Raw genomic sequence first — 121,896 nt, 5'->3', positions numbered from 1 at the left:
TATTCATTATTATTTCCACACAGGACAGCTGGGCCGTAACTCTTTTACACACGAGTGGAGAAAACAAAATCATACACGCACGCACACACAGAAAAATAAAGATCAGGTTGGGCTTTAACGGATGGAGGATAAATCTGCTGGGCTGTGGCCATACACAATTGTGTAACCTAGTGACAACAAAACAACATATAAAGGCAAAATAATGGTGGACGTTTAAAATTAATCAAAATTGAAATTAGAAATAAAAAGTATTTTAATAAAGGTACTAAAAAACATGACACATTGGAAAATTGGATAATAGAAAGTTTATTAAAATTTAATTCAATTTTATTTGAGTTATTTTGTTACAGACCTTGATCATAGCTATGGGATTTTTTTTTTGGTCAATATGCGGTTATATATACCGGCATGGTATCTAGCTAAAAATATATCTAGCTCAAGTGAACCAATCAGATGCCAGATTTACTAAACAGTACCTCGTTACTAGGTCAAAATATGACGTTTGATTTTTCTATCCTCTGATTGGTTGAGTAGAGACTGAAGCGGGATTTCTAATTACATGCAGCTGCTGTTGAGGAAGCAGAAGAACTTTCTTTCCCTTTCACTATGACGGTGTTTTCACCAACCTGAGTTCAACGGTGGTCCACTGGCTGATGAGGTTATTAGAAAGTTGTTTGACCAACTGGTTTAGAAACAAACAAACAAACAAACAAACAAACAAAAAACAAAAAAAACAGGAAACATTGACAAATCAATTCATTTTCTATGGCTTTGGAAAAGTGAAAAAAATGTCAGTTACAGAAATACGACACTATTGAAAGGTAGGTCAAAGTGATGGATTATTATTACTTTGTTTTCTGTGACGTTTGACGTAAATGTGATTATTGGCTTAATCTTTGTGGTCAGGACTGAGATAACTCGAATTGACTCTGCCCTTGAAAAATATAAAGTTTAGATTTTAAGATTCTAAACCAAACATGTCTTCCACACAGGCGCCCACACGGGGACGCAAATTCCCCATTAAAACGTCAATGATTTGCATGTTATACCCAATTGGGATGATTCAAGTCATTTATTTTTTTGCTGACTCCACAAAGGAGAAAGATGTGGACATGTTTTTATTGACAGAGTCAAAGGTTCAGTCACAAGTTTCCTATTGATTTCTGGACAATGCCCGAGTGAGTTTTGAAGTTTATTTTTTTCCCAGAGACTAAAAAAATGTTTTCATGAGTGCGACCGAGACTCATCCAGCTAGGTGCTTGATTGGTGCGATAGCAGGAACTCGAACGGGGTCGCACTGACTGTTTGTGTTGTGTTCTGCCTTTGCCCGTTACTTCATACTGATTCTATCACCAAGCTGTGGCTCATGTAGCAGTTATTTTCACAGGAAATGAATGCAGGAAAGAGAAAGTCAAAAAGAAAACAAGCTTCCATTCCTTTTTATATTCTGCTTCAAGACCGCACAGAATTTCCCGAGCGTAACCAAAGAAAAGGGATCAATTCATCCAAACTCAGAAGCTTAATAAAACCATGAAAAAGATTTGCAAGCTCTTTAATGAAATTACTGGAGGTCCAATTTGCCAGATTTCTATATTTAGAAATGTTTTTTTGCTCCACTAACCAAGATATTTGTTCCTAGCAACAGCACAAAGAAACGTCACCAGGATAAATACTACGTATTCTCAAACCTTGAAGCCCAAAACAGATGTAAGAAAAAAAAATGGTGAGTGGTAGATTTGGAAGGGCAAAGTCAGCACTGGCTGTATCACTGATGAGCCGCATATATATTTTTGATTTTATATAGTAAAAATGACACTTTTCTCACAATAGTGCCTTTTTCTCCCACTCTACAATTTGGTGTCCTTTCTAGTTGTTATGTCCCCTCCTCCATCAATGTCTTCTTGTTTATCTCCTCCAGCGGCGTGCACTGCAGACAGCCACGATGCCACCGCGGCCGCCTTAACGACCAATCTGCCGCCGTTCTAATGAGTCCCGCATCGGACGGGTACGTACTGTATCTTCTCTCTGGATGTACATTTGTCATTAGATGCAAAGTACAACACAACCCTGAAGGTCAAACACTTACTGAAGTGGGGAACACGGGTCTTGAACATATTTATGTAAAAAATGACAATAGTTGGAATGTTTTCAAATTCATAAGGAAATTCATTAACTAAATTCAAATCGGCATCACAATGTAGTTGGATAAAATTTTTATATAATCAACAACAATTAAATAATGGTAATTGTCATTTTTATGTGTATACTATTTTTTTTTAAATATAATTTAAAATTACAGTTCTATGTTTATCATCACACATGAAGTTTTGGCGCCTTTGACAAAAAAAAAGCGCTAAAGAAAAAGCCAATTGACTCACTCATCCCTTGCAGTGAACTGGGTTGTACTTTTGAGCGCTCAAAGCATCCCTTGCCTAATTGAGAAAAGCCGAGTGAGCTGCCCCCCGCTCGATATTACACGCCCCCCCCCCCCCGTGTCTCCACAATTTACTCAATCCGTCTTCCCGCAACTTTCGAGATCAATGAGGTCTCCCAACACGGGTCTTATTGTCGGGTCTGTTAAAGGCTTCGGATCGAGTCTCGAGACCACCGAGGTTGATCCATTTGGACTTTTGAATTATTTAGCATTCTCGTACACGCGCGTCTGGAGTCAAATGCGCAGCAGCTGGAAAATGACTTTCCCCCAATTAAATTGCTGTTTGCCGAGAAAACGTGCGAGCGAAAGGCAAAGAGGAAGTCCTGTGGCGTTGTCACTTTCTGTGCAAACTGGACAAGTCGTTCCCGTGTGATAACACTGTCAACATTAGCTCAGCCGCCGTTAAAAATCTCATCAGCTGCTCTGTATGCAATGACAGCGAATCAAATATTAAAGTGCTCGGGCGTTTTCTATGTCAAATTCAGGCCGATGTGTGGAACATAACAATTGTGCAGGAATAACAGTTAGCTTTAGTTAATGGATTGTTAAGAATCTGAAAAAAACTCAGCAAACGTGAGCCGTGATTGGTCGTTACCTGTGATGTCATTTTCAGTCGACAGAAAGTGGCAAAATGGCCGCCTCTTGACATAGATAAAAATGGTTGAATTTTGCTATATAATTCATATGACACAATATTAATCAGAAAGTTGCGCTCCACATCCTCAAGAACATTTCGAAACGCGACTTTTAATTCTGTGATTCTGTCACCAACCACAAGAGGGAGCTTGTGTTCCGCTAAAGTCACTTCACACAATTGTTTTTCGAGAACCCCAAGTGAGCTCTAACAGAGTCTACCTAACATCCACTTGGCCACGTAATGTCGTTTTCCTCGTTTCCTCTGGCTCAGAAAGCAAAAATCTCCCTTGCTGCAGGTAAGGGGCCTCCCTCCCCGCTCTTTTTCTTTCCGCATACTTTCCGTCGACAAAGTTTTCCATTAAAAAGAATTCCCTTCAGTCGCTGCAGCAGTCGTACATCAAGCCAGTAAAAATAGTCCTACTTTTTGTGTGTGCGCACTATACACACAGCACGTGTGTGTGTATAAAAGAAGCCTCTACGGTAAATATCCAGGCTATGAATACACACGCCATCTATTCAACTGACCAGACTGAATGGACCTCTGCCATATCTAGTGGGTTCTTCAAAATCGAGTCGAATTTCTATTACTGACTTTTTTATTGCTTGCGTACAAATAGTCGGGTATGGTGAAAACACAACTAAGTAAATTTTTTTGGGTTTGATTTTTTTTGCGTGGAAAATCCAAAGTCATTCTCGTGAAAGTTTTATTGACAACCTATGCGAGGCGATTACGGCGAGAGCACTCGAGGCAGCTGTGAAAGTTCTTGAAACAACATTGCTATACCAAGCGAGAGTTGTTGGACTTGAAACAAGATTACTCCACTACGTCGTGTTGATGGAGTCTCTGGCGTCACCAACCGATGCTTTTATCAAGCGCGTTGCTCTCGGCACTCGAGTGTGCTTTCATTGTTTGGTTTCCCGAACAAGCAGCTGCTTGCCTTAAACGAGTCTGTTGTGCTTCAGAGGTGGCGCGTTATACTTGAGCGCAGGCTTTATTTTGCAAATATCGTCAGAGCGGGCCATTTTGGAATGAAAAACAAATTCCCGTAACAACAAATCATTTAGTCCGTTACATGTACGTCTTTAATCATGTTTGGCATGCGTTTACGTGACTGTGCTGATAAAGAGGCACGCATGGAAGAAGATGGGCAAGGAAATTCACTACTTACCTATGTTGATAACCAAAACAGCAGTCCGGGTCACAACCAGACTGCTGTTTTGGTTAGCAACGTGGATCAACATGGGTAAGCAGTGAATCAAAGGTGTTTGTAACGATTTGATTTTGTCTTTTCATTGCATAACACCGAGGAACTGACACTTTGCTAGTGTAAGGTCGTCAGCGTACAGCTCGTATATTTCCCGTCCCCTCAGAAGACGCAGACATTCATGTCTTAACTGCTTGCAACAAAAGTGAGCACACCCCTGAGATGCCTCATAGAACCTCCAGTGAGCAATATAAGAGCAATAATAGCAAATTCCACACATCTGCTCCCCATTCACACCTGAGACCTTACTAGCAAGTTACCATGGAGGTAAAATAGCTAATTGGGCCCAATGTGGACGTTTTCACTTTGGGGTTCTACTCGCTTTTGTTGCCAGGGGTTTTGACATGAATGACTGCGGTGAGTTTTCAGAGCACACGGTAAATTGACAATGACGAATATTTATTTACGTTATTTTGTGACATGATATAGCTTTGAAAGTTGACCTCATGGATGTTTAACTGCATTGCCGCCGTTCAATATTCGCTAAGGTCTGCGTCGCGAAGCTCTTGTCGAGAAAATCTGCAGGCAGGGGCGGACGCGAGCCGGGTTAAACGACACACCGGTTTTAACTTGACAACCACGCAGGTCGCAAGCCAAGTGATGGATCGTCACGTCGGAATCCTTGTTTTGAAAAGTCCAGCGCGGCCATTCATCACCGCTTGTCCTTCTGCGACGGCGGCGGCGCCTGCACTCTTCAAGTAACCGGATACTCAAGGTGTCAATTGATCTTTGCTTGGAGTTTTATCAAGTACACATTGAAGCAAGTTTCAGAGTTCCTGCAGGTGTTAAGTAGTAAAACAAAAAGAAGCCTGCTTGTGTTTTTTTTTTTTTTTTTTTTTAATTTATTATATAAACACTTTAGCCCGCCACTCCATTAACACTAGCACAAGGACGTTCTGCCATCAAAATGGAAACAAGCTCTTAATGGAGCCTTTTTGGTGCTATTTAAGGTGGTCTCTAAACTCTCCAGACTACTCAATAGAAAATCCTACCCGTGCTGTTTTACAATAAAAATAACTCTGCAAACAGAAACATGATTTAGAGTTCCCGGCGCGTTTGAAGAACCTTCACGTTTTTTACTATGGCACTATACCTCCCTATTGATTAAATAGCATTTATTTGAGCCATAGTGTAGCACGCACTAAATCCCGGAGTAAAATTAGTCTGGGCGACGTGTCGGCGGTGATATAAAATCAATTCTGGACCGCAGGGAAGAATGTCTAGAAAGGTAATGGTACCATTTTTTTTTTTTAGTTTGTTTTTGTTTTTTTTCTCCCCTAATCTGATAGTAAACAGGCGAGACACATTGTCTTCATTAAAACCGCTTTGCTTTTGAAGCATGATCTTGTTTACTATTTTAAACAGTGCTTTCGAGTGTGTGGACTTAAGTGCATATTTACAACATTAAACATGACTTTGTGAATAATTAATAGTGTGAAATAGGATTCTAATGGCTCCCGCTGTTTCCTGGACCAAATCAGAGTTGGGGGGGGGAAATGGTCACCAAGGATTGGTGTTTTTTTTTTTAAAGTTGTTTGATTTTTTTTTGATGAGGGGAATGGACGTTGGTGGGATCAAAATTTTCGGGGTGTCTCCTTAATCGAGCTCACCCTTTTTCCTCTTGCAAGCAATTTGCGCAAGCAGCAGATGATAAAGTGCAGGGTGCGACGTCAAAGGCGCGTTCTTCAATCAGGCGAAAATGACTCGTCGGCCGCGTCATTCCCGAGTCGTTTTCACCACCGGGCTGTCCATTTACGATCCCTATTAGGCCCACACGAGCCCAAATACATTTCATCTTCGCCGTTACAAGTGCTTTTAGGCATTGAAGAGGAAAGATGGCAGATGCCCATCATTAGAGGATTTTATAGTTAGAAAAATATTAAAGTAATGTTCAGGGTGATTTTGTTCTGCGGACAAATTCCCCACAATCATCTTTTCAACAAATTTATGAATACCTCATGAAAAAAATGTGGTATTTCTTTTTTCAAAAAGCGAAACTACTCACCTTTGACAAGCAGGCCATTTTTTTTTTTTTTTTAATACAATGCCATAAACATGGCAAGGGGCTAAGTACTCCACATTGCAAAGCTTATATTTTATTTCTGTTGCTTTGCTGGGAAATTTCCTAAAATCCATCAGAAATTCCACGAGCAGCCGTCATGGCCGTGCCATAACCCCGCTTAGGTGAGCCCCACTTAATATCTTTATCTGTTATGACCACAGGCTCCGGGAGCCCTGAAGTGCCTCAGATCATGAATTTGTCTCACTCTGACGGTAATTGCACGCCGGATTGTGTGGCTTGTTTTCTCAAGAGCCAGCAATTCTTAAGGAAAGCTAAGCCGGTGCCTCAGAGCATTCGCTCCAATCGCTCCTTATTTAAAATAGTTTCACACTTTTACATCCGGATTTCTGTTAGCTTGAACAGCGCACGTCCATCTTGGTAGCTTTTATTGATCAAGTTCAACAACAATTGATGACCAATTCATCAATGAGGATGGCGACGCATTCAGGGACTTCTTGTGATTTGATGACTTGAGCCCCCCCCCCCTCCCCCTGAAAGAAAGCTCAGCCTCTCAACTCAGTCGTCATGACGATAGCATCTGGATTCCCGCACCGAAACACAGTTTAGCGTTGCCCGCGGATGCCACGTCAGAAGAATGAAACAAGAATTCGGAAGGAATGGATCACGTTAAACGCTCTTTGTGATCCCTTAAATGTTATCACGGATGGTCTGGATTTGCATTAATGTGCTTGTGCTGCTCCAGTGGTGATAAAAAGATGTTTTGATGCCAGAGGTTTGCTCTGAAACGGAAGAAACGAAAAGATCCTGGTCATTTTCAGTGCAATGCAATTATGTAATAAGCCTTCAATATTTAATATTAGTCTCCAATATGTAATACTTGTATTTTGTAACAAGTATAGAAGGGTGAAAATTTCAATCGGAAGGTCTCAAATTTGGGAACCTGACAACCTGCCCTGTGGAATGTTTTTAGGCTCGTTATGGCCGTTTCTAGGAGCCCATCAAAATTGCCTCGTCCTAGAGATTGAATTCGTTTTGAAACTTTAATTGCTCAGTGTAGCTGCAGCATGGCGGCAAAGTTTGATGACTTGCTGTAAAGCACCCCAACTTGAGGATTTCCTCGAGTTGCTATCATAGTCTGTAGCATCTATTAAGGTAATTTCGCGATGCTTTTTCCGTGGGAAATCAAAATTAGTTTTACATACATTCCCCCCCCCGAGGGATCTACTTGTACAAGCATCTCCTTGTTGTCCATTTGCTATTCTTTTCCCGGGTTGTTGGGAGTGAAAAAATAATTATCATTAGCTCTCCATCCTTATCTTTTACTCATTTTCCCCCTGCCATTAGCCTTGTCGCTGGGATTTAGCTGATAATGATTTGGTGCTGCGGTGTAAAGCTTAATGGCTTCGCTTTATCTTCAAAGGCTTCGGGTCGGCGTGTCGTCGTTGCTTAGCAGACAATTATGAGGTCCCGAGCTCTTACTGGAGATGTTTTTTGCTGTGCTTGTGCACAGCTCAAGCTTGATTAAAGTGCAGCTAGCACAAGTTGCTAACGTAGCTCGACTCTGTGCTGCTTGTTGTGAAACTGCGCAAAGAGATGGACTCAAATAAAGTCGCAGGCGAGGCGAATGAAATTCTTTTTTCATAAAACGTCGGCAAGTGGCTAGTTGCTAGCATAAAGCCTCGTCTAATTTCTCTCGCAATGTACTCTGCTAATTTCAAGGTGAAAAGCGTTTGAAAGGGGTTTAACTGTCTCCATACAATGCCATAAACATGGCAAGGGGCTAAGTACTCAACCCTGAGGGACTCCACATTGCAGAGGCCACCTAGTTCTGGCCATTGGCTGCCAATCGTCCAAATGCCGTGTTACGATATTTTGCACCCGGCAGCCATTTTGTATTTTTTTGTGTTGCCATGCTTCATGCAAATCACTGTGTGCTCCTGACCGATTCATTTTTCATGCCACCTCAAAAGCAGACTGTCCCTCCTCCAGTTGCCGCACTGTATTGTTCACCTTGTACTTTGACCCCTCCACACCACACTCCCCTTGCCTCTATCGGTAGAATCGATAGCATCGATTCCGCCGGGGTTAATGGATTTTGCCGCCAAGGTGAGCTGGATGCACTTTAATCACGGGAGATCTTAAATATTTTATCAGCATGAGCCAAAAGGTTTCCAAGACGGAGTCGGCGATGACAGGAGAAAGAGGGGACTGGTAGTGCATCTCGCACGGCATGCTAACAATGGGCCGGCGTTTCCGCTTCAGTGGCTTGCTCGGGAGATGAGAGAGGAGAAAATAAGAGTGGAAAGAAGAAATATAGAAACTTTTTCTCTGGATTATTTTTAGGTTTTGAGGTTAATGCTTAGGGATGGAAAACATTCGCTGACACGAAGAGCAGCAATATGGCACAACTACAATGGTTTGTTGGCCAAACACATGACAGGCAGAAACATTGCTCGAATGGGCCGTCGGTCAGCAGGTTGGTCGCTGAGTTCGTTGGACATTGACATAGTCGGCCAGTTAAGGTGGCTTCGTGAGCTTGACCTGTAAAAAACGTTTTACAATAGTCCAAGGTATAAGCGCTTTAATTCCAGAGCCAGTTTTCAGGTGCTAATAAACAAGGTAAGTCGCAATTTTTGGTGGCTTTTAAAAAGGTAAAAACCTTTTGAGATGCTTTTCTTTGTCGCAGTGCCTTTGTTCCACTGCGCTGTACACTCAAGGCACAGAAGCGAGAGAGCAACTACAAACAGGGAGTCTATGTTGTCTGCCAACTCAGAAATCACTTTAAAGCACCACAATAGTTTGACTTGTTTTTGCCAGTGGTGAATATTTTAACATCAATAGCCAACCATATTTCTGTTCATCTTTACCTGCAGGGAGGTCAGTCTTGCATTGTAAAAGCAGAAAAAAATGCTGATAGGCAGTCTTGGTTTGTTAGTTAATTAGTTGGTTGGTTAATTAACTAATCGGTTACTTGGTAGGTCTGTTGGTAAGTCAGCTAGTTGCTTAGTGTGTTGCTTTGCCAGCTCTTTTGTTAATCAGGGTAATCTTGGTCTTTCACTTTCAGTTGATCTGTTAGTTAGTAGGTTGGTCAGATAGTTAGGCTGTTTGTTTGGCGATCGGTCAGTACGGTACTGGGTTGGTCAGTTGGTTAATAAGTTGTTCAGTCGGTCAGTTATTGAGTCATATTGGCTGGCTGGTTCTCATTATAGATCGGTTAATTATATCAGTCAATCAGTTGAATAGTTGGTTATTTTTGTTTGGTCCGTCGGTTAGTTGTATTTTTGTTTCCATTTTTGGCAAGTAATGTGTTCATTGTATTGCATGTGAGTTAGTCTGTTAGTTGGTTGAGTCAATGAATGAGGTGGTTCGTCATTCAGTTGCAGTTCCTTGTTGGTTGATAAATCAGTTGGTTAGTTGCAACTTCATTTGTATCGTGTACACGTTTTTCCATAATGGATTGTACAAAGGCGCTATATGAGGTATTGTACGCTGGAGCCATTCTCGTGAGAGTACAGCAACAAGCAGGGAGCCTACATGTTGTTTAGCAAACAACAAGTCACTTTAAAGCTGCATTTTTTTATTTTTTTTTAAGGCGGGAAGATGCTTGTCATCTCTGCTACTTGTGAATATTTCAACACCGTCGCCACCTCTCCGACAGGAAACCGCACCTGCCCTCAGCTCATCTTGACGCCTTCCCTTCCTGCAGGAAATGAAAGTCGGGCACGCTGGGAAGTTTTTCCATACAGAACCCAGAAGGAGCCACTTGCCAGTCTTAAATTGTCGTCGCGAGTCATTACAAAGGTCTGGCCGTGATTGCCAAATTGGATTAACATAAGAGGACATTTGCATGAGCTCTTGTGCGCTGCTTTTAAATCTCACGCCGACTCTGATTGTATTCGGCTCTCTTTTGTTCACCGCTATAATGAGGAAACACAATGATTCTTTCAAGAATTGACTGCCGCATGATTAGTCCCCCACCTACCCGCAACCCCCGCAAGTAATAAAATAGGGGCAACAAAAATGTATCCTTGACATAGTGTCAGCCTATAACTTTGCTTTGACGGTGCAGATCGTATTCTAAGCTCGTTTTTCAGCTGCCACCGCCGCCGCCGTAAGGTCTGAATAGACATGTTGGTTGTTTATTCGTTCGCGAGTTTGTAAGGCCCACAGCATCTTTTTTCATATCTGTTGTGCATATTCGGCATGATTGATTCGTGACATCTAGAAGGAATCGGTTAGTTAGCTTGTCAGTAGCTTGATTGGTCATAAGTCGTTAATTTGGTAGTTTCATCATTGGCCAGACAATCTGGTGTTGGGTTAGCCAGTTAGCTTGTTGGCTGCTCTATTGTCAGGTTAATTAATTGGTCGGTCAGTCTATTGGTTGGTTGTTGGTTATTTAGTCTGTTTACGATTCAGATCTCTTTCCAATCATTTTCTGTGAATGGTTAGTGAATTAGTTAGTTTGACTGTTTGTTCCATCGCATGCTGTTAGTAGGAAAGAAAAAGCCACAAAGTGACTGATCACTGAACTAGCTTCTAACATGTGACTCTGGATTGTTGTTTTATCATAGCCAAGTAGTAGTCGGCGGCAAGCGAAAGCCTCCTGCCGGCCCGCAGCATCAGCAGATAACGGCGGAAAAAAGAAAAACAAACAGCAGCTCCGGATGGAATCGGCCGGCGTTTCGACCTTAAGCGTTTCCTCCCTGCGAGAGGTCTGACCTTTTCCCATAAATCTCAGTGCCGCGTTGATCCCTGAGAACCGTACGCGTTCACGTTCGGCTCGTCTTATCTAAAGGTCCGCCTGACGCATCTGGCCGGAGCGCTTGTCGGAGCGCTTGTCGGCGTGTTTGTCGAGCGTTAATGCAGTCGGACTGAATGGGTCTATGTGGAGTTACTGTACCGACGTAAATGAGAGCTGGGAAGCGGAATGTCAGTCAGAGGATTGCCTCTGCCAAGGCCAAATTCAGTTCATTGACAAGAAAAATGTGTTATCTTTCAAATAGAAAATAAAAAAACAAAACACCAGAATTATTACGTCACGATAGCAATGTAGTTGACACACACACACACACACACACACACACACACACACACACACACAGTCCACTATGAATCAAGCTAAAAGAACTTGTAGCGTTAGCGCAACCGTGTCGCATTTTGTGTAGCTTCCAATGGTTCTCAATTGCTTTGTGGAGGAGTTTAACGTAGGAATCCATTTTCCACAATAGGCCATGTTTATTTTCTCCGTCGCCATGTACTTGCACTCGTCTCCATCTGCAGCGGGGTTTTCTATCGATTTTGCCCCAGTCCTCCTCTTTTGTCGTCAGCCTTTTGATAAGACAACAAATGTGTCCTTGAAAAGTAGCCGAATTAGAATGTTAATGGACAGACGTTTCCATTAAGAGGAAGATGGCCGTGTTCATCCTGTCTGTCGAGGAAGAAGCCTCTCCGTACCGACCGCCATTTATCTTCATTTGGGGAATTCAGCAGCAACCGAGACCTGGACCACAGAAACCCCTATGTACAGTTACGATTGTGATAGCTAGCTTGGGCACGTACTGTTGTGTAAACACTGCATGAGGAATAATGTAGAACTGAAAAAGAAAAAAAAAACCAGCCATTTTTTTTCTCAATGTGGGAGATTGTGTAAAGAGCCCATTGTTTTCTTACAGAAGTGACCTATATTGTAAGATATGACATTTCATCACGGCGTGAGGCGGCGGTTCATTAAATCGAACACACTCGTGCACGTAGACACACAAAAACAAACGTGATTGAAAACGGGCATCGATTTGGCGGGCTCTGTTGCGTGGTGACCTTGGCGGGCGCATGATAACAAACGCAAAGACATTGTAGCGTGACCATCGGCGGAATGTTGAAGAAGATAATAAGAGGAGGATGACTGCTTGCGGTGTCTGCGCAAGTAGTCGTAAATAGTGTGCTAATAAACTTACAAAACAAATTGTATGAGTGACTCTATAGCTAGCTAACTACCTAACATCGTAGCATAACTAACTAGCTACTTGGCTAGCAAATTGACAGATTAACTCGCAAACTGTCTGACGAACAAAACAAAAAATTGACATTTAATCCATGAGAATACGACTGACTGATTGACCGACTGATTAGGCCCTTGGCTAACTATCTAAGTGGTTGGATGCTTGGACTAGGATTAAAAAAAAAAAAAAACGCTAGAGAGTTATGGGGGAGTGGGATTTAGAGTGAGGCAGACGGATGACAGAAATCAGAGGGAACATGTCTGCATTCAGTAAGGAGAGAGGAGGAAAGGAGAATGTGTGTGCGCGTGTGTGTTTTTGGCACAGCGTTGTCGTCTAGGTGCGCTCAGGCAGCCCGAGATTAATGGATAGAGCAACGTATCGCACATAACATCAATTCTGTCCTGCTTTTTCTTTCATTCCTAGTCTCGCTCCCTCATCACTTCCCCCCCCCCCCCCCCCCCCCTTTTCACCGGTCCCTGGCTGGTCCCTCTCTTCCAAAAGACATCTCGGATGCTGCTCGAGCACGGTCGCAGATCGCTATCGCCGTGACGGCAGCTTCCCCGTCAAACTGCGTCGTCAGTAGGAGGTGTGAGGGGGGGGGGGGGGGAAACTGGAGTGGACGGCGGTGTTCCGCAGAGGCGGCTGGAGAAGAGGTGGAGGATCAGAAGGGGGAGCCGGCCAGATGGACGGCGCTCAGGAGGCGGGATACTGCGTGGTTGACCTGAAGGAGCTGAGCGGCTGCCCCGGAGACGAGCTGCCTCATGCGACCGGTGAGCCAACCTCCCGCATTGCCTCGTCTTTCCATCATCTGGCTCCTCCACCTGTGCCTTCCACCTGTGTCCTCCGCCATCATCGTACCGTTAAGCATCCCTGCCGATTGATCCCTTTCCAATCTGTTTACGTTTGCGCCGGCAGGAGATTGTTTTCGAACCCCTTAAACACACATGCCAGAAAGTCAGTGTGTGTGTTTGCGTGTGTGTGTGTGATTGCATGTGCGTGGGTGTATCGAAGAGAAAGAACATACAAGTGGATGTCCCGGAGAGTAAACAAAAAGTTAACAAGAAATGTACTGAACGACTCAGTGGCATATCATAAAAGAAGAACAATGAACATTTGCAGTAAATGCCTAAAAAGTTTCCTGGAATTTCTCCGTTTGTGGATTGCTGTTAATTGCAATTTACATGAACGTTTTTGAATGTAGACTCCCCCCCCCCCCCTTCAATATCATATTAAAGGACGCTCCTCAATTCACATCAACAAAGTTCCGTAGCTAATAGTATCCAACCTTTCCTCAGGGCCATCATATTTATGTCTGGCGATACGGAAACGATCCAAGCAAGTCTTAGGCGGTGTCGTAAATAATGTAAGTCATGTTTGCGGCCTCAAGCAAATGTCCGTTCATTCTGATAAGCGATAAAGTGCTCAGGTCATCTTAGAGAGCCAAACGAGTCGTTTTTGTCGGTTGTGTTTAACAAGCTGCTTCATGTCGGTGGCATGGCACGCTGCCTGCTTAAGTACGGTTGTAATTTGGGGTTCCCGCCATGCGGTCGGAGTCAAAAATCAAAAAAAGCGGTACGAGTCTTAAGTGTGGGAAAGAGCAGGCCTTGTCATTTTGGCTGGCCTGCTATTTGCTCAAGTGGTTGCCTAGAGGAAACCTTGGATGGTCGAGTGCTGCTCGAACTGCTCAAGTGATGAATTCTGACATCAGCCCTCCCTGTTTTTTTTTTTTTTTTACATCTTTCTGAGTAACATACATGTAAAATACTGCGGTATGACTGGCTAACAAGATTTTTGCCTTTTTCCTCTTAACCCACACGTGCGCAATTAAATCGGCGAGCACGTTTAGCATTTACGCCCTCCGGCCCCATGTTCAAGTCCACATATGTGAAAGCGCACCTTCACTCTTTCACATTTGCGGATGACGTGTGATAGGTTCGGGAGTGGAGCGGTCCACCCCACTGTGCCTGCGCTGTGCCTTGGTTTTTGTTTACCCAAGCAGAGCAAAGGGAAGCGCGTAATTAGCATGTTGCGCACGAGAGACAGCCTTGACAGGCCCCCATTATCGGTGGCAAGGTGACATGGTTTACCTTCTTCTCCTCCTCTACGGGGACAGCACAGGGAAGCGGGTGGAAGCCAATGGCAATTTTACACACCGCCTATCACCATGTTATGCTAATTTGCTGGAAGCTATTTAGAGCAGAATTAGCCTAAGCTTTGGCACTTTTTTGTTTTTAGTTGGCAACAATCAATGGTGGTATTGTGTTGCACGGCTTGATTAGCTAAATTGCTACGGTAGATAGCAATTGTATTTAGACAATACTTTTATGTATCTAATAAATCAGCATAAAATGATTAGCTAACTATAACAAAGTGACAAGGTCTTATATTTGTTACTACTCCGGTATTAAATGCTTAAAACTGCTAGCTAGCAATGATGTTTTCGTCCGTAACCGCTAGCTCGCTCGTTAACCTAAAAACGTAATTTTGTGCATCGCTGCCACCTACCGAGAGTTCCAAGCAAACAAGCCGACAGCTCGCGGGCTCGTGCGCTTTCGGCACGTGGTAAAATAATCCACAGTTTTGTGGGATTTGTACTCGCCGGCGGATTAATCGAAATGGGAGACGTCTCTCCCGCGGCGATGTTTGTGGTCTGGTGAAAAGTCGAACCAATGCCTGCAACATCAAACTTCCGCGGAGAGCCATCCGTGCACGCGCCTACGCACACACACACACAAACGTGAATTATTAATATCATCTCCAAATCCAAAGCAAATAGCATTGGGAATATAAACAGGGCTTGTTCAGAGGCTAGGGCTCTTCCATGTAATATGTATTCATGAAGATGCTAAAGCCACGATGAGGGCTTTATCAAAGCTTTTTGGAAATTGCTTGTTGTTCCTATTGAGCCTACCGTATACGGAAGTAGTTTGCCTTTTTTTTTTTTTTTTTTTTTTGCGGAGTCAGGTGTATTCAGCACTTCAGTGCACCTTTTACACCCGCAGAATATAATACTGCCACGCTTGTCATGAAAAGTGAAAAAAAAAAAGACCATCTTGAATGTTGATAACTGCCTAGATTAATAGATTAAAGTGAATACAGCACAAAGTTCATACTTTCTACGCTAATGAAAAGCGACTCAGTGCCCTTCAGCCCCGCACGCTCCCATAAGCGAAAGGCCAAAGCTCCAAGTGAGATTACAATGAATGGAAAGGAGGTTAAATGATCACCTGCTATGTGCCTCACTAGTGGACCAAGACATCCACCCGCTCCTTCCCGAATTTTAATGAATCGCCCTTACCCATGTGCAAACTGCCTATGGTGCCATCTGCAGACAGGGCTTGATAGATGTTGCTGTTCTTCCTCCAACCCCCCCCAACGATGAAAAGTGCACCGCAGCAGGCGATGCACACCTCATTTGCTTTTGGGGGCCCCCGCGGGAGCCGCATCTGCATGTCGCCCTCCGCCTCGGCGGCCTCATTAGCATATTCATAATGGCTGCGGATATCGATTGTGAGCGCCGCACCTGTGCCACTTGTCTCCCCGCGCATCGGCGCCGCGTTTAGCTTTGTGATTGTTGTTGATCTGTAACGGATTTAATTATCGTAATTAGGCATCCCGCGATTGGCTTGGTCGGGTTGATTCTTAGCATGGAGTGTTATTGTGCAATGGAAAGGGGAAAATGAATGGAATAAGGCTGCTGGAACATCAAGCACTAGTTTAGCCAATTAACCCATTCACTGCCATTGACCACTACAGACATCAGATTCTGACAGTGAATGAGGTTCAAATAAGACAATCGGAGAAATCCTTAAAAATGTAGACTGAAATAAGACAAAAATTGAAAAAATAAAAAAAACTGCCCCAAAAGTTGATCATATTATAGTAATGCTACAGACTGAAAAGTTGCCCAGGCAGGACTAGCATAAATCTCCCGCAAGACATTCCACTTAGAACTTCTTAAATACCTCCCAAATTGTCCTGTTCAAAACAAGACTCCAAAATCACCAGTTAATCCCCCCCCAAATTGACAGTTTCAAATAAAACTATGTAAATTCCTCAAAGTTGCGATTAAAATAAGACTGACTGATTGCCTGAAAGCAAACCAAAGCGCGTTTTCGCAAAGGACTTCCCTTCATTTTGCGTCTGCAATATTTTAAGCCGACCCAAAACGTGTCATTACAGATAGCGTAGTAGTCGTGTATCGGGCCACAAATGATTGATGTGGCCATTCATTGTAGATTATGCAAACATGTTGCAATCTGGGTGAGTGTCAGTGCGAGGCTTTCTAGTTATCCATTGTCCTTGGGGGCTCCCGTTGCGGTGATAGCTGCGGGACCGCGCCACTCATCCGTCACCGCCGCTCTATCTCATTCATCACGTTCACAGTTGGGCACACAAACCGACAGAGGAAACATCTGCGCTGGATGGAAAATGGCAAAAATCCACTTACGGGACGTGCTCGGACACAATCGGCCTCGCCGTGCCTCATCGGCTTTGCTAATGGACCGCGGAGATTCTGATTTTTACCAAAGTACAGTTTTTGTTCATTTTATTTTTGCGAAGAACTGCTCTGCATTTTTTTATCATTTTTTAAAATTTTTTTATCAAAACATAACATGCCTTTTAGGTGACAGAGCCACTTTGCAATATTTAGGTGAACACAGGCACTGAGTGACACAGACAGGCCAATTATCTTACCATATAAACTTTTATATTTTCTTTCGGTCGACTCTCAGCTTTTCAGTTGCTCGGGATGCGGCGTGGGCCGCCGTTTGTCACGTTCGCGCCGGCGCTGATGAAACTTTGATAAGCTTCGATGACACATTGAGCTGCGGCAGCAGAGAACCCTTCAAGCTAGAAGGGCTAAGATGCTGCCAGATGTCAGACCCACGAGAGGGATTGTCACTTGAAACTGAATTTTTTTTTTCTTTTTTTTTTTTAAGCATTCTCGCCGATGTATTTTTTTTTTTCTCTGCTGAGCGGCTATTAAAAAATGTTTGGGTTTTTTGTTTGTTTGTTTTTTTTTGCTTCTTAAACGTTGTATTTTCTTCCTTTTCAGGTGTTTCTTGCTCTCCCAAGATGCCTCGGGTAGAGTTTAGTCTTGGTAAGCACTTTTTTTTATTTTATTTTTTTTATCAAGGTTGCTTCAATGGATTAAAAAAAAATAGGCCCATTTTTCTTGGATCAAATTGTGTTGACATCGTTTTTCACATATTTATATAAATATTGAAATTGATCAAATAATTTTTACAGCCATAGTTTCTACAATGCAATCTTTTGAAGTATTTAATCATTTGACTTTTTCATTGGTCTATTCCTAATAGATATGATTTTAACCTTGTGAAGTTGATGGATTCATTTTGTATTTTACTGCCAGGTCAATAAGTCTCAAATGTCTTTTAAGCAACTGAAAAAAAAAAATCCTTGATAGACCCCTAGAAATGGGGCTGAATTGAATTTCTAAATTGGTCACATTGAATCTGGCCTTTTTCTGTTTTTTTGACTTTGATCATTAAAGCGCCAAGGCCTTTGGAGCTTGTGCCACAAACACAAACAAGGCAAAGAGAACACTGTTGACATAACGATGAGAGGCCGTCTTGGAACTTTGTTTTGTGCTTGCTGATGCTCCCATTCATTTTTTATTCCACCGGAGATGTCGGGAGTTAGACAGTCCGTAACAAAAATCTGAGATGAAGAATGTTGTTTGTTTACTTCATACTCTCAGGATTCTACCGCGTATATTCCTCACAGATTTTTTATTTATTCATTTATGTATTTAATTGATAGGGACAATGCACAGATGTCTGGTCAAACTTTATTTGAATCTTTTTTTTTGAGTCGAATCAAAGCAAATGATTGTAATTAGAAAGAATTCTTTTTTTATTTATATTTATATTATAATATTTTTTTCAGTGAGTCATTCTTAGTCTTTGTGCCATAGTGTTGTGAGATGCAATCTCCTACCTTCCAAACAACAGCAACATTAAACAATTACATAGTATATCGCTATCAATAGATGCATTGATTGGCCTCAAGGTTGGTTAACTCCTCACTCTAATTAACTCTCGGAGAAATAATTTGCCAAATCCTTCACCCGTTTATTTGTGCAGACTGCTTTGTGACTTTGATTAAATCACAATGACCCGATTAAGCAAGATAATGCGTACATTTTCTTGCACAGCACTTGTATGTCCAGTACACAATGTGCCAGTGTGTCGCCACGCCCTAAAAAGCAGCCTGTAATCCACTTTCACATCAAAGTGCAGTCTCCCGTCATCATATATTATATACGTCTCGTTTTTTTTCGGTCCTTTCAGGCCTGGGCTTGGCATTTCCTGTGGTAGCATTCACAGCATAAGATTTTGTCCGAAAATCATCATAAGATGGGCAGTTTTAGGAGCGGTTCAACATCTTTTTAAACAGTCCAAGCATCTTTAGGTTAGGTGGATTAAATAGCACTTTTCCACAGTGTTAAATGAATCTTACGATTAGCAATTAGCATCCCTTCAGAGCACAACAAAACCCTGATTGGTTTATGATCAGCGAGTGACAAGGTGATGGAATGTCAAAGGTCACATTAGCCAGTCGGTATATATTTCTGTGTATTTTTTTTTTCCCCTCAATAAAAAAAAATATATATATTTTTCTTTAATTTTTTTGTGGATTTGTAAGATTTTTGGAGAAAAGTACTAAAAATGTTAAAGACTAAATAAATCGTTTTTTATAACTAATTTTTGTAAATAAATTGTGGATTTGTAATATACATAGTCCCGTACTTCAACTTCTGTTCTCGGTTAAGGTTTCACAATACTTCTTAATTCATTCGTCATTGCACCATTTTGGTCATGATGGCATCAGCCGGTTGGTTGTCCTTCAGCTCACCAGCAGCGCCATTTCATTTCTTGTACCTTGAAATGAAAGGCCGACAGGGATGAGGGACAACCTAATACACTTATTACTTCACTGCCTGGGCGCTCCTGTTGGTCATCAGCCTCTGATGCAATTCCATTTTATGACTATTCTCCCGACTGTGTTTTGTACAAACAAGTATTGAGCCCACACTGAAAAGTAAACTATATTGCTCTGTAAACCATATTGGCCTAATATCTCGTATATCTCCAAAGAGCACACGTTTTATTTTTTCAGAAAAAGTTTTTGAGACCATTTATTATTATTATTATTTTTTACAGAGATACTGTAACTTTTGTACTAAGACAACTCTGTGTCTCTGCCCATGTGTAGCGTGCAACGACCTGGTGACTTTAGGTCGAGACGAGACGCCCAACGCGGTGATCCACGTGGCTGTGGTGGACCCTCATAAGGATCGCCTGGTCTCCCACGCCTGCACCGAGGTAGTTGAGGTAAAGATGCTCATTTTTGTTGCCGGTATTGTCTTGGTGTTTCCAGTTCTTGAAGGACAGGACACGAATGTTAAATTATACAGTGTGTGAAAGTGAACGTGACCAATAGCAAATAAAATCGAACAGAAAAATAGACCCAGGCAGTGTTGTCAAGATGTTCACACAACTAGCGGGGAATAAATTTAGGCAGGACAGGACAGAATTATTTTTCCCCCCCCCCCCTCAATATTGTGATTGCAATTTAATATGTAAGTATATTTGACAACAAATACAATAAATGTGATGTGTATTACAATAATATCCAATTTGCTATCTCTAAATGTTTTGGCCTTAGAGGCCTCAACGCAGCCGTTTTGGACTTCAAAATTGCGTTCCACTACATTGCATTGTCCACTTGAATTCAACCCTGCTTCTTTTTATCCTCGGTGAGCTCGACAGCCTGTCTACACTGGGTAGCAGCTGCCCCACTCGAGAAACACACACTCCCTTTTACACACACACGCACACACACACACACACACACACACACACACACACACACACACACACACACACACACACACACACACACACACACACACACACACGCATACAGGGAAGAAAAAAAAAATCGACTCATAGACTGGAATTATGTTCCCGCTAATCCACTAAAACAACCGTCTCATTCAAAGCTGCGTTACGGCTGTTCCTCCCCACCACTCTCTCTCCTGTCAAGGAATCGTGTGTGTGTGTGCCTGTGCTGGAAAGACAGGATGTGGTAGGATACTGAGTGCTCACTCTGCAGACACTCGTCTCAGTGCCGTTTGGACTTCATGGCTGCTTAGTGTGGAGAACTTGCATTCAGTATGGACTGTTTTGGATTTCCAGGCAGGGTAGGTCCACTCATCCTTTCAATCAAATGCCACGACACGTTGCGTGTTTTCGAAGGCAACATTAGTAGCGTGTTGAGTCCCTTTTTGAGACTTTGGTCCGAGTGTTGTTAGGATGGAGCCGAGCTTGTTTGGTCAGGAGAGTCAACACAACTTGTTTTAGAAGCAGTGTCCCATTAGGTCCAGTAGATGACACTGTTTTTCTTTCTTTTTTTTTTTTTTTCCCCAATTTGGGATACTAGTTGAACTTGGACAACAACCTCAAAGGTAGTCCAGTCTACCAGTCCACTAATCGGTTTGAGAGAAAGTGAAGTGTCTTTGTGGCCCAGATAAAATTAAGTTAAAGTCGATTAATGATTGTCACACACACAACTGGGTGTGGCGAAATTAGTCCTCTGCATTTAACCCATCCCCGTGTGATTTTGATCCATCCCCTGAGGGAGAGGGGAGCAGTGGGCAGCAGTGGAGCCGCGCCCGGGAATCATTTTTGGTGATCTAACCCCTCAATGATGCGGTGGGCCGCATCTGGCCCTCGGGCCTTAGGTTTGACACCTATGGTGTATAGCTAGCAAATCATAAAATCATCTTGATTATTGTACTGTAATCATTTTTTCAGCGCATACAAAGTTCTCATCTCAACTTTATTATAGATGACTAAAAGAAAAAAAAAATAGAACTAAAATGCTAAATAATGCGAAAAAAATACTAAATGCTAAAAAGCACTGAAATATATATATATATATGAATTCAAACATATGTATAAAATATACATGCCTCATAATCCTCTCGGAGTAATTTTGGAGTGATGTCTACTTGATGTATTGTCCCCATCGACAATTTTCCAAAACCAAGTGGAAGCGACTTGTCAGATTTCCATTAACAACCCCAGCTAAACTCGCCTCCTCATCTTGTCTCTGTCAGTCTTGCCCCACTAAATCCGCCGAGCAACAAGTGGCTGCACTAATTATTTTCCACTTTAACCCCCCACTGCTTATATCGCCATCTAACTTATGAGGCGGCGGATTTTTACGAGCGCAAGCGAGGCCAAACGCCGCCGTGCGTGTCCGCGTGTGTGCGTGCGACATTCCCAGCGTGTCTGCTCCCAGCAGCTGCTTTCTGTTTTGCCGCCACACACGAACAAACGACCGGCTGGGGCGCGATCGATGTATTGTGCGGCCTGCTCGCTGCGTGATGTGAAGCTTTCATTTGGAAGATCAATGATGGAACGTGCCAGGTGTCTTATCTATTTATCACCAGGTTGGGGTCGGTCAAATGAGAACCTAACAGGATTTAATCCACTTCGTTGGGAGGGGGGCATGAATGTTCTTTTGTTGCAGCTGTTTAAAGGGGGTTCAGTTACACTAAGTTATGTGCAACTTCAACTTTCAAGTAAGTCTGAAGTCACTGTGGCGAAAATGCCCACATCACGACTATTCTTTGATTAGAATGACAAATATTAGTGCCGTACTGATGAGTCAGGTGGCGTTTACAAACACAAGTTTTATTTCCTATTTTACCGTTTTTTTCTTAAATTATGTAAAATCAGAAGTCGGTTTTCGTTCATACAAATCACGTCCCCGTGTCGGTGTTTTCTCTGAAGCACTTTGTAATGGAAATGTAATATATCTCAAATGTCAAAGTGCTCACCAGCCCCAAAGTGTAACATTTCTATTTGATCCGCTTGTACTCACCCTTGTTAGCTTTTTGCACATTTGCATCAATTTCCTGCATTTTACACGCGCACACACGCACACCCTCTTCGCTGGCCGCATTGCATAACCGAGAATGCATTAGCGTCGGCAAGTGCTGCCAGCGAGCCCGCTAATACGTCTGCGGGAAAATCACATTTGCACACCCCAGGAAAGGGGAAAAGATTTGACATCAGGCCAGGAGATAAAATGGCCTTTCATGCCTTGCCCTCTCTCTTGTATATATTGCGCGTGCGTAACCGTTTTAGTCCCTCCCTTGGCCTCATAATTATCGAACACACACACACACACACACACACACACACACACACACACACACACACAAACATATACACACACACACACACACACACACACACTCTAAATAGCCCAAATTGGCCATTCCGCAGAGGTCTCTGACCTTAAATGGCCAAAAAGCATCGAGTACGCGTGTGTGTATGTTAGTGTTTGTGTGTGCGTCTGTCGGAGTTAGCACTTGAGCTCATCTCAGTCCATCAGCACCACTAAGGAGTCTCACCCGGCCGAATCTACCAAGCATGCTGGTAAGCTTGAATGAGATCTATTGAGGGTGCCAGATTCTGACTGCGTGTGTGTGTGTATGTGTTATTGTGCTAAGAGTTGCCAATTTCTACTGTGCCTATCTATTGTGCAATGTGGCGGCTATCATTAATAACACGCACGAAAGCTAGTGAATCAATTTCCGTAAAAAATTTGCTCGGGCTCCCGAGGCCACGAATGAATCCATTAAAAGTTGTCCGAAAGTATTTGAACGTCACCTCTCGCGCCATCCGAGCGGGATTGCGCAAATAAATGGAAATGTTCACATAAATGTCAAGGCGGGCCTCGGCTGCTGCTCGCCGTTGTTGATGTACGACGACAAACAGTTGAACGGCTTCCAAACGCGAAGGTGTCGAGCCAAGCGCTCGCCGCAAGGTCAAGTAGCGACACACACTTGGTGTTACGTCCCGACGGCACACCATCTTGTCCGTGTCAGCCAACTTTTGGATTTATTTTATTTTTTACATTCAAGGGTGTGACCAGACTTTCTACGTATTTGTTTAAATGTGAGTCATTAGTGAAGAAACATCCCGAGAGGATCGCCGGCCGGAGACGCCCGGCAGAGGAGGAAGAGGAAGCTCAAATGTAAACACTAAAGTGCTTTGAATTAGTCAAATAGATTCAAAATGGCTAAACCAGAAAAAAAACGCCTTCACTTCCTGCTGTAATTCAAATCCACACTGGCACAGCAGTTTTATTTTTGCTTATAAATGTTCATTTGTCTGTGTGTGTGGTATGGATGATTTATTCCTCATCACAAATCTTTCTGTTCATTTCCATGATTAGAATAGTCAGATTAGCCACGAATGGCTAACCAAGTGTTAGAAAAAGAAGATCTGTTGCAAGTGATATCGGCGCTGGTCCAGGAGTTGTTGTTGTTGTTTTTTTTTTATTTTTTTTAAACACCAGTTTTAAAATATTCTATTTGGCGGAGTGTTCCAAAATTAACACACACACACACACACACACACACACACACACACACACACACACACACACACACACACACACACACACACACACACACACACACACACACACACATTAATTTCCAAACAGCTGTCAAGGAGATGATGTCCAGTGTTTGAGCCCCGCGGTGCGTTTAAAGACCAAACTCCGTGGATGCTTTGGCTCCGGCGTAGCAATGTACTTGTCAACATTTTGCTTCCTGGCCTCCATGCCAGCGCCCCTCGGAGGCCCCCCCCCCCCCGGGAACGACTCTATCTCCTTCTGTTGAGGAACGACTGATCCCAGCTGTTGGCTCGCTCCTCCTGCCAAAAGGCTCGCGCCTGTTGTGTGGCTCCCGTTTGGCTTCCTGCCTGTTCATTAGCATGTTGCGCTCGAGGGGGCGGGCGGGCGCGCGCCGTTACGCACGCGGAATTGTCACCCACGTTGTGTTTTTGTTGTGACAGGCAAACAAGGACCCGTGCTTTTTAACCGGGGTGACCTTCCCCTCGGACTGTCCCGCCACCCCAGAAACGTTCGTCAAGCTGACAGTGTATGATGTAAAAGACAAGTGCCAGGAAGCCGTAAGTAAACTCTTATGTTTGTTATTGGCTGGCAGAGTTGAAAGTGATGAAGTGGGGCAGCAGAACAAGCGGGGGAAAATAAAGGGATGGTAGCATTTTTATTCATGTGTCTGGAGGCTGGGGTGATGATTACATGATGATCCAAACTATAATTAATGAATACATGCAATATTCTGTCATCATCTTGTGATGGAGTGAATGTACAGGTAAGTGGAGCAATGTTATCCAAAAGATATTTTCTCAATCAAGGCATTGTCTTCTATTCATGTGAGTTGGAATGTGAATGGTTCATTTCCAACACCGCCAAATCCCCAATTCTAAGTGGGTGTGCACACTTATGCAACCACATTATCTCTGTTATCTCCCCTCTTTGAACTGAGGATCCATATTATTGCTCACAGTAATGGTATAAAAAGTTTTGTCTCTTTCAATTTGAGTAGGGGTATGCACACTTATGCAACCACATTATCTCGGTTATCTCCCCTCTTTGAACTGAGGATACATATTATTGGGGATATTAATGGTATAAAAAGTTTTCCTATTCAATTTGACAGACAGGGCTGTGTCGACTTTTGATATGCACAGTATTGTAGCCCCCACTTCTTTGTTTCCAATGTATGATGTAAGATGACAGGACATTGAAAACAATAGCGCTTACATGTTTTTTTTTTTTTTCTTGCGTCCAATCGCATCACGTCGCAATGCATCCGACAGATTCAAAGGTTTAAAAAGGTCGCGAGTCATGACTTCCATAATTCATACGAGTCACTTTGAGACCTCTTGCCTTGCTTTTTGAAAAGGATGCGCCTTCCCCCGGAGGACACGTCAGTGGCAATGTCAAAAAGTACAAGAGTGGAAATCCTTCTAGGGGCCGGTCCGGGACTTGGTATTCGCACGTTTTCCGACAGATGTTACCAGCGTTCCCGATAAAAATGGAGCATCTCCGTCCATCCCCAGGCGCCAAAATCTTAATTTGCCATAAGTCACAATGAAACATTCATAAGCTTTATGGTGAGTAAGGACTCCATTAGAGGACCGCAAAGCGGAATGAATCACCGTTAGGCCTCATGGAACACATTTTTTTTTTTTTTTTTGCAACCGTAGTCTGAAACGAAAAAATGGCAACTTGTGCACATGTATTTTATATTACAAGCAGATGGAGCTATGCTTGCCATGCCTCGTAGGTTTATATATATTTAAAAAAAAAAAAAAATCCACATACCCATCCGAGCGAGTACTCGTGCCGGAGCGTGTCCATTTTTTCATTCCGAGATAAGCAAAACAAAATGGCCAACAGAGCGTTAAAATATGCTCCTGTCGAATAACCGTGGCGGAATTTGTGGCAAGTATTAAAATAAAAAAAAAGTACATCTACCAAGTGCCAAGCATATTGTCTGCGTTCCGTCCAGCCATCTGCTGTTTCTTGACGTGCCCAGTTGTTTACCTGTCTACCGCAATGATTATATTAGCGTGCGCACTAGTAGCAGATAGCTCCCCTCCTCCTTTTGCAGAAGTTGGCTTCATAACAAGAGCACAATGGTGTATTCTTAGGTGCCATTGAATATTCATGCGCAACAACACCCGCGTGAGCTCGGCGCCGCATCGAGCCTCCGTTGTTTCTCCACCTCCTTCCTGAGTGCACGTCTTATCCGCCCTTGTCAGTCCCCACCGGAGGCTCTCCTACATTTAGCGGCAGGCTAAATGACTCGACGTTTGCGGACGCGCTCGTTTTCTTATTTCCTGCGCTCAGCTTTCTCGCAGGTTAGTGCCGGGAGGTCCGATGACAATTCATCCTTCCAAAACGAGGCTTATAATAACTGCTAGCGGAAGTCAGAATTGACTTTATTGTTATTATGAATACTTTATTTGTTATAAATATTGTATCAATATTATATATTATTATATATATATATATATATATATATATATATATATATATATATATATATATATAATATTGTAAATATGAAATATCACATGTTTTATTGAAAATGAAATGAAAAATACATACATAGTACATAAATAAATACGACTCTAATTAAAAAAAAAAATATTGTATCGATATAATGTATATATTATAATATTGTAAATATAATATGAAATATCACATGTTTAATGATTGAAAATAAAATAAAAATAAATACATAGTACATAAATATATAAATAAATACGACTATACAAATGAGTTCCGTTATTCTTTCACAAAAATTCACGATGAAGGCCACCTTGCTCAGTAGAACTAAACCCAATTCAAGGTAACCACGGTTCTTTCAACAACTTCCCCAAAAGTACTGTTGAGATCCCCGACTCTTAAACACCTGGCTCTCGCACCACTGGATAGATTTCTTTTTTCCCTTAGCCCCGTCATTTTAAAATAATCCCTATATTTCACGCCGCCGAGCTTTGGGGGCCATTTCTCTCTCGCTGCTCTCACTCTTGTCAAGAGCGTCATCCATGCAGAACCGCGGCGCTTTCCATCAAGTTTTGCTTTTTTTTTTTTTGCGACTCGGGAGGGGCTCGAGCAGGCACCGACCGACCTTTCGGGTGCAGCCCGAGCTCTCCGACTCGGTTGCCGTGCGGCGACAGAAGTGGAAGAATAGCCTCACCTTGAAGTACAGATACTTGTGTAGAGGAAAAAAAAATTCTACTTGTGTATCATGTCGTTTCCGCCACATAAGCAAAAATGTTACAAGGTAGTTGCAAACTTCACAACAGTAACATGAACACGATATCTTGCCAAGTCAAAATTTCCTGTCCAATTATGCTTACATTATTATATTATTATTATTATTTTTTTTTCTGAGTAAATAAACATCCACGAAAACAGAATCTCTCAAGAGGCGTGTTAGCCTTGTAAGTGATAGATGTGAGTCTTCACGTCTTCCTCTGCCTTGTTTTCAGGGCGAGAGTAGCGAATCCGTTTGATCGGGCCACCGCTGCTCCGGAGTTCCCAATTATAAACTGCTGAAGTATGGAAATCGCAGCGTCGGTTAATCCCGGCCTGTCAATAACGCTGACGTGAGAAAGGGCGGCGGCGGCGGCTTGACACTTTTTGGCACCGACGGACGGCGCCTTGTTCTTAGATGAATGTCGGTGTGGCAGGAGGCTTGTGTATCACGCCAGGGGGGAGGGGCTTAACTATTTATTGACCTGGACCCGACCCCTGAAGACATTAAAATGTCCACACAATAAATAAATAAATAAATAAATAAATAAATAAACTTAATCAACTATCCAAAAGCCCCGCCCCCGCTGAAGGAGATTACCAACCAAATGAATTAGTGGCTCATGGCTGAATTAGACGCTCGGGGTGACTGTAATCGCTTTCTCTTGAAAAGTAACCCCCCCCTAATATTCTTATGATATAATTTTTTTTTATAAAGAAAGAAATGCGGTTGAGGAAAATCCCCCTTTCTGCTCAGCTTCCTGTGGCTTTCTGCAGTTTAATCCTTTCCTTTGAGAGACGAGCGGAAAGTGCCGAGGCCGTTTGTTCTGACGTGCGCGCGTATTTTCCATAGCTAATCACACAAATTCAAGAAGATGCCAGCTGTCAGCAACTTTGTGCCGGTTACATGTTACAAGTTGAATTCATTCCGTAGCCCAAAACATCTCAATTTACATCCCTCCGTCGTTTAACACATTCTAATTATATGCTACGAAAAATTCAGATTTCTTTTTTCAGGGCAGTTTTTACAGACGTTGCAATCTAATTCCCTTTTAATCGTACGACTCACACCGGCTGTGATCAGCATGGCGACAGCAAAAGCCAGGACCAACCACTCGATTGTGCCTTTCGGCGACTCGTCAGTTTACGTTCCTGCCCCTCAATGACCACCTTGACGGAAAGTCGTCTTTTATAGTGACGCAATATCGCCGGAAAGAAGGAAGATAGAGGTTTTACATTCTCATTTGTTCTGTGTGTTTCCACTCATCCAAGTTTGTGCCAAAATGATTTGAATCGAGTTGCAAACGACAAAGATCATGCGGCTTTAATAAACAGTTTGACTTGAAAGCAATTCTCTGCCCTCTTAGCAAATATTTGCCCATCATCTGTGTATTTATGCATGTAAATATGTACACATCATTTGTCCAAATAATTATGATGGAGATTTACGCTTCAAAAAAGTTCTGTAAGATTGCCGTCACTCAATGATCATTTTACTAAGAAGTGTTGTTGTCTTTTATATTCGCTGCTCTTATTTACTTTTGAGATTGCTTTTGGCCTCTCTCAACAAAATAGGTAAATTGATCAATTGTTCAACACACAATGCAAGAGCAAAGTCATCATTTGATGATCAGTTTTTATTTTTTTTTACATTTTTGAATGCTTTCCAACTAAACTACGAAGACGATAGGTTGAATCTTCAACCCCCACACATCCTTCAATGTCGCAGAAGTCCATTTTGGGACATTTTGCATTGAGGGTTTGTCTGTCGTCACATTCACCGATCCACACAGTAGCCTCCGATCACTTGAAGACAGAGAAAACACAACATGTGATTATTCTTTTGAGTGGAAGCAGTGAGTTGTATTTACAGTTCTTCAAAAAGTGTGTGTTGGAAAATTATAAACTCGCTACAAGGAAAAAGTTTGTGCTTTGAGTTTGTGAGTGGTTTTGTGACGGAGATTTATACTTTAAGAAATCGGGCTGCAAGAATCACTCTTAAAGAAAAATTGTAATATATAGATGATACTTTTTGGACAATTGCAAAGTCCCCTCGAAAATGAAAAAATGTAATACCATACAGATACTCACTTGGTATGGGAATGCATTTTTGGCCTGGTGGACATCCTCCAGGGCCAATACACATTCCAGATGCGTCACCTGAGGAAGGGAGGGTGGTGTCGTGGTGGGGGTTAAAGGAGACAAATTTAGATATATATTTATGTATAAAAATATATTGAAAATATAAATTAAAATATATAGATATAAGGGCAGTTCGGTGGTGCACTGGTTAGCACGTCCACTTCGCAGTTAGGAGAATGCGGGTTCGATTCCACCTGTGTGGAGTTTGCTCGTTCTCCCCGTGCCCGCGGGGGTTTTCTCCGGGCACTCCGGCTTCCTCCCACATCGCAAAAACATGGCAACCAGTTCAAGGTGTCCCGTGATCCCCGTGGGCACAAAGCGGTATAGAAAATGGAAGGCTATATCGAGCCATCTTTTGAAGCGTTGTTCTTCACTAAATAGACCCGTGAAATTTTTCCGAGATATCTTCAATTGAAGAAATAAAATGACACTCACCAGCTGTGATCAGCATGGCGATAGCAAAAGCCAAGAGCAACCACTTGATTGCGTTGTCCATCATAGTAGCCTGTTGTCGACTCGTCAGTTCACGTTCCTTCCACTCGATGACTACCTAGACGAAAAGTCATCTTTTATAGCTAGAAATGATAACCGAGAGCTGCTCTTATTTGCATATGGTAACATCAATTTGCATGCCAAATACGGGATTAGTCTAAATTATGAAATAATCACAAGGGCATCTTGGCACTTGCCCTAAGGACATGATCCCGACAAACACTTTGAGAAATTTGCAATTTCAGAATTATCTGCCCTCTTAGCAAATATGTACCCATCATCTTCCCAAACAATTATGACGACGGAGTTAGACTATTCAAAAAAAAAATCGACTTCCGTCATTTCTTCCGTGCCGCTGTCTTCAATTAGGACACGGTCGGCCGCCGCTGTCCCGGGCAATAACGAGTCGTGCTCTTTCACCTCATATGTTGAGGCGGTTGAGCCCTGGCGCTCGTTTCCCTCGCCATTCCCGCCTCTTGTGCATTTGTTGAGCGCCGATAGCACCTGGCCACCTTCCTTAGGCCCAATTCTCTGCCCTCTGAGCAAACATGTAGTTGACATTTGCTCCTGGCGTTTACAGACTTGACATTTTTGTGCCCAAATAATTCGAATCATTATGCAAATGACGAAAGTCATGAGCAGGGCTGTAAACTTTTTCCAAAACCTTGGAGTGACATCAATGGTTTTTTTGTATAGCCGAGGGCGATGCTCTGCCTTCTTTGCAAATATGTACTTGTCATTTGCCCCGAACCAATAATTAATAATATTGAAATGCACACCTGGGCGGCTCGGTGGCACACTGGGTAGCACGTCCGCCTCACGGTTAGGAGGGTGCGGGTTCGATTCCACCTCCGGCGCTCCCTGTGTGGAGTTAGCATGTTCTCCCCGGTTTTCTCCGGGCACTCCGGTTTCACATTCCAAAAACATGCTTGGTAGGCCGATTGAGCACTCCATATTGTCCCAAGTTGCGAGTGCGAATGGTTGTTTGTCTCTGTGTGCCCTGCGATTGGCTGGCAACCAGTTCAGGGTGTCCCCCGCCTACTGCCCGATGACGGCTGGGATAGGCTCCAGCGCGCCTCGCGACCCCCGTGGGGACAAAGCGGTTCAGAAAATGGATGGATGGATGGAAAGTCACACTTTTACAATTTACATGTTCAAATTCAATAAATCCAAAGGTTTTATTCAGTGTGTAAAAAGGTCACATTACCTCGATAAAGATCACGCGATAATTTGTGTTTGAAAATAAGTCATAATGCTACTGATAATCAAGACACCAAAAAGACCAATTTCATTTTAGTTTTGCTCGTCCGCTAGCAAAAATATAACATCTTTGAGCCTCATTAGCGCACACTGACAGCGCTAGTCTATACGAACACCAGCTGTGTCAAAAAGCGCAGTCGGCCTCCAAAGTCTCTTTTCTTGTGTGGGTGTCGCAAACCGACGGCCGCAAGGCTGCTTTTGTTAAATACGGCCGGCGTGTAAAAAAAAAAAAAAAAAAAAGCTGATGGCAAAACACGCACGCTCCCTTTGCAATTTGTTTACGCCGTCAAGGTGGTCTGACATTACAGCCGCTTTATGAAGCCAACATCGTTTTATGGGCAACCCACAGGGAAGGCAGCGGAACGCCCACGCTGTAAGAGCAACTATTTGAAGGGAAGAGAAATACTGAGAAAACTGCATTATTTACTATTTTTACGCTACGATCCATTATGCTCGACTTTGCGCTTTCACCCGGTTTGGTAGTTTTACAGTTGTATTCAACACTATTTATTTATGTATTTATTTATTTATTTATTTTACGTTTTATATTTTTTATTTTATAATTTTTTTTCAATTTTGTTTGTTGTTTTATTTTTTTATTTTACTCTGTTCTCTAATTGGCTGAAAAACTCATTAGCTGTTTATGTGCTCACAGGAATGCAATGAAAGTAGTGCTTCGGCGCTTTGCGTGAACTGTCGGCGGTGGTGTTAGTTTCCATTTGTTGATAGAGGTTCTTTTTCCATTTTCTTTTGTTGATGGTCATCGAATGCACCTCACGAGCAGTGAAATTGAAGTGGCGGTCTATTCGTTTTCGTAAAAATCGTTTTCTTGCCGGTATTTTGTAACGCAACCCACGGTGAAGTCAAAAAAGAGCTTGATCCCATCCGACCGGAGACATTTTGCTCTAGCTAGCAGATGGTTATTTATCGCTGCCGTGTGCTCGAGGCTTGGGGGCCGAGCTCGGCGCGGTGGGCCGGCGTGCACGTTCAGCACCTCGCCAGGCAAAGACGAGTCGCTCTCCCCTCGTAGGCATAGGGCATCAATCGCCGGCTGTTGGGGCTGTTAACCAGCCCTGAGCTGCACCATTGATCTCTGTAATTGTCTCCCACTCTTCAAAGGCAGCCGGGAGTTGGTTTGATCCGAGCTGTTTACTTTCGTAGGCTCCTGTGGACTTCTTTTTTTTTTTTTAAGAAGAAGAAGAAGAAAGCTATCAAGCACTTCAGGCATGAGCAGGCATATTATCGTACCATTACTGTGTGCACGTGTGAGAGACTCAAAGCCTCGAGGGGTGGGGGGGGGTGGGGGGGGGATGAGGCGGCATCACCTCGTGGGTTACATAAAGACACGGAATTGCAATCTGAATCCTCCCTTTCATCTACGGCTATTGAACAATGACAGACGGCTCCAAAAAATAATAATAATCATCAGTTTCACATGTACAAGGTGGGTCAGAAAAGTTCAATTCCAAAACATGGCATCCAAATTCAAACTGAGGTTTTTTTACCCAAATGTAGGCCATGTGATCCTGTGATTTTTGGTTCATCCATTTTTGAGTGGAGAGCTGTGCCAGGATAGCTCTTGGCTGCTGAGCCAGCACAACGCACATGTGCTTACAATAGCCTGAGCATCTGACACTTCCCGGTTGCTGGAACTAACCTCTCTCTCTACTCACCAGACAAGGCTCAGAGATTTCCCAATTCAGAGTTATCCACTAAAAGCAAAAGCCAGCCAAATAATACACCACGACTCTTTGGAGTTCGTTTTAAAATGGTTAACATGTGTTTTGCACTTTCATCAAGTCCTGGTTTGCGGTTTTGCGGGAACCCAAGCAATAAACATAATGAAGAGGAGAATGCTTTCAAGGCTTGTGTTCCAGAGTTGCTGTTCATGTGGGATTTTTTTTTCTGTTTGTTTTTTGTTAGGGAGTCAACTTGATGCCAGAGTAGGAAAATGTAGGCACACCCATACAGTGTTTACACTTACTAATATCTAGGATGTCATGATGACTGAAAATTTGTCAAAAGCTGAACTCTAACGTGTTTTTTTTCCCCAATGAAAATATGCATTCGGTAGAATGAAATTGTTAGTGATCTTTCACACAAATACATGTTTTGTGTTTTGGATGCTTAACCAAAGCATCTTTGCAGACTCCAAATTGTCTGATGTTTTCCAAAAACATATGCGTCGGGTTCCTCGAAGCTTATATCCTGCTGACGGAGGCAAAAATGTCGAAAACAGTCGTACAACTTTATCTAAGAAACTTTTTTTTCAAAACAAACGACGTTCGAATCAATAGCCAGGGATTGGACGGAGTCTCTATTGTCTTTCGCTCTCGCTGCCAAGTCATGTTTGCCGACTAAGAACAAAGGGTGTCTTGATTTTTATCACCTAGTCTGCGCTGGGTTTTAACATTAAAGTTTATGGAGCGAAGAAGAGCGTGCGGACAGGTATCAGGAGTCCATATCCTTCGCCGAGGCCCGCTCCTAACTACTGGGAATTAAATTTTCGATTTAGTTTCGTCAAAGGACTTCCATAATAGTCTTAGAGTAGCCTCGCATATGCGTCTCAAAGGTCTCGCATCTTCCGGCGCTTGGCTGGACATCAATTCAATGCTGCTGATTACGAAAACAGAGTTGTGAGTAATTAAGCAGGTAGGAGAGGGCCAGAGGCGCTGTTTTTTTTTTTTTTTTATCACATTAGTTTGTTAATTAGCTCGTCTTTTATGTTTACAAAAAACATGTTTGCTTGCGTCGGAAAACAAATGCCGCGATCGTGTATGTTTTCAATGTTTGTGTGTGTTATGTTAATTAAAGACGCAATTCTGTCTTAAGGGAATTATGTACGAGAGAGCAAATTTTCTTAATAGTGAAAATCCATAGTCTGGAAAATTGAAGGTGAATAAATTGTCTTTGATGTTTATGTAAACACAGGTTAGGTCAAAGACTAAACTTGCTAGCTTCTGGCTAGCGTAAATTAGCATTGTCCCACGAGCTCAGTTTATTAGCTTGGGTTTTATTCTTGCGTCTCCATGCGGCCAGGCAGCAAGTGTAATGCGTTGTCATAGTAACCCATGTTTGAGGGATTATCTGAAACATGGAGGGTATTGTAGCGTTTGCTGTTGTGCATGTCATTCTGTAAACATGGCAACATTATTACAATAATCAACACAAATCAAGTTTTTTTTAACACTAAAATAAAACTCAAACTTTCTAGCTGTCAGCTTTAATTGAACTAAAATCACATGTGGAAATGACTAAAATGTGACTTAAACTCTAGTCCGTCCAAAATACAAATAAAACTAAAACCAAGATGGCTGCCAAAAACAATATTGGCAAAAATACGTAAATCGTTCACCCCGGACACAGATTTTTTTCACCCTTGTGACTATTTCTGGGAGGGTGTTCACATTTACTAACAACCCGGGCAAAGGGCCCGCTTAGCTACCGAGTTTCTTTTTCCCCCAACATTATGCTCGAGGCAAGCACTGACAAGCTAAAGAATGTCTGCACAGGCAAGCGGGGGAACGTCTCACCATCTCAGTCCCTCTGCGAACACCATGGGTTTGCTCCAAAGGAGACAGAGATAGATATTTAACTCGCCTGCCGTTCCATGTTGAGTAGATCGTACGCAGCGCCAGCACTGCTCGCAACTTCCCGTCAGAGGAGGAATCTAGAAAGGAGTTCCTCCCGGTGATATCGAGTGAGTATTTACCTACCGGCTGAAGTAGTCAGAGAAAATGAAATATACATTCCGGCTATCCTAGGCTGAGTGTTTCAGCCTCGCTAAAACAAATATATGTTGCTGTAAGTAATGAATATTGCTAATGGATCCTATTTTGGGCCCCGACCCTCGATTTGGAAATATTTTCCCTTCAGGGACCGTATTTGAATGTGTTTCGCAACCAACCCGATTCATCTGGGGATTATCCCATGAGCGGTTTTGTGCCATTGTAATCTGATTGTTTACAATTTATCCTGCTTTGACCTACTCAGGATATATGAAAAAAATGTTTCTTTAATGTAAAATATTCTATATGGACTGCATCATTATGATGCGTATTATTGAGCAAACTTGCTCAAGCAGGCTAATTAAGTCGTAAAATGTGTTTAGCATTGACATGATGGCTATTTATGCTGAGATTTTAATATTGCCGTGATATTAAAATATTGATCTAGTTCTTAATAAAAGCACAAGTTGACCCCCACCTCCCCCCTCTTGCTTCCACAATTGTTGTTCCCCGCTGTCGGCTTTATAATTTATCTTAGGTACCGCGTGTATCCTCGTGCTAATTTGCACTCGTATTGGAATCGGATGCCAGATAAGAGTTATTGCCAAATTATTCGAGCGTGGGGGCGGGAGGGGGGGGGGGGGGCGTTCGAGTCACGGCAATTAAAAGCGGGCTTCTACGATTCAACACGCGATAATCGCACTAAATGCTGGAAAAGATTAAAGTTTTCCACGGTCCAAAAAAGAAAGCCTCACACAAACCCAGGAGGCATTCATTTGTTCCTCGTTTATGTCACATTTGAACAATCTTTCCATTTTTACCGCGCCTTTGATTCACTACAAAGAGATTACACTGGAAAATATCATACATCAAGGATATGGCGTGGTAAGAAAGTTAAAAAAAAGTCACCTTAAAAACCCAAACAGAAACTCAATTAACAAGAACAAACAAGTGTTGATACAGATTATTAAAAAAAAAAAACGCTCACATGCACAAATATCAATTTCAGTGCCTTGTTGAAAATATTTCAATGATGTTGACGATTGGTTGGATATCAAGAATGTCAAGTCTTTGCTCTACTGGTGGCCTCTCCAGTTTTCAATGCACTCCAGCACCCTTAAGTGGTTTTCCACTCCTTCTTGGAGTATGGCGTCATTGGCACCTCAAAGAGTATTTGAGCGTCTCTTCGCCACGGCCAGTTTGACTCTATTGTGGGAGCTTGAGTTCTGCTAAGTGGTTGTGGAAATGCGTTTCAACGTTTGGCCCCGTGTACCTGCGTGGGGCGATACGGGCCTACGCGCCGGCCGCAGCCTTTGTTCCGACGGAATTACTCGCTAATCCAACATGCCAGCGCAGACGGTTCAACCCGAGCTCGCTCGCTGTCACCCATTGTGTTGTTTTTGTGTCAGCGGGCCGCTGTGCCTGTTCTACTTTCATCATGGAGGCTCTTGTGTATTTTTTTTTTTTTTTTTTTGCCGTCGTATGTTGATGTGTTCCTGCCACCTTCCTCTGTCCTTTCTCCTTTGCAAACTTTGCACCAAAGCAATTTGTTAGCTGTCCAACCCTTCAGCAAAGAAACACCCAAAATAGATCTATCGACCGATCACCTCGCCTTTGACACCTTTTGCTGTGGTAAACCTCCAGTTGTTAACAAGCAGCAATTCCAACACAGCAATATGACATCACGCTGCCCCTCCAAGCACACAACCATAGCAGGCGATTCTTTTTCTGTCCGCCGTGTGAGTCACAAGCCCTTCACTCGCCCTGTGTCCTTCTCTCGCTCTCTCTCTCTCTCGCTTCCCTTCCTTCCTGCCTGTCTCGTCTTCCTCTTCTGTGATGTTCCTCATCCCTCCCTCCCTCACTCTCGCCGTCCCACCGTTGCTCGTCCCTCCCTCTTCGCTCGCTCTCTCTCTCTCGCTCGCTCTGTCAACGGTTTCGCGTTCACTCGCAGCGGAGGCGTCTGCTGCGAGCGAGCGTCCGCTTTGCGCCTGTTGCTTCTGACGAGACCTCGGCATGTGGACTTACTCTGGCTGAGGACAAACACGGGGGCATACCAATCCGAGGATCTTATCTTATCTTTAAAAGAGGAAAAGGGTTGCAGGGTATCTTTCTGTGTCTTTCTTGTGACCTCTCCTCTCTATGGTCTTTTGGCTTGGTGGCTGCAGCTGGGCTTGTGTGCAACATCCCCGTAAGTCGGTTTGCTCCGTACGTGGACCTTTTCATCGTTTTGATTGTATGTTTGCAAATTCATTTGGATTTTTTTTTTTTCAATATATGTACATATGGAATGTTCTCTACTCCTGTTTCCACTCTCATGGTGTTGCTTTTAGACAAGTGGTTCTCACACTGGGGTCTCCGGACCCCTGGGGGTACCCGAGCTTTAGCTTAGGGGCCACAAAATGATTTTCATTAAATTGTCACGTCATTTATAAAAAGTGCAGACCTTCATGTATGGACCCACGCCGGTACAACAAGCAAATAAAAATGGCCAGTAAAATTTTATGATTCTGACATGCCCGCATTAAAGGGGACGTTAAACACAAAATCGTCATCACAAAAATATGTTGTTTTTGCCCCCGCTTGTTTAAACACGGCATTCTGATTCATTTTGTATTTGTGGAATATGAGTTAAGCAGCTAAATTCGTCTGTTTTTCATCCATCTCAGACGGCGGCCATTTTGCCACTTGCTGTTGACATCACAACCAATCAGGGCTCAGCTTCAGATAACTGCTTGTGAAAATCTTTGCGCATGACTGTATTATACTGCCCCCTTGGGGCCAAGTCATGCACACCAGAAGGAGGCACACCTGGTTAACAGTTGTCTTCTTTCTTCTCCACTGCAACATTAGTTTATTCTTAATTAGCACTGTCCAAAGCATTACCCGTTAGCCTGTATGTGCATTTTCAACCACATTTCTAACGACTTAATGAGGCCAAGCCAGTGAAGGAAGGGGCGCTTTATTAGTGCAGACAACGCCGCTGACACTTCCTGGTATGAATGTGCTCATAATTCATAAATAAGAATCACACGCTGCCTCTGATGTTGTTTCAAGTCACGCGCTAGCAAAAGGGAAAAGGGATGATGGACGGATAGTTTGGGCGTGTAGTGAGTGGAATCAATACATCTCCAGTTAGACCATTAACTGCTGTCAAGTGTGAGAACTTGGGCTTAGTTCGAATCGAAACTTGTCGTTTTCCGTCATTTTTATATTTCGGTCCAGAATGACTTTCACTCGAGGCACGAGGTTATTTTATTTTATATTTTCATGTGGGTGGGATGAATTAGTAGTTGACGTAACGGCTAATTCATTGTTTGGCTCGATGCCAGTTAGTTGGTCAGTCAGTCAGTTAGTTAGTCTTACATTAGCAGCCGTAGCGCTTCAAATGTGTTTATGTGTCCTTCAAACGGAACCAGTTGTGTTCTATTGGTCACAGGTGCAAAGATAGATCAGGAGCAGAGCTCGGGAGCATCATAATCAATCCTCCTTGATCCCGCACCGGAGCGCCATTTGTCTTCCTCTGCGCTTTCTTTGGTTTCTCCTCTCAGCCTCTATCTTCCTCATTTCCGGGCCCGTCTGGCCGTTTTGATCTCCCACCTGTGAGGGACAGTCTCTGGAGCTTCATTACTTTTAAAGCATTCACGGTGAACGGCCATAAAAAGATGCCACCGAATGGATTTCCAAGATGGACTTGTAAGTAATGGCTACGCTGGGCTGTAATGTTCCAGTGTAATGGCCTAGTGGGGCTGTGCTGGGGCCACGTCGGGGCTGGCACCAGGAAGAGAGACACTCCCAAAAGGCCTGTTTGGAATCACCATGCAGCGCCCGTCATGATGTTTTTGTTAGTCGTGTTTTTCATAAATACCCCACAGAGTGAGCTAGCCATTTAATTCGCTATTTGACTCAGTGGATACACATTAAAAGTTATTTTGTTTGTCACATAGTGGCTAGTTGGTACAATTGCTAGCTATTAAATTTGGTCACCGACTCGTTTTTCTTTTTTTTTTTTTTTCTTTTTTTTTACTCAGTTGCCCAGTTGAGGAATTGCTAATTAGTAAGTTAGCTAGCTATTTACTTTGCTAGGTGGCTCAGTGTTTTTGTAAGCTATTTATTTAATAATCAATTAGTTGAGTGGCCATTTTGATGTGTTGCCAGTTCTGATTTATTTATAGCGGGTTAACTACTTATTAGTTTAGCAGTTAATTTGTTCGTTTAGTTTGCCCTGTGACTCTATGAAGAACTCATTTAATGACTAGTTAGTTGGCTTAGTCAGTGGCTAACTGGATAATTAGCTACCTATTTGCCTGGTTTGATATTTAGATAATTTGCTAGCAAGTAAAATTTATATGGGTAATCAATAGCTTTGATGAAAAACCTCAAACAATCTTGTTTTATTTTTCTCACAGTTGTTGACTGACCTTTTTCTTCCATCTATCTATTTACGTGTGGCCAATTTTTCAGCCTTAAGCGTATGTGTGTTGAAAGGAAGCCGGAAAAAAAAAGCTCAAGGAGGAAATGATTGAAAGAAAAGGTCAGCAGGCAGGACAAGTTTTTTTTAATATTTTTTATCTGATGCACATTTGCTGAGCACAAGAGAGACACGGAGAGCATTATGTTTCAGGAAGCCAGCCAGAATCAAGAGTTAAAAGCGCACAGTAACCACAAATGAAGGTGGTGTCGTGCTACTGTTAGCAATGTCTGAGCAATTTAATAGAAACCTTGCTTACAATCAAAAGTTGTCTTAATAAACTACATCTGCTTCACAGTTAGATGCTAAAAGGCTCATTTGTTCCTTAGCTAGCTTGTTGTTAATACGTTATGAATAATTCTTATTTTCAGGGTGAAGGTCCACCATGCCCAGCATCCAGCCGCTTCAAGATTTAATGACTCCCTGTTGCCGAGGACAGAATGCTGCCAAGACAAGAGTCACTTAATTGGCAATTGTCTTTTTAATTGGCAGGGGAAGTGTGTTAATTAATTGGGCAAAACTCAATAGCGGCTTATTTGTAATGACTGTTAAATTTCACAATTGTACGTATTTGAAAAGGTTTTGTTGAATAGAAGCCAGTTTATGGCTCACCAAATATGTCAGGACTTGCTGCCATGTTTTAATTAGATTCTTTTGTATTCACCTTTGCGTCTGTTGTTAATTACTGCTCAGCGTCCTTGGCACGATTAGGCCAAGGCTTTTTTATATGGTCGAGTGTTTTGTTTTTCAACTTCCTCTAAATATGTCTCAGCCCACTTAGTTATTGATGGGCTGGTGCCTCATGCTTCTTTTCTTGACCCACTTGTGAGGCGTCTGCATCACGCTTGCGGCAAAATTGTTTGTGTCCGGGCAAGTCGGAACACTGCGGAGAAAATTAATGATCAGATGTGACTTATGCGTTTTGTTGCCCGTCTCGTTCATACAGGGCCGTTTCCTCGGCAGTGCCACGTTTTCGGTGGGCGATCTGCTTCGGGCCAAAGATGAACGGCTGTCCTTGAGTCTCAGGTAGGCAACATCTTTGTCACTTTTATTTAAGCGGAAAACGTGTTGGCACTTTCCACTTTGCCGTGACTGGCCCTGTGACTTATAACATCGACCGAATTCGCTGAATCATCACGTTCGATCATCCGAGACTCGTGGCTAAAAGCTTCATCGAAAATTGGGAAGTTGACAAAGGTTACTATGGCAACTGTTAAGACGACGCAACTCCAGCTAAGAGCAGTTGTGTGCTTGAGTATGCACAATTCCTGGTAGCTTTTTTTTTTTTCTTTTTTTTTTTAAAGCAGGCGCGCTCCCTGGCGAAATGTGGATGTTTTTACATTTATCTGTCATCTGATAAGATTTCGTTCCCATTTGTATTGTCGGACCACGTGCAGTGGGGAAAATACGCCTCCTTTGGTAATTTTCTCTCTTTTGTTCCGCTTTTCATTTTTTGTCTAGGATAGTGGGAACATGGGATATAATTGTATCCGTCGCACAAATGACTCTATAAAGAGCCCGGCCCCAATTTGCATATTACCATCGAAAGTGTGGCAAAGTACTCCGATAAAATTGCACAGATGGCTTTTGTTTTAATAGCTTAAAAAATATATATATATAATATTGTATTAAATATAATTTAAATATAACTAAATATAAATATTATATTTGTATCTAATATATTTAACGATGACCCTTTTGAAAAGATGCGACTTTTTCCTTTGATGAGTCATCGCCGGCTATTTGACCCACGGATGAGCACGTGTGAGTCACGGTTCACGTTGGCTCAGCTGGCCGCGCCGAGGACTCGCTTTGAGACGGTGCTCTAAATGCAAAGTTACGTTGAGGTGATAGCGCCGCTCAGCAAAGGCACTGAAGGGCGGCTTGATTGAATCCTTTCAGCGGGACCATTTGGACCGGCGCTGCTTCATAAGTTCAAGTTTTCCCCTGGTGTGGAAGTATATGTAGGAAGAAAATTGCTTTTTGTGTGTTGACACTTAAAGTCTATGTACATAGTTCATTCTTAGCTTACGTCACAATCTCAAATCATCAAATCGAAAACGTTAAGACCAACAACACTGTGAAAATGAAAGTGAAGGTGACTTTTCCCGGACAATCTTATCGGCGTCCCCTCGTTTTTATTAAATGCATAGTTACGTCGTACTTGACATTGCGGAAACCGAAAATAAACTCACTGGCATCGTGACATCGGCAGGTAAAGTCCAAGATCTCCCCTTGCGGATGTTGTTGTGACGTAGGCAATTGCACCCCTGATTTAGACCCTCAAGCGCATCGGTGTCAAACTCGAGGCTCGGGGGCAAGATACGGCCCGCCACATCATTTTATGTGGCCAACCTTGTGTCATGACTAAGATTACAAATTGTCAGTTAGAAAAAAAATAGACATTGCTTGGGACAAATATGAGTTTTCGACATGCTTCACTCCCAGCGCGAAGACGACTCCAATATGGCAAAGCGCGCTCAATAATGCATGTTGTCTTTGCACACGGGAGGGAAATGACGTCTTTGGCCTCTCTGCGGTGATCGCGTCTAAATGGTCGGAGCTCAGCTCGTGTCCAAAATTGTGTGCATCAAATAGACATTAGCGTCCGTTTTGAGCAAATGAGTCCCAGGGCGCAGACTCGCCCTCTCGTCTGAAGCTGCGTTCCTTCAGGAGGATGATCGTTTCCCCTTTTGTGGATGGTGTTTTTTTTTTTTTTTTTCTTCTCACAGCCCTGTCCGCATATTCATGGGAGCTCAGGGGAGTTTCACACCGAGATTCACCAGCATTTGGCATGTATTATCCTAGTGTGTGTGTGTGTGTGTGTGTGTGTGTGTGTGTGTGTGTGTGTGTGTGTGTGTGTGTGTGTGTGTGTGTGTGTGTGTGTGTGTGTGTGTGTGTGTGCGCGCGTGCGCGTGTGTTTGTGTGTTTGTGTGTTTGGAAACCCGCAGGGGAAAGGCAAAGATAGCCCACAGTGATGGCGGAGCAGACGTGAATAAGATACAGAATTTACATTTATTGCTATTTTAATGGGAGTTGGTATGTGTGTATTTATTTTATATATATATTTTATATATTATATATGTATCATGTGAATTTTGACTGGCTGCCCATAATGTGCGGCAGGCAGGCAGGCAGGCCGTTGGCACGCGTTCAATGTGGCACGGTTTCTTATGGTTTTCCCACAATTATGAAAGTCAAAACCGTCGTAGCCCCTCGGTCCCTCGCATCGAGAATTGCACTCGGCTCTCCGTGACCCACTTGCGCAGTTTAACATTTGATTTGGATGTGAATTTTAATACCGTTCAAGTGTGTGTGTGTGTGTGTGCGTGTGCGTGTGTCACAGCGAGGCCACATTATCACAGACCACTGCGTCTGCCGCCTTTCGCCACGGTTCATTCATCTCCTCCCCGTCGGGTCCGAAACATCTCGTCCAAAGTTGAACCTGCTATTGCGGCGCCATAACTCCCGTTCATCCTCACTCGGCACAGAATCCGCCGTGGCTGATCATGCGTAAGCCGCAGCTAAAAGCCTAAAGATGTACCACCGTCTGATCCAGCGTTAGAGTACTCGTGCTTATCGTTCTTTGGGGCGGGGGAGTTAATCCCAAACTCAAGTCAAATCATTCACACTGTGGATGAAAAACAGCGCCCCCCCCCCCCCTCCACTCCTCTCACAAAGACTCCAATATTATTATTGCCAATAAATTTTGAGTTTGTGCACCCCCAAACTTGATTCCCTCCCCAAGACCATCCAATTAACCTACACAATGGATTTAAAATGATTTCATATTTTAAGATGTTCACCTCTTTCAACATTTTGACAGAAATGGCGCACCCGCTCAGTCTTTAAAAAAAATAATTGATTGGTTATAAATATACGTAACCCCAATAAAGGCACTGTGAGTTTGCCACACAGTCAATGGTAACCCAGCAGTGCTGTTTACTTTTGTATTCTGCGTTTATGATTGTCTCACAACACTCTCGCCTTTTATTCAATCACAAAGACCTGCGCACATAGTCGGAAAACCAAAGCAGTCTCGTTAATTAAACGATCCGAATCCCCCCTCCCCGCCCGCCCCTCCACCCCGTCCTTCCCTCACGGGGGTCGTGCTCATTCACACTTTTTAATTGTATATTTAAAGAGCCGCTCGCTTTTACGTTACATGAATAGCAATGACAGTCAAAGTAGAGAAAAGTCAAAGGGGGATAAATATTGGCTGTAGGAGTCATAATTGCAGGGAGGATCTTTGACCTGTTGAGAGAAGGACGGCTGATTTTTTTTCAAAAGTGCGGTTTCGAGCCCAAGTGCTGTAAACACACACACACACACACACACACACACACACACACACACACACACACACACACACACACACACACACACACACACACACACACAAATACATTCAAAAAGTGCATACTAATTGTGGCAGCGTTAAAGCTGTTAACTGATATTATACGATTGTCAGTCTCTTGAAATATTTTTCGTTCATTATAAGTTTTGGCATCTTTTAGCTAGGCGAGCCAAGTAAAGCCAATTTCAGAATGTTCGTCGTTAGTGCACCCTCCAGTGGACAAAATGTACAACAGACAGTTATTTCTTTGACTTAAACTGACCGTACGTGTTGAACCGCCGAAGAGGCCAGTCGCAGCCCGCGATCCTTATGTTTGACACGACGCGATAATCCCCGAGCACAAAACTTTGAACTTTAAACAGTCAGGCAGGATCTAAAGGTAAACAAATAAAAGAACACCAACTACGGTGCAATTTGTTGTCATGATTCCGCTGTCATCCCTTGACGATGGCACCATTTTGCTCCATTTCTAAAATGTTTTCATTTGTCCCCGTCGCAGCAAGTCAAGCTGGAGGAGGAACTTAATGAATGATTGACTCGTCCAAATGGATCCCACAATATCCCCAGCACCTGCTTTAATAAGGATGTTGGCTTTGAAAGCTCTTCATCACGGCGCCCCGTTCCATTCGGCCCAATCCTAATCACTCATAGCCGGGTAATTAATGTACCTTGTCGGGGTAATTTTTCCTATTCTTCCCCTTCGGATGTCACCTAAGTGCAGCTCTGGCCGAGTTAGTTATTTTCATATGCTGCCGGTGAGCTCCGGTGCCGGAGGGATCTGACAGATTATGCCGAAGAACAGTGTGAGGATGAAGCAATTTAGCATTGAAGGAGAAAGAGCCGGGAAGTGCCGAGGCCATATGTGCATTTATTCCGAGCCAACCGAGTACCACTTTTTTTTCTCCGTGATGTATGTTGTGTGATTCCATTACCACGTGGCGCTTTTGTGCGCATATGCTAGCTAGCTCGTGGGCATGGTTACAAATTGACGACAAAAAAAAAAACTAAAGTGGTTGACGGACTGCTAAAATGTTGCAATATGCATGCCAGGCCAGTAGGTGGCTATAACCGCTTATGGTGGAAAACTGTCAAATGGTTTATATTTTGAAACATTAAGAACTAAATATAGTATTGGGTGTCTAAATTTGCTAGACCATGGGCATGGCTACAAATTTACACCAAAAAAAAAGTGGTTGACAAGATTCCAAAATGTTGCAATATGCATGCCAGGCCAGTAGGTGGCGATACTGCTTTTGGTGGAAAATTGTCAAACGGTTAATATTTTGAAACATTTAGAACCAAATGTAGTATCGGTGTCAAAAAAGCTTAGTCTCTGTTCTTTTTACATTCAGTCCAGGGTGTCTGGAATCTGGGCATGGTTCACTGCAATTCTCGGACAATCAAGTCATTCTGCAGCAAAATGTGCCGCTTAGCGTCGGAGATTTCGCTCGCTACTGCAGGTCACGGCTCTTTAGTTCAATAAAAAACAAGCCCAGGAGATGTCCAATGTAATAAAACTGTCTCGTATGCCTTTTACCGATATTATTTCTCATCTCTGCAATTTCTTTTGTCTTTTTATCATTGCTGCAATGTCATTAGTTTTTTTTTTATTAGCTTTTGAGCCTTAAACTCAATATTGTAGCTCCACGCTGATGAATTTGAACAGAGCATATACAAAGAGAAATTCTGATCAGAAGTCAAGGGCAACCTTACAAACAGATATTATGCCACCTCGGTTATTACAGCAAAATGTCTGTCGTGTACACAAACAACCAACCGGTGTTTTGTAACAAAACTGCGGCACTGACGCTGATTATCTTCAACTCGGGCTAAGATTTTAAATGACAAAACATTTGTTTGAAGGTCTGCACTCTCCCCGTCGCTCTTGTTGTAATTACGGAACAAACGGCAAGATGCAGCAGCAGGGATCGCACAATGCGGCCAATTAAATTAACCGCTTGAAAGAAGACGACACCGCAGCGGGGACAATAAACGTATATTTTGGAGTCAAATATGTCTCATTAGCTCTTTGAAACACGACAAGGACATTAGACATCTCCGGGACTGGTACACATACAGTCATAAGAAATGAGATTCGACCAAATATTTTGCTTTTAATTTGGTAATTATTATTATTTTTTTTGTCACGATGACGCTCGAGAGAGCCGATTGGAGTGTCCCATTTCCGCAGGTACTTGTGATAATGTATATCCTCCATTTAGAGTGTGTTTGTGCTGCAAGCGTGCGTTGAGTAAACACTTGTGCGACTGAAAGGATTTTGCAATCGGGTAAAAAGCGGTTCGGAGAAAGCGGGCGACGCCTTCCCAAGTATTGGGACAACCTCCGTAGCAGTCGCTCTCCTTTTCTTTTCATACGCTGAGCTGATCACATAAGACGTCATTACTACTCCGATGTACTTCTTAATGAGAAGTCGTTATTTACATTACTGAAATCATGTCCGTGTGTCACTGAGGGAATAAACGAGAGTATTTATGTACGCAAGTGAGTCTTGTATGAATTGTGACAAGCCTGCACGTTGGCAAAGGTGCATCAATGGATTCTGATCCAATTTCTTTTTATTGATTGATTGATTTTTTTTTTTAAATTTCTATTTTGAATTGGCTTTGGGGGGAGCTCTGCAAACCACTGAGAGCTATTCTAACGTTTGTTATGGTGTCTTAATTGCAGAATGCCGCATATTAATAGGCGCGCTGTGACTCATGGTATCGTAATGACTCAGTTTGGGGTCTTATTGGGTAATGCTTTGACTTCCCTCATTTCCATTTGCCGCAGCTGTCGCCGAGGTCTGGGTAGCCGCGTTTGGGTCGTTGGTTAAAAAGAAAGAAGAAAAAAAAAAAGCTTCGTCATTATTCATTCATATGCACATGTTCCCATTTTGGCAATATATTCTTGTGCTTTGTAATTTGGTTTGGTATAAATTGTAGCGTCAGAGAATCGCCTGCGGCTATTTGTTTTAGCCACGTATACAAATGCAATTGCATGGATGTGACCAATACGCTTAATGAGTTAGTTTAGAATTTTGCGACAAAATGTGGCGTAAATTGTCCCTTTGGGAAATGTTGCTTTTTTTTGGCAAGGCAAAAACAGTTCTTCCATTGTTATCACCGCGTACACAACACTATTTGCATAAAGTCTCTGTTCCCATACCAGGTTATATTTTTCCCGTAAGACATCCAGAAGGAGCCTTTGCGGAATGCTGATGAGCCGTCTTGTCTATAGTGATAACAGCCAAGCCGTTAAGAGAGGAAGCTCCGCACCCCGCCGTCTGTAACCCGATTTTCAAAAGGCGCATGCAGCTACGACCGACCTTTCTTATCGTGTTCCCGCAAGTGACAGAGAGACGAGGTCCCCCTCGGGGAGACTCGGTCGGAGACTGGCCGGCTTTCTTATCTGATGTTTGGGCCACGCCGCATCATAGCGCGGTACTTTACGATGTTGCAATTACCTCCACCGAGTGGCGACATCGCAAGGTGAGAGGTGAAGTTTTTATCTCTTGTCGGTTGGTCGCTTTGGTAGTTACTGTATTCTCTTTAAAAAAAAAAAAAATGGCCCAAGCTTGTAAAAAATACCAGATGGTAAGTTATTTACAAAGTATTTACATACTTTGGAATTTTCTCCATGAATTTGGGAATTTTGTTACGGGAAATGTCAACTAAGACTTTTTGCCTGTTTCATATTCCACATTAATCAGAAGACTGTGTTTCGGCGAAATAACATGCTAGCATCACACGATAGTAAACAAAAATGTGTCCTAACTTAACACAAAGCTGCATTCAAAAGTTTTCAGGGTTAGGTAAATGTTCACCACGGCATTATTTATATTATGACGGTGACTCGACTATATTTTTGTTTCATCAGTCTTGCTGTCAAGCCAGACAAAAGGCCGTTTTGGTATTTAAGCTGACTGTTGTGATTTGGATGCCTCATGCTTGGCGTGATTGTTCACGCTCTTTGTGATTTCTCACCTTAACAGCTTGGTCGAAGCCGTCTTTATTTCTCCCCGTTCACCGTCCCCGTGGATAATGGGACCAACTGAGTGTGTTAGCACAAAAATCCGCAATATGTTAAGGTGTGCGCGCGCATATTATTTCCACCAATTCTCAAATGCTTCTCGTTCACTTACTTGACCTTCAACGACGCACAGAATCACTTTATCTGGCCACCAAAGTCAACACGTGCCCGCTCGTTCAAACACACCCAAAAAAAAATCTCCTTCGAGCATACACAAACCCACTCGGCAAGCAGACTGCTACGTTAGCTTTGTGCGCTAGCCGTCACGTTCGCAGTCACTCAACCGATGTTGACCGCTGACCCCCTCCTCCAGTCACTCCTCTCTAATACTCACTCTTCCAAAAGTGTCTCACTTTAGGTGAATCAATAGTCTATTTGTAAGTATGGCAGAGCCGTTGTTCCTCGATTAATGGGATTAGCCGTGTTTGAGCGTATGCTAATGAGCGAGCAACTCAATAAAAAAAAAAAAGAGCAGCGACTCGCCGACGTCGTCGCAATCTTATCCCGTCCCTCCCGTGCACAATAAAAGCCGAAGCACAACAACAAGCCGAACGCGGGCGGACGCTTGTAAAGCACCAGCACATATTAAAACCCTTTATCAAGATGCTCGGCCCTTGGAAACGCTAGTCGATAAAAAGTCATTTGCTCCGAATGTTGTCTCGCTTCTTTTTTATGAAGTCGAAACACGCGGTGGCGGTACTTGTTTTTGGGGAAACAAGCTCAACTATGGACGCGACGTCGCAGGTGTGATGAATGAGTCTTTTGTGTGCACTCCTGGAAGACATTTCCCCGACAGATCCCCGGGTACTCCAAATAAAATTGCCTCTGATGTTGACAAAAAATATAAATATTTGCTACAGGCACCAAATTGTTTTGGATGGTGACATAAAATAAAAACACATACATTAAGACCCACTGACGGGTAAATCGTCTTTGATGTTTTGGTGGAAATGCGTATATATTAGGTTAGTTGGACATTACACGGCTTTTGAAGTGTACTCAAACAAAAGATTCCTGGCATCTCGGAGGCCATTACTTTTCAGGAAATAAAACATCTCTGCCGTGGACGTAGCATACATTTCCTTTTTTGCTCAAAGCACGAGACGACTCGATGACAACGAATCAACTTTGATGTCTTCGGATTGTGTCAGATTTGCGTCGACGCGGCGGCTAAATGGCTTTCATCGGCACGGCGTCTCATTTTGACTCCACTTCATATTTGCCAGCAGTCATACTCGACCCTTAACGCGCTTCCACTTGCCAGTTAGCTCGTTAGCGACCGTGTCGGGTGTTTGCGCTGCTTGTTTCTTTTTTTTTTTTAGAGCAATTACAGCACCAAATGTTGTTTTTTAATGTTAATAAATAATTAGGAGACCTCTGTGGCTTATCAACGGCAACGTTTACTCTCCCCGCTCACTCCAGTTAAAAACTACTCATCCCTCCGAATGTGGCACACGTCCCATTTTCACGTGTCGCTAGCTCGGTTTAACCCCGCGTAGCCTTTAAGTGTTGAAGATGTGAGGCAGTGAAGGTCGCCGGCCATCATCTCATTGGATTGTCATTGATCGGCACTTAGCTCCAAGTGCCGGCCCCCGGGCGAGACTGTAATTGTGGCGGTAACATCGGGAAACATCGCACGTTTTATTCGCCAGAGCACCCCCCCCCCCCCCCCCGAAACCGCTTTCTGTCTTGGATCGACTCCAAACGTCTCGATGGATCATACTCTGATTTTATTGGACTAATTGAGATCAGCTGAGAATGGAGAGAGCTGATTGGTTGGTACAAGGCGAGCGGGTCTGAAACACACAAAGAAATGAAAATGAAACTAAGATAACCCCTGTTATCCAACGTGTTGATCTGACCCCTTGTAGACTCAATCAGGCTTTTTTATTTTATTTTTTTGAAGCAAAGCGCTTCATCACCGCTGAGTCATACGTCTCCGGTCATCCTTGCTGGAGCGAAAGCTGGCCTGCCGCATTACGCCGCGTCTCGCATCTGTCCTCAGTAGAAAGCCGTCCGTCCCTCGCTATATTTAGCCCACGCGAGCAGCGTTATATGGGTCAAGAATGGAAGCGTTACACCCCTTCGGTGTTAGCCTGCACTGCTCCAACGTTCCCGTCTGTGCCGCATCCCCGGCAAGCTGTTTATTCCCCGACACTCCCTTTCCTCGGGCGTCATTTGTCGTCAGGGACTTTTTCAACGTTATCCTCGGATAACCTATCGCAGGTTGTGAGCAGCTGATGTTGTTTTGATCTTCATATCCGCGTGGCGTCCTTTCGTGCGCTTGGCCTGAAAGCCGCAGCATCCGTCTGTGATTTACCGTTCATCACGTTCAGGGTCACGGGAAATGATAAAGCCTCGAGGACATTTATTTATTTATTTCTTTTTTTGTCAGCTTGTGTGAAGCAGTGGTACACAAAGTTACAATGCAAAGGGTTACGTTAGCTTGTTACGTTACATTTTGCTGAATTATGTCGAGTTACATGACAATATATTAAGGTTCGTTATGTTACCCCGAGTTATGAGGCATCCCGTTACATCACGTTGTTATTTTACCTGGCGCTGTTTTGTTTCATTTCACTTCAGCGTCTCGTTAGTTACATTGTGTTGCCGATCATGCTTCCAATTGTTTAACCTTGGCTCGTTCTAATTCCGGCTGCTTCTGACACTCTCTCCATCGCCCATTCATTTTCCCTCTTTTGTAAACGTGAAATTAAATTATTCAACATTCTGTGAGCTGCTGTCGGACAATAGACCCAAGAATCACGCTGAAACCTTCTAATCCAAGTCATAATGTCGAGGCAATGTTGAAACGCAACAAAAAGAATTTGTGATTAGAAATAAAACCGTTAATTGTTAGCGGCTACTGATGATGATTAAATAGATCAAGTCAGCCATTTTGGTTCAAATGTATGCCTTGTATTTGTGTTAAGGAATTTATCCAACGCATAGTTTGATGATCATTTCCAGAATTCAGCATGACAAAATATGAGCGATGTCGCCTTCATGGCTGCTTGTGGCTTAACGCTGTTACACTGAAGACCTTTCCCTGATAAATATTTGTCCGCCGGCGGTGCTAACGTCCTAGAGTCATCCATCTGAACAACATTGTATCTGTCGCTTTTATAAAGGTGTGTAATGAAGTGCTGTCATGAAACAGATTGTGGGCCAAATAGATGTTTAAAAAAAAAAAAAAAAAAAGTACGCCCAGGAGGGAGGAGGAGAAGTGGACATTTATTACAACCTTTACACTCGCTATATTCTACCAGGAAGGGCGTGCCACACCAGTCTGTGAGGAAATTAATGCGTCTCCACCTTTTTTTTTTTTTTTTTTTTATAGAACTTTCTTTTACAATGTCGCATTAAAACAACGCTAAATCAAATCACGTTCGCCAACTGGAACGCTTTAATTTCCTCACGTCCGAGTACCTGCCGCCTCCAGTTGTTGACTCGCTTGTTTGGCTGCGGGTCAAAAACGAGCCTACGTTGCAAGTTGCATTAGACAATTGAGGGGGAAAAAAAAGAAAGTGGGGGAGGGGTCAGCTGGAATGTGGGGAGTGTCGTCGTCCCCCCCCCCCCCCCCCCCCCTCCATATTCGCTATTATGGAATGGGACACTTCCCTCTGTGATGCGCATGACGGCGTCTGTTCAAAGTCAGGGTGACTTTTAGTGACAAGTTTTTCGAGGGCCGGGGAGATGAGGGGGGGTAAACACTGTGACAGGTGTCTGGCGAGCGACGCTGATTGGATTTATAAATTAAACGATGTGACGAGGATCCAACAGAGGCATCCGGGAGATGAAGAATAACACGAGTTTGTGTTTTGAAGCTAACCCGGCCTTGATGGGAGCATCTGAATTTGCCAAAACGTCCCTTTCCTTATCTTCTCGTCTGCTCCTGCCCCCTCGGGCGCAATCCGGTTTCCCCTCTGGCCAGCCAAAATGGATTATCTCTGAGAGCATCTCTAATTCGACTCCATCGCCATCCTTTTCTTGTCTCTCCAAGCGAGCACATTAACAATCCTCCCCGTTGCCCGTCTAACACCTGGGATCATTTTTCTTGATTCCGCAAACGTGGGACTTTACGCCGATAGCATGGATTTTCTATCAGCGACTTAATCGAACAGGAAGGGTGGGCGTCGCGCTCTGAAATGTCTCGTATCAATTTGCCGTCCGTCAGAGCGCGTCGCCCGCGGTTATTAGACGGCCATTTGGAGCGTTATATGGAGCACGCCCTACCCGGGCCCCATTAGCTTCCCTATGGAGGCATAAGCGGCATGCCAGCTCTTAGAGTCAGAGTCTTAATTAATAACGACTCAGCGCTCTTTGGCAAAGGTATCACAACACCTAGATGGAAACACAGTGGAAAGATTTTCATTCCAAATATGATTTCATTTTTATTTGATTTAAATCTTGAATTTATATTTCATTCTGTTCCCTTCAGGTCATCAAATGGTGGCTACGCAGCCGGAGCAGTGGTGGTGAGTCGACTGAAGATGGGTGAGATGGAAGAAGCGGAGCACATCACCACTGACGCGCCATCACAGAAGGTACACTTGTTGATGCTACGCGTGATGCTAACGTCACCGCAGTTAGCCCAAAATCTCGCTCCATTATTCAATTGTTTTTATTCAGCAGAAAATCCAAATACAACATTTTTCTATAGCTGCAGCCTTATTTGTTGGGTAATGTTTTTTTAAAAACAATCTAGTCAATTTGCAGTGTCATTTCCACACACAAGCAAATGTTTTAATGCATAAGAGAGCACAGGCGCCACAACGTTGACAGCGGCTTGAAAAGTTTCCGGAAGGCTGCCTTAGGAAATAGGAGCTCATAATGCCGTTCAAATCCACCAACGAGATTACAGAACCTCCAGTGCAGCCTAATGGCGATTTGCAATGTGTGTGTGCGCGCACACACTAATCTCCTACAAAGCACTCGCCTGCACTCGACAGCGACCATCACGGGAGTACCAGAACCTTTTCCTCTAATTCCCAATGGGATGCCGGCACACCAGGAATGACATCGTACGTACTCGTCCCGATTGCACATGCTCAGTAGAGGTCGCAATTTTGCCCCTCCCTCCTTCCCCTCAATGAACTTGTGTGTGTTAGGAGTTTTAAATCAAGATCTGTTTTCGGGAACTTTGCGGTTTTCTTGCAGCACCACACGGCGTGGCTTGAGTTTTTTTTTTTTTTTGTGTGCCGTGTACACGCGCATCCGCGTCTTCTATAATTGGCCGAGGGCTTCTTTCACGGCCGACTGACTTTGGGTCGTGCCCACTCGCCTGGCTGGTGAAGGGAGGTTCCCTGCCAGGCTCGGCGGCGTCACTGACAATCTGCCCATGTATCCTTGATGAATCTGTCGCCCTCCGTGTGTGTGTGTGTGTGTGTGTGTGTTGTCGTCGCTGTGGAGATGAAGGGAGGGAGATGATAAAAACTGAAACACAGCGCCAGTTAGTGTGATGTGCCACGCTGCTGGTTGTGTGTGTTGCTTTTGCAATAAAAAAGGGAGTTATGACACCAGTATGACTTTCCTGCTATTTTGAATATCTTTGCCTCGGCTGTCTCATCGCATCGAAGATTCACCACGAAAAAAAGAATGATTTCAACACGCAGACAGAAATAATGACATTTATTCAATCGCTGTTTTTTTTTTGTTTTTGTTTTTTGTAACGACTGAGAACATTTCACGCTCGGTCGGTTTGCGTATTTGACTTCATTAGCGGCGTTGCTGCACGTTGCTAAGTGCAGTGTGAAAAGGACTTTCAAGTGACAGCGCCAACGACAATAGCGAGTTGATCACAACTCCAGTCCGAGACACACGGCAATCAGCGAAGCCTTAGCGGGCGGGTTGGGTGATTGCGCAACACGGACGCTTCCGGATGCTTCTCTGTGAGGCTGGACATTGACAGCCAGGTTGATGTTTGTTGCATTTTTGTGCTCTTTTTCCAGTGTCCCTTAGTGTGCGAGTCTGCGTCCCATAGCTGCGTGGAGAGTGACCACCTCTTGACAGGACCAGGTACACGCGACCATTCGTTGTCAAAATCTTTCGACATTATCGTCTTTCAAGGAAAGGCTTACTTAAACCTCGCTCACCCTTGAACTTCCCCTCGTTGTCGCTGCACCGCAGTTTCTGTTCCTCACACCTCTTAAGAAAATGACTTCTCGAGAACCCCCCCCCCCCCTCAGGCTCGCTCTCTTCTCGCCGAGCCTTTCAAAAGTAATAAAAATGGAGGACTAAATTGCATCACGCGGCTTCCATCTGGATGAGGGAGCGGCGACTGCAACAGGCTGCGCATGTGCAGTGAATAAAAAAAAAAAAAAAAAAGTCAGATAGCGGCACCATGACAACGGCTCTTGAAGTTTTGACACAAAGGGGTTTGCGACCTTGAGGAGTCAAAAGCTCTCCTTATTTCACTTCCTCGCTGCTGATGGAGCAGCTTTGCTAAATGTCACTTCTGGCCCAAAACAGCCGTTTAATGGAATAGTAAATGATGAAACTGGATAGTTTGGCCCCCAAAGTCAATTACCTTGAAGGCCTTCCAAAAGGCCACCTCGATGCTAATTGAATTAATAGCAACATGGGTGACACTTTGATGAAGAGCAATGTTCAAAACAATAAAAAAAAAAAAAAGAATCAAAGATTTATGCGCAGACATTTTAAACATAAGCTAACTTTGTAGTGGAAAGGAAAGCCTTTGTTAAAAGTTTTTTGGATCGACGCTGTTTTTGTCACAGTAGCGCAACGTGGAATATTTTCGTCAAGGCGCGCGACACCTCCCACTTAGGGCGACCGCGCTTGTTTCGATGCCTCCAGTTGTCAACGCAACATTTCACAGCGGCCGACTTATTGACTGATTCGCTGTCTGACTGCAGCCTCGGGACGCCGAAAGCGGCGGTAAACGGCGTTTCAAGGCGCGCCGTGCTTTCCTCGCCTCCTGCTGCCGGCGAGCAGATAAGAGCATTAGCTTCCTCCGCCGCCGTCGACATTTGCACTGACGGAAAAGATGCGCCGGAATGGAAATTGGCTTAATGGGGGGAGCGAGTCGGTCAGTTTGCGCCTTGACAATGACTCGACTGTTGCGCAATAAATATGTCATTCAAATGGAGCAAGTAAGGACAACGTTTGTCTTTTTTTTTTCCGGCGACAGAAGATGAATGGCAGAGAAACGAAGCTATTGATCAACAAATTGAATTTTCTTCCTTCTCAAGTTGACTTTGAAGGATTTAGTGTGCCGCCAGTACTTTCTGTCTTTTATCTTGAGTCATGTCACTTTCTACACACGGCGCGGCTAATTGGCGGGTTTTGTCACTCGCTAGCCTGCATGGCAACCGTTGGTTGATTTTTAGCTCGTCGTCGTTCAATTAAAATGTTAATGCGGCGCTCATTGAGAGTTATTTTCAAACAGAGAGCTGCTGATTGATGATGACATAGATGATATATATATATATTTTTTTATTCAGTTTCAAATGACTGACATTTCCAGCAGCCACACATTTTCTAACAATCTTACGTGATATTTTCTTCAGCTTCGGGACACGAAATGATCCAAAATGGCGCCCAGTTTTATCTTTTAGCCGGTCGTCAAATGAATCCGCTTGCTCAGAAGAATTCATCAAAACTCACAGGTGCCCAGCGAGTCGGTTAGGAAAACAATCCAGCGATTTTATTGTCACGAGTCAAGTTGATAATGCCGCACGCTAGGCTTTGCTTAACGTACGTGTCAATCATTCTGGGGCGGTACAACTAATTAGTACTCTTGAGCCATCGGGAAACGACAGCTCACAGCGTCACTAATTGGTCGGCTTCATCGTTTGCCCATTCGTCCGTACAGTACATGTCAATCACGATATTGACTAGTTATCATGAAATGTCACTCATCTTTATCACTAATTGGCCGTCGCCGACTAGACATCGGTCAATCTGCATGCGGGACCACGAAGCAATTAAAATGGAAATGCGTGCGGGTAAGGACAATGTTTCTCTTTCGTACCACAAAAGTAGACCCGAGATGAATCACGGCTTATCTGCGGACGTGGCGGGCTATTGATCATCAAATTGAATCCGTCCTTTGACTTTGAAGGATTTAGTTGGCCACAGCAGCGCTTTTCATCTCACCGGGTCTGGTTTTGACGCTTTCTCTTCCGCAGTGTTCACCAACCCGGTATGCAAAGTGTACAGGTTCCAGACGGCGGACAGCAAGTGGATGTTGGTGCGCGAGCAAATGGAGGAGTGCACCTTGTCCTTCAGCATCCCCAAGCAGCTGCTGGCGCTCTACATGCAAGAAGACATGAGCCGGTGAGACGAGTCACGTGACCGCTTTGCTTTATGGCCGCATAATTGCATCGCAACACAAAAAAAAAGGATCGGCTTTGATTCAGCGGGATTACGATTCAATGTTTTTATTTTGGGGTTTTGAACGGGTCACATCCAGCTCACGTCACGTTAGAACATATCAAGATGAGAGGCGGAGATTAAAGTCTCAGTGTGAGGCCAGGTCAAGACCAGACGAGTCTCCTTCAGGCTTGAATTGGGTTAGTCACAACGGATCATTTCTCCATTGTCCCGTCGTCCTTGGCAACCTCACTTCATTTTTTTTTCTTTTTTTTTTTTTCTGGTCACTACCTTCTGCTCGTATCATAACAAGACGGATGAAAAATGGCAAAAAAAAAGTCATGCGGGCAGGCATTCGCTTGATAATCGTGACAGAAGAGGGCCGACTTGATTTGTATGGCGCAATCAAGGACGAATTTCGCAACAAGGACAAAAATAGTATTGCAGCATTATGGTGGCTTTTGTGTAGCCAAGTTTCTCTACAACTCACTCGAAATTAGTTTTGCTATAAATACACTTTTTATTGTCAGAAATATTAGAACAGAGTATGTAGTAATGTTTTTTAGCGAAGCATGTCGGCCATTTTTTAGGCCTAAATTGCAATTTGTCTGCCGTTTTTTAAGTTTATTACTATACATAGCAATTGGTATAAAAAAAATGAAAAAAAAACTGCCATGCAAAATTTTTAAATAGCACTTTCTGGTACCGCCTAATAGCTTTAATTCCAAGCCTTCTTACACCGACACTAATATGTACCAAAATAAACGAACGCTTCTGTTTAGTAATATTAATAAGAACCCGTTTTGAGGACTTCAATTATTTTTGTCAGCAATAATGTAATGAAATATTCTTTTGAACACAGCATGGATCATTTATGCTACATTTAGAGTTGAAAAATGAAATATTTATTCTTTCCTTATCAAAGTAACGCAGCACACTCGAGCACAGCAGGCTTTAGCAAAGCATGAGCTCCATACGTAATGTTTTTCTCGCTCGTTTGCGTACTGTGATGTGCTCTCCTTGCGTTGTCGTGTATTTCCAACGCACGCGGGTGCCGGTTAAGAGTCATTAAGAGCTGCCTCGTTAATGGTAAAAAAATTGTTGTGTATTTATAAACAAACAGCGCTAATGCGTGTCAAGAGCACTGTCGTGATGTTTGCCTTTTTTTTGTTGGTTTAGTTTCTTTGGTTGGCATAATTTCTGTGATTGATTTAATTCTAGGGCATTTTGTTTCTTTGGTTGGTTTGGTTGATGTTGGTTTGGTTTTGGTTGAATTAGTTTCTTTAGTTGGTTTGGTTTCAGTGGCTGGTTTAATATTAGTGAATGATTTTGTTTTGGTAGGGTTAGTTAAAGTTAAAGTCTAGTTGTTTTAGGCTCATTGGTTTAGCGTCTTTGTTTTTTTTTTTAGTGTTTGGTTTGTATAACTTTTTTTTTGGTTTGTATAACTTTGTTTTCTGTGGTTGCTTTAGTTTTGCTTGGTTTTGTTTTGCTTTGCTGTGTTTTGTTTTAAAAGCTTGTACAGTATTTCACTTTTCATTTTGCGCTGGATTTATTGGGCAGGCGCACAACGCCCCTACGTAATTAAAATTGAGCCAGCACGATAACAGAATGAAATAAAAGAAGCCGCACAGCAGCCGTACGCTAAATTTACGGCGCCATTACGGCCAAGTGACCTTCATCAGACATTTCAAATCATAAATAAAACCTGTTGGAGACTGTTTTAGGGCTCGCCCCAGTAGATTATCATCACAAATTTTGAGAATAATGAGAAATGAGTCACAAAAAAGCCCATTTGGTGATTGGCAAAGAAATACAGCGCTCACATCTTTCGAAAGAATAAAAATAAAAAATGATTCCGCCCAAAGTTGCTGGACATTTGAAGGCGTATCGTCATCTCCATCCAACGGCAGATTTGATTTCCAACATGCATATTATATTGTTCATCTCTTGACCCTTTTCCTCAGATCAGACAATGGCGCTCTGATTAAAAAGAGCGATAACCCGCAACGCTCTCCGTCATCCCTCGGCCTTATCACCCCCGAGCAGATGTCCCGCTTTTGATTTGATCCATCGGATCATCACGCTCACTTCCCATGTGCACTTTTAGCATAGCGCTCAATATGATATGACTATGGCTTTATTTTCAGGAAAAAAGTCACATAATGCACAGCTGGTAAGGATATGAGAAGTCGCCTCATCCAGTGGGGCCACCTGCTTGTAAAAATGATGTAAATCCAAAATTGAAATCGGGTTCCTTTTTCTGCCTCTCATTTGAAGAGCAACACGGCGCATAAAACATTTATGAGGCATAATTACAGAAAATTGGGGCGCATTGTCATGAGAGCATATTACTGTTGTACAACTTGTAGTCATGGCTGGTTTCATTCAGAGAGCCCTTATTAACGCAGTGTCGTTGCGATTTTAATGGAGGATAAATTGCTGCTCCCATTCTGCCTTTTCCATGCAACGCTTCGAAAGAGGCTCTCGTGACTCTCGTTTGCTGTTTGTTTGGTTGATTTTGGGGTGGTTTGGTTTGGGTTGGTTGAGTTTTGCTTAGTTTCATTGGTTTAGGTTGTTCTTGAGTTTTGAGTTTTTATTTGATCATTTTGTTCTGTTTAGTTTTTAGTTCGTTTTGTTTGAATTTATTTTTTGTTGAATTTCTTTGGTTTTGTTTAGTTTTCTCCTGTTTTGTTCTGTTTCGTCTAGTTACTTAGGTATTTGGTTTTTTTTGGGCTTAGTTTTGGTTGAAATCTTTATCAACTTTAGTTTTGGTTAGTGTACTTTCTTTACTTGGTGTAATATCTTTGGTTGTCTGGCTTTTGTAGTTAATTTATTTAACTGGTTGAATATGTTTAGTTTTGGTTGGTTTGTTGAATGTCTTGGGTTGGTCTAATTATTTTGGCGGCTTTAGATTTCATTGGCCTTCTTTTTATCCGTTGATTTCATTTCGTTTTGGATTTTTTGGGCTGGGTTTAGTTTCCCTCGCGAGAGCTCCCTTGGTTTATCGCTGGCTGATTATGTTTTCAGGCATGACCTTAATGCTGTATGTGATCACATTAGGGATGCCTCCACTTGCTAGGAAGATCCAATCATTACAATTTGTCAAACATAACCACTGTTAGATGACGTTTGTGTTCGACCCATTTTTTTACTCCAATCAAAATTCTGGAACTCCACTTTATTGATGAAGTACGTCAATGTGTGTTTATTGGCAGGGTGCAGGATCTGAAGGAACTGGGGGAACTTTCTCCACACTGGGACAACTTACGGAAGGAGGTGATCACTCGATACAGCGGCATCATCAGCTCCTACCAGGAGACGCTGGCTGAAATGGAAAAGATCAGCGGTGAGGAGCGTTTCCATGTTGTTGTCGTTTCCGTTGCACACTCATTTGAAAGGCAGCCCAAATGCGTGGCCCGTCCTTGGCACCGAGCGGGAAGGTCCCCTTCCTCCGATGCCTTTGTACGAGATTTGTACATGTAAATGAACTCTTATCGTGGTTTGTCCTTGGGAAATGTGTGCGCTCGCATTGACATGCAGCGGCGCTCCGCTTATACGCTCACCGAAGACCCCCGCCGAGCGTAGCAATTAACTAGTAGGGAAAATGTTCCTTTCCATCTCTGGAACTAATCACTGGTGGTAGCAGAGGTGTAGCCACTTTGATGCTGAAAACCTTCAAAGATTCTTGGTTTGCTTAGGATGAATGTCTTTGCTTGTTTGAGTTTATTTGAATGCTTTAGTTCCTGTAAAGTTTGTTTTGGGATAGTTTTGATTTTCAATGCGTTTTTTTCTTTTAGCCGACTCAGCCGAAATATTTTTCATTGTCAATTTTTTCTTTTATGTAGAAAGCAAGGAGAAAAATTCTGCCTTTTGATTTTCTAACACGCCTTTGATGATTTACACATGAGAAATTATGGAATATGATTAATGCCACGTTAGCGACACCGATAGTTAGAGGTGGCTAAATCATTTTTCGTTTCGAATATTGTCATAGCGTGGTTACATTTTGTAATTTGACCTAATGGGTTATATTTTGCGAATTAATTTCGCAAACATCTGTCTATCAGTCTATGTCTATCAGGAATTGAATAAAATAATAATGAATGATAAAATAATAATTTCTTTATAGAATATTTTGTAATATATAATAATAATATAGAATATTTTGACTCCACTCTCGTTCCCCTTATTGACTTAATAGATGGAGCAGATTTTTTTTGTTTTTTCATCCCTCTACTGATGAGCAATGTAGACTGTTATTGTGTGCCCGAGGCGGCCATGAAGGCACCCCCGGGCAAAGATGTTACGGCGGCGTTCTTCTTCTTCTCCACTTCCTCACAGAGGTCGCATGTGTGGCCCACATTTGCCCGAGGTGGGCGGCAGATCTTTGGCGTTGTGATCTCGTCCGCCGTGAAGCGAATGCGACGTTGCTAGACAACCGGCGTGGGCGAGCCGCTGCTCGTTAATTATTGATAACTAATGTGATTACATGCAAAGTGGAGTCAACATGAGAACGACAGTGCAGGCAATAAGATGATTAGTGCAATAATAAAAAAAAAAAAAAAAACATTACTGAAATGATACCTTGTTTGGATTTTCAATTAGATCTTTTTTTTAATGAACCTTTTTTTTTTTTTCTCTTTCTAAAGAAGCAGCGAATGAATTTGGTAATGCTCTCTTGAAGTAAAGTACAACTGCATAAACGTGTTAGATATGCTAAAATGATTCACCCCCGTATTCTACAAAGTCTGATGTGTTCACACATGCAGCACAGCGGGAGCGTGCAGAAAACCAAGAAGTCAAAGAATGGAGAGAAAAAGAACACTCCACTACCTGTCAACCGTCACAAGCCACCCTACCCCCCCACCACCTCATATTCAGCGGGAGGCCCAATCAGAGCATAAAAAAAAATGTCATAAAAGGAGTGCGCGTAGGCCAGATGTCAGACTGCATTGGCATCGGGCCCTGCTGTCGGCACACCTGGATCGGCAGATGGACCTCGATGTGGCTAATTCGTCCGAGCTCCATGAGTCAGCAACTTCATCGGCTCTTCCCCGCCATTAATATCCCACTTTTATTAAAGCGTCGCACGCAAATGTGCCGACACCGAACGTGTAATTAGTCACACGTCGATATTTCTGTCCGAATGTTTGATTAGCAATGCTACCAAATGCTAACGCTACTGTTGTTTTCAGGTCCATCCTTCAAGCAGAGTTGCTGCAAAGCGCAGAAATCCCTGGAGTTCCTCCCAATCAACCTGCACACTCAGAGGATGAGGGTGACGTGCCCCAGAAAGACAGGTCCATGTTTATTTATCACTCGCTAGCTTGACTTTACAAGCGTCACCTCGCATCGCTCCGTCGCTTTTAATTGAGAGCGTAACCTCGGAATCAAATCAGCAGGCAATGTTGGAAAGGCGCCTTTAATATGACACGTGCCCACGCCCTACCTTGTGGAGTTTTGTGGCAAGGTAACAAATGTTGTTGTGTTTCGCCCACGTGCTAAAAAAATTTTCGTCGAGTCTCCGTGGTTTAAATTTAGTATCTCGGCAATCGGATCGACTTCAAATAAATTGACTTTAAAATGGCTACTTCGGATCAAAATACCAGACTTGTCATGCCTCGTCACTAGAAGGTTAAAAATATTCATGACAGTTTTAAACTCGGAGTGGATTTTTTTTCTTTTTGATGGAAAATTGTTACAAAATCTCAACATATCAAAGTTTTGTATATTTTTCAGTAGTTGCGTTAACACTTTTTACTGTTCAAAAAAATGCCTTTAAGACAACTGAAGTGTCCTCTTGTGTCAGATTTTTTTTTTTTTTTGACATCGTAGGACACAAACGAGTCATTGTGTCCTGAGTGCACTTTGCTGTACTTTCCTTTGCTACGGCAGAACCAATTAACAGCGAGTCGGACTTCAGAAAAGCCCGCAGGGGGGAGAGAAGAAGGACGTGAAAGAAAAAAAAAGTGTGGGGGCAAATAAGTGCCACACGGCCTTGACACGCAGGGATGATTAATGGAATTGGGTTGGAGCAATGTCACAGAGGACCCCACAAAACCAAATGTGTCAAACTACTATTGTGCTGTTCTGAGCCCAGGGAGGAAGGGTCAGGGTCTTCCTGTCACACTGGACGGAACCATATCAGTTGAGGGCAGCATTACCTAGAACAGTTAAACACTGCAGGGGCGAGAATTCTGAGAAGGCGCCAGTCAGGTATTTCAAATGGTCAGCATGAATCCCTGTTTCATAATTAGATTGTCGAATAACAACACAATCAAAAATATGTCGCGTGATAACCTAAATAACAGACTCGCAACAGCGAGATACAACAAGGTGTTACCAAAGTAATAACATCCACCCGGCAGAGTCATCATTTTTACGCATGCCCGAAGAAGAACGCACTAACTCGCCGTCATTTTCGTTTGCAGACGCGACGTACGACATTGTGACGGCGGGCGCCCCCGCCGCACACTACCAAGGCTTCAAGGGCGGCGGTCTGCAGCGTCTTCTCAGCCGATACGAAGCAGAGAAGAAAAGGTGAGGCGTGTTTTCCAAATAGAATTTGCCAGCACCAATAAACACAGTTTTTAAAATGGGAGGGAACACGAAAAAAAAGCGGTAAAACATGACGTGACAATGTAACACCTTTCAAAAACCTACATGTGAAATTGGCGAGGAAGGTTCGCCAGCCCTTTTGTTCTCAATGTTTCTCATTTTTTTTCAAAACCTCTCCAAGACTAAAAACTAATCTGTCTAAGTTGTACCCCGCTGTGGTCACCAATGTAATTTCCTGAAAGCTGAAAGATGAGCACTGCTGACTGCTTTAGAACTGAGCCATGTGTCGCCGTCCCTCCCTGTGTGGTCACTTGAGTGATGCCACAAAAAATGAAGGGTGATTTTTATTTTATTTTTTTATCGTTGTAACTAAGCTCCCGTAAAACGCGAAGCCATTACAGTCCACGGCGGATCCGATTAGTTTTTTTGTTTTTTTTTCGCTAGAAAAATGAAGACTTCTTCACGCTAAAGCGCACACGTGACGGTCATCCCTATCTGCTAGCGTAGCGTAGCGTTATGCTGATAAACTGAACATATTGTAAAGAATCCATTCAAGTGAAAAGAAGAGATTAGACGCCAAACATAATCTTCCAGGCAGACAAAAGCTTTTTGTTTCATATTTAACTTCGCTAATGACTCGCTGGAGTTGAAAAAAACTTTTGCAATTTTCCGCCTGGCTAGCTGCCGAGAGCGCGGCGCTTCACCTTATCCACATTTTGACTCGGCCCATTTGACAATCCTCTTTACAAGTTGGTCCTAATGTTGTTTCCCCCTCACTCGCACTCTAATGGACTCTTGCCCGCTTTCTATCCACCTTGCGGAAAATACTTTGAGATATTGCTTGAAAGAATATCATCAAAATAAACCAAGTTGCATTTCTATTTTTAGCTGTTCGTAATTAGCACCCAGCTAATAATTGCGCTCTCCACTGTTTCGGCTCAAAACTGAAACCATTCGTGCCTCCGTGTCATCTTTATCTCTGACAGGAACATTAGGAATATTTGATTGATGGAATTGACACTTAATCAAAATTCTGAATAACCCAAGAATTGATAAATAAGTTTGCCGCTCATCCCTCACTACCTGCAAAGCCACACACACACACACACACACACACACACACACACACACACACACACACACACACACACACACACTACAGACTGGCTTTCATCTACACCTTTTGCAATCTCTTCTCTGTGATATTAATCCATCACAGTTGGAGACGGACAGAGTGAAGAAGCCGAAACACCGAAGTGTTAGCGGGAGGCCAATAAAAGAGCAATTTGTCTTTGTTCCCGCACCTTCCAAAGGAGGCGAGCATGTAGTGGAGTATCTCCAACGTGTGTGTGCGTGTAGCATTCAGCATCTATTAAAAAGCTGACATCAGCCCAAGTTGCCAATGACCGGCACGTCTGATGTAGTTTGTCTTGCAGGATGAGCCCCAAAAGAGTTGAATCAATATTTTCGTTTAGTATTCTTTGGGAGGGCGAGGACGCACATGCACTCGGCATTTATCTTCCTTGAATACATGCGCTGCCGCTTTAATTGCTCTTATAAAAGTCTGCAATGAATGGAATCGAATCTTACATTAACGACTCTCATTTTGACTTTTTTTTTTTTTTTTCCCCAGAAGTAGTGGACAAAAGGCTTTGAGTAGAAGCGGGATCGAAGCAAGTGTCGTCGCGGTTACGGAAGGACTCGTGGGGACCACATGTCATATAAAGTCTCGCGGGTGTTGGACTTAATGCGACGTGGCAGAATGTTGTCCAACAAAACGAGTTTCCGGGACATTGGCGCCGGTCCATTTTATATTCTGTGACTGGTCTAATTTAGCTCGCAAGCCAAAGAGCTGCCAAGTGCCTCCGCTTTAAAATTCTCAAGAGGGTCCTGCTCTCCCATTCACTCAACTCGGGTTATATATTTTTGGGGGGGTGAGGATTTTTTTCAAGCAATAAACTCAAGAGGCTTTTTAGAAAAACATATTTTTCTTGCATTTAAAAATAAAAAGTTGACTTTCTGGAATGATTGTAGATCCCAAATGCTCACCCCACCCTTCCTTTATTTTATTTTTTTCATTCCTTGTAATTTAGAGCAAGGTGTCTTCACAGAAAGAAAAAATAATAATAATCCAACTTTGAAGTCGTGCCTCTAGCCCACCTATCCAAAAAGCAAAATAACAAGTTCTTCGGGGAACAAAAAGACGAGTGGTGCTAATCCAAGGATCTTGTCTTCACCTGAAGTGTTGATTTAAAATTCCAGGTGTAAAAAGGCACGTCGTGTACTATACCCTTAGTGTTCAATCAGACATCTCGAGATTTTTTGAAAGTGTCAGAAGTTGTTAGTGGACCTCGCACTTTCGAGGCGATCGCCTTGCAGACTAAAAGGAATTCTGATGAGGCTCTCAACCGTGTCCTTGGTCCGAGGTGATCAGTTGGGGTGACGGGATCGCATGTAATGACAGTTTTTGGTATGCTCACCTTGGCCACTAGGGGGTAGTCTATTGCTTAAAATGGACAAGCAAGTTTTCTGGAATTAAAGAAAACAATTTTAAATGAATGGTTCTCTCTCGTCAGTGACTCTTTACGACTTTGTGACTCATAAAATGTTTTTTTTTTGTTTTTTTTTTGCAGCTTCAGTACGGCCTACCAATGTATCTACTACTCCCCCGAGCACACGGCCAAAGCTCAAGAAGTTCTGAGCAGCGTCAGCCTCCTGCAGCCGCTCATCGGCACTTTAGCCGATCAACTACTACACGCCGCTCGTGAGCATTCCTCTCCCGGCCTGAGGGAGGCGCTCAAGAACCTCGCAGACAAGGTGAGGAAACCCTGAAACGCCGGGCGTGGCATTATGACTCCTCGACAGATTGATTCTGTCGTTTCTGGAAGAAGGCGACTCGATGGCGAGCTTGCGCTTGATTGGAGCGCCGCCTCTGACATTTTTTTTTTTGTATCGGCGTAATTAATGAATGACATCTGCTGCTGTCAGACTGCAATCTGTTGTGCCAGAGATTGTTTTATAGCCGGCGTGGACCGGAGCCCAATCAGCCTGCGTTAATTGCCGCGCTCGCTTCGCTCTCATCCCTGATTAGTCACGCACGTACCTGCCAAGGAAAGGGGGCTGCCCCTGGTCAACCCGCCGGTGGGGGGAGTGAGTGAGTGAGTGAGTGAGTGAGTGAGTGAGTGAGTGAGTGAGTGAGTGAGTGAGTGAGTGAGTGAGTGAGTGAGTGAGTGAGTGAGTGAGTGAGTGAGTGAGTGAGTGAGTGAGTGAGTGAGTGAGTGACATGCACGAGATATAGTGTGTGATGTACTTAAATTTTGGACTTAAACAAATTTATTTCAACGAATCAAACAAATTTGACTGGCTGATTTTGGTTCAAACAAAACCAAAAATGTAAGAATTTTCCAAAAAGAAAAACCTTTTTTTCAACAGAACAGATACAACCAAAAATGTAAGAATTTAAAAAAGGTTTTTTTTTTTATTAAAAAGTCTTCGAATTAAAAAGTTACAAATGATTTTTTTCTTCTTAATCATACAACTTGAATTTGTCGCCATCCAAGTTTTTGCTGAGTCTTTTTTTTTTTTTCCCCCTCATATTGCGTTTTGTGGTCATTCCATAATATCCCAATTATATCACCGTGCTTTGTTTGGAGCTATTTCCACTCGCTCCACATAAACTTGCCAGTCTGTTTACTTTTAATTTTATCATTTGCGTCTTTTATTGTGCTGGTTGTATTTGGACTCCCTGCTCACTTTGCCATTACTCTCTTTTAGTTGGCATCGTAGTTTATGTTCAGTAAGAGGCGTTGAGTGTGGGAATCCTCTTGTGGATGTCATTATAATGATTGGTGGCGTTCCACGGCCAACAATATGTGTTGGGCTTACCTGGTGGCGGATTTCAAGCCTCCTCCTCTGTACAAGTGTGCTATTTTTAGGTCTGTTTTTCTTCTGTTATGTTCCTATTTCTCAGCTCAGATCCACAGAGGCCCCCCCTTTTTTCTTTTTTCTTTTTTTTTTCCCCCTCGCTCCATAATCACGCACGTGGAGGTGGAGTGAGTAGCAGAATGTCTCCGGGGTAGCGTCTCGTGGCTTCGTGTGTTAAAGAGAAAGAAAAGGAGACAAAAAAGTTGCCATTTAAGCGCTTCCTCACTCACAAAGCGGCGTCTCGCTTAGAGGACGCATCCTGCGGCGCTGCCAAATGCCACTAAGAGAAAAAAAAAAAAAAGAAAAAAAAACATTAACACTGCAGGAGAGCAGTTATGTTATCACTCCAATGCACCAGCAAAAAAAAAAAAAAGCATTTCCTGCAGCTGCTTGACGAGATCACCAAAGTCCCAATTGTTGCTTTTCGAAATTCATAAAAGTGAGCTTTTACGATGTTTACGCAAGTTGCTTTCCATTTTACGCCAAGTGCCACCTCGTGAAAACACTTTGCTCTATAAATACCAAAATTCAAATACTGTTGACCAAAGAAATAAAAGAGGGAAGAAAAAGCATTAAATGCATAACAAGGATATAGCAGTAATTGTTTTCAATGATTTTTTTTCCAAATTTTTACAAGAGCAAAACTGTCAAATTGTGAAGAGAGTGACTTGTAATGATATTGCAGCTTGCTGGTGAAGATCTCCCAGTTTGCTCGCTGGTAATCGCGGCGCCGGCAATGCGACTCGGGAGACCTTTTATCACTTTCACTCTGGCGGGAAACGGGGGGCTCGTGACACCGGCGGGTTCTTTATCAAAGGAACAGCGCTCCTCGGAGATGTCGCAAGTCCAAGTAATTGAATCGTTTGTTTGTTGATGCTCACCGGCCGCAATGTCTTCTTTTAAGCCACCTTCAGTCCCAAAGGCTTCTTTAAGATCCAAATTTCTGCTGTTAAATCTCGCTCAACTCACGATAGAAGCGCTTCGGCAAATAGTGGACCGCTTTTCTAAAAGTAAAAAAAAAATGCCTTCGAGCTTTCTAATGTGACTGCCAGTTGAAGTTTACTGTCGCATAAAAATAGAATTACATGTTAGCTTAGCTAGCTTAATCCTAATGCTAACACATTTGGTAGCGCATATAAGAATATACTGTAACAGAATGCTTGAAGAGTTGCTGATTATTGAGAACGGCATTTTTTTAATTTCAATATTCCCTTATTATTTCTTGATTTATTTATTTTTATTTGGCCCAAAAAAAATAGCACATTTTGAAATGCAGTAGCTAATACCGGCCGATACAATCGGTCGGGGAATTACCTTATAAATGAGGTGACTCCCCACTAAAATTTAGAACTGAATCAGTCTTTTGGTTTATGAAAGGTTTTCAACAAACCAGAAGAGTCAAATTGCGTAGATTTTTTTTGTGGTTTGACCCGAGTGACTGACTCCCCACCTCGCCTTGTCTCATACTGGCTGCAGACGGAGCAATTTGTCCATACGCTCAAGGATGAATTGGTCAAGTGCGCCCTGTTGGCACTGCACGCCGCCCAGCCGGGCTACGTTTCCAAGAACCAGAAGGGCGGCGAGCGAGACCCAAGTCCCGTCCGGACGGCGTCGCCGTCGGCCCATGCCGACGACGAGGCCACGTCGTGCAACAACGTGGGCCCGAGGCGAGGCGAAGACTCCATCCCGCACCACAAAGAGTTCGACGAAGAGGAATGGGCAAGTCTCTTGTTGTTTAATTCTCTCTTTCTTTTTTTTTTCTTTCCTTTTTTGTGTGTGCTGAGTGGCATCGCCGTGTCCTGTGTAGGTTCAGTCATTCTTTTTTAAAGCTTTTAAATCACAATGTGACTTTTGTGCCATATATTGCGTCTCCACTGCCTTTCATGGTACGTATAGTAATGACTTGGACATTCTTTTCTTTTTTTTCTTTGGAGTTGTCATCACCGTCACCTTTTTTTTTTTTTTTTTTCCCCCCACGGCCGATGTTTTTTTTCTACACGAGCATTTTAGAGCAATTTGCAAGAAACCCTGGCCGCATGATCTGTTTTCTCTCGTGTGGCCTTTGGTCACGCTGCTGCTTTTTTTGCTTGGTGGTGGGGTGAGGGCGCACTGTATGACTGTTGGATTCTTTCAGGACAGAGTTTGGGCCAGCGTGGCCAAGCGTCTCAACTGTGTCATCGCCATGGTAGACCAGCTGGCCGACCAGGACGAGCGTAACAAGCAGGAGCGCGCCAACGGCGAGCAGCAACAACTCGCTGATGTCATCACCTCACACAACCCTGGTAAGGAATTTTGAATATAATAATTATGCGGCTAAAATTGTATTTATTTTCTTTGTAAATACAGCCCCAAAAGCTGATTTTGCCATTTCCAGAGATCCTATAATGCTCTCACTGCGCTCCTTGTGTTTTGGCTCGAGAAGACATCATTGATACATTACTGCCCCCTGTTGATCACTAAAAGAATGACACGAATAAGCTTTTGTCTGCGAAACTTTTGATAAGATCACTGTTCTAAAAAAAGACACGAACAATCGAAAATGTGTGTGATCCATAATACAATTATTATGAAAACAGGTGAAAATTTTTAGAATCTTTTAGATTTAGTTTTGGTCAGTGCTTTTAAGCATTTGTATTTGGTTTCCTGAATGAAAGCGTAATTTCAGTTTCAGTTTATTATTTTAGTTTTCATTAACTATAATAACCTTGATTTCGAGTCATTTGTGGAGCAGTCTATGTCAATTCAGTCTACTGATGTCATTTCATTGTCTTTTCAGAGACGCGTCCTTTTCACAGACAATTTTATGATGCGTTTAATGACCCGCCATTAACCGTGAATCATCTATTATGCATTGTGACGTGGTATGAAATGTCGCCCTTGAGACACCAAATGTCTTGAAAACAGGAAGTGAAATCTCGCTCGCTAGCTGTGCCACTGGGTCAATGTGTGAGACGGGAAGTCACCCCAACATCATTCATGGTCTTCCTTGTTTTTCGAATGTTGGCAAAGCAGGTGACTGGCGGGAACAGCTCTGCCCCCTGGTGACCAGGTTGAAGGAGTGTGTGACACAGGTGGTGGACAAGGCCAGGAGAGCCGTCACCTTTGTGCTGCTGCAGGAGGCCGCCTGCAGCATCCCACAAGGATTCCTACTGCAGCAGAGGAGAGACGTCGTCTTCAGTCAGGCTGTGAGTCAACAATAATTATGATTGAAGTACTTATACAAACCAAAGAAAATATCAATTATTTTAATGTGACTAAAGAAAAATGCAAATACAACTGTAGAAAACACGAAGACAATAAAATATGGATTATTTTAAGTGAATCGAAATTAAATCAAGTTCATTTAAATGGGGATGAAACAGAAATGAAAACCCTGTAAATTGATTCATGAATGAAATGAAATTCAATGTTATTAATTTGATGAAAAGGTTGGTTAAAATTAACTCAAATAAACTAACTTGGATTACATCAAATTAAATTATAAGTTTAATTAAATATCCGTGATCTGAATTGCTTAACCTCACAGGAGATATAAAGATAAGGTAAATCATATAACAAGGAGCCATACTTTGAAAACATTCTGCCTGGGCCAATGAGACATGCATGTGCTCCATTGCTCCTGCAGGGGGCGTCATATTTCCTCTTTCTCCATTTACTGCACTGTCCTCTCCTTTTATTGTATTTGATGGAAATCAATCACTAACCCTTTAAGTTATGACTTCATTGCTTTATCACGTCTCACATCCGTATCTCTGTGGCCAGACACGTAATGGTGCTAATGACCCGCCTGTTAGTAGGTTAATAAAGACAGTAAAAGTACTTTACTGTAATGTGTCATCATCACATTGTAAAGCACTTTACTGGCGTGTATGTTATCAGCACGCGGCCTCCGTGTTAACAGTAAGGCCGTGTTTTGCTAGCGTGCAACTCGGGTGTGCTAAGTCCATTTTCTGATGAAACCACGTAAGACGTTGAATTTAGAAACTCGTGATTGAAGAATCACCGCTTTTTGTGTGTGATGCGAGTCGGTGATTGAGCACGTTTGTGTGTCTGTTTCCGGTCGTGCAAACAAGCATCCGTCCGCCTTGTGTTCGATTCATAAAAGCGGCATTCTTTCAATGCGAATGAATATTTCCTGATCAGCACGTCACTAAAAGGCACGCGTGCGTTTGTGAGCACCAGCTGGCAGTGTTGGCGTGCGGTTTCGTCATGCGCGTCTACGCCGGAATGCAGGACAAAAGCTTTTTGAAGCAGCTCCACCTGGTCGGCCTGGTGGCCCAGTTTGAAAGCCTGCTCAGCACCTACAGTAAGTTCGCATGTCGAACTAGCGGCCTTTCCGTTGAGTCATCGCGCTAACTCGGCAACGTCCCAAGGCGAAGAGATCGGCATGCTGGAGGATATGGAGGTGGGAGTGGCCGACCTCCAGAGGGTCGTGTTCAAGGTGACCCAGGCCAGGACGGACCACCTCAGTGACCTTCAGCCCGTAGTGCGAGGCAGGCGGTGAGACTCGGATCTGGACTTTTCCACGCGAGTATCGATGTTCTGATGCTAAGCTTTTGCGGCTGTGCTCAGGGACCACTTCACCGTGGAGGTCCCGCTGCCAGGCCCAGCCTTCCAGAACATGCCTGAGGAAATCAAGGAGGGCCAACCACTGCACGTGTTTCCGGTGCTTTTTAACGTGGGCATCAACGAGCAGCAAACCATCGCCGAGAGGTCAGCGTAGACCCCCCCTTGAGCTACCACTTCGATTTGAAAACCATCTAATCATCATGTATTGGCTTGCAGGTTTGGAGACATTTCCCTTCAGGAGAGGATCAACCAGAAGAACTTTGAAACGCTGGAGTGTTATTACAAAACGCTGAGTGAAAAGGTGCCACGTGAATGTAAGTTGACTCAGTGCTTATCACCAAAGGTGCGGTCAGACAGACCACGGGAGAGAATTTTCCACTCTCACTTTCCTTTGCTCTTTAAAACAGGTCTACCATGTTTCCAAAGTCAGACCGACATCAAGGAACTACTTGAAAGTCTGGGCCAGAATGTAGTCGCTAAGCGGAGGAAGAATGTGGAGATTCTGTGGAGCGCTGCGGCGGTGAGCAACGGCCGTAAATTTCCTCTTCGCTAAATAAAACAAACCTTGCGTTGCGTGAGCCCCGCATCTGGAATTTGATGCAAAAAAAAAAATCACGTTTGAGTGTGGAAGATACTCAGCACACAATCTGCTGAAATGAGTTGAGACAAAAGTAGTGATTTGGTGCCATCTTGTGACAGTTTTGGTGCCAAGAAACTTAAGTTGGAGTTAGTTAGGGGCGTTTCATTTAGACACACGTAGTGCTTTGTCACCCTTTTGTACCACCTGTGTGCCAAGGAACAATGCTGAAATCTGTTGAGGAGCTTCATTTAGACAAAAGTAGTGCTTTGCTGCTATCCTGTGCCAAGGAATTGCGTTGAAATGAGTTGAGGGGCTTCATTTTGGCAAACGGTAAATAGCGCTGTGCCATTTCGGGAAAACTCCGATGTCAAACCCTCGGGCTTCAAAACTCTTCCCGGACCCCGACGTACTTAACTGTCTTATTTGCCGCTATCCAGATATGCCGGCGTCTGAACGGCATCAGGTTCACCAGCTGCAAAAGTGCCAAAGACCGAACGTCCATGTCCGTCACGCTGGAGCAGTGCGCCCTGCTGCGTGACGAACACCAGCTCAGCAAGGACTTCTTCGTCCGCGCTCTTGACTGCATGCGGAGGTAAGGCCTTCAGAGGCATCCACTTTGTTATCGAGCCGTAAGCCCCGCCCCCTGCTCGCTGCATTCCACCACCCGCCGCCCACACACACACACACACGAGTGTTTCCATGAATACGCATCCCAAACGTCACCCAACAACAACAATGTATCAACTTCAGGAATTCTCGGAATGCGCTCGAACACAACGGCCCAGCTTATTTGTTGTTGTTCAAATCCAACTTCGCATAAACAAAAAAGTCGGTCGGCGATAAAGACCTGCTGGACTGGTTGGCACCGCTTGGCACTGCTTGGCGTCCGCAAACCTCAAGTTGGACTCTCTTCTGGAACTAATTGACAGCTAGGCAGGTGCGCAGGGTGCGGTACGACAAGGCATCATTTTCTTGTCCCTCCGGGGCTCGACAGAAACTTTAGGAGTACGTATTGACTCTCTTTTGAGCCAATAGGGGATGATAAATGACATTTTCTCTCCCTCAACACCTCAGACGAATTTCAAGGCTCTCGGACCACAAAAAAAACGGTGTTGACGTTTAAGAATGTCAAATTTACAAAAGCCCAAATCCTTCACGTTAACAACCCATCACAAACTTTAGTTTAGGTGGAGTTTTTATCCACCGGCCGAAATAAAGGGACCATTTTGATTTAAAAATGCCCATAAAGCATTACTCGATGACCCCAAATTGATGAAATTTGATTGTCGATGAATGGATTTATTTGGATGGTTCTACAAGAAAGATCTGATCGATGTGTCGAGCTAGCGAGGACGTAAGTTGGATAGACCGTTGCATGCCGCCTCCCTCCCTCCCTCCCTCCAGCCGTGCCGTGCCGTGCCGCATTCATTCCATTTCGTCCATCGTCTTCCTCTCTTGCGGGTTGTCTTCATCGTCCCACTAACCTGGCTTTTTCTCTCTCTCTCTCTCTCTGCTCGCGATCGGGGTGGGGGCGTTCTTCCTTTTCTCAGTCGGCTGTCTCACGGAGAATTGGGGCACTGGGAGGACCCCGAGGCGGGCGCGGCGGCCGAGAGTAAACCGACGTCGCGTCACTTTTACCCCATCGCCCTGCTGCTCGTCAGCTCCCACCTACTGGTCGTCTGGCTCATTTTAAGTTTGGTTTTTCTGCTGGCAAAGTATCAATAAAGCTGCTGACAACTACCCACGCCTTTGCTCGCTCTCTCTTCGCTGGCCGCCCTCGCCATTCTTCGCCTTTGTGTTTCCGCTCAAGCCTCGGCTAACTCAAAAGCAACTTTTTAGCTAACCTACGTCATGTTAGCTTAGCTTCAATTGCGGTCATGCTTGTATTAGCATTGGTTAGTCCACAAACACTGCAAATGAAATTAGTCAAGGTGCTAAAATGCAACATAACTTGATTCCATTTCTTGGCATCTTCCCGTCAAGCAGAATATTCCGGATTGGCAACCCCCCCCCCCCCCCCCCCGTGCGAGAAAGTCTGACTAACCAACTAGATAAATGAAAACAAGTTGTTAGCATTAAGCCTCGGGTAACTCAAAAGCTTAAGTTTTTTCTTTCCGTTAGGCAGAATTTTCTGGATTGGCAGCCTCCCATGCAGGAGCTGCTTAAGATTTTGGAATGGCACCAAGTGGTTCCCCACTTACTGCTTTTAATGGCTTGTAATCAGACTTGTGGTTGGCGAAATGTGCAGCTGAGTAAATGCCAAACGTCGGCTACGCCAAGTCGGTGTCCTTGGCCACTCCTTCCAAGAGGACTGTGTTGACTTGTTTTAAGTCAAGTCAAGTCAAGTTTATTTGTATAGCCCTAAAACTGAAGCACTACTTAAAAAGCACATATGACCCAAATTTGAAAATCCTGTGGTGACCGTCGTCGTCGTTGCATTTGACTGTCAGAGAAGGCTGCCGCATGGAGAACGTGGAGAAGAACATCGGCTGCAGGAAGTACGCCTTCAACATGTTGCAACTGATGGTCTTCCCAAAGTCTTACAGGCCGCCCGAGGGCTCGTACGGAAAAGTGGACACTTGATCCGGTCCGGACGTTCCACGAGCAGCTTAATGTGTCATTTCTTAAAACTGTCCAACAAATATTTATTTTTTTCTACAATAGTATTGTACAAATGATGTCATTTGTTGCATTTAACAAATAAAATCTTTACATTTTCCCACGCTGTCTTTATGAGCTTGTATTATTGCGCAACCGTAGAATGAACTCCGACATATTCGACGAGTTTCATTTGGAAATTACGATTTCAGTGCTCTAAAAATAAAAATCCAACCAAACAAATGAGCATGTTTTTAATAGGCAAAATAGAACTTTACAGTATTGTAACATATATACTAATAATAATTCAAAGGAATGTTAAGAATTCAACAGTCTGTACATCATGATTTCTTGCCTTAATTCACTTTTGCCACTAGGGGGCGCTACAGTGCATTTACATTTCTACAGTGAAAATGATAACTGCTCAGTAATCTGGAGTGATATTTTTTCACAGAGTATTGTGTGGCTACATTTCTGTTTTGTGTTAGCATTAAGCTTGCAGATGGTCGAACTCAGAACAGCGGTTGAAATTTCAGGATGAACTGCTTAACTTGAACGCTCTCATCCCGTTGTGCAATGTTTTGTTAGTTTTTTTTTTTTTTTTTTGCAGAAATTGCTGTCCATTCCGCATATTTTGACTTGGTACAGTCATTTCTTTTCGTGGTTAGCATATTTTGGGCTAACAACATTCATTTCAGTTCAGTAGCATATTTTGGGGTTAGCTATACATTCATGGCTGTTTATGCAGTTAGCTTATGGTCACTTTCAAATATCACCTGCCTGGTCCATCCACATTAGAAGACTTCACATATTTTGTTCACACTCAGAAGTTATTCACTTGTGTATATACTTTGGTGCACAAGTAGTTGGACAATGGTTTTTTTTTCAAGGCAACATTACAAAGTAAAATGATGCCTTAATTTTTGTTATCTCATGATTTCAAAGTATTCATTAAAATAATGACTTGTTTGAGGCTCCCGCGATGAGGAACGTTTGCTTTGGAAAACAGTCATTGTCCAAAAATGTGTGCATATAAAGATATTTTTTAGTTCCGACAAAATATGACATATTTGCATCTAGTGTTGGGCATTCAATGAGCCAATGCTTGCAGGAGGGTTTTAAGTCGATCCAGAAAAGTTGTGATGTTCCCGAGTGAGTGCGCCTCGCATGGCGGACAGTTGACCTGCAACTAAACAAAAAGAAAGCGTGTCTTTGTTACAATCCGTCTCTTTGTTTATATTTTTAATTCATCATCCGATTCATCGGTTATCTGAATTTTATTCTGCCAAATTTCGGAATTGAGTTCTGCCTGGAAAAAAATCGGGCTTAAATAATAACTTAACCTTACATGCATATTTTAAATTAGCTTTATGCATGAAGCGTCAATATAATTATATAATTATAATTATTATAATTATAATATTATTAATTATGTATTTTATTTGCTAATTATAAAGAAATATAAATAATTATATATATATTTTTTTTTTATCATGGACATGTGGCATATTGTGCTGCTTCACCAAAATTTTGATTAAAAAAATAAAAAAACAGGATCCAGTGCACAACTCACAGCGATGCTTTCAGTTTGCAGCTCGTCGTTGAAATTGTCGATGCAGTTGGAGTAATCGTTGTCAACTTCCTCTTCGACCATGACCATTCCAAGCTCCAGGAAGTAACATTTGAGGGCCAGATGATGACACTTGGCCTGTGGGAGAGGTTTGTACATCACCAGGGGAGCCATAGACTAATTATAGCATTTTAGGAGCATTTGGCTTACTCGAATTTCATTCATGGACGGAGCGTACAACATTGCGCTGGACTCCTGAATGGGCAAAAACATTTTGATTTCGCTTGATGGAATAAAAATGAAAAAAAAAAAATGTCACCGGTTGTGGCAAAGCGTGATAAGCAGAACAATTTGTATACCTTTTGCTCACCTCAATGGAGGGCGTCAGGCTGCTCAGGCACCGTTGCAGGCGTTGCGAGTCACCCGGGGACAACCCGCACGAAGTCGAAACGAGGAGACTTGCGGAAGGAACAGTGAAGACCATCGTTAAGTTACAAACATTTTGTTTCATGCTATCAAAATGAATATTCTGGTGCTTTCAGGAGAATGTATTTTATTTGATTGCATGCAAATGATTAGAATCTCTACAAACGATACAATAAGTATCATTGGCCCGATTTTCTTCCAGCACTTGGTTGACTTGATGTTTTGTTTGCATAGGAAGCAAAGCCATGCTACACCGCTGTCGTCGTACCTCAGCACAAACACACAAAGCCACACCTGAGTTGTGTGTCTGTCCCCGCACAGGTGAGGGCAGAGCGGCAGCCGGGTGCCTGCCTGGAAACAACACGGACGGGTTAGTGCACATCCTCAAAGGTTCACCCACCCACGCTTCGCTGACACCGATAGATGAAAAAAAAATCTGCGGCACAACTGCGTGATTAACACGGATGATTGGCACAGATGAATATCTTGGCTTTGTTCCCCACAAACATACGCAACAGATACATTTTTTGGGTTATTTTTGTCGTGACAGATGAATGACGCTTACCTTTTCATTGGCACAATCAAAGTGGTTTAGTTAACCATGGTTATTATTGTATCAGCCATGATCTTTTCTCAACTACGATGAAATATTTAAAAAAATAAATGATAGTCATACAATCCAAGCAAAATAATAAATAGGTCTTCCCAATCCAAATCGATGGAAAGGACAAGAGGTCAAGCGCCTCCCTTCAAAAATCTAATGTTTCCTAAAATATGTAACTTTTTTATATAGTACTCAATAAAAACAATGTCATGTCATAATTATATATAATCAAAAAAATTGTGAATCATAATTCAATGCTCCAATCCAATTCATTGTGGTGCTTCTTCTGGTCTTGGCCACTAGAAGGCAGTGCAGTGCTGACCAGTCATTAGACAAAGTTAGACTTCCTCTTCTGATTGCAAGTGACTCTAAAATACTGAAATATTTGTCATTTTTTTCCAGAAAATGAAGAAAACATGCCTGGGAGTATTTTTACATGATACGTCAACCTGTCAGTGCATCGTTTGTGTTCAATTAGGTATTGCTATGTTGGGTATCCATCATTAGCATGTCAATGGTGTTTACTAGCATGAAGCTAAACAGGTTTATATACAGCAAAGCTACATTGGTGTAATTGTTTTGTTCGATGTTTAGCGTGACAGTAAACGCCTTGATCAGCTTTTTTTTTTTTTTTTAAGAATTGTTCACAAGTCATTTTAATGATAAAGACATTGGCGCCGAACAAGGCAGGTGTCAAAGTCCAGAATATGGAACGACTTGTATTTCTCTATGATCTAATTCCTTGCAATTCAAGGAGACATGTTTAGGGAAAGCGCAATTTCTTTTGGGTGATGCTGAGGGACTCAGATTGACATTGTTAGTTTACTTGTGTACAATGAGTTGCATTGTTCTAAAAAACCAAAAAAACAAAACACCAAGCCGCTCGAAAAGGAAGCCCTTCCGCGCTTATCGCGGACTTTTCCTGTTGTGGTTATTATGAAGCCACATTAGGTTGGAATGGAAAGGCTGCGGGCGCACGCGTGGTTCACCGCCCGTACGCGCAAGTTATTAACGCCCGATCAATTTTTTTGTTCAAAGTGCAAACGACGCGCACACGCACAAACGAACGAACGAACGCAAGCGTTGAAAATAAATGACTACACAAAAATCATCTTACCGTTCTGCAACTTATTAAGTGGAAAGGGACGAGCTGGCGCGCCGTCATGAAGCCGCCGTGTGCGCCGTGCTCGTGTGTCCACAGTTAATGCAGCATGTCGCTCCGGTGGACTGCTGCAGGACGGATAGGACGGATAGGACGGGAGGGTGGAGAACGTCGTGCTGGTGGTCTCCGTCAGGGGGGGGGGGCGGGGGGGGAATAAAACGAAGCACACCGGGCAGAGATAACAAAAGTATGCACATTACACGCACAAGCTCAGTGTTGAGTTAACGCCTCTGCATTCGTCACGAGACGGAGGGAGGGAGGGAGGGAGGGAGAGCGGGAAGTAGGTGAAAGCGAGGGGCAGATATTAAAGTGCCTCTTATTAACTAGTTGATGTGACTACAAAAATGGCAGGAAGGCTACTCGACTATCTGATCATTCATCAGGCTACAAAATCACAGGAAGCTTATTAGAACGGCTTAACTTTATTTTGGAGGCATTTTAAATGATGGCAGGTGTCCCCTGACTCCCATTGACCGAAAATATAAACGCACTTTTGCAAATATTTTCATCTACGTTTTGTTTTTTTTAACATTTAAGTTGGAGCGGTTATAGGTCATTGCGTCACAGTAACCACGGAATTTTCTTCCAAGCATCACAAAATCTTCACATTTGAACAGGGGTGTGTAGACTTTTAATATTACTTTGTTTTTTTTTTGTTGACTGTTGCCCTTAATACTTTTGATGTGTGGCTTTGCAGAAATAATTGGTTTGCTCGAAACACACAATTGGTTTATTTCTGTGCTCATTCAGTTTTATTCAGGCACCGTCCTAACATTTGACAGTGAGGTCAAAAAGTTGTTAAAATGTTTGAAGGTGTAATAAAACCATCTGATTTCTGTTTCAGACTTTGGTGGCTGCATCTAATTTAAGAGCGGCCATTTCTTCTTCGCCCTCGTCTTCCTCCTCTTCATCGTCGTCATCTTCCTCTTCGTCGTCATCTTCCTCTTCGTCGTCGTCGTCGTAGTTGCGTCCTCCGCCTCCTGACGCGACGTTCTTCCAGTAGCTGTCGTAGCCCGACGCTCCGTAGTCGTCGTCATCGTCGTCGTCAGCGCCGCCCTGGCGTCCGAATTTCAACGTGCGGGCTGCGGCGGCAGGTGAACACGACGAACACATGATGGTCATCCACAAACCGAGATGTCAGTTGGGATGTTTTGGGGGACTTACTGGACATGCTGAGGTCTTTGGTCTCTTGGGTCTCGTGACCACACTTGGGACACGGCGGCGCTTTCCCCTTCTCCTGCTTGAACACTTTGCTCTTGGCATGGTCGTCACAGTAGCAGGCCTGTCGGGGACAACAACAGCTTCTAATGCCCAAAAAAAGTTTGGGGGACTTTTATTCACGTTAAAGTTGTTGGATGCGCATATTAGTGCGAGTGGACAGCGTAAAGCCCGCCTCCACGAAACAGGCTAATGTGGGATGGATGAAATGTTCGTATATAAAACACATTGCAAAAATAATCACTGAAAAATAATTCAGACAATAAAGCCCCCTTTGAAATGTTTAAAATAGTCACAAAGATGCACGGTATGGCTTTCTGCACAGGTAAGCAGAGCTGCGCTCCCACCTTACAACGCAGGCATGAGTGCTGGCCCAGTCTGTTGCAGGAAACGCCTATATTAGGAGACAGAAAAACAAATGTCAGGTTGTATCTAGGCCTATACCTGCACACCAACCTTACTAATATAATCATATGCCTTTTTCTTTTCAATTTTAACCAGCACGGTGACTCACACTTGTATGTTTCAGCTTGAAGGACTTGGCAGCTGGCCTGGTGCTCGAATTGATCATCTTCGCAAAGAAAGTTTTGACAGAAGGAGCAGCGAAAAATACGCCCGCCTGTGGAAGGAATGAAGACTGTGAGGACGACGTGACTTCGTGGAGGTCAGATTGTCATGTGTGGGGGGGTTGGGGGCGGGGTCATTACCGTGGTCCCACACGCCACGTTCGCACTCGATACAGTCCGCCTCCGTCAGAGGACACAGACAAGCGTGAGTGCTCAGGCATTTCCTGCTGTGGCACACCCAAGCTTCACAAAAGTCACACACTGCCCCCTAGTGGACAAAGTTACTCGCATCACAAGGACAAAATAGTTGAAAGTTCAGCTGTTCTCTGAATTTACATCGAATTTTGTTGCGCTTGAATGACACATGCTATGTTGGGTAAAAGTGTTTTAAAAAAGATTGGATTGAAAGTATAAGATTTTCAAAACAATTGCAAGACTGACTGGCGTCGTCAAGTATCGGTATTTGGTATCGGTAAGTACTTAAATGTAAGTACATGTGTTTGTTCCGGAAAGGTTTAATCAGTCCATCCTGACATGAGTGGCATTTTTTTTTTTTCATGAATTGTACGATCTCAGGGGACGTTCAGTGTTGAGAAATTTGCTTCCAACTTACCACCATTCCCATCCCGGTGCTGTAGATCCCTGGGTGTTTGATGACGCAATCTGAAGTCTTCATACATTTGGTTTTGCCTTGTAACAACAACAACAACAACAAAAATCATCCCCCCTAGAACACAACACAATAGCAAAACTGTGAAATATTTGACCCTACTTCACTCACCACAGTGTGCACATGTAGGAAGTTTTTGTACAGCATTGCAGAAGTAACAGAAAGCTCGGTTCTTCTGTTTTCTAGGGAGAGATAACACAGTTAGCGCTTTGACGATCTGGGCTGCGTTGCTGATTGAAATACTCACCTCTGGCATTTATCACAATCCTAAATACAGTAGCAGGGAGAAAGAAGGCATTAGTAGTCGTGCCACTAGAAATGGAGAGAATAAGCCACGGTGGCGTGTCACCATGTTGACGTTGCACGGGTGTTTAGCCAAGTCCACCAGGTCCCGGTTGGCTCGGCTTTGTTTCTCTCGTTCCTTTCGATTTTCCGCCTTTTTCCTGGCACCAGTCTTCTTTTTAGGCATTTTGGCACCCGGTTGACAACGATCCTTGACGCGAAAGCAACAATATTCAACTCTGTAACGCTAATACAATCATCCAAACAAATATGAGGGATCTAATTGACTCGTCGATTACCGATACTCATTAATTCATTCAAATAGTTACCAAAGCTCGTCGGGAAAATGTCGTTTAAAAGTTTGAAGTGGGCGAGCCGTACGATGTGGTCGCGACTAGCTAATAACGTGACGAGAAATGACATGCGAAAGTAAAAATTTATTTCCAACTTAGACGTTCACATTTGGAGCCACAAGTGCGTTGCTAAGTAGTTGTTTTAATGGTTATGTTAGTTATACGCGAGCGTCATAGTAAACAAAAACGTTATTTTTACTTTACCAAAAAAGCGAGTCTACTGGTCCGCTCGGAAATGTAACCGTGCGGGAAACAAGACCCCAGTGATAATTTGTTCCGCGGTGGACACAAAATCCAAATGGGCTTTTTTATTTTTTTCGTTCATCATCCAAACCGCTTATTCTCACAAATGTCCTCATATTACAAAGCTATTACATTGTGCGATATCAACACAGTTTCAATCTGTTTAGCCATTTTAAAGCTGAGATTTCAAATTGTACTCTTTAGGCTTCCTCATATGCTTCGCAAAAGAATCACTGCCTGAAGACACTTTAGATATTCCATTTTTATTTTGACATCATTTCTACACTTGTTCCATTACACTCAGTCCTTTTTTTTCTTCTTCTTCTTCTCGTACGTAACAGTCAAAGCTTTTATTTTTAGTCAGGCGCATCCACGTGCCCTTATGCTTCAAAGCCACATTGGCCTCGCCTATGTCACGTGGTCGGCTAAACCCCGACCAATCAGGTAGCGTCTGAATCTCCCACTGTTAACTTCCCCCTCCCACCTCCCTCCACCCGCCCCTCACAGGTGGCAGTGATGTGGAGAAGACTTCTCACGAGTGGATCAGCACCAAACCAATGGTCGACCGCTAGAACCGTACTTGGTGTCTTTTTATAAACGGTCTATTTCCGGGTTGCACCATGGCGCCGTCCATCACTCGCTTGTGCCGCAGTGTCGCTCTCTCGACATGGCTCATCTCCTCCCTGTGCTCCGTACACCTGTTGTGCTTGGACTTCACCGTAGCCGAGAAGGAGGAGTGGTACACGGCCTTCGTCAACATCACCTACCTGGATCCGCTCACCGCTAAACCACGAAGCGATAAGAGCGAGTGCGGCCGCTATGGCGAACACTCCCCCAAAAGGGAAGTCCGGGGGCTGGTGTTGGCGCCGTCGCTGCCGCAGGACCGTCAGATGTGCGAGCCGGCCGCCCGCTTCCCTCCGGCGTCGCGCTCCGCCGCCGCCTGGGTGGCCCTGGTGGCCGCGGGGAACTGCACATATCGCGAGAAGATCCGGAACGCGGCCAGCCACAACGCCTCGGCGGTGGTCGTGTACAATGTGGGCTCCAGTGGTACCAATGACACGATCACCATGCCCCACTCTGGTAAGACTTTCATCCCTGCTACACGTTCCAACGCATATATCACCCCTCAAACTAACCGTAAACAAACACAGAGCAGCTCAGCCTCTGCTGAGCATGACATTGTGAATTTTTCTGAGAATCCAATAGGCATACAAAACCTATTATTTACCCACTCTAATGACTAATCCACCAAAAACCTGACCTTTTTTTATTTGGCCTAGCTTCAGATTTGAATGGTTTTACAGGAACCAGAAAGTTCCAAACGCATGTTCATTTAATGCAAATCATTATAATACACCTCCACCAAGTTTTCCAGCTGTAAATATTCTCCCAGTCTGTTGTTCATTTTCATAAAGTAGCACTGAGTGCTATGAGAATAAAAATGCCACAATGTCTTAAGGCTTATTTGATGAATACATCCCCCTTGGAAATGTGTCACTTTCTCTCTTTTGGCAATTTGTTCCGAAAACTCGTATTTATCATGAATTTCCATTATTTTTGCCTTTTGGAATGGTTTTCCTCCAGGAGTATTTTATTATCCACGGCCATAAATTCTGAAGCATGGCAACGCAGCAACAGCCCAACAAAGTACACCTGCACCCAAGCACGTTTTTTTTTTTCTCGCGCTTCCTTGAATCAAAGAGGTTGGGAGGCAGGGTGGAGAAAAGGCTGAGGGGTGATGTCACTGCTGGCAGCCAGAAGAGGAAGGCGATGTAGAACCCGGCAACCGGTGTTTCGGACCCGACGCGAGCCTGCCAAATAAAGAGCGGAACGCTTTCTGTGAGCCCAGCCAACACAGCTGGCCTGGCTTCTCTGGGTTTAACCCTTCCATGTCTCAAATGGATATGAAGTTTTACTGAGCAAGGTGCTTGATTTCCATTTGAGATTTTCCTTTTACTTGCAAGTGCAGACTTGATACTTTAGCGCCAGGGAACTCCATTCAACTCACTCAACAAAGGGCAGCAACTTGGCAAAAAAATGTGAACACGTCAAAGACTTCAGGGTGTTTAATGCCACTCCCAGTTGAAGTTTACTATTAAAAAAAAAAAGTTCTAATCTTTGCCTTTTGGTCTGCTTACAAACAATGTGAAAGTGACATGCATGCACGTCTCAGTCCAGAAACGATTTTTCCCAACAGTAATGTGGCAAAGGAGCACATTTTAAACTTTAAACCTTTTTTTTTTTTTTTTTTTTTTTTTTTAATTTTTCTTATTTCCCTCCTACGTACAGGTACAGGCGACATAGTGGCCATCATGATCCCAGAGCACAAAGGTCGGGAGATGATGGCATTGCTGGAGCAGAACGTCGCCGTCACCTTGCACATCACTGTAGGGACACGCAACCTGCAGAAGTATGTGAGCAGAACGTCTGTAGTGTTTGTCTCCATCTCCTTCATCATTCTCATGATAATCTCCCTCGCCTGGCTTGTCTTCTACTATATCCAGAGATTCCGCTATGCTAATGCACGCGACCGCAACCAGGTATGGCTTGAGCTTTATTGGATTTATTTTCTTGTTGTTGTCGTTGTTGTTGTTATGCAATTGCAATATCTGTGAGGGCCGGTCGGTCTCTTCGCTATACAATCTGGTCGCCGGCCGTCACGGAGCGGTTGGAATTAGCCCAACAGCTGGCCCCGAAAAGCAGTGAACCATCGATGAGAGCAAATAGCTCCTTGTTACATCATCGCCGCGTCTGTTATTGTAACATCTGCAGGGGTGGCAGCCATTGTTTGCTTTTCTTTTCTTTTTTTTTTAAACAATGACTGCAGCGTGTCCAACCACCTTTTCAGGTTTTTTTTTTTTTTCCCTCTCTATTCATAAGATTTCATTTCGAACTTGAATTTACCCTGAGTGAAGAAATGAGTTTAGCATTTTCTGAAATAATGAATCCTTTTATACCCACGGCATCAATATTAACCGAAGCTACTGAAAAAAATCAAAACACGAGTAATGTGAGACTAAGGGACAGGCCCTTCCAAAAGTATTGAAACAGTGAGGCGAATTCCTTTATTGTTGATGGAAGCGGAACATGAAAATCCGCCAGGCTGGTTTACCGTGTTGCATTGACAGCTGTAGCAAAAACATCCATCCTAGGATCAAGTCACCTCTTTTAGTTTCACGTTATGTTTATTAGCGCCCCGGTGTCGCACTTCAGCGTGTGTTTTGTCACGACCCCGCAGAGACGCTTGGGGGACGCTGCCAAAAAAGCCATCAGCAAGCTTCCAGTACGGACCATTAAGAAAGGCGACAAGGTATGCAGCCGTCGCGTGACATTATTTGAACTCCCGTTACATCGACGCAACGGCGTCTTTTCCTTCCAGGAGACCGAGCGCGACTTTGATAGCTGCGCCGTGTGCATCGAGGCATACAAGCCTAACGACGTTGTCAGGGTGCTACCTTGCAGGTACGCAAATGTGACGACACGCCGTTGCAATCCTTATTTCAAACCATTTGTTTTTCCCAGGCATGTTTTCCATAAGCACTGCGTGGACCCGTGGCTGCATGATCACCAGACGTGTCCCATGTGTAAAATGAATATACTCAAGGCCTTGGGAATTTTGGTGAGTTCTTCTCTGCCTCCAATTTGGTACTCTCACTTGTCTCCAAATCTGTCCGTTTTGCCCGAGCCAGTTTTGATACTTAAGAGTGACGATTTGGACTGCCCGACAGTATTCATTTGTGTTCGGCGCCAGATGCCACGCGGATGCTAATTGTTAGCTAATTGAATAACATGATTAAAATGTCACGCGGTCCGTCCAGCTCAACGTGGACTGCCAGGACGAGTCGCCGCCGGACTACGAGATGACGCTGGAGGGTCCGTCTGCCGACCCGGCTATCAGCGGGGCGAGCGAAATCACCGTCAACGAGAGCTCCGTGGCGCTGGAACTGGTCGAGAGGACAACGGATCCCAACGTGGGGTTGGCGCCGCAGGCGGAGGAGAACTACATCATTTCTGGCAGTGAGTCTTGTTTGAAGCAGTCCGATTTGCTCGTGTAGTTTAGCTTTAAAATGTTCAAATAAAGTCAAACGGATACGAGAGTTTCTGTCCTAAATTTCAAATGTGTTTCCCTTCCGTCAGGCGAGCACCAGCTCCCGCTCAGCAGCGATTCCGACTCTTCGCTCAACGCGGTAAGCGGGCCGCAAGTAGACAATGTTGGCTCCGGAGCCGACGCGGGATTATTAAAAGGTGACGAGAGGATTGTAGAAAAGGAGGATGAGCAGAACGGGAGCCCAAGCGCATGAGGGCCAACAGAAATCTCTCACGCTGTCGCCAACTACTGGACATATTTGTCACTGCGTCCTCCGTGGACACTGTCCTTGTTGAGATCCCCCCCCCCACATTTAAACCAATGAAATGTTTCTACATGGTGTGAAATTTTCAATTGAATCTAGAAATAAGTCATGTCCAGGATTACTGCCATTTTTTTTTTTTTTCCCCCTCAATTTTCAACAGCAGTCTCGCCGACACATCTTCTTGTATGGACAATTGTTGTTTTTGCACAAGTGATGTCAACCTCCAGGGTCAGGAGGTGAAACGCTGAGCACACTGCAGACGCACCTCACAAATCCCTCATGTCTGTCCCGTGTGGACCAATCACGGGACTCCCCGCGTAACACTTGTTTACTGTTGCCTAGTAGAAAATGCTGCATCGTTACGGTCGTCGTATCAGTCCAAATTTATGTATAGATATTTCAAAAAATGTCGGATGCGTTTGGATAAATCAGTCGCAGAGTACCATTTTAGCAACAACAAAACAGCTCCTTAGCTTTGATCGGCCACCTTCAACTCCCAACGGACAGCCTGGTACTTCTGAAGTCGAGCGAACAAACCCGGCCCACTGCCGTGTTGAGAATATCCGAGATTTGTAAATGACACATCAAACACCAGCTTCTCCTAACTTCAATGTGTAGCCAGCCACACTTTAACACAGACTGTTTTTTCCTGCCCGTTAACCCACTGGGTTCTCTGCGTCCTCGTTACCTGTCTGTGGTAAACCTTGTTGCACTTTATCGCTCCGGTGAGTGAGACAATTGTAAAGTGTGGGAGTGAGAATGTTGAGGACGCGGCATCGATACAGCACATGATTTGTGCTTGCTTGTGATATTTGATGCCTATAGTGGGACCAATGCTGTATATTGCACACTGTCCAGCAAAGATTACGCCATCACTATTTTGTAACGTATTGTTGTGTATATATATATTATTAGAAAAATGGTAACCTTGATGCACGTGTAAGCATTGTGCTGGAATAAATTCCAGATTATTTTTATATTTTTGTTGGGGGGTTTTATATGACAGATTTAAACTGCAAAATGATAGATTCATTTTTTATATATATAATCCCATCCAATTTCAATTGCGTATGTAACGACACTGCCCTCTAGGGGGCAATAGAGTACTTGCAGTAGAAGGAGAGAGGAGAAAGAAGAAACGTTTTGTGCATATACACAGTTCATACGACGTCAGCGATGGGTCGCAGCGGAGAGCTGAGCGACTTCCAGCGGGGCACCGTAGTCGGATGCCACATGTGTAAAAAATCCCTGAGGGAGATTGCCACCTTGCTCAACCTGCCGCGCTCCACCGTCAATAACGTCATCGTGCAATGGAAGCGAGAGGGCCGAACGTGCCCGTTGCCCCGCTGCGGGCGGCCGCACAAGCTCAAGGAGGAGCATCGGCAGGTTCTGGAGCGGATGGCCCAGGAGCAGACCTTCCCGTCCCTGCAGGCGCTCGCTGCAGAGTTCAGACGGGCGTCTGGAGCTAACGTCAGCGCGGCCACCGTAAGCAGGGAGCTGCGGGAGATGGGCCTCAGTCGGCGGTCGTCCTCCGAAGGCAAGGCCAAAGGTGGGTTAGGGCCGCCCCTGAGTGCGGGATCCCTGCGATCTTTTTAAAAGTGAATGCGTGCCAATTTAGCCTAAACGCCCTGTTGTTTTTCCTCTTGTAAGTTTTATACGTGAACTTGTCGCTGTCTTTGTTTTTATGACCAACCAAGAGCTAAGCTAATAGCCGAATTGGATTTAGCATTCGCGCAATATAATATATTATAGAGTACCCCCGTTATTCGCGTCTCGGTGAAATGTATTAGTGGGGGGCGTTTTTTTTTTTTTATAACCCAAAACAGTTTTGAATTACGACAATAGTTGCTGAACAAATTAAACTTGTATTTCAAGGCATCATTATAATACAAACTGACATTTGATTTTTTTTTTTGTCATCATTTTGCACTGTCTTTAATGCTAGAAAGGAAGAAGGCACAAAAAGTAGCCGAAGTTTCCGTTGAGGACAAAGCCGAAGTGGACGGCAAAGACCGAATGGACGCATCCCACCTGGATCTCCGGGCGGGCTGCATTATTAGGACCATGCAGCTCCCGGGTACGGACGGCTTGTACTTACAGCATGTGGATGTCGGCGAGGCTCACCCGAGGACGGTGGTTAGCGAATGCGCGGCCGTCAACCAGGTACGTCACGAAGAATTACAACCGTACCACATTTATCAACGATCTTAAGTCAAGGCAATTTCCATTGTGGTCTGCTATCAAAGCTAACGTTGGCATGTGTGGTGTTCAGTTTCAGAACTGCATGGCTGTTCTACTGTGCAACCTGAAGCCCACGCAGGTGCGAGGCGTGGCGTCCCAGGCCGTGGTCGTGTCCGTGAGGTCACTGGGCAACGTGGAGATCCTCGCACCTCCGCCTGGAGCAGTACCTGGGGATAGAGTGACCATTTGTGGATTTACAGGTATTATTACACAACTGCTGAGCGCTACAAGATATGTTGTGTCAAATTTGTCTTTGTTCTGCCTAGGCAACCCGGACAAGGAGCTGGACTCCGCCAATGTCCATGAACACGTTGGCTCAGAGCTCCGCACAGACAGCCAGTGTGTGGCTACCTACAAGGGCGTACCCCTGGAGGTCGTGGGCAAGGGCGTGTGCCGAGCGCCCACCTTGAACGACTGTGAGGTCGTCCTGACACATGTAGGAGCAGCATGATGGAGAACCGGACACTTTTTTTTTTCTTTCCTCAACTGGAAGGAGATGCTTTTTTTCCAATTTTGTCTTTCTTTTGGAATCACATTGTTTTCAGCAGAAGTTTGTTTTCACTTGAATTTACCGTATTTACTCCAATCCAATAGATGCTGTGCCTCAATTAATTGCCTTAAATGCCTCCTAGTTCCCCCATGTTGTTAAAAAAAAATGGAGTATCATTTGGTTACTGTCATTACTTTTAAATGACACCTAAGCAGTGACATTCCACATGCAAAATGATAAGCAAACTACAAACAGCTTACTACTAATGCCTCATTCCCCCTCTTCTATTGCTAACTAATTACTTCCATCCAGTGTTTGGATCCAAGCCACATAAACTTACAAAATACAAAACTCATAATTGCCTTACATCCACTAAAAAAAACCTTCCATGAACTTGTTAATATAAAATACAACAGCAGGGGGTGCTATTGGGTAACTATCGCCTCTGTCCAATTGACTGTCTTAAAAAAAACAAAAACATTTACACCTTCCTTCAATGGTGAAATGCACATTGCAGCCATTAGGCAAGAGCAAACAGAATCTACTTTATGATATGGAAGTAATTGTTCTGTTGACAGATTATTGTTAAGGTCTGTTTGTAAAAAAAGCCTTTGTGCAGATTTGAATGCCTTACTTCCTGGACATGCCTCATAGCTGTTGCAGTAAGTGATTAAATGGCCTCTATTTGTGGAGGAAATACGGTATCCATTGTTACTATTTTTTGCCAATTTACAGTATGTGTCATGTTTACTGTTTAACTGGTAACATTTCTGCTTTATGATTTGAAGAATGTATATGGATTGAAGTAATTCAAGTTGTCACTAATTTAGATTTTTATAACGTCACATTTGTGTATATTGTTGACCTGTGTATTATGTCATGAATAAAAGTGACCGAAAAAATACTGGGGATGACTTTTACTGCCATTTGCCTGTTTGAAGGTTTGCATTTATTTATTTTCTGTTCATATTTTAATGGTTCAATCACAAGGTTTGTAATCAAAACATGTTACGGAATTTTCTTTTGATTGTTGACATTTTTTTTCAAAGTGATCAAACATCCTGATTGTATCCCACTTGTCATTTATTTATTTATTAATTTTATAAGGGTTTTTTTGCCGGTGGCGGTGAGAAACGAATCCGTCACACGTCGGCTACGGGTTGTGACGTCATGCGTTGGTCCAAGTTTGTGACGTCACGCGTAGCGCCCAGGCTCTACTTTCCGTCAAGGAAGGAGGAGGAAGAGCGAGTGAAGACGAAGGATGGTTTCTGCCAGCCATCGTCATTGTCATTCGCTTTGACTATCGACATTTCTCCTGCAACCCCATCGGAGCTTATTTTATAGCATAGATTTATTTTTCGATATTTTTGAGAGTCGTGGGTGGAAAATAAACACGGAATCTCGTGGACGTGCAGCATAACGAGCGTCGAGTCCGCGCACCTGCCACGGAGCTGGAGCACAACAAACGCCTTCTAAAATGGCTGCGACCCTCCAAGAAATCCAATTTTAGTCTTTTTATCGATGCTATTGAGAGGAGGGCGTTCGTTATTTGGATGACGTTCGCACCACCAGCTGTTTTGTTTTGAAGTGAGGAAGCTGGCACGCAAACAGCGAGTCCTCGCTCCCTTTTTTTTTTTTTTTTTTTTTTTTTAAACATTACACATTTTTAATTCGTGGTCCATGTGTTCTTAGGAAAAACAAACGACTGAGGTCAACATCATGTGGGTGAGTCCCGAAGAGGTGTTACTGGCGGGCGCCCTGTGGATCACGGAGCGGGCGAATCCTTATTTCATCCTCCAGAAACGGAAAGGCCACGGCGGGGAAGGCGGAGGACTAGCTGGTAAGGGGCTTCATTATTACCCGCCGATTACTATAAGGTTTGTTGATGCTTTGTTCTTAAAGCGATATTTTTCATATTTGAAAAGCAATAAAAACGACGGAGACCCATAGTCTATATTTAGCCCTATGAATGTATCCAAATGGAAACGGGGGGGGGGGGCACAGGCCCCCCTTTGGGTCCACCTTTGCTCTGTTTATCTTCCCTTCTTTGTTGCACTGGTTTGAGCCTATCATAGACTAATCAATCGCATAATTTTCAAAAGTGTAACAAACAGCAATATTTGATCCCCTTTTGTTATTGAAACACTGAACTTTGTTTGCTCCACGTAAAGAGTAAGTCTAGGATAAGTCTCTTTAAATGGGATCAAGCCAAATACTGTCATCGATTCGCGTCAAAGTGCGATTCAACACGCTAAGCTTAAAAACAGATCAGGAAGGACTTATAAAAAGGGGGAATTGACTGTCACTTGTATTTTTATGCCATTGTTTCTATCTTAGTATTGCACAGAGACAGCGTGACGGTCACATGACCTGTCCGGTGTTTGCAGGTAGACTTTTAAAAGTCACTCAATCCCACTGGAAAATCACTGACACTTTTTAAAAGCCAGTGTTGCACAACAAGTCCAGTTGGAGGAGATTCTGCCAAAAAAAATGGCCTTAAAGCAATAAAACCAGACATGTTCCTGCTTGTTGAGAAACAAAAAAATGTCCTGACAATGCAGACGCTTGTGTTGTTGGGGGAAAAAAAAAAAAAACAGTGAAGCCACTGTATGTATGTGCTTCATGCTGAATCATTCGGCGCCTCCCCCCCCCCCCCCTCTCCTTCCCTTCTTGAGCTTCTATCTAAACTGGGCCAAACAGACACATCACAAAGAAGAAGTTGGGGGGGGAGAAGTAACTCAGGTTTGGGTTTCACTTCCTAACCTTTGTTTTCTCTTGCAAATGAGTTTCTTTCAACAAATTGCTTTTTAGGGCTTGTGTCATTGTAATCACCTCATTTGTGACTCAATGTGATAGCAACACTGGATAGATTGGAGAAAGTAGATGAGTGCTTTGTAATTAAAAGAAAAAAAAGAAGTCCAGCATGAAGTGGAATGGTCCGTGTCCGCTAATGATGTACTCTAAATAGCTACATTTCTGTCTGCATTTTTGCACGGCTATAGATGACTTTGGCGTCGCTGTCATGAAAGCGCCATTGTTGCGGGCAAATTGAAAACAATATGTAGCTTTTAAGTTTTTCTACGAAATTCTCTTGCCTGCGGCGCCGCGCTGGGCAGTGCTGGTGCTGGGGGATGATGTCATCCTTATGTAAATGCTGAGCTTGCCACTTGGCAGAGCTGCGACGCGGGCACCAACCACATTTGCTCTTCTTTTTTTTTTTCTACACACAATTGTCAGCACTAACAGGATGCAGAATGTTGGACCCGAGCTGGCCTTTTGCGTCTTGTTCGATGAAGGTGTTTTATAGAGCAACCCTACGTACTTCCTCCTTTCTACTGAAATCATCAACTTGGAACACGGTGTCTTTTCAGCTTCCAAGTTGTGCTTCTCATGCCAGAAGCTTAACAGACACATCACAGACAGAACTCTGAAATTGAATCATTAACAAAAGGCTTATGGAGTCCGCTGCTCTCTTTTCTCTTGTCATTGAAACTATTCATCTGAAGTGCCATCTTGGAACAGTGAATTTTACAAAATGTCCTTCTTTATCAAGGTTATTTTTAGCTTAATGGATTCTAAATCAACCCAGATCAAACTTATGCAACCTGGCAAAAGACACGGTACTTGTGTGCAGCCTTTTTGCACAAGGCCAGCAGTTGTTCTGATAATAATAATATATATATATAATGATTAAATATAAATAAATAAATAAATTCTTTGAGGTAAGCTGATTTGTTTTGCTCTAACTACACAAAGCATTAATTGTGATTACAACCCATCACATGGTTTCAGAGATGTTTGTGCCCGGGGTTGAAGAAAATTAGCCAGGGAATTTCCCTAGGAGCTCTTCTTATCAAACAGATGAACGGATCTTTTTTTTTTTTTCGGAGGATTTGTTATGAAGCTTTGTTCAATACATATTCATTGTTGCAGGTCTATTGGTGGGGACCTTAGACGTGGTCCTGGATTCGAGTGCCCGCGTGGCCCCCTACAGGATTCTCTACCAAACCCCAGACACTCTCTCCTACTGGATCATCGCTCATGGTGCGTAAGGGGCAACTCAACAAATCTAACTAAGATTAGTTGTCTTTGAAAGGAAGGAGCCCCCCCCCCCCCCCCCTCCTTCCTCCTCCATCCGCCACATTTTCTGTCATTGTGTCATAATAGCCTCGCTGGATGTTCACGGTCCAGACTAAAGAAGGGAATTTGAAGTTCAACTTTGCTTTCCTGTCTTTAACAGATGTATCCTCTGTTATTACATTTTGTGCAGTTAGTGTTGCAAATGGGAATTTGCAGCTTTCACCCTACTGAGAAGAGTTTTGAGTGTATCCACGCCAGTTAAAACATTGTGTTGCTAGCTTCATTTAGCATGATAGCAGTCACTCTCCTCCTTTCTCAATTCGTCTGTTTGAAAGTAAACATGACTCATTCCCCTGTTGAGGGAGGGTGGGTGCTTGAGTGGAAGATTCCAGTTATTGATCCTCTGCACGTCTGGAAAACAAAACAATTTAGCTAGCTAGCGGGGCTTGCTAGCTTGTCCTGGCGGGAAGACGTTCAACATGTTGGTTGGTGTCTCCCCAGGAACGTCGCGTAAAGAGATCACAGAGCACTGGGAGTGGCTGGAGCACAACATGCTGCAGACGCTCTCCATCTTTGAGAACGAAAATGACATCACCACCTTTGTCAAAGGAAAAGTGCAGGCAAGTCAAAACAAAACATCTCCTTGAACCCGCTTGAGAACAGGCTTTTATTACGCAACTCGCTTTGAAACACCCCCTCTGCAGGGCATCATCGCCGAGTACAACAAGAACCACGACGCCAAAGAGGACGACGACACGGACAAGTTCAAGGAGGCCAGCTCCAAGTTCCGCAAGCTGTTCGGCATGCCGGACGAGGAGAAGCTGGTCAACTACTACTCGTGCAGCTACTGGAAAGGCAAAGTGCCGCGGCAAGGCTGGCTCTACCTCAGCATCAACCATCTGTGCTTCTATTCCTACCTGCTGGGCAAAGAAGGTTAGAAGGTTCCACTGGATGAGGAAAAAAAAGGCTCCTGACCATCTTGTTTGCGTCTTTCAGTCAAACTGGTGGTGCGCTGGGCCGACATCACGCAACTGGAGAAGAGCGCCACCCTCTTGCTGCCCGACGGTATCAAAGTGAGCACGCGCAGCCACGAGCACGTCTTCTCCGTCTTCCTCAACATCAACGAGACCTTCAAACTGGCCGAGCAGCTGGCCAACATCGCCATGCGCCAGCTGCTGGACAACAAGGGCTTCGAGGAGGACCGCTCGCTGCCCAAGCTCAAGAAGAAATCGCCCAAGAAGGCGTCGGCCCTCAAGAGGTGAAGCGTACACGACGCCGCTTTGGACGGACGCTTTGCTCTTTTGCTTGATGGTCGTTCTTTTCGCAGGGACCTGGATGCCCGAGCCAAGAGCGAGCGCTACAGGGCGCTCTTTCGTCTGCCCAAAGATGAAAAACTGGACGGGCACACGGACTGCACCCTGTGGACCCCTTTCAGCAAAATGCACATCCTGGGCCAGATGTTTGTCTCCACCAACTACATCTGCTTCACCAGCAAGGAGGAGATGCAGTGCAGCCTCATCATTCCTCTCCGTGAGGTCGGTCGAGGCAGAACGAATCAACAGGACAATCGCGGAAGAATCATTTGAATATTTTGACCCATGAACAACTTTCAGGTGACCATCGTGGAGAAGGCGGACAGCTCCAACGTGCTCCCCAGTCCCGTTTCCATCAGCACCAAGAACCGAATGACATTTCTGTTTGCCAACCTGAAGGACCGGGACTTCCTGGTCCAGAGGATCTCAGACTTCCTCCAGCAGACGCCCTCCAAAAGCTGCCTGGAGTGGGAGCTCACCGGCAGCCTCAACAGCTCCGACGACGAGGTGCGAGGGTGGATGGTCGGGCACGCGTCACGCTCGTCCCAAGTTCCGCTTCCTCCTCTTAACGCGCTTTTTGTAGGTTTACGGCTCGCTGCTGTCCAGCGGCCTGCAGCGCAGCGTGAGCTCGGAGGGCGAGCGCGCCTTCAACTTGAACGACAGCAGCGTGCCCACCGCCTCGCAGGCCCTCATGACCATGTACCGACGCCGCTCGCCCGAGGACTTCAATCCTAAACTGGTCAGCTAAAAAGCCATTTGCAACCGCAAAACTTCCAGTACTACACAATACTTTAGTTCAAAGCCTAATTGTCGCTCGTGTGCTCAGGCTAAGGAGTTCCTGAAGGAGCAAGCCTGGAAGAACCACTTCACAGAGTTCGGCCAGGGTGTGTGCATGTACCGCACCGAGAAGACCAAGGAACTGGTCCTCAAAGGCATCCCCGAGGGCATGAGAGGAGATCTCTGGCTACTCTTCTCTGGTGAGCTCCAACACATCAATTCAGATCTCACCTGCTACACAATTAAAATAGTTTGAACACAATCGTAACGATTTTGTCACAATTGAGCAATTCTGTTCTCAGGGGCCATCAACGAGATGGCCACCCATCCCGGCTATTACGAAGACCTGGTGGAGCGCTCCATGGGCAAATACAACTTGGCCACCGAGGAAATCGAGCGGGACCTCCACCGCTCCCTGCCGGAGCATCCCGCCTTCCAGAATGAGATCGGCATCGCCGCCCTCCGCCGTGTCCTCACCGCCTACGCTTTCAGGAACCCCAACATCGGATACTGTCAGGTACGTACGGTACCTTCGTTGTGACTCGGGACATTTTTGGGCTTGACGTTTCCACGACATCACAGGCTATGAATATTGTGACGTCGGTGCTGCTCCTCTACGCCAAAGAGGAAGAAGCCTTCTGGTTACTGGTGGCGCTCTGCGAAAGGATGTTGCCCGACTACTATAACACCAGGGTTGTAGGTCAGTATGCCGAATCAGCGTTTTCTCTTGAATGAAATTGTGGACCTTGATTAAAAATGGGATCTGGCCTATGTGATCTTCTCAGGAGCTCTGGTGGATCAAGGCGTGTTTGAGGAGCTGGCCCGCGAGTACGTGCCGGAGCTTTACGACTGCATGCAGGACCTCGGCGTCATCTCCACCATCTCGCTCTCCTGGTTCCTCACGCTCTTCCTCTCGGTCATGCCGTTCGAGAGCGCCGTGGTGGTGGTGGACTGCTTTTTCTTCGACGGCATCAAGGTGATCTTCCAGTTGGCCCTGGCCGTGCTGCACGCCAACATCCACCAGCTGCTTGGCTGCAAGGACGACGGCGAGGCCATGACGGTGCTGGGCAGGTGAGAAGGTCACAAAGAGGCGCCATTTTTTGCTTTTTGTACGGACGGAATGTTTTTCGCTCGTAGGTACTTGGACAACGTGACCAATAAGGACAGCACCTTGCCGCCCATCCAACATCTCCACTCCTTGTTGACGGACAACGGAGAGCCGCATCCTGAGGTGGACATCTTCAAACTGGTCCGCAGCTCTTACGAGGTATTTCACATCATTTCAAGCCGCCGAGAACAAATAATAAACTGTCAATGCTACACGGCAAAGTGAAACGGACCAATTATGTCCACAAGATTGATGAGCTCATGGTCACTAAATGGTCGTTAAAGTGGCCATTAATCTTCGAAGGCTTCCCGTCAAATATCAGTGCAATGTCTGTTTTATCTCGCTACCGTTTGTGACAAGTTAAGAGCAACATAATTCCTCTCTGTTCTTCTTTTAATGCGACCTACACACGGATGTTATCGGACTGCTCGGCTTAACCTTTGCAAGAAATTCCCGCAGAGTTCTTTAGTCACCCCGTGGTTGTTTTCCACGTTTGTCTCTCTCTTCTGCTTGAAGAAATTCGGCTCCATCCGCGCGGACGTCATCGAGCAGATGCGTTTCAAACAGAGGCTGAGGGTCATCCAGACCATCGAGGACACAACCAAACGCAACGTGGTAAGAAAACGTCCTCGAGCGTGACGGAAATGTCCACGCCGGACAATCTATTCTTTCTTCACACTTGAGATCGTTTTTCACGCTCACAAACACTTTCTAGGTCAGAACTATTGTGACGGAGACGGCCTTCAGCATGGAAGAGTTGGAGGAACTCTTTGTCCTCTTCAAGGTAACCCGTCGACATTGCGTTTTAAGATTCGAGTCGATTGAAAACAATTTGTCCTTTTAGGCGGAGCACCTGACCAGCTGCTACTGGGGAGGCAGCAGCAACCCAACGGAGCGCCACGACCCAAGCCTGCCCTACCTGGAGCAGTACCGCATCGACGTGGAGCAGTTCAAGGGCCTCTTCAAGCTCCTCTTCCCCTGGGCCAACGGCGCCCACTCCGACCCCTTGGCCGTGCGCTTCTTCCGCCTGCTGGACCACAACGGCGACGCCTTCATCAACTTCCGGGAGTTCATCAATGGCCTCGGTAGGTCCACTAAAACTATTCTGTTGGTCGACAGCAAACCATTTGGCTTATTTAAAAAAATGTCAACAGTTTTTTTTTTTTTATTATTAATTTGTTTATTCATTCATTAATTCTACCAGTATTATTAATGTTGCTGTATTGCAGGTGTTCTGTGCCATGGGGACCTGACGGAGAAGCTGAAGCTCCTCTACAAAATGCACGTTTTACCCGGTGAGCGCCAAAAAGCGGCCATGTCGCTCGCTTGTTTGTGCGGAATGACAATATCCGTGGTTTTTGTGTTAAGAGCTGACCAGCGAGCAAGAAGAGCCCGACTCGGCCTTCGAGGCCACGCAGTACTTCTTTGAAGACATCACCCCGGAAACGTCCATGGGTAACCATTTTGCACATGGATGCTTCAAGTCCGGTTGACTTTTATTTGCCGTAATAGAAATGTTGGAAACAAAACAATTCATCCAATTTTTAATCAATGATCAATAGTCGCGACGCATTTTGTCATCTTCTCTTCAGGCCACCGAAGCGAGAAGGACGACGGCTTTGTCGGGGTTACTTTGAAAACGGAAAAAGGTGAGCGCCAACTAAATCGTATTTCATAAAACGAGATGTCATTTATCCGTAATCACTAAAAGAAAAGGAAGTTGTAACTCTCCTCGATTATGCCCGAACGCAATGTGTCATCAGGATGTCACGCATTGAACGAGCAAAAAGCCCTTTGGAACAAGTTGTCCTCTTTACCGGCATTCCTATGATAATCGCTAATGTCATTTGTCTTTCTTTGCGGCATTGTTCCCCAGCTGAGCGTGAATGAACGCAATGTCACAGCAGCTGATGTTTGTCCAAACATGTTTGCAGTGAAGAAGCTGAACGCTCCCGACTATCGCCACTACTTAAAGCTGTGGAACCAGGAGAGCAAGTGCAAAACGGAGCGGGCCAAGGATCTCCCCAAGCTCAATCAGGTGACACGCTCGCATTCCCATTCGTCATTTCACGCTTTGACAAACGTTTGCCCGACGCAGACTCAGTTCATCGAGCTGTGCAAGACGCTCTACAGCATGTTCAGCGAGGATCCCGCCGAGCAGCAGCTCTACCACGCCACCGCCACCGTCACCAGCCTGCTGCTAGAGATGGGAGAGGTGGGCAAACTTTTCAGCACCACTCGCCGGGAACACCAACTCGGGGATCACTCATCCGAGGTAGGCCGACTCGGCCGCCGTTCTCAATTGAGCGACTTCTTTGCATATAAAATGGGATGTTCATTTTTTTTTTTTTTTTCAGGAGGACGAGGAGGAAGGTTTGCCAGCCATGCAGGACATCAAGCTGGAAGACTCCTCGCCCAAATCAGCCATGCTCACCTCGGACGACGAGGCCAAAGACGACACGTCGGTGTCGTCGTACTCGGTGCTGAGCGCCGGCTCGCACGAGCCCGACGACAAGCTGCGCTGCGAAGACATCGCCGACGACACCGTGCTGGTGAGGAGCGACGGAGGCGACGAGGACAAGAAGAAGAAAAACGGCCACGCCGAGCCCGGCGTGGACAAGGACTGGGCCATCACCTTCGAGCAGTTCCTGGCGTCGGTGCTCACCGAGCAGGCGCTGGTGCTTTATTTCGAGAAGCCCGCCGACGTGTCGGCGCGGATCACCAACGCCAAGAACGTCTGCAAAATTGGACGCAAAGCTCTGCTGTCCACCAGCGACTATGAAATCTCACTCTCCGGTTGAGAGGAAGACGCCATTCTACGCTTTTAGAAGGAAATTCACAGTACAAGTCTAAATTCACAGTAATCCCCCACTATTGGAAGCAAGCGGGAAACAACTGAGCTCTGCCACCAATAGCGAAAAATCTGCAACTCATTGAAGCCCCCTAAGAAGGATTACGTTCGACTATGAATGTCACAAGATGCCATCAAAGCACTACTTTTGTCAAAGCCTCTTAAAAGACTTCAATATAGTTGTAGCCCAGCGCAAAGATGCCACGAGATGGCAACGATACACTACTTTGCCAAAAAATGAAGCTCCTCCACGCACATTCGACATAGTTGCTTGGGCAACACCATGGTGCCAAAGCAATGTTTTTATTACTTTCGCCCTAATTAGGGCATTTAATCAGCTGATATTAGCTGTTTTAAAATCTGCAAAAATTTGAATTTTTTAAATATTTTGGTAGAATATTTTTTGCTGTTTTTTGCCAATTGTTTTGTTTTTCTTATTGATCAAATTAACGGAATTTAATTTAATTTTTTTATCTTTTTGCCAAATGTTTATTTTTTTAACACATTAAAATATAAAATAAAGATAATGGTATTCAACCCCCCTCCCCCCCCCCCCCCCCCCCCATTTTTTTCTCTATTGCAATCTGGACCCTCCCCCCCCCAAAAAAACAAAGTTAAATCCATGAATAACTTCGCACCAATATGTGGGCGATTACTGTAATGTAAAATAGTGCAATGAATGTGACGCGTCGATGCAACATAACGTAATCACAAATGGTTGCTGTACACTAGAAGTGCTGTCACTATTTTATGACCGTTCATTCCCAACTTTATTTTAGCCAAGATACATCACTTATTATCCATAAAAGAATAAAAATAAAAACTCTTGCGCATCCACCAAACAAAAATGTCGACACATTCTAGTCTTGGGCCTGTGTAGTCAAACACTGCTATTATTTTGTTGCATGAATGGCAACAGCTGGACTGCAGAAGTTTATTGTACTTTGCACCGTCTAACGGAAGAGCATTTAAATATCCTGTCTGTCACTATACGTCACTCTTTGGGTGAAAAAAAAAAAGATTTGTAGGAAATAATCACTTTCAGACCAATGAAGTGGAATGAAATCATTTGGGCACAGTGGGAAGGATCGCGAGAATGCAAGACAATTCCTCTACATGTCAGTATGCTGCTCATTATTACTCAATATCACATTGTAGTCCGAAAAAAATCCACGCCAAAAAAAGAAAACGAGGATTTCTATCCATTTTATCCAAGAGGAGACTGTGGGCGGATGAGACTATGGACATTGAGGAAAAACTGGGACCTAGCAACAGCAACGTGGAGATTGAGGAGCCAGATCACTGCAACAGACACTGCGGGCAGTGACAAAACTGAAGCTCTGCAGCAAAGTCGAGACTAAGGCGCAGGAGGCACTAATATGATCATTTTTGTTGTTGTCATTCCTAGCCATGCCGCCTTGACGTGCTTGACGAGATACCGGCAGCGCCAAACAGTACGGGGAAACAAAGCCAGTGGACCCGAGCGGGTGCCATGCGGTTGACAAATAATGTACGGTTAGTCCACTTCTTCCTATGATTCCCGAGAAGAACGTTTTGTAGAAGAACTGTCGAGCGTACGATGACACTAGCGCTGGTGTATGGACACACTATAGTCACTTTACGTGGGGGTCTTCAATCTAATAGAATTCACTTGTGTATTTTATTACCTTCCCCCACTGCATGTTTTTTTTTAAGCAATCTTTTTTCTATGTTTTTATGTTGCTTCTTTTTTTGGGATGCACTGAATATCACTCCGTCAAATTAAAATGAAAATAATACTGACTTTTCTGCTTTATATCTTTTGATTCATATTCATGAAAAAAAAAGATACCTGTTTGTTTTAATCCTGGTTAGTTCATTTTAGTCGTCTTGAAAATAATCAAAACATCTTGAAAAGATGGATCCTTTTTTGTGGTATCATCAATCTAGATCAAGATAAATAATTTCAGAAAGAGTAAAAAAAAAAAAAAGGCTTCCATAGTGTGGTTGCACAAGTGTGCACACCCTCTTCTAACTGGGATGTGCTAAAGCAATCACTTTCACCTCAGCTCAAAAGTTGATTTTCCTGACATTTGTAGACTTTTACTCTCCACTGTACGTCATTATGATAGCGTGATGCAAAAAGCTCTTATCTGTTCCACTGTGAACTTCAGTCACATCTGTTACCTTTGTCGCCGTGATGGAACCCCCCACACACCCCCACACCCCCCCCCACTCTCCGCCATCAGAAAAAAAATGGAAAACTAAGAGCACTGACTAGGCAAACATGACAGTCATGGAGATCTTGTCAAAGTCTCCAGTTGATGTGTCAAAAGGAGTTAATTAACAATTTGCTTGTCATGCTAGACGTTACTTACAGTGGGGGGTGGGGGGGGTCGCGAGAGGCCTATGACGAGGTTGTTTGTTTGAAGAGCGCTCAATTGAACATTGACTTTTTGACAGTGGCTGGACTTTTGACTCCGGGGGACACAGCAAGTAACGCCTCTTGCTTCGGTATCATAAAGAGATCAGGGGGGGCGGGGGGAATACATAAATAACAGAGCCAAACCACATCCTACCTGCCCTTTATGGCTTACAATCTGCTAATCCTGCCCGGCGACACACGAGACTCCACATTTCACATCAGGTAAGTATTTTTTTTTTATTATTGAATATTGTTCATGTACATACTTTAAGGCATGTGTGTGTGTGGGGGGGGGGGGATGCTAACATTTATTGAACCAAGGCACACAGTACAAAATCTTACAGCACACTTCCAAAGCAAATTGCCACATTATGTACTGGGTTGCACTAAAATAATTATAATAAATCAAACTGTCATGCAAAATGTAGGCTTGTTTAGTTGGAACACATTGGATAGACAAGAATAGTTCCTATTTTTTCCACAAATCTAGATATTATTGGTCAGTCCACACGTTTGGGTGTCATTTTTAAAAAAAAGTGTTGAAAATGGCTAGCTCTCTTTGATGATGCAATGTTAATGCAGTTTTTGGGGGGTGCCCTGAATAGTGATTTTGGGGGGGTACGATTCCAATTGGTTGATTGCTGTTAGCACTCTCAAATTAATTGGGTCATCCATGGCGTGTCGTTAAGTGTAGTGTGAAAAGGTCTTTACAGGTTTTGGATTCTCCAGATAAAAAAAGCGTGTGACCCCCCCCTTCCAGATTGTGGGCGACATGGTCGGCCTGAAACCCTCAGACGTGCCCCCTCCCTTAGGGGTGAAGATGGCAAGTGCGGGAGCGGCGGCGTGCATCGCCGACATCGTCACATTTCCCCTGGACACGGCCAAAGTCAGACTTCAGGTGAGTGTGGGCGCGTGTGACGTTAAAATGAGTCCTCAAAAAACAAAAACATTTCTCCAATTCAGATCCAAGGCGAAAAGAAGGTGGCGGCGGCAGAAGCCAAAGACATCCGCTACAGAGGCGTTTTCGGGACCATCAGTACCATGATCCGTACCGAGGGTCCTCGGGCGCTCTATAACGGGCTGGTGGCGGGCCTGCAGCGGCAAGTGTGCTTCGCCTCGGTGCGAATCGGCCTCTACGATAACGTCAGGGATTTCTACACCGGAGGAACACAAAGTACGTTTTTATATAGCCTCTCCCAAATGAGCTCGGTTTTCCATTCCCGATAACTTTGGTGCAGACGCAAGCGTGCTTATGCGGATCCTGGCCGGCTGCACGACGGGCGCCATGGCCGTGTCGTTCGCTCAGCCCACCGACGTGGTGAAGGTGAGATTCCAGGCTCAGATGAACCTGGACGGAGTGGCGAGGCGCTACAGCGGCACCATGCAAGCCTACAAACACATCTTCCAAAACGAAGGACTGCGCGGACTCTGGAAAGGTCTGTCGTCACGACTACCCAGACACCATTTGGCCTCGAAATCAAAATGCCATTTTTGGAAATCCCGCCAGGAACGTTGCCCAACATCACGAGGAACGCGCTGGTCAACTGCACCGAGCTGGTGACGTACGACCTCATCAAAGAAGCCATCCTGCGACACAAGCTCATGTCGGGTAATAAACGCTCCGAGGCATCTCATTGGCCCGTGGCCCTCACGCCCTCCAGCTGATAAGACTGACATTCTACAGACAATCTGCCGTGTCATTTTGTGTCGGCCTTCGGCGCCGGCTTCGTCACCACGGTGATCGCCTCCCCGGTGGACGTGGTGAAGACGAGGTACATGAACTCGCCGCCGGGTCAGTACCGTAGCGCTATCAATTGCGCCTGGACTATGATGACCAAAGAAGGGCCCACGGCTTTCTACAAGGGGTGAGGATGCTTCTACTCGACATCATGTAAAGAACACAAGAGCATCTCATCATTTGCCCCTTTTTGTGTCTTTTAGCTTCGTGCCGTCCTTCCTGAGGCTGGGCTCGTGGAACGTTGTCATGTTTGTCTCTTTTGAGCAAATCAAGCGCGCCATGATGGTGACCAAGAAGCGCTTTGACGCCTCCAACTGAGCCTGACTGCAGTGGACACAACATTAGGTACACTCAGTACAGCTCCCTCTCAAGAGAGAAATTGTGGGGTTATCAAATAATTTATTATATGCTTATAAGTAAATGTAGTAATAGAATATTTTTCAGATTAAATAGTTAAATGCACAATATTTCTGGAGTATCTTAAATATTCCAACAAATTATATAGGATTGTTCTTAATGTTATGAGTGACTATATTTAATAAATACAATTCATAATTTAATTAGAGGTGACTATAACAATTTAATATTCTAAAATGATCATTGAAGAATATGAAAGTTTTAGTAATTCAATACATGAAATACAATGGAGTGAGATATGTCATGCATAAATATATTTCATATAGATAATTAACCTAATTGCATTTAATGAATTAACATATAAAATTATTAAATGCAGACACAATCAAATGTTTTTATATATTTAATGAAATGTTCATTGTAAAAAAAAAAAAAAAAAACCCAACCTTGTCTTATCCTCATGTACATGCCACAAAATGCATTTTTAATACTTTCAATGTATTTTGTTGATATTATTTTAAAACACGGTAGCTTTTATTCTACTGACTACATCACAGTATTTCCTCTCTCAGGGGTGTAAGGGAGAAAGAAAAAAAAAAGTACCAAATGTTATGTCCAATGAGTGTGACACACTGGGGTCAGAGGTAACATTTGCACTTTAATAAGACATCCTAATCCTCCTTAATGTCCATAGTACTCACTTGTAAAAGATGTTTATATGAAGAAGTGTATCGATAAACAAACTTCACCTCTTTTACACTTTGCTGTGTTTGTGCCTTTATTAGAAGGTTTACAGGGTGAAAGGTCACGTACAACAATCTTGCACACACAAAAAAAAAACATATATCAAAATCCTGAGATGAGTATTTTCTATATCAAATGTGTATTATTACTATTATGCATTAGTTGACCAAAACATGAATTCCATTGGAGGTTTGTGCTTTTGTCTTGTTCAGTCCGTTTCCAGGCTAGCGTTGCCACTGTTGTAATTTTAGGACGGGGTGTTTAGAGTGAGAGACACTTGAGGATCCTCCAGACGGGTCAGGATGACATTGTGGAACTTCTCCCTGTACTGGTTGAAGAGCATGATGCTTTCGGGTTCCTCGACCCGCCAGAATTGATCAAACTCAAATGCCAGGTAGCCTGCGGTGAGAGACGAGAGCCAATTTTTTTTATCCGTACCATAAGAAGGCGATTTTCATGAAACATCTCTAAGTTTGGCGTCCTCACAGTAGAACTGATGAAAGTGTCGTAGGTCGGGAGCGCCCGGGACCGTGTTGTAAAAATGAGCTTTGAGGGCGCCGCTCTTCAGCAGGCTATACGCCATCTCCGTCAGGTTGATCCCCACGATGGCGTAGGAGTAGCTAAAACACACGGCAGATATCAGGGGGATGGCTTTTACGACGGCTAAGCAGTTTGGGTCTCACCCCAGTTTGGGATGGTTTGCATGAGACAGGACCTGACGAGCTTCTTGTGTGTAGTTTTCACTGAAGAAGCTGTGAGGGGAAACAAAAACACGTAACGCGGTCAAAATTAATCGGCAACTAATCGATTATCAAATGAATCGACAACTATAGAGCCTAATAAGCGCTTAGTGGCTTTATATAAACTTAAAACTGTCCAAATTTCACCAGTAAGAATCCGTTTGAAAAAAATTGCTTGTGTGAGATTTTCTATTATTATCAAATAAAAAATTGGTTGAAAAAAAGTCATGTAATACTTTTCTGCAAAATATATATTTTTTATCCAATTAATCGATCAAATAATCCTCTAAAAATATTCCCAAGTGACATAAAGAAATCACTCACAGAAGGTTTGTGAGACCCAGCACGCCCATTCCTCGGAAGTCCGTCTTGGGGTCGTCCCCTTGGAAGCCGATGTCGCCCCACTGCTTGGTCACCCTGGACTCCAGCGCGACGCTCGGCATGAGCAGCTCCCAAAGCTGAGGGCGATGCACAATTCCCGTTTTGTGGCCGATTGCTAAATTTAAGCTTAGTAGTGAAGTCGGAGTGGATTCTTTGTGTCCATCCTTAACTATACGCACCTTAATCAGCATGTCCTCGTGTTGAGGGTTCTCAGGGCTGAAGACTTCCTTCCTAACCTCTTCCACGGTTTCGTAAAGGCTCTTGTAGCCCGTTATTTGCAGGAGCGACGTGTGCAGGCTTTCCTTGAAACTGCGAGGAAGGAATGAAGGAGTAATGAACTCATTAAGACTATTTGTCTGATCCGGTTTACGAAAGAAGTTTTACAGGGGATTTGTCTGCGTTTTGATGTTCTTCTCCTTCATGATTTGCTCCACGTGTTTTCCTAAGTGCTCCTCGCTGCTTTCCACGGCGCTCCGTAGAAGCTACAGAGGGGGAAAAAATCACGTAAAACAACTACCATAGTTGATGTGATGAAAAGGAAATGTTATATTCATCGTATCTATGACCACAACTGATTAACAGGAAGCAGTGCTTATCTCCTAGTGAAACTCTTGACACCTAGCAAGATAACACATCATCTTACCTTGCTCTTTGATGACTTCAGGGAGTATTCTGCAATGGTAGATACAGAATTGTAAGACACAGATAAAATGGACAATAATATATCGTGCATTTCTTACCTGTATTTAATGTTCTGGCCGACCCCGGCCCGTATCCTGAGCATATCCTCTGCAGCTCACATGTTCCTGTCGCCTGCCTGATGAGCCACTTGAGCCAATATCTCAAGTAGGTTGAGTACACGTATTGCCAGATATACATTGGCAAACTTCCTGCAATGTCAAAATAGAAAAATACTAGGTATCCAGTACTATAGATCTATTTTATTGTAATGAAGTGTAATTACAATAAATAGAGTGACAAAATTCCATATTGGCTTCTATAATGTAATGTGAACGCTATAGTAAAATATAAAATTAAAAGATAGGAGAAAATGAAATTGGTTGTTAAAAATGTACAAATCAAATAAATAAGGAACTACGAATGAATTAACCTTTTTGTTATTATTGATGTGTTAGATTTGGGGGTGGCGTTGCATTAAAACAGTTTATTATTTGAATTTTTTTCAGCTATCGCGTCGTAATATTCTCGATACTAAATGCGCATTGTAAATGTAGTTATTATTAATAAGGTGGGCATGCGAGCCCCGAGGTTCGTTGCTAAGCATAAACACAAACGTGATCTGATAGAAACGGAGGTGAGTAAACGATCGATTTTATTGTGCGTCCACGCAAACAAGCAGTAATTGTTCGAGCTGCCGAGGAATCGATGAACGAACTACGAAGTGGCCACGAAAGCATTGTCTGGACATCAGGTGAAGTTGACACCCGGGCGAGCAAAACAACAGTTAGCTTCGCACACTCGGCTAAGCCTGCTTGACACTAATCGGAGAAAGTTTTTTTTTTCCTTACCGTTCTTAGTTTGTAATAAATTAAAAAAAACGGGAAACGTGTCCAAATCACAATTCGGGGTGAACGAGTCTGCAGTTACGGACTGACAAGACGAGCGTGTCGTCGCGACACTTCCGGCAACAGCTGGAGTTACCGGAAGTGGTGCGTTTGACCTGCCCGTGTTCGGCAAAAATAAGCTAGTGGGGGCAAAGTCACAGTCCGTGGTTGTGAGTGGCACAAATACTAAAAACAACAAGGATGCCTTGTACGAAGCTCCGTACTATCGCAATAATGAAACTGAGAGCAACCTTTCAAAGGTAAGAATAGTTTTGGGCACATTTTTTGACACAAATCTTCTCATTTACGGGACGAACGTGAATGTTGCACGGTTTAGTTCAATGCCACCTGTTTTTCTTTCAATTCATAAATGAGCCAGCAGATGCCGCCTCTTAACCGGTGTTGCGTTTATGTACAAGTAATGTGTGTCCGTGCATCTATCCACTGGATTAAACACACGGGAAAAAAAAAAAGTTTTTTCCTCTTCCGTCCCTGCGTACGTTTATGCGAGAGTAAAAGTATTATGTGTGCAAACAATATATTTCTACATCCATCTTGTTGCACCTTTTAGTCCTAAATTACACGGTTTTTGTGTGACGTCATATATAACTGCAGGTGAATGAAGGTGCTGTCACAACAAACGATCCATTCATCACATTATTTGTTTACGCTCTTTGATGCACCGTGCACACACTGGACTTTTTTTTTTTTTTTTTGCAGTGACTCACTGCAGCTTGCATTGAGTTGTGTGCAGAGGATCGCCCCCCCCCCTCCAAAAAAAAAATGCTCCTAGTTGGCAGTGGGAGGGCGTGGCTCATGTCACCGACTGTGGGTCTCCATATTCATGCCAGGGCTTCTTCAACCCTCCTCATATCTCGCTGACACGGATGCGCCAACCGCAGCGTCCCCGTCAAGGTAAGCGACCCCCCCTCGGTCTTGTTTCCACACCCCTAATACACACACCGCATCCGCACGGTGCTTTCTTATTTCGTTGCGTGCACCCGCAAGGTCAAACCTGAAGAAAAAAAGATCCCCACACATGCATGTTTGTGTTTGGAGCGTGAATTCCCTTTGCTGCAAAGCAAGAGAAACGCCACGCCTAATTATTTCAAGAATGAAATGAAAGCCGAACGTATTTAAAAGCAACAAGAATGTGTTTCCCCATTCATGTTTGCACTATGGTGACAGACGGGTGCATGATTAGTGGGAGGGCAAACACAAACGCTTCCAATTGTCTGCCCACTAAGGTTAACCTGCATGTTCTGTGACCCTTCCCTGGCTTGAAACAATGCGAGCAGCGTTTTTCAAAAGAAAACTGACTGCTTTTGTGTCTGTCGACTGCAACTGATCACCTTCAATAATGATGTCAGCGTAATTGTAAATGAGTGATGGAGTGTGTCTGTATCCATCTGTTTGATGGGAACAGATGTACGAAACAAAAATTTGGAGATAACAACAAATTTAAAAGAGATGTGTCTCTGTAAAAGGAGTGAACTTGTGGAATGACAATGAACTGGAGCCATGTTTTAAAATATATCATAAAGAAGCGTATTAAAAGGAATGCAAATCAGATGTAAGAAAAACAAAAACACTGTACTGCTATTTTTTTTTTGTATTCAATAATATCCTTAAAGTCAAATCTGTATTCAGAATTAGGGCTCAGACCCGAAAATCTTTTCACTTTTTCCTATTGTTTTTTTCTGCAAAACAAATCTTCTGTTTTCATTCTTTCGTGTTTTATTTTCTTTAATTTCATAACCAATCTGGTGTTGATTGTTTTTGGATAGCTTCACTAAATAAAAAAAATAAAAAATCAAGACGGCTCTAACAGTCTAAATCAAAATAAAAACAAGCACTGTTGTCTCAATGAAGACAAAATCGCTGGATCCAATCTGTTGTGTACCTTCCTGTGTCCAGTGAGGTCGTAGTAATGCTTATGCTAATGTTTATTGACATCTGTCTCTATGGCAACAGCAAGTGACAACTGAATGACGCATTGCCACTATCAAAAATAGTAGCTCCAGCAACATTCAAATGCAGTGTGACGACTCGGTGTGTGTCAACCTTTAACTGAGCCAAGACACACAGTTTTATATTTACAATTGCTTTTAGTTTTTTTTGTTTTTTTTTGCTCTGATTGTTTTGTTCGATACTCTATTTGGTACATTCGAAATGATTGTATTTACTTGTTGCAGTTTGTAGCTGTTATGGCAAAATAAATGATGTGCAACATTGCTCTTAGACTTTTTAAACCCAAAAAATAACAAACTAAACAACACTTTTGCAGCAAATTAATAGTGTACTTTTGTGTACTTTTAGTAGACCATCTATTCACATGACACTTAGTGCTTTATGAGGCCTGCAATGGTTCCTGCATGAATGATCAGTCGTCAATATTATTAGAAGAAATTGAGAGCCCTAAAATCCAATTTTGCGCTGACTGATCGCTGCTGCTTTTCTCCTGCGGTAGGAGAGTGCTCATTTGGATTATTCATGGGTGAACGCATCCGTCCGGCATGGGATCTAACCCCAAAAGGACAGTGAGCGTCCAGATGGTGCCTCAGCTGCCTGCTGCGGACACCCTAGCCAATAAGGAGTCCAACTCCAACCAGTCAACGGAGCCCAACCTGGAACTCTCACCTGGCCGCAAACAGGATAAGACGGCGTCGGTAGCACCTGTTAGCACCCTCAAAAAGATTGAAGACATGTCAAACAAAGGTCTAGCTGAAACGGGAGGCATAAGAGATGCTAATGCTAACATTAGCAACATGTTAACCCTGGCTGATGAAAAAGTCTCTAAGAGTCCCGGTCGCCGGGTAAAAACATCCAAGGACGAGGCTAGCGTCAAAACCTCCCCACGGAATATCTCATCCAGCCGTAACAATGGCGCGAGACACGTCGAGCCTGAAAGGGATAAAGAGGCAGCTGCACTTCACAAGGACAGGTCCAGTCCCAAGGAGCCCGGTCACAAACGAAAACACTCCCTTTCTCTTCAAGAGTCACCTGAGCTCAAGCAAAGTGCGGATACTGCGCCGTTGCTCATCTCGACTTTGCCTTCGTCCAACAGCCAAGACGTCAACAAAGTATCGCTAGACAAAATATCCGTAGAAAATGTAGCCGTAGACAAATTATCTGCCGAGAAAGGATTCGTAGACAAATATCAGCCCTTGCAGACCTTGCCTCAGGAAAGTCAGTCCAAGCCTCAGTGTAAGATCTACAGAGAAGCTTCCACCATGACCTCCCCTCGAATTCCTCCCGTGGCGGTCGAGCGAGGCCGTGACGCCGAAGTCCAGGCGGTAGCCAGCACCAGCTCCAAGGCCGTGTCCACCAGCCCGAGCTTGCTGCCCTTCAGGCTGAACGCAACCAACCTTGAGGAGACACACAGCCTCACCGTCGTCTACCAGTCTGACGGCACTTTGGGCTTCCGCCAGAATACGCACCAGCCGCCGACTGTAGAGAGGCTCACCGTCGAAGCGGAGATGTGCCCGGCCGCCGCCGCTTCCGCCCCACTCAACGCCAAGCTGGGGGCCAAGCCTAAAGAAAGCGCCCCCACTCTCTGCAGTATCCAACCGGTCTATCAGATCAACATCGAGCACGGCAATCGTAAGGAGCCAGAGAACAGAAAGACGACGGAAATACCCGTGACCAAATTCGGAGAATCCCAAACGGATGCCCCGAGCAAATCTGGATTCGCGGACAAGGCTGTTACAGCTCAGATCAATTCATCCGCCACCACAAACGCGTCATCCAAGTCGGATGATGTTACAAAAGACTCCGAAACGGAAACCAAGCAGCAGACAGATGTTGAAGAAAGCGATGACGAGAAGCAGACACGGAAAAGCGTCCACGACGTGGTCTGGGATGAGCAGGGTATGACCTGGGAAGTCTACGGAGCCGCCGTTGACCCCGAATCCCTGGGCTTCGCCATCCAGAGCCACCTTCAGTGCAAGATCAAGGAGCAAGAGCGAAAACTAATCGCCCAAACGTCCATCCGCAAGTCCATCAGCGGCCTGGACTCACCGAGGGCGGCCACCAAGAGTAAGCGGCGGCAACACAACCCCTTTCGCTCCATACTACGGAACGTGCGGCGCCCCAACTGCTGCGCTCGGCCGCCACCCTCGGCCGTCCTCGATTAGTCCCCCCCCCACCCCCTCACAGTTTAAGGTGTTCGCCGTAGTGATGCCACGTGACGGGACAGCGCTCAGTATCTCAGAATGTCGTAGACTAGACTATTTGTGACCATTGTGAATAAAAGGAAGTTAAACGGAATATAAATGAATTTTGATAGAAATGGGTATTTAAATAATAATATAAAAAAAAAAAAACGAGGATATGTCTATAAACGAGAGAATATGTCTATAAACAAATCCGAGGCAATAATAGCGAAACGCATGTGTATTAGTTGCAATGGCAATGGTTATATGACAATGAAGAACTTTGCATCACGGCAATTACAGGCTGGTATGATTCTCCTGTCAAACATCTCTTCACGGTTGTTCTTGAGGTGGTTTGGGGTCCAGTATTTTGAAATTTCATGAATATTTATTTTTTAGTGCTGTCAGAAAAAAAAAAGACCAAAAGACTGTATGCATACATGTCTGTTTACTGTTTTTTTTTTTTAATTAAAGACGGGGGAAAAAAAAAAAAACACAAATCGAGTGGCACATGGTTTTTTTTTTTTTAATACGACAGAGCCCTGCATGAAATAAATAACATTTCTTAAATTCCCTAACAAAAAAAAAATGTTGACGGGACTTGTGAAATGTATCTAATGATAGCAGGACGCTGACATTATTGTCTTAACCTTTGTGTTTGTTATCAACATGGCTGCGATAGCTCGCTTGTACGGGCAGCCGTGTGACGCAATGTCACAAACTGTAAAACGGTCACTCGTGTTTGAACACATGGCTCACACGTGTTTGCTCTTCGGGAAAATGTTCAGTGGATGTAATCACAGACGTCTTGAGAACTAAAACATAACCCGTGTGTGTGTGTGTGTGTGTGTGCAAGAAAACGGTCAGGAAAAACGTTCTCAGTTGTTAAGGGAAAGCCCAAACTGAGTTAACAGCTCAGATGAAATCACTGATCGTTTTCCAGAATAAATTGCTCTTGGCTGTATCCTCAAACCAGGATTTTCATTTTTGGATTGGATAAGCCGTTTTGAAGTTCAAATTGATATCTAACAGATAAAAGTAAATCTTGAGATTGCGGCGCAGGGGTTTTTGCGGCTACAATTTAATCCTCCATAATCCAGGATTTAAATCTGCAATTTTGAACTATCTCTCAACAAAGTTGTGCTATACTATGCTTTTTAATCATTTCAAGAAATAGTTCTCAAATCAAAAAGAGATTGATCCTATTCATATTTAAAAATAGCTATTTTTTAATTGGATTGGAGTGAATAATACATGACTATGAATGACAAAATTCAAGAAATAGCTGTCTGTGTGTACTGAACCTTGGTGGAGGTCTCCACTTTCTTGCATGGCCCATTTTCTCTGTGACTGTAATGAAGCAGCTGAGCTTCCAGAACAGTGGAGTGATTAAAAACCTTCTAATCTGCGGAACGTTCCCCCCCCCCCCCCCGCCGCGAAGCAGCGTTGGAGAGCTCCCTGCTCTTATGTATCAGAGTGTCGAGTCGCCGAGAAAGTCGTTGCTTGTCTTCCTGACGCCTCATCCTCTCCCGGTGGAATATGTGGCCTACATTTGTTTGCGGTGCGCGGTTCAATTTGAGCTTCATCTAACCTCCCATTTTTTTATATATATATTTATATATATATATATATATATATATATATATACACACACATACATTTGTTTGTGCACAATTGTTTTTTTGTTTTTTTTACTCCAGTGGACCAATTGGGTTGGCTCCATTTGAAAAAGTCTGCAGCGTGTTTGCACTGGATTATGAATTTTGTTTGGCGGTGTGTGTCAATGACAATGAGTGGCCATTACTTTTTACTTTTTTGCGCCAGAATGTGTTAGCGTGGTTAGCGTGTGGCTAACAAGTACTTATAATGGATGCATGAATCTGGTGGTTACTAAAAGTAGTATGCTTTGTATTTCAGAGTGAGAGCATAATGCAGGAACCGTGTAAATGTTAAGTTAGTTCAAATGTTCCAAAAGGTTCCCGTTGTTACTATGGTAGATTGGTGGCGTGTAAAGGCAAGCAGAATCTTTTAAATATTGTCCTACTGGCGCATTTGTGCCTGGAATCTCGTCATCTTTTTTTGCGCACAAACAAACGCGGGTCACCTTCTTTGGCTTCATTAGAGACTGCTGTATTATGGCTGACAGATGTGGTCATAAATCATGGTGGCTCCTCCAGGCAAAGATCTCCAAACAAATGGCCAAACGCGTCACATTTATCAATCTGCAGTATTCCACACGGAAAACCGTTACGTTATGTATTTTTTTATCCTTTTTGCCTCAGTAGTTATTTCCCCATGGAGTCATAAGCTGCTTTTGTTGCATCATTACCTCTGTCATGGAGAAAAAATAAAAAGTAAGGACTAATCTGGAAATTAGTAGAAGTGAGGGAAATGCGCAAAAAGACAAACTACTTTAAATTTAAAGAATTTAATTTAGATTAAATTAAAAATTCAAAGTCTTTGCAGCTGTACAGTATTAAAACGTGGGACCTAAAGAAAATCATGTGTGTTAATGGAAGATGTATCCTATCCCTGTTGTTGTTGTGATGGCAACCTCACATAATCCATTTTAATGCGTTATGATATTAGTGAGCTAGTCAGGCTACCTCTTCTCATGTTAGCATTAGCATCAGCACAAACCTCACCTGTGACAGGTGGTCTATAATTTTAGTGGACCAGCCAGCCCACCTATCATGTTATGCTAGCATTAGCATCGGTGCTAATGTTACTTTTTCTAGTTGGATTAGTAACTTCATATCACCTTGTACAATTTTCACACTTCCTAATTTCAGTCGCCTTATCACATTGGTAGAGCGCACCTGTTGTTATATTAGCATTAGCGTTAATGTTGCTTTTTGCTAACCAGATATTTACCATTATCCTGGTCTGAAAAAAAAAAAAGAATTAATAGTTTCAATTTAATCGTTGCATTTCATGGTGCCAAATTGGTTTCAAATGATTGTGACTCACATGGGCCTTATCTGATGAAAGTTAGTGATAATGAAGCAATTAGTCTCATTGCTCATTTACTAGCCCTTAATGTGACGCCTCTTGACGGCCAAAGTACACACACAAACACACACGCACAAGAATACACTGTTCAGTGTCTTCGCCATGGCGAGGAAAGGGCACATGGATCTGGCCCAGAAGAGCGGTTCTTCCAGGGGTTTGAGCACCTTGGAAATATGGCTGATATTCCTCTTCGTGGTGATGACTGGTGTGAGCGTGGCCCTTGTGGTCCTCTACTTCGTCCACGAGGAAGACCCTGCGCTTCTTCAAGAGGGTGAGAATGAGTCATTATTCAAGAAAAATTGGATACATGCATAGATAAAAATAAATATTTGAAGAAAATACAAAAATAATAGTCAAATTAATTTTGAAGAATGTCAGAAAGAAAATGTAATCACTTTAAAAAAAATGAAAATCTTACCAATAAATTGGAAAAGTATAGAAAAAGCAGAAAGTCAGGTATTAAAATGATAATTGTGACAAAATGATCTATCGGGTTATAAAATTGAAAAGTGAAGCAGAGGCAAAAATTCAGCTTTGGAAAAAAACAAATATTAAAAACTATTAATCATTGAACTCATATGTATAAACAAATATATATGTCATATGTTTAACAAGTTGAATGAAATGGATTTTTTTTTTCTTACTCAGTAAAAGAAAAGAAATTGAGCTCTAAAAATAACAGTTGGATTGATCGCATACTATAACGAGCGCGTGCGTCATCTCTCCAGGGCCGGACTCGGGCTGCGGCGGTCCACGGGAGCTCACCGCAGCGTCTGGCACTTTCACCAGCCGCCACTACCCAAGTAGCTATGACAACGGCAGGAGTTGCTCCTGGCACATTACCGTCGACCCCGATAAGGTGAGATGGATTCTCGTTTTACTTCTGTGATGAAGCCTACGTATTTATTTTCTTATTGATTGGAACCTTTTCTGATTTGTGATGATGGACAGTTCCAGGATTTTGATATTTGACTTCCGTTGTGTCATTTTTCTGTTTCATTTTTCCAATGAACAACTTTAAATATAATATATAATATAAAAATAAAATATAAATACAATTTATTTGACCCAGCTTCTGTAGTCAGAAGTAAAATTCTTCCTTGAAAAGCAGCTTTTCTATGGAATCGCTACTACCGCTGAGGATCACAAGTCGAGTTTATTTACTGATTGTCTAATGCGAAGCCAAGCAGTGGAGGACAGATGGGATGGACGCGAAAACAGACAGATGGCAGCCTCTGTCCTCTTCATCCTTCCTTTCCAACAAAAAGATCCCAGAGTAAACCTTAACGCACCGCCGCGCTTGCGTCGTTCGTGTCAGTTAGCAACATCTCATTTCAACTCGCCCCCCCCCGATAAAAAGATGAATGACGATCAAACATTTGTTTTGGTCGCAGGTGATCTCACTATGGTTCGAAGTGTTTGCCTTGGAGGACACCAACTTGTGCACCGCAGACTTCATCACTCTGCGAGATTCTTTCGGAGTCATTGGTCAGTTGGACCCGTGGAGAATAGAATAACCGTGTTCCCAAAAATAACCGTGGTCGCTTACTACGTTTTGTAGGCAAATATTGCGGCTACAGCAAACCTTTGCCTTTGGTGTCTCTGACCAACCGGTTGACCGTCTACTTCGACACCAACGACAGAAAAACAGACCAAGGATTCAAAGCTCATTACGAGGCCGTGTCTCCGGAACGGACTTCAGGTAAGATGGCGCCGAGTGTTATTGACCTAGAAAATGGCGTGTCGCTGGATGATAGTGGGGGAAGGGGGGGATCATGTATGCATGTACCCTTGAAAATGAAGTGTCCCTCCATCTTTGCCACCAGAAATAGCTGGAGCCGGTGGTGCTCTCCAAGGTGACCAGGGGAGTCTGCTGACCCCTGGCTTTCCTGAGCAGAACTACCCCAATGGTGCGCTGTACCAGGTAACTGAGAAGATTCTTTACTCAACCCGTAAATGGTACGAGGCTATTTTCAAGAATTTGGAATTCTGATATTCATGTAGCACTCCATGGAAAAATTTGTGTGTATTCAAAGTGGAAAATCACCGTGCCCGAAGGCGAGCGGGTTCGATTGACGTTCACCCGGTTCGACCTGGTACCGGAAGTGTGCGGAGACTTTGTGCAGATCTACGATGGCTTTTTATCAATAGGTAATTGCACGAGAATAACCCGTCACTATTGAACTCAATTTTTAAAAAACAAAACTGTGGATAGGTAAATTCTGTGGGGGAGCTTTGCCTAAGCCGGTGGAATCCAGTAGGAACACCATGACGGTGCGATTCAAATCGGACAGCAGCAAGAGCGCCAGAGGCTTCAGTGCTATCTACACAAAGTCCAGCCTCCCACCTATTGTGGTCCCCACCACCATGAAGCCCACAACCACACCCAAACCCACCACCCAGAGACTCCCGCCTACAACCACAGCTACCGGTAAAATATTACTCCAAAAGAAATCTCTCCATCTTGCGGAACATATCAACCGTGACTTTTCTCCCGTCAGGTGGTCCGGTTATTCTCAGCGGGCGCAAGGGTGTCTTCCAATCAACGGGCTTCCCTGATCCGTATCCAGCTCACCAGAACATCTCCTGGAGGATAAGCGTACCCAAAGGCTTTCTGTTGAAGATGCACATCGTTGAGTTGGCCATCACGGGCGAAACCGGACAGTGCAAGGGCGACAAGTTGGTCGTATCGGACGCTTACGGCACGCTAGGTGATATCATTAATACAGTTACTGAATTTTAGCATTTAGAATAGTTTTTTTTTTTTTTTTATATGTAATCCTGTTAGCTTTCTGGCTAAGCTAACTAGCTAACAAATGGGCTTCTTAATTTTTTCCCTTCATCTTCTGAGCTATTGTAGAGAATTACAGCAGAAGGAAAAGACTAACTTCATCAACTAGTAACTAACTAAACTAGCAGCCTAAAAAAACTAACACGTTTAATTCAAGAAGTAAAGCAAACAAACTAACGAGCTAACTATCCAATTAATAAACTAAATATTGAAGGAAATAAAAAACTAACAACCTAACGAACAAACATCTTACTAAGATAAACCCGCTAACAAACTAACTAGAGTCTCAACTTTGCTGCCTCAACTTCTACCCTCAATCTCCCCTTGGGTAAAATGTGTCTTCTTCCAGAGTGTACTTTGAAATATTGTCAGAATGCTATCAGATGGTAGATAGAGATTGAAGACATTTCCCCGAAGTGAGCCTCTTTAACTTTGAAATGAGGATCCTTCATCTCGTGCTTATGATAATGGAATAGCTTCAAATACACACACACACACACAACAATGGTCTGAATGAAAAATGGTGTCCTCTGCATGCCCGCCTAATGGTCTCCATGTCAATTTCCAGGCACGCACTGCGGCTACATCCGTCCTCCAGTTGTGGTGGCCGCCACCAACACTCTGTCTGTCTCCTTCTTGTCGGACAGTCGCCTCACCGACAGGGGCTTCTCCGCCAAGTGGGAGGCCGTCTATCCTGAGGACATAGCTGGTACTTTTACATACACGTCCGTCTAGGACATTGACATCAAACATTGACGTCCTTCTGCCCTCGCACTGTAATCAAAGCGATTACAAAAGCAGTGCGAACTTTATTACGGTGAACGTCCACGAGTATAGAAATAAAGATTACAAAAAAAAATATATTATGACCTTCTTGATAAGCTAGCAAGGCCGCCTGTCAATTGCATTTTGTCCATTGAAAGTAATAGGAATGTATTATGCGTCAAATACATATGAATTATTTGAATAAATAATCAGTCAATCAATAAATATTTTTTATTATTTTACCAGAACTCCAGGGATGCGGCTTGTCGTCAAAGGAGGGGACCGGCGTGATCAAGTCTCCCAATTGGCCAATGAACTACAAGGCCAACGCCGAGTGCATGTGGAACGTGGCGGTGCCGCTGGGCAAGAAAATCACACTGACCTTCACTCACTTTGAACTCGAAGCGAAAGATTTCCTGTCAGCCAAGTGTTTCGACAACGTCGTGGTGTACGACATTAACGGCTTGACCAATTCCTTGAATCAGAAACACGGTGGGTATTTTGGAACACACCGCCATCATGTCACCAACAACTCAAATGACTCTCGGAACCCCTTTTTTAGGACCGTTTTGTGGCAATAAGCTTCCAAAAAACATCCAGACCAAAGGGAATAGGCTAGTGGTACGCTTCCATTCAGACTTGTTCACGGAGGACAAAGGTTTCCGGGCCTACTGGACTACGAATCCCAGCCTGCCTGCGCCGACCGAGGCGCCTGTTCCGCCGAATCCTTGGGACGAAATCAACATAGGTGGAGTACCGTTATGAAAGCGAGATGTGGAGAAGTGGGCGGTTCCGACAAAAAGACCAATCGTCTCGGTTCTGCTTCTTTTCTAGACTGGCCCACCACGTGCGGCAAACCAGCCATCCCTCCGGCTGTTATGTCTCGCATTGTGAACGGAGAAGCAGCCACGCCTCATTCGTGGCCCTGGCAGGTGTCCATGCAGGTGGGATACTCCCTCCTTGACCCCTCCCACACCTGTGATATAATATTTGGTGTCTTAATTCGGACATGGTGGTCTTTACTGTCAGGTATGGCCGTCCAATCGACCCGAACCAACTTTCTTCCATACGTGTGGCGGCACTCTTATTCATAAGAACTGGGTGCTTACGGCAGCTCACTGCTTCATCAAGTAAGTTTATCAGTATTAGTCAAGATTCCAGAACACGATTTAATTGGACAGTTGGTAGCAGGGAGAAAAATAAATGTTATATTTAAAGAGGAAATGAAAAGGAAATCCAAGTTCAATTTTATTGCCATCGCAGGTAAAGAGAGCAACAACATTCTTTCAATACTTTGGACTCATTTTAATGTCATAAAAACAATGACCAGCAGAGGGAGACAAATCTTAGCAGTTGACGACTCGTCAATTGGCGTAGAGATTTTATTAGGTGAAAAAGAACGAAAGAAAGGATGAAAGGGGGAAAAGGTTCCTCAGTGTGAGGTCTGGGAAAAAAAAAACTCCAATCATAATTTTCCACTCCTTTTTTACAGGATATACTTTTGTTTGACATTTAAATGTAATAAATTGCCCCACTTCCACATCCAGCTACGCCGACGAGCTGCACCGCTGGCAAATGTGCCTGGGCAAGCACAACCTGACCTTCACAGAACCCAGCCAACGCTGCTTGGGCGTGACGGGCATCTACCGCCACGAGAGCTTCAAGTACCCCACTGTGCCCACCGTGGAGTTTGACGTCGCCCTGGTCAGGCTTGACGGAGAAGCCGAAGTTGGGGACCAGATCTCCTACGCCTGCCTCCCCTCCCCGGAGGAGGTTCTGCCTGGGGGAAAGAAGTGCTACGCCACCGGCTGGGGAGATGAAACAGGTCCGTATCCTCAATAAACTGCTATAGATGGATTGGTTTTGAAAGATGAACAAAGATGGCTGCCTTTTTTTTAGGGGATTCCCTGAATGCTAAAGTGGCAGAGGCTCTAAACCAGGTGGCCTTGCCCGTGGTACCGTACAACACGTGCAAGCGGATGGACTACTGGTGGTTCCAGGTGAAGACCTCCATGATCTGCTGCGGTTACACTTTGCCCGACGAGCTCAAGTCCGTCTGTCAGGTAAAAAAAAAAACACGAATTTTTTTCAACCGTGACATTTGCTGGATTTTGCGACACAGGGAGATTCCGGCGGTCCTCTGGTGTGCCAGGATGGCCCCGACAGTGCCTGGGAAGTTCACGGAATCACCAGCTTCGGTCCCATCGGGTGCATCATGAACAAGAAACCCTCTGTGTTCACCAGAACGTCCGCCTACCTTCCCTGGATCAGCAACGTCATCCGCAAGGATATCTACAACCAACACAGTAAGGTTCCTTTTTCTTCAATCTTTACTTAACCCGCCTTTTTTGGTTCACCATCTGTCCTTCTCATGTAGCATCCGGCTGTGGCGGACCAAAGGACTTGACGGGCACAGGCGGCACGTTGTCCTCCATGGGCTTCCCGGGAAGCTACGGCAACATGGCTCGATGCCAGTGGAACATCCACGCGCCCGTCGGCAAACTGGTGCACCTTCACTTCTCTAACTTCTCTCTGGAGGAGAGTCAAATGTGCTTGAACGACAAAGTCAGCATTTCGGATGGAACAGGAAGTCTGGGTATGGGAAAGTTTTTTTTAATTTGCTGTATTTTACATATATTTGTAATTTTTTATTATTCTTTATAAATGTCCTGCTTTGTTAATTTATGCACAGTATTTCTTTACTGACAGCTTGTGCGTGTTCCTCTTTCACTGTCAGGCACGTACTGTAGTCACACGCCACCCATGGACCTGGTGAGTGACGGGACTTCACTTCACATCAGCTTCACGTCAAACGACAAGGTGGTGGACACGGGATTTTCGGCCACCTGGAAGGTGGTAGACCCTTCAGAAGGTAAGATTGTCTTCGACTCAAAGTAGGATAAAATTGATTACTAATAATTGTACTCAGGGCATCTCAACTATGACTTCATTACGTTACAGCTCCTTGCGGGGGAACGTTTAGCACCCCCCAGGGTGAACTCACCAGTCCCGACTGGCCCAACGACTACCCAACCCAAGCTGTGTGTACATGGAGGATTCGGATCCCCGGCGCCAAAAGTATCCACGTGGCCTTCACCCACTTTGAGCTGCAAGCCGTCAACCTTCTGGGCAACTGTGTGGACTACGTGGAGGTCTTCATTGGAGGGAACATGACGTCGCAAGGTGGCGTTTTTCTTCATCGATAAGAATGGAAGTAGTTCACTGACTAATAAATGATAAATCTGTCCTTTCACAGGTCGTTTCTGCGGCTTTGCCCTGCCACCCGAACTGAGCGTGCCGGGTGACACGGCCGTCATTCGCTTCTTGAGCAACGGCGCTAACCGGCAGCAAGGTTTCCGCGGCTACTGGACCACCGACGGCGGCGTCATCCCGACTCTACCCCCGCCTACGCCCAACCCGTGGGACAACATTACCATCAGTGAGTTTGGAAACGTGATGGAATATCTCACACTTGCTTTACTTAAGTCATTTTTAGATATTTAATATGTCTGCATATAAAGTCAAAGTATTTTATTGATGTTGTTATTTTCTTTTCATTCATTTAGATTACTTTAGCGTTACACCTGAAAAGCTAAAGAGCAAAGTTAGCTAGCACACATTAGCCTTATTATTAGGCATATGCATAAAGCAGGTCATGATAACTAACAGAACGTCATGATTTGACCAAATGCAGTCGGCAAATATGTGTCCTGTTTCGTAATAAGAATGTTTACAAAGCATGTCTTAATACTAATAGATTAATATCTTGTACCAGGCTGGCCAAAGAACTGTGGAAACCCGGCAGTGCCTCCCAATACAGGCACAACAAAGGTTGTGAATGGAGAAGAAGCCCTACCTCACTCCTGGCCTTGGCAAGTCTCCATGCAGGTAACACTCCCATCGAAAATTCGTACCGTCATGGGACTCGTCATAATAGTGCTTTGTCGACATTTTGTGGCAATTTTAGAGAGTTTTAGAGAGCTGCATCAATTATTCCGATTTTTGTTGTTCACAGTTGAACAGGGTCCTGTGAATTTGAGAAAAAAGTTTTATAATTGAAATAAAGTGTTAACACATATTTCTAATTACCTCTTCAGGCTTCGCCGATGTCTCCCATTCCTTACATGCATGGCTGTGGAGGTTCATTGATTCATGAAGAGTGGATCCTAACAGCTGCACACTGTTTCATGACGTAAGTTAGACGCAAAACCAGGTAGACACCCCCCCCCCCTCTCAAATACGTCACTTTCAAATGTTCTTCCTCGCTTTCCAGCCCCCTCAACCAAAGCTCGTACTGGCGCATGTGCCTGGGGAAGCACCACATGAACTCTTCTAGGGACGTCCCGTCGGCGGAGGCGTGCTACAAGGTGGACAGCATCATCCGCCACGAGGGCTTCGTCTACGAGGACGACCGCACTGACATCACCAATGACATCGCCCTGGTGCATCTGGTCCATCCCGTCAACATGACGCGGGAGATCAGCCCTGTTTGTCTACCCCAGCCCGGGGTGGTGGTGGAGGCTGGGACGCGATGCTTTGTCACTGGTTGGGGTGATGAGAAAGGTAAAAAAAAAACAGATGGTACCTTGACAGAAATGAAGAGATGGAGCCAACCACCTTCTATTGCTTTGTAGGAAACCTCTTCCCTAAAGTGTCTGAGAAACTCAACCAGGCTGCTCTTCCTGTGGTGGACTTCAAGACCTGCAGCAAGCCCACCTACTGGTGGGACACGCTGCGGCCATCCATGATCTGCGCCGGGTACGAGTCCCCGGATGAACTCAAATCGGCGTGCCAGGTGATAACACACGTGGGGGGAATATCAGACCCAAAAAATAAAAATGCACAGCGT

At 43.9% G+C, this 121,896-nt stretch overlaps 10 protein-coding genes and 1 long non-coding RNA gene across 22 annotated transcripts in view; 7 read left to right on the top strand and 4 right to left on the bottom strand.

Annotated features, from left to right (window-relative positions):
- Positions 1 to 576: 576 nt before the first annotated feature.
- inpp4b (inositol polyphosphate-4-phosphatase type II B) lies at positions 577 to 74,466 on the top strand. Of its 9 annotated transcripts, none has more exons than XM_085911540.1 (25): positions 577 to 821; positions 1,640 to 1,723; positions 1,919 to 2,005; positions 12,859 to 13,127; positions 17,417 to 17,461; positions 19,600 to 19,718; positions 24,267 to 24,383; positions 40,085 to 40,164; positions 51,969 to 52,074; positions 53,479 to 53,545; positions 55,678 to 55,825; positions 59,077 to 59,207; positions 61,057 to 61,161; positions 62,293 to 62,401; positions 65,053 to 65,236; positions 67,820 to 68,062; positions 68,478 to 68,625; positions 69,353 to 69,528; positions 70,526 to 70,649; positions 70,717 to 70,843; positions 70,916 to 71,056; positions 71,129 to 71,226; positions 71,320 to 71,432; positions 71,930 to 72,084; positions 73,943 to 74,466. In XM_085911540.1, exons 4-25 carry the CDS (start codon positions 13,040 to 13,042, stop codon positions 74,073 to 74,075), a joined length of 2,757 nt encoding a protein of 918 aa, XP_085767666.1. In that variant the 5' UTR covers positions 577 to 821; positions 1,640 to 1,723; positions 1,919 to 2,005; positions 12,859 to 13,039; the 3' UTR covers positions 74,076 to 74,466. The 9 variants fall into 9 exon arrangements, with proteins under 9 accessions (XP_085767666.1, XP_085767663.1, XP_085767665.1 ...); XM_085911537.1 differs by lacking the exon at positions 73,943 to 74,466 and adding an exon at positions 73,043 to 73,923 and having other exon boundaries at positions 1,646 to 1,723; XM_085911539.1 differs by lacking the exon at positions 73,943 to 74,466 and adding an exon at positions 73,043 to 73,923 and having other exon boundaries at positions 19,600 to 19,709.
- On the bottom strand, positions 28,679 to 29,751 carry LOC147057283 (uncharacterized). Its single transcript, XR_015066012.1, has 3 exons — positions 29,626 to 29,751; positions 29,140 to 29,208; positions 28,679 to 28,854 (listed from the first exon to the last, which is right to left on the bottom strand). It is a non-coding gene; the product is annotated as an uncharacterized LOC147057283 (long non-coding RNA).
- On the bottom strand, positions 74,331 to 78,090 carry LOC147057281 (uncharacterized). The gene is made up of 6 exons (XM_085911546.1): positions 77,808 to 78,090; positions 76,355 to 76,437; positions 76,031 to 76,118; positions 75,871 to 75,915; positions 75,664 to 75,798; positions 74,331 to 75,279 (listed from the first exon to the last, which is right to left on the bottom strand). The coding sequence occupies exons 1-6, from the start codon at positions 77,853 to 77,855 to the stop codon at positions 75,181 to 75,183; spliced, it is 498 nt and encodes a 165-aa protein (XP_085767672.1). The 5' UTR covers positions 77,856 to 78,090; the 3' UTR covers positions 74,331 to 75,180.
- Positions 78,091 to 78,576: 486 nt separating this feature from the next.
- Positions 78,577 to 81,209, bottom strand: noazfp (nucleolar atypical zinc finger). Of its 3 annotated transcripts, none has more exons than XM_085912295.1 (10): positions 81,146 to 81,209; positions 80,656 to 80,799; positions 80,554 to 80,573; positions 80,418 to 80,488; positions 80,250 to 80,326; positions 79,778 to 79,904; positions 79,585 to 79,689; positions 79,418 to 79,464; positions 79,017 to 79,134; positions 78,577 to 78,934 (listed from the first exon to the last, which is right to left on the bottom strand). In XM_085912295.1, exons 2-10 carry the CDS (start codon positions 80,773 to 80,775, stop codon positions 78,693 to 78,695), a joined length of 927 nt encoding a protein of 308 aa, XP_085768421.1. In that variant the 5' UTR covers positions 80,776 to 80,799; positions 81,146 to 81,209; the 3' UTR covers positions 78,577 to 78,692. The 3 variants fall into 3 exon arrangements, with proteins under 3 accessions (XP_085768421.1, XP_085768424.1, XP_085768422.1); XM_085912298.1 differs by lacking the exon at positions 81,146 to 81,209 and adding an exon at positions 80,918 to 81,139 and having other exon boundaries at positions 80,656 to 80,835; XM_085912296.1 differs by lacking the exon at positions 81,146 to 81,209 and adding an exon at positions 80,918 to 81,139.
- Positions 79,588 to 85,984, top strand: rnf150a (ring finger protein 150a). Of its 2 annotated transcripts, XM_085912293.1 has the most exons (9): positions 79,588 to 79,734; positions 81,692 to 82,264; positions 83,474 to 83,598; positions 83,689 to 83,724; positions 84,423 to 84,494; positions 84,564 to 84,646; positions 84,707 to 84,803; positions 85,003 to 85,201; positions 85,322 to 85,984. In XM_085912293.1, exons 2-9 carry the CDS (start codon positions 81,805 to 81,807, stop codon positions 85,483 to 85,485), a joined length of 1,236 nt encoding a protein of 411 aa, XP_085768419.1. In that variant the 5' UTR covers positions 79,588 to 79,734; positions 81,692 to 81,804; the 3' UTR covers positions 85,486 to 85,984. The 2 variants fall into 2 exon arrangements, with proteins under 2 accessions (XP_085768419.1, XP_085768418.1); XM_085912292.1 differs by lacking the exon at positions 79,588 to 79,734 and having other exon boundaries at positions 83,474 to 83,724.
- Positions 85,985 to 86,148: 164 nt separating this feature from the next.
- On the top strand, positions 86,149 to 88,837 carry LOC147057278 (methionine--tRNA ligase, cytoplasmic-like). Its single transcript, XM_085912294.1, has 4 exons — positions 86,149 to 87,085; positions 87,482 to 87,699; positions 87,809 to 87,977; positions 88,044 to 88,837. Exons 1-4 carry the CDS (start codon positions 86,713 to 86,715, stop codon positions 88,226 to 88,228), a joined length of 945 nt encoding a protein of 314 aa, XP_085768420.1. The 5' UTR covers positions 86,149 to 86,712; the 3' UTR covers positions 88,229 to 88,837.
- Positions 88,838 to 89,463: 626 nt separating this feature from the next.
- tbc1d9 (TBC1 domain family, member 9 (with GRAM domain)) lies at positions 89,464 to 100,206 on the top strand. The gene is made up of 23 exons (XM_085912303.1): positions 89,464 to 89,854; positions 89,960 to 90,107; positions 92,201 to 92,311; positions 92,849 to 92,967; positions 93,052 to 93,280; positions 93,344 to 93,605; positions 93,675 to 93,882; positions 93,961 to 94,167; positions 94,244 to 94,399; positions 94,487 to 94,637; positions 94,740 to 94,954; positions 95,020 to 95,137; positions 95,223 to 95,508; positions 95,575 to 95,704; positions 96,062 to 96,160; positions 96,261 to 96,329; positions 96,390 to 96,630; positions 96,775 to 96,840; positions 96,914 to 97,000; positions 97,138 to 97,194; positions 97,480 to 97,583; positions 97,644 to 97,820; positions 97,903 to 100,206. Exons 2-23 carry the CDS (start codon positions 89,987 to 89,989, stop codon positions 98,344 to 98,346), a joined length of 3,657 nt encoding a protein of 1,218 aa, XP_085768429.1. The 5' UTR covers positions 89,464 to 89,854; positions 89,960 to 89,986; the 3' UTR covers positions 98,347 to 100,206.
- A 708-nt stretch (positions 100,207 to 100,914) lies between these two features.
- ucp1 (uncoupling protein 1) lies at positions 100,915 to 103,652 on the top strand. The gene is made up of 7 exons (XM_085912102.1): positions 100,915 to 101,022; positions 101,561 to 101,698; positions 101,764 to 101,974; positions 102,039 to 102,236; positions 102,308 to 102,409; positions 102,485 to 102,665; positions 102,742 to 103,652. The coding sequence occupies exons 2-7, from the start codon at positions 101,573 to 101,575 to the stop codon at positions 102,854 to 102,856; spliced, it is 933 nt and encodes a 310-aa protein (XP_085768228.1). The 5' UTR covers positions 100,915 to 101,022; positions 101,561 to 101,572; the 3' UTR covers positions 102,857 to 103,652.
- Positions 103,319 to 106,422, bottom strand: elmod2 (ELMO/CED-12 domain containing 2). The gene is made up of 9 exons (XM_085912103.1): positions 106,290 to 106,422; positions 105,501 to 105,650; positions 105,404 to 105,432; positions 105,145 to 105,242; positions 104,940 to 105,069; positions 104,704 to 104,837; positions 104,323 to 104,391; positions 104,126 to 104,259; positions 103,319 to 104,038 (listed from the first exon to the last, which is right to left on the bottom strand). The coding sequence occupies exons 2-9, from the start codon at positions 105,637 to 105,639 to the stop codon at positions 103,887 to 103,889; spliced, it is 885 nt and encodes a 294-aa protein (XP_085768229.1). The 5' UTR covers positions 105,640 to 105,650; positions 106,290 to 106,422; the 3' UTR covers positions 103,319 to 103,886.
- Positions 106,423 to 106,448: 26 nt separating this feature from the next.
- Positions 106,449 to 111,024, top strand: gprin3b (GPRIN family member 3b). Its single transcript, XM_085912101.1, has 3 exons — positions 106,449 to 106,585; positions 107,046 to 107,240; positions 108,796 to 111,024. The coding sequence occupies exon 3, from the start codon at positions 108,842 to 108,844 to the stop codon at positions 110,459 to 110,461; it is 1,620 nt and encodes a 539-aa protein (XP_085768227.1). The 5' UTR covers positions 106,449 to 106,585; positions 107,046 to 107,240; positions 108,796 to 108,841; the 3' UTR covers positions 110,462 to 111,024.
- Positions 111,025 to 112,239: 1,215 nt separating this feature from the next.
- LOC147057273 (ovochymase-2) overlaps positions 112,240 to 121,896 on the top strand; it is a 10,431-nt gene continuing 774 nt past the window's right edge. The window contains exons 1-24 of the mRNA XM_085911440.1: positions 112,240 to 113,762; positions 114,220 to 114,350; positions 114,886 to 114,979; positions 115,053 to 115,193; positions 115,318 to 115,415; positions 115,528 to 115,642; positions 115,707 to 115,922; positions 115,993 to 116,202; positions 116,851 to 116,991; positions 117,294 to 117,539; positions 117,610 to 117,795; positions 117,882 to 117,991; positions 118,077 to 118,177; positions 118,595 to 118,872; positions 118,947 to 119,110; positions 119,170 to 119,353; positions 119,425 to 119,643; positions 119,785 to 119,919; positions 120,009 to 120,230; positions 120,304 to 120,486; positions 120,823 to 120,935; positions 121,145 to 121,239; positions 121,321 to 121,610; positions 121,682 to 121,842. Of these exons, the coding sequence (XP_085767566.1) occupies positions 113,594 to 113,762; positions 114,220 to 114,350; positions 114,886 to 114,979; positions 115,053 to 115,193; positions 115,318 to 115,415; positions 115,528 to 115,642; positions 115,707 to 115,922; positions 115,993 to 116,202; positions 116,851 to 116,991; positions 117,294 to 117,539; positions 117,610 to 117,795; positions 117,882 to 117,991; positions 118,077 to 118,177; positions 118,595 to 118,872; positions 118,947 to 119,110; positions 119,170 to 119,353; positions 119,425 to 119,643; positions 119,785 to 119,919; positions 120,009 to 120,230; positions 120,304 to 120,486; positions 120,823 to 120,935; positions 121,145 to 121,239; positions 121,321 to 121,610; positions 121,682 to 121,842 (4,002 nt within the window). The 5' untranslated portion in view covers positions 112,240 to 113,593. The remainder of the gene's footprint in view (positions 113,763 to 114,219; positions 114,351 to 114,885; positions 114,980 to 115,052; positions 115,194 to 115,317; positions 115,416 to 115,527; positions 115,643 to 115,706; positions 115,923 to 115,992; positions 116,203 to 116,850; positions 116,992 to 117,293; positions 117,540 to 117,609; positions 117,796 to 117,881; positions 117,992 to 118,076; positions 118,178 to 118,594; positions 118,873 to 118,946; positions 119,111 to 119,169; positions 119,354 to 119,424; positions 119,644 to 119,784; positions 119,920 to 120,008; positions 120,231 to 120,303; positions 120,487 to 120,822; positions 120,936 to 121,144; positions 121,240 to 121,320; positions 121,611 to 121,681; positions 121,843 to 121,896) is intronic.

The sequence above is a fragment of the Syngnathus leptorhynchus genome, chromosome 5, assembly GCF_054491065.1.
Source record: "Syngnathus leptorhynchus isolate UIUO chromosome 5, UIUO_Slep, whole genome shotgun sequence".
In the NCBI taxonomy this organism is placed as follows: Eukaryota; Metazoa; Chordata; class Actinopteri; order Syngnathiformes; family Syngnathidae; genus Syngnathus; species Syngnathus leptorhynchus.
This window is presented reverse-complemented; position numbering and strand designations above follow the sequence as displayed.

What these genes read in the sequence shown, in the direction of transcription:
- rnf150a (XM_085912292.1), top strand. Translation starts at nt 81,805, where the DNA reads ATGGCGCCGTCCATCACTCGCTTGTGCCGCAGTGTCGCTCTCTCGACA. An exon ending in GATCACCATGCCCCACTCTG is followed by an intron (nt 82,265 to 83,473) that starts GTAAGACTTTCA and finishes TCCTACGTACAG; the next exon opens with GTACAGGCGACATAGTGGCC. An exon ending in CCATTAAGAAAGGCGACAAG is followed by an intron (nt 84,495 to 84,563) that starts GTATGCAGCCGT and finishes TTTTCCTTCCAG; the next exon opens with GAGACCGAGCGCGACTTTGA.
- gprin3b (XM_085912101.1), top strand. Translation starts at nt 108,842, where the DNA reads ATGGGATCTAACCCCAAAAGGACAGTGAGCGTCCAGATGGTGCCTCAG.
- elmod2 (XM_085912103.1), bottom strand. Translation starts at nt 105,639, where the DNA reads ATGTATATCTGGCAATACGTGTACTCAACCTACTTGAGATATTGGCTC. An exon ending in GGCCAGAACATTAAATACAG is followed by an intron (nt 105,433 to 105,500) that starts GTAAGAAATGCA and finishes CTACCATTGCAG; the next exon opens with AATACTCCCTGAAGTCATCA. An exon ending in CTGGGTCTCACAAACCTTCT is followed by an intron (nt 104,392 to 104,703) that starts GTGAGTGATTTC and finishes TTCCCCTCACAG; the next exon opens with CTTCTTCAGTGAAAACTACA.
- noazfp (XM_085912295.1), bottom strand. Translation starts at nt 80,775, where the DNA reads ATGCCTAAAAAGAAGACTGGTGCCAGGAAAAAGGCGGAAAATCGAAAG. An exon ending in ACCCGTGCAACGTCAACATG is followed by an intron (nt 80,574 to 80,655) that starts GTGACACGCCAC and finishes TACTGTATTTAG; the next exon opens with GATTGTGATAAATGCCAGAG. An exon ending in GCACCGGGATGGGAATGGTG is followed by an intron (nt 79,905 to 80,249) that starts GTAAGTTGGAAG and finishes TTTGTCCACTAG; the next exon opens with GGGGCAGTGTGTGACTTTTG.
- inpp4b (XM_085911537.1), top strand. Translation starts at nt 13,040, where the DNA reads ATGGACGGCGCTCAGGAGGCGGGATACTGCGTGGTTGACCTGAAGGAG. An exon ending in CGGCTGTCCTTGAGTCTCAG is followed by an intron (nt 40,165 to 51,968) that starts GTAGGCAACATC and finishes TGTTCCCTTCAG; the next exon opens with GTCATCAAATGGTGGCTACG. An exon ending in TTCTGTGGAGCGCTGCGGCG is followed by an intron (nt 71,433 to 71,929) that starts GTGAGCAACGGC and finishes GCCGCTATCCAG; the next exon opens with ATATGCCGGCGTCTGAACGG.
- tbc1d9 (XM_085912303.1), top strand. Translation starts at nt 89,987, where the DNA reads ATGTGGGTGAGTCCCGAAGAGGTGTTACTGGCGGGCGCCCTGTGGATC. An exon ending in CTACCTGCTGGGCAAAGAAG is followed by an intron (nt 93,281 to 93,343) that starts GTTAGAAGGTTC and finishes TGCGTCTTTCAG; the next exon opens with TCAAACTGGTGGTGCGCTGG. An exon ending in TCTCTGGCTACTCTTCTCTG is followed by an intron (nt 94,638 to 94,739) that starts GTGAGCTCCAAC and finishes TTCTGTTCTCAG; the next exon opens with GGGCCATCAACGAGATGGCC.
- LOC147057281 (XM_085911546.1), bottom strand. Translation starts at nt 77,855, where the DNA reads ATGACGGCGCGCCAGCTCGTCCCTTTCCACTTAATAAGTTGCAGAACG. An exon ending in CGTCCATGAATGAAATTCGA is followed by an intron (nt 75,799 to 75,870) that starts GTAAGCCAAATG and finishes CCTCTCCCACAG; the next exon opens with GCCAAGTGTCATCATCTGGC. An exon ending in TGCAAACTGAAAGCATCGCT is followed by an intron (nt 75,280 to 75,663) that starts GTGAGTTGTGCA and finishes CTTTTTGTTTAG; the next exon opens with TTGCAGGTCAACTGTCCGCC.
- ucp1 (XM_085912102.1), top strand. Translation starts at nt 101,573, where the DNA reads ATGGTCGGCCTGAAACCCTCAGACGTGCCCCCTCCCTTAGGGGTGAAG. An exon ending in CTACACCGGAGGAACACAAA is followed by an intron (nt 101,975 to 102,038) that starts GTACGTTTTTAT and finishes ACTTTGGTGCAG; the next exon opens with ACGCAAGCGTGCTTATGCGG. An exon ending in ACTGCGCGGACTCTGGAAAG is followed by an intron (nt 102,237 to 102,307) that starts GTCTGTCGTCAC and finishes AAATCCCGCCAG; the next exon opens with GAACGTTGCCCAACATCACG.
- LOC147057278 (XM_085912294.1), top strand. Translation starts at nt 86,713, where the DNA reads ATGGGTCGCAGCGGAGAGCTGAGCGACTTCCAGCGGGGCACCGTAGTC. An exon ending in AATGCGCGGCCGTCAACCAG is followed by an intron (nt 87,700 to 87,808) that starts GTACGTCACGAA and finishes TGTGGTGTTCAG; the next exon opens with TTTCAGAACTGCATGGCTGT. An exon ending in GACCATTTGTGGATTTACAG is followed by an intron (nt 87,978 to 88,043) that starts GTATTATTACAC and finishes TGTTCTGCCTAG; the next exon opens with GCAACCCGGACAAGGAGCTG.